The 144179-nt window shown below is 42.5% G+C and overlaps 6 protein-coding genes and 3 non-coding genes across 15 annotated transcripts in view; 8 read left to right on the top strand and 1 right to left on the bottom strand.

The window, feature by feature from the left end:
• LOC115134137 (cilia- and flagella-associated protein 44) overlaps window positions 1-6126 on the top strand; it is a 19240-nt gene extending 13114 nt beyond the window's left edge. Inside the window, exons 23-29 of the mRNA XM_065022142.1 lie at window positions 39-152; window positions 277-407; window positions 709-825; window positions 1112-1313; window positions 1463-1623; window positions 1713-1847; window positions 5678-6126. Coding sequence (XP_064878214.1) covers window positions 39-152; window positions 277-407; window positions 709-825; window positions 1112-1313; window positions 1463-1623; window positions 1713-1847; window positions 5678-5953 — 1136 coding nt within the window. The 3' untranslated portion in view covers window positions 5954-6126. The remainder of the gene's footprint in view (window positions 1-38; window positions 153-276; window positions 408-708; window positions 826-1111; window positions 1314-1462; window positions 1624-1712; window positions 1848-5677) is intronic.
• Window positions 6127-11688: 5562 nt separating this feature from the next.
• Window positions 11689-14123, top strand: LOC115134141 (PCNA-associated factor-like). The gene is made up of 5 exons (XM_029667821.2): window positions 11689-11860; window positions 12491-12574; window positions 12731-12905; window positions 13366-13449; window positions 13833-14123. Exons 1-4 carry the CDS (start codon window positions 11815-11817, stop codon window positions 13394-13396), a joined length of 336 nt encoding a protein of 111 aa, XP_029523681.1. The 5' UTR covers window positions 11689-11814; the 3' UTR covers window positions 13397-13449; window positions 13833-14123.
• Window positions 14124-34978: 20855 nt separating this feature from the next.
• On the top strand, window positions 34979-92401 carry LOC115134139 (casein kinase I-like). 4 transcript variants are annotated; one of them, XM_029667816.2, is made up of 14 exons: window positions 34979-35141; window positions 42298-42638; window positions 46979-47019; window positions 49079-49148; window positions 68365-68516; window positions 68646-68880; window positions 75116-75201; window positions 75526-75610; window positions 79382-79530; window positions 79823-79930; window positions 81947-82060; window positions 83925-84031; window positions 86555-86578; window positions 87185-92401. In XM_029667816.2, the coding sequence occupies exons 2-14, from the start codon at window positions 42461-42463 to the stop codon at window positions 87234-87236; spliced, it is 1401 nt and encodes a 466-aa protein (XP_029523676.1). In that variant the 5' UTR covers window positions 34979-35141; window positions 42298-42460; the 3' UTR covers window positions 87237-92401. The 4 variants fall into 4 exon arrangements, with proteins under 4 accessions (XP_029523676.1, XP_029523677.1, XP_029523678.1 ...); XM_029667817.2 differs by lacking the exon at window positions 86555-86578; XM_029667818.2 differs by lacking the exons at window positions 83925-84031; window positions 86555-86578.
• A 4895-nt stretch (window positions 92402-97296) lies between these two features.
• On the top strand, window positions 97297-106610 carry LOC115134140 (small ribosomal subunit protein eS17). Its single transcript, XM_029667819.2, has 5 exons — window positions 97297-97399; window positions 98272-98423; window positions 99928-100033; window positions 104323-104388; window positions 106484-106610. The coding sequence occupies exons 1-5, from the start codon at window positions 97397-97399 to the stop codon at window positions 106559-106561; spliced, it is 405 nt and encodes a 134-aa protein (XP_029523679.1). The 5' UTR covers window positions 97297-97396; the 3' UTR covers window positions 106562-106610.
• On the top strand, window positions 98075-98185 carry LOC115134890 (small nucleolar RNA SNORA71). The gene has a single exon (XR_003864397.1). It is a non-coding gene; the product is annotated as a small nucleolar RNA SNORA71 (small nucleolar RNA).
• On the top strand, window positions 99635-99759 carry LOC115134889 (small nucleolar RNA SNORA71). Its single transcript, XR_003864396.1, has one exon. It is a non-coding gene; the product is annotated as a small nucleolar RNA SNORA71 (small nucleolar RNA).
• Window positions 102880-103008, top strand: LOC115134888 (small nucleolar RNA SNORA71). Its single transcript, XR_003864395.1, has one exon. It is a non-coding gene; the product is annotated as a small nucleolar RNA SNORA71 (small nucleolar RNA).
• Window positions 106611-112076: 5466 nt separating the features above from the next.
• On the bottom strand, window positions 112077-113473 carry cart2 (cocaine- and amphetamine-regulated transcript 2). The gene is made up of 3 exons (XM_029668913.2): window positions 113075-113473; window positions 112713-112796; window positions 112077-112435 (listed from the first exon to the last, which is right to left on the bottom strand). Exons 1-3 carry the CDS (start codon window positions 113237-113239, stop codon window positions 112328-112330), a joined length of 357 nt encoding a protein of 118 aa, XP_029524773.2. The 5' UTR covers window positions 113240-113473; the 3' UTR covers window positions 112077-112327.
• A 17243-nt stretch (window positions 113474-130716) lies between these two features.
• Window positions 130717-133868, top strand: LOC115134721 (GRB2-associated and regulator of MAPK protein 2-like). 4 transcript variants are annotated; one of them, XM_029668912.1, is made up of 5 exons: window positions 130717-130943; window positions 131685-131814; window positions 131923-132096; window positions 132350-132520; window positions 133409-133868. In XM_029668912.1, the coding sequence occupies exons 1-5, from the start codon at window positions 130791-130793 to the stop codon at window positions 133654-133656; spliced, it is 876 nt and encodes a 291-aa protein (XP_029524772.1). In that variant the 5' UTR covers window positions 130717-130790; the 3' UTR covers window positions 133657-133868. The 4 variants fall into 4 exon arrangements, with proteins under 4 accessions (XP_029524772.1, XP_029524771.1, XP_029524769.1 ...); XM_029668911.1 differs by having other exon boundaries at window positions 133406-133868; XM_029668909.2 differs by having other exon boundaries at window positions 133106-133868.
• Window positions 133869-144179: the final 10311 nt, after the last annotated feature.

Genomic DNA, 144179 nt, shown 5'->3' with positions numbered 1-144179 from the left:
GGTTGATCAGCCCAGCTCATCCTGTTGTTTTCTACCAGAGGAGCAGGAGGACAGTGATGAAGATTCTGATGAAGAGTCTGACTGGGATGAGGATGAGGATGACAGTGGCTCAGAGAGCGGTGGTCCTCTGGATGACAGCGTCTGCCCCCCAAGTCAGTCGCTACCATTCACCTTACAGTATTCTCAGTTATACACCACATTGTACTCCATTATTTAGCCACAGATATGCACTCTGTCTTTGTCTACCTGTCTGTATGTCTTTGTGTGTTACCCCAGACTGTAACTCAGAGCTGTTTGAGAACACGGTGCAGCTCCGTGAGCGTCGTCTGGACCTCGAGGAGCTGCTGGTGGAGGAGAAGAAGACTGCAGACAACCTGAGGAAAGAGTGTGACTCCCTCGTCAAGAAGGTACACATTTTCTGACCCCTTTCCGATCTTCTACTTCCATTTCTTCTCTCTATTTCTCCTCTCTTTATCTCCATACATTCCGTTTCCCAGTTAACCACTCCATCTTGTCATTTTCCACTGTTCCCCCTTTGTCTACTTCACTCCTGTTTTTTCATCTCATCCTCCACTCCCAAAGCTTTTCTTGTTGACCACTAATCATGCTAGTTCTCAACACCACCTTAGTGTATTTCTGTCTTCTTTTCTGTCTTTCTTGACATTCATTTAATCTTCATCCAGTCTGTATTGTGATTGTGTGATGTAGGAAAAAGTGGTTCATGGCAGTCTGAAAGCAGCAGAGGGAGACCTGGAGCTGTTCAACAGAGAGAAACAACAGAAGCTCAATGAGCTGGATGTGGTGGTTCCCCTCAGACTGCACCAGGTGAGGAGAGAAGTCTCTCTCTCTTTCTGGGTCTCTCAATTGTCTTGCCTCAATTCCTGGCATCCTTTCCCCCTGTCCTTTCCTCGCCTCCTCAAAACGTCAAAGAGAAGGGAGGAGAGGATTTGAGGGAACACGTTTGTAAGAAACGTGACTGTCCTTGTTCACTCGTACATCATCACATGTCATCATGCCTTTAGTTATTAGTGGTCAATATAAGTAACAAAACTAAGTCAACAACCCATATTCAAAAAAACTAAAACAAATTATTTCTCCCTCTGTGTACCAGATAGAGTTTGTGAGCAATGGGGTGGTACCGTGCAGCCTGGCCCCAGCACTGGTGCTGAACACAGTGGCATTGGGAGGACTACAGGAGAGGATTAAAGAACTGCAGGTGGAGAAGAGTGAACAGAGGGACCTCTACAGACAGGCCAGGCAGCAGCACGTCCAGCTCATTCACGACCGCAAGGACATGGAGGCCAAGATACAGAGTAGGCTGAGGGGACTAGGGGCACAAAACCGTGGAGAAAATGTGAAAAACCGATCCTCCAGTTCAAAATAAGATACTGCAGATCACGATTGCTTCCAGTGCATCGTAGACATGCCCTGTTTACAGTAAACTCTGTGTGTGTGTGTGTAGGTCTGGAGGCGCGCTGTGAGCAGCTGATGCTGATGAAGTTTGGGAAGCTAGTGGACCTGGAAGCCTTACAGACTCTGTCTGGCAACAGAAACCTGGAGGAGATGAGACAGGATAGCAGAGTCCGAGAGGCCGCTTACACACAGGAGGTCAGACAGTGGGAGGTATGGCAGTGTGTATGTGTGAGTAAGGTGTTTGTTTATGATACACACACACAAAGGTGTTTTGTTTATGATACATGTGTGTGTGTCAGGTGAAAGTGACAGAGGCCCGTCATGCGGTGACAGAGGTGACAAGACATCACACAGAGCGTCTCCTCAGTATGAACAGCCTGCTGAGCCAGAAGAAAGAAATGGAGGACAAACTCAACACCAGGCAGAGCAGGATGGTACTGTGTGTTTCAAAGAGTGTGGTTTTTCATCATTTGTGAAAGTGCTTTTATGGCTCCCGAGTGGCGCAGTGGTCTAAGGCACTGCATCGCAGTTGCTAGCTGTGCCACTAGAGATCCTGGTTAGAGTCCAGGCTCTGTCGCAGCTGGCCGCGCCCGGGAGACCCATGGGGCGGCTCACAATTGGCCCAGCGTCGTCCGGGTTAGGGGAGGGTTTGGACGGTAGGGATTAGAGGTTGACCGATTATGATTTTTTTTTTTAAATAATGACAATTACAACAATACTGAATTAACACTTATTTTAACTTAATATAAAACATCAATAAAATCAATTTAGCCTCAAATAAATAATGAAACATGTTCAATTTGGTTTAAATCATGCAAAAACAAAGTGTTGGAGAAGAAAGTAATATGTGCCATGTAAAAAAGCTAACATTTTAAAGTTCCTTGCTCAGAACATGAGAACATATGAAAGTTGGTGGTTCCTTTTAACATGAGACTTCAATATTCCAAGGTAAGAGGTTTTAGGTTGTAGTTAATATAGTATTTATAGGACTATTTCTCTCTATACCATTTGTATTTCATATACCTTTGACTATTGGATGTTCTTATAGGCACTTTAGTATTGCCAGTGTAACAGTATAGCGTCCGTCCCCCTCCTCTCCTCGCCCCTACCTGGGCTCGAACCAGGAACACATTGACAACAGCCACACTCGAAGCATCGTTATCCATCGCTCCACAAAAGCCGCGGAATAACTACTCCAAGTCTCAGAGCGAGTGACGTTTGAAACAGTATTAGCGCACACCCAGCTAACTAGCTAGCCATTTCACATCGGTTACACCAGCCATTAGGCTGATAGGCTTGAAGTCATAAACAGCGCTGTGCTTTCGAAGAGCTGCTGGCAAAATGCACGAAAGTGCTGTTTGAATGAATGATTACGGGCCTGCTGCAGACTGCTCTATCAAATCAGACTTAATTATAACATAATAACACACAAAAATACGAGCCTTTGGTCATTAATATGATCGAATCTGGAAACTATCATTTCGAAAACAAAACGTTTATTATTTCAGTGAAATACGGAACCGTTCTGTATTTTATCTAACAGGTGGCATCCATAAGTCTAAATATTCTTGTTACATTGCACAACCTTCAATGTATGTCATAATTACGCAAAATTCTGGCAAATTAGTTCGCAATTAGCCAGGCAGCTCAAACTGTTGCATATACCCTGACTCTGCGTGCAATGAACGCAAGTGAAATGACAATTTCACCTGGTTAATATTGCCTGCTAAACTGGATTAGTAGTTATAACTAGTGATTATGATTGAGTGTTTTTTATAAGATAAGTTTAATGCTAGCTAGCAATTTACCTTGGCTTCTACTGCATTTTTGTAACAGGCAGGCTACTCGTGGAGTGCAATGGTTAGAGCGTTGGACTAGTTAACTGTGTGGTTGCAAGATTGGAACCCCTGAGCTAACAAGGTGAAAATCTGTCGTTCTGCCCCGGAACAAGGCAGTTAACCCACAGTTCCTAGGCAGTCATTGAACATAAGAATGTGTTCGTAACGGACTTGCCTAGTTAAATAAAAGGTATAAAAAAACTTTATAAAAAAAATAATAATAATTGGAAATCGGCCCCCAAAAATACCGATTTCCGATTGTTATGAAAATTTTAAATCGGCCCTAATTAATCGGCCATTCCGATTAATCGGCCGACCTCTAGTAGGGATGTCCTTGTCCCATCACGCACTAGCGACTCCTGTGGTGGTCCGGGCGCAGTGCATGCTGACACGGTCGCCAGGTGTTCCGTGTTTCCTCCGACATATTGGCGTGGCTGGCTTCCGGGTTAAGGGGGCATTGTGTCATGAAGCAGTGCGGCTTGGTTGGGTCGTGTTTTGGAGGACGCATGGCTCTCGACCTTCGCCTCTCCCGAGTCTGTACGGGAGTTGTAGCGATTGAGCAAGACTGTAACTACCACTTGGATACCATGAAATTGGAGAGAAAAAGGGGGTAAAAAAAAAGTGCTTACATGATAGTGTGTATGCATGATATGACATGTTTATGTGGAGTAAATAACAGCGTGTGTGTGTGTGTGTGTGACCTTCTGTGCATAGACGGCGCATATAGCTAAGATTCCCCTAAAGTAAATTGAATTAAATTGCCAAAATAAGCTCCTACACCAGAAAGCATGATTTGGACACAGTGTGTCCAAGCATTGTTTTAAATCGCATAGCCTACAGTCGGAAAAGACACAATACATTATTTGCTATTAATTTCTATTGGGCACAAAATAATCTGAAACACAACTAAAACATACAGCAAATGCATCCAACAAATGTATAGAGTCACATTGATGTAGTCATTGCATGCTATGAATAATGGTGACATTGTATTTGTCTACCCTTCTCATAGGCCTATTATATGGATCAGACAACGTCATTTTTATTGATCTGTTTGTTATTGTCAGCAGAGTAGGCTACCCTGTAATTTTTGGAGACATTCTGCTAATGTCTCCAGTTATAACACGTGTAGTAGTATTGCATGAAATGTGTTTATAAAAGGGCACATTTTTCCCCTTCAAAGAAAGAAGAAGAAACATATCTGATATAGCCTAGGCCTATACTCTACGCCAGGGTTCCCCAACTGGCGATTTTATTGTTGGACATAAAGGACTGTAAAAACAACAGCAAATCAGTCCAAGTGGTTTTCATTTTGGAAATCTGTTCCAAAGTATTCCCACGCATAATAGATAGATATACTGTATGTGATCATATACAGATCTAAGCAAGGTTTGAAATTATTATGTTTTAGTCAAATAGTATATCTATTTGGGCCTCTTGCGGGCAATTTGCAGTCGACAACTTATTTGTAATTATGTTCCGGCCCCCTGACCATCCGTCTGCTCAATCAATTGTTTTTTTAAATCGGCCTGCAGCGGAATTTAGTTGATGATCCCTGCTCTACGCCAGTACGCACTCAGCCATGCATTGAACTGTATTTTTTTTTAGAACAGTGATTGCATTACATTATTAGCCAAAATTATGACTATCCAATCTAGTCATCACATTCGGAATCGTGGGCTATATTACATAAATCTGCAAATGTCCTTCCTGTCTATCCTTCCTGTTTGGCCCTGTCCGGGGGTGTCCGCGGATGGGGCCACAGTGTCTCCTGACCCCTCCTGTCTCAGCCTCCAGTATTTATGCTGCAGTAGTTTGTGTCGGGGGGCTAGGGTCAGTTTGTTATATCTGGAGTACTTCTCCTGTCCTATTCGGTGTCCTGTGTGAATTTAAGTGTGCTCTCTCGAATTCTCTTTCTCTCTTTCTTTCTCTCTCTCGGAGGACCTGAGCCCTAGGACCATGCCTCAGGACTACCTGACATGATGACTCCTTGCTGTCCCCAGTCCACCTGGACCGTGCTGCTGCTCCAGTTTCAACTGTTCTGCCTTATTATTATTGGACCACGCTGAACATTTGAACATCTTGGCCATGTTCTGTTATAATCTCCACCCGGCACAGCCAGAAGAGAACTGGCCACCCCACATAGCCTGGTTCCTCTCTAGGTTTCTTCCTAGGTTTTGGCCTTTCTAGGGAGTTTTTCCTAGCCACCGTGCTTCTACACCTGCATTGCTTGCTGTTTGGGGTTTTAGGCTGGGTTTCTGTACAGCACTTTGAGATATCAGCTGATGTAGGAAGGGTGATATAAATACATTTGATTTGATTTGAAATGCAATGATACATGGAATGCTATATTATAAAAGGTGCATTTTGTATGGTAAAAATGTGCTTCCCAAACTTGAAAGTCACATGCCGTGTGTGTGTGTCAGGGTACCCAGTTCCAGGGCCGTCGGCATGCTGAGGAGGACGAGAGGCGGAGGCTGTACCAGCTGGTCCAGAGTCAAGCTCAGGAGGCAAACGCCCTCCGCCAGGAGATCAACATCCTGTCCAGAAAGGGGGGTCACATCCTGCCCCCCAGCCAGGCCCCATTGCCCCCCCTGCCCAAAGCTCCATCCCGCTCCACCCGTACCAACCCAGAGAGGCTCAACAGACCCTTCAAACTGGGAGGGGGGCATCCATCCACCAGCAGCCAGGGGGTGGAATAGATACCCACACATATTATACAAAGATAACACATTCATACATTAACATTAATACCTCTCATACTGTATTTTTGCTCACCTGTCCCACACTGCTCCCCCCTCTTCCTCACACACACGTACTTATACCTAGCTGTAAACAAGATCTTTCCGAGAATAAACTTGTTAGATTTGATTGACTTAATGGTCTTCTTTTGTGGTATATAGCTCCTTATGCCATTCTGCTCTGGGAGTGTTGGGAAGGGAAGAAGACACATTTCCGTTCCCACCAATGGACAAAAAATGATCTATTCTATTATGTTGAAGATTTCAACCAACTTGCACATAGAACTGAGGATTTGTCTCTACTCAGACCATGACAATTAGTTTTCCAATGCAATTTGAACCTTATCGAAGTACCGGTGTGGTGATACTGATGATTTTTCGCCACAGCAAGTTAGGATAACTAACATGGCAGGTTAGGAGAACTAAAGCAGCAGGTTATGTAAATTAACATAGCAGGTTAGGTGAATGAGGATAATGTTAGGAAACGGTTAGGCTTCGCTATAATGCTAGTTGTCAACGACTTGTCCCGACACAACCACTAAATGGAGCTGTAGGCCTACTTCATCTAGCCACAACAGTAGAAACTGTGGCAACAAATCATCAGTAACATAACACCAGTGGGCCATTCCTAACATGAGGTGCCTTTTCTGTCCCAAAGAAATAGCACTTCTTATTTAGTGTAGTGTGTGCATTCCAAAAGGCTTTAAATATAAGGTCAGGTGTCCATTACTTAAAAAATACAAACATTTTTTTATTTATTTATTTTATTTATTTCACCTTTATTTAACCAGGTAAGCAAGTTGAGAACAGGTTCTCATTTACAATTGCGACCTGGCCAAGATAAAGCAAAGCAGTTCGACACATACAACGACACAGAGTTACACATGGAGTAAAACAAACATACAGTCAATAATACAGTAAAAAAAAACAAGTCTATATACAATGTGAGCAAATTAGGTGAGAAGGGAGGTAAAGGCAAAAAAGGCCATGGTGGCAAAGTAAATACAATATAGCAAGTAAAACACTGGAATGGTAGTATTGCAATGGAAGAATGTGCAAAGTAGAAATAAAAATAATGGGGTGCAAAGGAGCAAAATAAATAAATAAATTAAATACAGTTAGGAAAGAGGTAGTTGTTTGGGCTAAATTATAGGTGGGCTATGTACAGGTGCAGTAATCTGTAAGATGCTCTGACAGTTGGTGTTTAAAGCTAGTGAGGGAGATAAGTGTTTCCAATTTAAGAGATTTTTGTAGTTCGTTCCAGTCATTGGCAGCAGAGAACTGGAAGGAGAGGCGGCCAAAGAAAGAATTGGTTTTGGGGGTGACTAGAGAGATATACCTGCTGGAAAGGTGGGAGATGCTATGGTGACCAGCGAGCTGAGATAAGGGGGACTTTACCTAGCAGGGTCTTGTAGATGACATGGAGCCAGTGGGTTTGGCGACAGTAACAGGGCCAGCCAAAGCGTACAGGTCGCAATGGTGGGTAGTATATGGGGCTTTGGTGACAAAACGGATAGCACTGTGATAGACTGCATCCAATTTGTTGAGTAGGGTATTGGAGGCTATTTTGTAAATGACATCGCCAAAGTCGAGGAAATGGTCAATTTTACAAGGGTATGTTTGGCAGCATGAGTGAAGGATGCTTTGTTGCGAAATAGGAAGCCAATTCTAGATTTAACTTTGGATTGGAGATGTTTGATATGGGTCTGGAAGGAGAGTTTACAGTCTAACCAGACACCTAAGTATTTGTAGTTGTCCACGTATTCTAAGTCAAGTAGTGATGTTGGACAGGCGGGTAGGTGCAGGTAGCGATCGGTTGAAGAGCATGCATTTCGTTTTACTTGTATTTAAGAGCAATTGGAGGCCACGGAAGGAGAGTTGTATGGCATTGAAGCTTGCCTGGAGGGTTGTTAACACAGTGTCCAAAGAAGGGCCGGAAGTATACAGAATGGTGTCGTCTGCGTAGAGGTGGATCAGAGACTCACCAGCAGCAAGAGCAACATCATTGATGTATACAGAGAAGAGAGTCGGTCCAAGAATTGAACCCTGTGGCACCCCCATAGAGACTGCCAGAGGTCCGGACAGCAGACCCTCCGATTTGACACACTGAACTCTATCAGAGAAGTAGTATGGATCTTGGAAGGGAATTCTATGCATTTTGAACACTTCAGTGGATTGCCATGTCGCCAGGTGTTATTCATCAACTTCCACGATAAAATATGAGCCATAAAATATTTCATTTTATAGTTCTAGTTAAATTCATCAAAAGTTTTTTTTCATGTTCATTGTATTTATTTCATTTAAGATTTTCTGTGTCCCTGAAATCACTTTCCTACCTGTTTGTTGTAATACTCCATTTAAGAAAACAACCTCTTCCTACAACGACACCACATTCAGGATGTCATTTCTTTTGTGCAAAGCTAAATAAATAAACACTCAGTTCTATCTATTTTTTGCATGTTGTTAGTCTGTATGTCCCACTCAAATGTCCACCCTGTTCTGCTAAATTCTAGAGAAAATGAACATTTCAAAATGTTAAAATATGTTTGAGAGAGAGAAGTTAAAATCCTGTTGAAGTGATCACCATCATGCTAGCTCAATCTTGCTTACTCACAGAGCTATGTCTAATTTAGGCTCCAAATGCCTACCGTGTTAGGTTTCACCTTTTTAGGATTACGCAACTAAGAGGTTGTAAAATGCACCTAAAACAAATTAAGTGCCTGGGCTAGACCAATATATTTTTCTGAAAGTCAAATATCCTCTTTCTGATTTAGAATACTAAAACAATTCAAAATATATACTTTTCCAAAAAATTGTTATGAAGTCCAAAAGCCACCACATTGTAGGAATGATCCAGGTGGTACATAACATGCATGTGCTTGCACGTCCAGTGGTTCTCAACCTTTTTCTGTTACTGTACCAGCAACAGAATGTTGCACTGCCTGTAGTACTCCTGAAGTACACCCTCGTGCTATGCTCTCATGAGTCTTCAAGTACCCCCGTGGCTAGGCCAAGTACCCCTAGGGATCCTTGTACCCCGGTCACTGGTTACCACTGCCAAAGGCATAAATCCTGCCTATTTTGACATTGCTTCTTAAAATCTGATTTTAATTCTAACCCTAACCACACTGCTAACCTTATGCCTAGCTTTAAATTATTGTAATTTTTTGTTTATACATTTTTACTTATATACCCATTTTGACTTTGTGGCTGTGGCAACCTATACTGAACAAAAATATAAGTGCAGCATGCAACAAATTCAAAGATTTTACTGAGTTACAGTTCATATAAAGAAAATCTGTCAATTGAAATAAATGCATTAGGCATTAAGCTATGGATTGCACATGACTGAGAATACAGATATGCATCTGCTACCTCACAGGTACCTTTAAAAAAAAAGTGGGGCGTGGATCAGAAAACTAGTCAGTATCTAGCATGACCACCATTTGCCTCATGCAGCACGACACACCTCCTTTATACAGAGTTGATCAGGCTGTTGATTGTGGCCTGTGGAATGTAGACCCATTGCTCTTCAATCGCTGTGTGCAAAGTTTCTGGATATTGGCAGGAACTGGAACACACTGTCGTACATGTCACATACACATGGTCTGAGGTTGTAGGCCGGTTGGACATACTGCCAAATTCTCTAAAATTATGTTGGAGGCGGTTTATGGTAAAGAAATAAACATTCAATTCTCTAGTGGACATTCCTGTAATCAGCATGCCAATTGCACACTCCCTCAAAACGTATGTTGTGTGTGACAAAATTGCACATTTTATTGTCCCCCTCACAAGGTGCACCTGTGTAATGATAATGCTGTTTAAATCAGCTTCTTGATAAGCCACACCTGTAAGGTGGATGGATTATCTTGGCAAAGAAGAAATGCTCACTAAATAATTTTGTGCACAACATTTGAGAGAAATAAGCTTTTTGCGTGTATGGGAAATTTTTGGGGATCTTTTATTTCAGCTGATGAAACATGGGATCAAAACTTTTCAAGTTATGTTTATATTTTTGTAAAGTGTAGTAGGGTGCTAGGGAGTAACTAGCCCCCCTAAGAACAATGTTTAATTGCTGACACAAAAAAGCAATGTTAGGGGGGAAACATGGTATGTGGATGAAGGTCATGCTGAGGCAAATAAACTATTAAGGGAAATAAATGGCTCCAGTTCACACTTTTGTTATGTCGTGAAATGTGGTTTTTAGAAAGGGGCATGTACCAGGGTAGCTCCCCCCCATGGGGTAACTGTTACCCTGGTAGAAAATTGGGGCATAGGGTTTTAAAAATCCATTTTTTTGTACGTTTTATTTAAATGATTTAGGAAGTAATACTTAAAAGCTAAGTCTAGTTGTCTTGTTTTAATTATTTAAATAAAATATGAGGGGGGGGAATGGTGTTGCACGTCACCATTAATATCCGCACTATGGGGAGATTTGATGTAAAGTCCCTCTTTTTAACACACCTCCATATTAATTTGTTCTTTCTTTGTTGTTCCTTTTCCATACAATCCATTATGTACAATTGCACTAAATATTATTTGTATAATGCAAGATTTTTAATCCCAGCAGTCTTTAAAATGATATTCAGGAGCAAAAGATTTACAATGCTTGTTTTGAATTAATAAAAAAATAAAAGAATTGGAATATAATATTGTAATGGAATATACCTAAAAACATTAAATACCATTGGAATATAATATTTAATAACAATAACTTAACTCAGTGTAACATTGGGGTGGCAACTCTCTTATGTTCTGCTATTGCACGATTCTAATTTGTACATTGGTCACAAATAAAGCTATCGCCAGTAAAATTGAAGCACAGGGGCTAGTTACCCCCTAGTAGAGGGGGCGAGTTGCTCCCAACACACTCATCCAACATATTATTACTTTACAAAGAAATGATCTACATTTTTCTCTCTAAACAAGTGGAGTATTTATATTAATGCTTTCCTACTTGTATATTTAAAAAACAATTATAGATCTAACTTAATTGGAATATATCTACAAAATGTATATTTTTTTAAATCAATTTACCACAAATAGTTTTGTTGAAATATCTCCAAAAGTTGTGATGACACAGAGGAAATGTTTTGTTGAGCAAGAGCAGTGGCAGCCAGGGAAAGTGTTAGGGAAATAATTGGTTGACATCTTGTGAATTACAGAGGGAGGGGGGTGCAGATAACCCCTAGTACTTTACCCCTGGTTGGGAACCACTGCATTAGTCAATTAGGCGAAGCCAAGGACAGCGCAGTAAGAAGATTCGCTAAAACTGCTTCTCCAATAGAAATCCCCGATCACACTTGAAGGCGATGTCATGGCGACGTTGGCAAACTAAACTCATGCGCAGAAATATGTCATCAGGTCTAAGCAACGATTTTTTAAAACTATCTGTGGTCTAAGGATCATCTCGCGCCAAACTGCGCATGTGCAGTCCGTCATATACGGCACAAATTAAAACTTGTTATTTTCACGAGGTTCAAGTAATAACATGTTCAACTAGTTAAGACATTGTCTTGAATCTAGGTTGTGCCTTTAGATTTCGAGAACATTAACAACTAGTAAGACATTTCTGCCTCTCATTGACGTCTGTTTCGCAAATGTTCCCATAAATCTTGCGCCTCTGGGTTTAGAAACTCTGTGGCAAGGCGTTGGTGAAGGGGAGGGAAATAGTAACCTAACCAATGACGTCAGAGGGGGCAAAACACACACACTCGTCATTTAAACCCAAGCGGGAAAGCAGAATGAACATTGGGCTTTCGTGAAATCTCCAGTGAAGGTCCACGTCCCGTTTGTATTTTATTGGTGAAAATTAGGACAACATGGTGAGGACGAAGGCAGACAGTGTCCCCGGAAGTTACAGAAAAGGTAATGTTCTGCAATCAAAGCCTGATGAATATGTCATTAACTTGCTGGTTGAGTGCGGAACTGGAATCGCTAACGTTTGCTACTTAATTACCGTAGCCAACTGTAGTTTTGCGAACATAATTGCCACTCCTACATTTTCTATTTTTTTATTAACTTGATCGATTTCATTGATTAGCTAACATTATTGACTGGGTTAGATGCCTGTCTCCCGCCATTTCAATAGAATCGTGAACACCGCTCACGCGTATGCCAACCCAGCCGGATGTTGCATTATCTAGTTAGCTATGTTCTCACATCTCAGCATTTTTGCAGGATTGGATTGTTACCCGAAACTTTACTTGCACCAATAAGTTACATTTTTGATCGTCACTGTACAACTAAAGATTTGATAAATAATTGGCACAACATGTCTTTTATTAGCGTCTTTGGTTAGCTAACGTTGGCAAACTTTTGTAATTCATTATCCTCAATCTGGCGGTAACTTCGCCGCCCAAATTAAGGAAGCCAGCCATGCATATATGGCGGTCTCGATTTCTTTGCCAGATCAGACTAAACTCTGCATTACAATATAGCTATTAATACTTTGCTTGTAAAAATGACTTGTTAGTTAACGTATTTATTCATTTTCAGCTGTGGCTGCATCTGCACCCAGGAAGTCATTGGGTGCCTCGAGTTCTGCTAATGCATTAAGCAGCTCTCAAGCAGGCACACTTGGTGAGTCATGATTTCATTCACCTTAAAAGTAAAATTGAAATATGTGGTTATTAGCTAGTCAATTTAATCTTAGTTATATGACAGACATTTTTGGTAGAAGACAAACAACTTGCCTCCAGATAAGTTTCTTGCAGATGTCTAAATGTTGTTTTGCAGCAAAGAGTAAATTTGCTGGTGGTAATCCTGTGTGTCCTCGGCCCACCCCAACTTGGCAGAAGGGAATTGGAGATTTCTTTGGTGGGCCCAGCACGAAGCCTGACAAAGAGAACCACCTCCCCCAGTCAGATGATGAAGAGGCCGGAGTCAGTGGAGTGTCCAAGTCATCCAGGACGTACGTTCATTCTATTTAAGCATCGTTTTAGGACTTGTCTAAAAGCGGCCCCAAAATGCCTACTGCTTTAGTGCTTGCAGAAGTTCCTCTTAAATCTGTTTAAAAAACATTGCCAATTTCAATGTTGCCAATACAAAGTATGCCTAATGATTGTTAAATGCAATGTTTCTTTTACACCTGTTCCTCTGAGGTATTTTGCCAAAGCCGAATCAATGGGTTACAAGTACAGTCCTGCTGTTTCTGGAAATATATTGAACCAAGTTTGAATGTACATCTAGCTGTTTGTATGCAAGTTATCCGGTGTTGAGCCAGGTTTCACATTTTCAGGATGCATCTGTATGATTTTCAGTGTGCTGCAAAGCCTAGTTTGCAGCACACTGAAGTTAATATTTAATTATAGGCGAAACCACATTGATTTCATATTTGCTGGCCTATCTAATGTCAATCACTTGCCTTTCAGTTCCAGACCACTGCCTGCTGAGGGTGAATGAGCTTAGACAATGGTGCCCCACTTGAAAAGCCATTGCCTCTAATACTTGAATGGGTTGAGTATCTCTTTGTATATAATTATTGATTGATTCATGTTTTTGTACAGATGTTTAATAAACTTTTATTAATCTTGATTCCATAATGTTGTCACAACCTGGATGATATTTGATAGCCAGCTCTTGTTTGAGGCCCACATCAAGTGTGACCTTTGTTTTAATATATAATTCTACTGAACATTGACAGGTTACAACCTATGCTATCACAACCTGCAGCTGAGTGACTTATCCACGCCTTTATCTCATCCTGTTTGGACTATTGTAACGCCCTGTTGGCGCATCTGCCAAAATCCCAGTTCACACTTACCAAGCTATCCACAACTCTGGACCCAAGTACCTGTCTTACCTTATCCTAACCCACACATGCCCTTTGCTCCTTCAGCTCCCTTCAACAGACTAAACTATGGGTGACACGGCTTTCAGTTGAATGGCTCCTCTGCTGTGGAGCGCACTTCCAGGCCTGCAGAGACTATGGCCTCGTAAGGCACAGCTACAGGCTGCTGTTCAGAAAAGTATAAGGATATGTTAATTCTGTTCTGTTCATTGGCTCTGACACCTGAATATAACCTTGATGTCTGCATACTATGTTCTGTGTTGGATTGTTTTAATTTTCTTTGGTGCCTTGGGTGAGAAAAGCACTTTATATTAAATTATTCTATTCCCGCTTCCAAAATCTAGTCTTCTATTGGGTCTCAAACAAAATTGCAGTTGTGATATTTTGTCAATCCAGGTTTCACTTATTAACTCAGTTATAGATTGGCGTGATGGTAAGTCTCAAACTCATCAGTGGATTCCCTGCATGCCCAGCAATTTATGAATTTAAAAATTAAATCTGGAGTGCGCTCGGCATTCGTAAATGCAGAGTGTTGCGCTCTCAGAGCATACACGACGCTGGCCGAGGAGTAGGGTTGACACGAGCGTTCTGACCCCAGAACGGCCGTCAAGCACCCAAGTTAACTTGCTAGCTACTTCCAGACACATGAAAACACCTCTGAACATTTTACTCGCAATAGCAGAGCTGGTTAGGCAGTTTTCGTGTTATCCAGAGCGTTGGTTACTGTATATGCAGCTGGTAATTTAATTGCGCTTTTTTTGGGGCTTAAATTTACAGACACCGGCCATATTCCACGTGTGTTGAGCGTATGTAAATTCATAATTTACTCTGCTTTGGCACACAGACGAGTGTTCTGAAATAGGAGTAGCTCGCCAGAGTGAATGTATGAACGCACCCAAAAGCAAGTTGGCCTGCTGTTACCATGACAGCTGACGTGTTGATCTTCCATGTGATAAATGGAGTCATCCATTCATTAATTGCCCAGTAAGCTTATAGAAATATCAGCAGAAAGTTTTGTTTCAACACCCGGAAGTGCATTTCTCCAAGGAGGTGTTGGACAAAGATCTCTCGAAAAGACAGTCAAGTGACTGCTCTAACAATGGAAATACATGTCATCGAAGCTGGAAGGAGGCGAGATCAAGTGGGACCATTTATGGACATCTTGAGGGCAGGTACGCATGTGAACAGGCCATAGTGTTACGTTCATAGTGTAACAAAACCAAACATTTTCACTCAAAGGGAAACTAACAAAAACCAAAACGAAACCGGTGGGGTTTGGATAGGGGCGTCTACTGAAAGTTGACTAGCAACAACTGGGACCTAAAATAACCACCATGAGTGCCCACTAAATTTGCCCAAGAGGCAAACAAAGTGGAGCAAAACAAGGGCAATCAGAGAAGGGATTGTTAGTCTAGAACTCAAATAAGGAGGCCAACAAAAGGTTAACCCTCTGTCTCTCAAGACAGCCTGTGGCATACTGCACGAGCATCGAATAGTCCCCGCAATATGCAACTTTTCAGGGAGGTCATGAACCAATATACACAGTCAGTTAAGAAAGCAAAGGCTAGCTTTTTCAAACAAATGTGCATCCTGCAGCACTAATTCCAAAAAGTTGGGACACTATGGATAACCTCCTCCCAGCTGCCCACTGCACTGAGGCTAGGAAAAACTGTCACCACCGATAAATCCACGATAATAGAGAATTTCAATAATCATTTCTCTACGGTTGGCCATGCTTTCCACCTGGCTACCCCAACCCCGGCAAACAGCTCTGCACCCCCACAGCAACTGGCCCAAGCCCTCCCTCCCCGCTTCTCCTTCACCCAAATCCAGAGAGCTGCAAAATCTGGATCCCTACAAATCAGCTGGGCTAGACAATCTGGATCCTCTCTCCCTAAAATGATCCTCCGCCATTGTTGCAACCCCTATTACTATTCTGTTCAACCTCTCTTTCGTATCGTCTGAGATTCCTAAAGATGGGAAAGCGGCCGCGGTCATCCCCCTCTTTAAAGGGGGAGACACTAGACCAAAACTGTTACAGACCTACAGTCGTGGCCAAAGGTTTTGAGAATGATACAAATATTAATTTCCACAAAGTTTGCTGCTTCAGTATCTTTAGATATTTTTAGATATTTTTGTCAGCTGTTACTATGGAATACTGAAGTATAATTTCAAGCATTTCATAAGTGTCAAAGGCTTTTATGGACAATTACAAGAAGTTGATGCAAAGAGTCAATATTTGCAGTGGTGATCCTTCTTTTTCAAGACCTCTGTAATCCGCCCTGGCATGCTGTCAATTAACTTCTGGGCCACATGGCAGCACATTCTTGCATAGTCAATGGTTGGAGTTTGTCAGAATTTGTGGGTTTTTGTTTGTCCACCCGTCTCTTGAGGATTGACCACATGTTCCCAATGGGATTAAGGTCTGGGGAGTTTCCTGGCCATGGACCCAAAATATCGATGTTTTGTTCCCCGAGCCACTTAGGTATCACTTTTGCCTTATGGCAAAGTGCTCCGTCATGCTGGAAAAGGCCTTGTTTGTCACCAAACTGTTCCTGGAGGGTTGAGAAAAGTTGCTTTCGGAGGATGTGTTGGTACCATTCTTTATTCATGGCTGTGTTCTTAGGCAAAATTGTGAGTGAGCCCACTCCCTTGGCTGAGAAGCAACCCCACACATGAATGGTCTCAGGATGCTTTATTGTTGGCATGACACAGGACTGGTGGTAGCGCTCACCTTGTCTTCTCCGTACAAGCTTTTTTCTGGATGCCCCAAACAATCAGAAAGGGGATTCATCAGAGAAAATGACTTTACCCCCGTCCTCAGCAGTCCAATCCCTGTACCTTTTGCAGAATATCAGTCTGTCCCTGATGTTTTTTCCTGGAGAGAAGTGGCTTCTTTGCTGCCCTTGACACCAGGCCATACTCCAAAGGTCTTCACCTCATTGTGCGTGCAGATGAACTCACACCTGCCTGCTGCCATTCCTGAGCAAGCTCTGTACTGGTGGTGCCCCGATCCTGCAGCTGAATCAACTTTAGGAGACGGTCCTGGCACTTGCTGGACTTTCTTGGGCGCCCTGAAGCCTTCTTCACAACAATTGAACCGCTCTCCTTGAAGTTCTTGATGATCCGATAAATGGTTGATTTAGGTGCAATCTTACTGGCAGCGATATCCAATGATTCCAAGCACCACCCTCCTTTTGAATCTTCCAGTCTGTTATTCGAACTCAATCAGCCTAACAGAGTGATCTCCAGGCTTGTCCTCGTCAACACTCACACCTGTGTTAACGAGAGAATCACTGACATGATGTCAGCTGATCCTTTTGTTGCAGGGCTGAAATGCAGTGGAAATGTTTTTATGCGATTCAGTTAATTTGCATGGCAAAGAGGAACTTTGCAATTAATTGCAATTCATCTGATCACTCTTCATAACATTCTGGAGTATATGCAAATTGCCATCATACAAACTGAGGCAGCAGACTTTGTGAAAATTAATATTTGACTCATTCTCAAAACTTTTGGTCACAACTGTATATTCTTCCTGCCCTGCCTTTCTAAAGTCTTCAAAGGCCAAGTGAACAAGCAGATCACCGACCATTTCAAATTCCACCGTACCTTCTCCGCTATGCAATCCGGTTACCAAGCTGGTCACGGGTGCACCTCAGCCACGCTCATGAACCTAAACGATATAACCGCCATCGATAAAAGACAGTACTGTGCAGCCATCTTCATCGACCTGGCCAAGGCTTTCGACTCTATCAATCACCGTATTCTTATCGGCAGACTCAACAGCCTTGGTTTCTTTAATGACTGCCTCGCCTGGTTCACCAACTACTTCTCAGATAGAGTTCAGTGTGTCAAATAGGAGGGCCTGTTGTCCGGACTTCTGGCAGTCTCTATGGGGCTGCCACAGGGTTCAATTCTCAGTCTGATTCTTTTCCCTGTATATATCAATGATGTCGCTCTTGCTGCAAGTGATTTTTTGATCCACCTCTATGCAGATGACACCATTCTGTATACATCTGGCCCTTCTTTGGACAGTGTGTTACAAACCTCCAAGTGAGCTTCAATGCCATACAACACTCCTTCCGTGGCCTCCAACTGCTCTTAAATGCAAGTAAAACAAAATGCATGCTCTTCAACCGATCGCTGCCCGACTAGCATCACTACTCTGGACGGTTCTGACTTAGAATATGTGGACAACTATAAATACCTCGGTTTCTGGCTAGACTAAACTCTCCCTCCAGACTCATTAAGCATCTCCAATCTAAAATGAAATCTAGAATCTGCTTCCTATTTTGCAACAAAGCCTCCTTCACTCATGCTGCCAAACATACCCTCGTAAAACTGACTAGCCTACCGATCCTTGACTTCGGCAATGTCATTTACAAAATAGCCTCCAACACTCTACTGAGCAGATTGGATGCAGTCTATCACAGTGCCATCCGTTTTGTTACCAAAGCCCCATATACTACCCACCTCTGCGACCTGTATGCTCTCGTTGGCTGGTCCTCGCTACATATTTGTCACAAAACCCACTGGCTCCAGGTCATCTTTATGTCTTTGCTAGGTAAAGCTCTGCCTTATCTCAGCTCACTGGTCACCATAGCAACACCCACCCGTAGCACGTGCTGCAGCAGGTAAATTTCACTGGTCATTCCAAAAGCCAACACCTCGTTTGGCCGCCTTTCCTTCCAGTTCTCTGCTGCCAATGACTGGAACGAATGACAAATTATTGAAGTTGGAGACTTATATCTCCCTCACTAACTATAAGCATCAGCTGTCAGAGCAGCTTACCGATAGCTGCAGCTGTACACAGCCCATCTGTAAATAGCCCATCTAACCAACTACCTACCTCATCCCATATTTGTTTTTCTGATCTTTTGCACACCAGTATTTCTACTTGCACATCCTCATCTGCACATCGATCACCCCGGTGTTAATTGCTAAATTGTAATTACTTCGCTACTATGGCCTATTTATTGCCTTACCTCCTTACTTAATTTGCACAGACTGAATACAGATTTTTCTATTGTGTTATTGACTGTACATTTGTTTATCCCATGTGTAACTCTGTGTTGTTCGTGTCGCACTGCTTTGCTTTATCTTGGCCAGGTTGCAGTTGTAAATGAGAACTTGTCCTTAACTGGCCTACCTGGTTGAATAAAGGTAAAACAACTGGAGCACTGGGCCATCCACTCTTAAATAACACCTGGGTCAGCACAGGTGGAAACAGGTGTAGTACAGGCTGACTAACGAGGTGACACGAATCGGTGCACCCCATGTGCTAATGTCCAACCTCAAAATATAAAATGAAAAAACCAAAGCCTGTAACACCTTCCCCCTTAAGATAACAAATATATCCTATATTTTTGTTGGACTAGTTTGCACACCACCAAACAGAAAACAACTTTCATTGCACAACATAATCAACATAAATGCATCACCTTCTCCAATGTAAACATGGTGTCTGCCTCCCAAGTGGCACGGTGGGCTAAGTCTCTGCAGCGCAGAGCTAACTCTGCCGCTAGAAATCCTGGTTCGAGTCCAGGCTCTGCCGTGACCTCTCTTCCTTCAGTGGTCCAACAAACTCGCTCACCAATGGGGTTTCCAAAGGAGAAGTCAACTGAGGAGGTTTAACGAAATCAGGATCAACCATAAACATCTCAGACAGATCAGATCCTCAACACCAGACTTGCTCCCAGCAACTTTCTTATACAGTTGAAGTCGGAAGATGAGATACACATTAGCCAAATACATTTAAACTCAGTTTTTCACAATTCCTGACATTTAATCCTACTAAAAATTCCCTGTCTTAGGTCAGTTAGGATCACCACTTTATTTTAAGGATGTGAAATGTCAGAATAATAGTAGAGAGAATGATTTATTTCAGCTTTTATTTCTTTCATCACATTCCCAGTGGGTCAGAAGTTTACATACACTCAATTAGTATTTGGTAGCATTGCATTTAAATTGTTTAACTTGGGTCGAACGTTTAGGGTAGCCTTCCACAAGCTTCCCACAATAAATTGGGTGAATTTTGGCCCATTCCTCCTGACAGAGCTAATGTAACTGAGTCTGGTTTGTAGGCCTCCTTGCTCGCACACGCTTTTTCAGTTCTGCCCACACATTTTCTATAGGATTGAGATCAGAGCTTTGTGATGGCCACTTCAATGTCTTGACTTTGTTGTCCTTAAGCCATTTTGCCACAACTTTGGAAGTATGGTTGAAGTCATTGTCCAGACCCATTTGCGACCAAGCTTTAACTTCCTGACTGATGTCTTGAGATGATGCTTCAATATATCCACATAATTTTCTTCCCTCATGATGCCATCTATTGTGAAGTGCACCAGTCCCTCCTGCAGCAAAGCACCCCCACAACATGATGCTGCCACCCCTGTGCTTCACGGTTGGGATGGTGTTCTTCGGCTTGCAAGCCTCCCCCTTTTTCCTCCAAACATAACGATGGTCATTATGGCCAAACAGTTCTATTTTTGTTTCATCAGACCAGAGGACAATTCTCCAAAAAGTATGATCTTTGTCCCCATGTGCAGTTGCAAACTGTAGTCTGGCTTTTATGGCGGTTTTGGAGCAGTGGCTTCTTCTGTCACGTTCTGACCTTAGTTCTTTTGTTATGTCTTTGTTTTATTATGGTCAGGGCGTGAGTTGGGTGGGTTGTCTATGTTCATTTTTCTATGATTTGGTATTTCTGTGTTTGGCCTGGTATGGTTCTCAATCAGAGGCAGCTGTCAATCGTTGTCCCTGATTGAGAACCATACTTAGGCAGCCTGTTTTCACCCTTGAGTTGTGGGTGATTGTTTTCTGTTGAGTGTTTGTATCTGCACCAGACAGAACTGTTTTGTTCGTTCGTTCGTTCGTTCGTTCACTTTGTTGTTTTTGTTCAGTGTTTATTTACTTTATTAAAAAGATGGACACTTACCACGCTGCGCATTGGTCCTCACCTTCTTCCACCACCAACGGCCAACATCTTCCTTGCTGAGCGGCATTTCAGGTTATGTCGATATAGGACTTGTTTTACAGTGGATATAGATACTTTTGTACCCGTTTCCTCCAGCCTCTTCACAAGGTCCTTTGCTGTTGTTCTGGGATTGACTGCACTTTTCACACCAAAGTACGTTCATCTCTAGGAGACAGAACACGTCTCTTTCCTGAGCGGTATGACGGCTGCGTGGTCCCATGGTGTATATATTTGCATACTATTGTTTGTACAGGTGAACGTGGTACCTTCAGGCATTTGGAAATTGCTCCCAAGGATGAACCAGACTTGTGGAGGTCTACAATCTGAGGTCTTGGCTGATTTCTTTTGATTTTCCCATGATGTCAAGCAAAGAGGCACTGAGTTTGAAGGTAGGCCTTGAAATACATCCACAGGTACACCTCCAATTGACTCAAATGATGTCAATTAGCCGATCAGAAGCTTCTAAAGCCATGACATTTTCTGGAATATTTCAGGCTGTTTAAAGGCACAGTCAACTTAGTGTATGTAAACTTCTGACCCACTGGAATTGTGATACGTTGAATTACAAGTTAAATATTCTTTCAGTAAACATTTGTTGGAAGAATTAGTTGTGTCATACACAAAGTAGATGTCCTAACCGACTTGCCAAAACTATAGTTTGTTAACAAGACATTTGTGGAATGGTTGAGAAACAAGTTTTAAATGACTCCAACCTAAGTGTATGTAAACTTCCGACTTCAAATGTATATAGCACATAACAGCACAACCTGGGAACACTCTAGGGTAATTTTCTGATAACCCATCAGGTTCCTCTACTCTGGGTTCCTTACAAATGACAAGGTTTGGCATGACCTTCCCTCCAGCCAAATTATTTACCAAAATGGAGACCTCGTTCAGAGGTAGGCTAGGCCTCATAACAACGGAAGCAGAAATAAGATCAGACTCGAGTTCCTCATTATACAAAGGAACTTCCATGCAACCAATCTCCACACCTTGTACAAACACTGTAACCAGTTGCTGATGTGACAAAGGCAAAACACCCTCCAAAATGAAGGACTGGGCTACCCCAGTGTCTCGCAGTATCTTCACTGGTGCTTAACAGCATTGCTACTCTGCAGAGACACAAACCCGTCTGAAACAAAGGGTTCATATATCTGATCCAAATCTTGTTTGCCCAACCAGAAACATAATGGGCTGTAGTACTCTCACTAGAAGTAACAGCTTTTCTTGCTCTCATTTTTCTGTTTCAAGTTAGGACACTGAGAGACAATGTGTCCTTTCTCACGGCAGTAATAGCAATACTTTCGGATACGAAAATAGTTTTCTGCCTATCTTTGGGCACTGTAGAAATGGACTGAAACCTTGCAGTAGGAGGAGCATTCTGGATTGCTTTTTGCATAGGGATAAGTACTGGGTGCTTTGAAGGTAGTTTTATGTGTCAACACAAACTCATCTGCAAGAACTGCAGCTTTCTCAAGAGTGAGACCCTTGTGCTCTTAAATGTATGTAGCAACCCTTTTGTTAAGGCAATTTTTGAACTGCTCGAGAAGTATGAATGTCTTTAAATCCTCAAGGTCTTTGACCTCTTGAGAACCACACCACTGAGCAAAAATACATGCTTGTTCCCTTGCAAACTCAACATGGCTTTGTGATTATGTCTTTTGTCATTTACGGAACTGTTTGTCTGTATGCCTCTGGGACCATCTCATAAGTCCGAAAGGATAGCAGCATTAATAGTGTCATAATTGTGGAAGGACCACCAGAGGGCAGGCTGGGCTCATGGATAGTAGCCCAACAAGGCATGGGAGACAAGGTAACCAGAGGCAATTAAGCACAGCTGACGGTACTAATGACATACTCTCCTTCTCCTATAAGAGAGAGAATGGAACCAGCAGAGAAGGGGGGAAAACTATCTCTGGAAGATGGCCACCGAGAGAGAGGAGCTATCCTGGAAGAACCACTAAGACGGTGACAAGCCCGTGACTGTTTGTTGTAGTTTAATGATAAGCCTATTGTGTTCCGGTTTCATCCGGAGAAGAAGATATATGTTTTTCCCTGGAAGATTTTCATTGATTATGTTGGACTGTTTGTGTTGACCAAATGCCCTCAATAGAGAACTGTGTTCAATCAAGAAAACCTATTCCTGACTCGTTTATTCCACCTTCCCGCTTTAGAGTGACGCCCAATTACTTGGTCCACTCACATTGGTGGAGGATGCAGGCATTAGGTGGACGAGTGACACAAGGATAAGTGAGTAAATCAAGATTCTTCCAGTAGACCCGGAGGAACCATTCAAGAACGATGGATAACGCCCTACTACAACAATTGATCACGGCACAGCAGACAACCATAGAACTCATGCAACAACAGCTGAGCCGTCGAGATGAACCTAGAGTTAAGCCAAGAGCGGCTGCTCACGCCATCTTACCTCGTCTCTCCAAGGAGGATGATATTGAGGCCTTCCTCATGACCTTCGAAAGGACGGCCACCTTGGAAGAGTGGCCGCCCACAGAATGGGCGAGCGCATTAGCCCCTCTTTTGACCGGGGTGGCTCAGGAAGCCTATTTTGACCTGGATTCCCGCGAAGCTGCGGACTATGGGCGACTAAAAACCGAGATCCTGTCCCGGTACCAGCTGACTGCCAGAGATAGGGCTGTAAAGTTCCATCAATGGACCTATACAGCTGATCAACCCGTCCGTGCCCAGATCTTCGCATTAATACGACTGACGAAACAGTGGCTAGAACCTGGAAAGGGAGTAGGACAGGTGATAGAGACTCTCGTAGTGGACAAGATATTGAGAGAATTACCCAGTGACTTAAAAAGGGTTGTGGGGCAAGCCAACCCGTTGTCAGCCGACGACATAGCCCAGGCGGTGGAAACATATCGGTCTTCAGGGGAGTTGTTAAAAAGTGACAAGGAGGAACGGAAGGAGTCTTCCAATCCCGTACCACGACTCACCCCGGCGCGCACGCCACCGAAACGTCCAAGCCCCCCCCCGGAGGTGGGAGAAGTCAGCCACCACACAGCAGGGTCGGTGTTATAAATGTCAGTCTCCCAACCATTATGCCCCACAATGTCCTAGCAAGGATGAGCCCATGGTCACGGAGTCATCACTGCCTACCCCCACACATCCCGTTTTGAGGGGGCAGGATCAACACTGTTGGTTAGCAGAGATAGCCCCAGCCTCAGAGATTCCGGTGCGAGTCGAAGGACAAGATGTGGTAGCTATTCTCGACTCGGGAAGTATGGTTACGTTAGTAGAGGAGCGGATGGTGACCTCCGCAACACTGCTACCAGACAAAGTAGCCGTATCCTGTATCCATGGAGACACCCACTATTACCCCACTGTGAATCTGCCTATTCTCACTCCAAAAGGAAGGTGTACAGTCAGGGCCGGGAAAGTGCCGCAGCTGAAGGTGCCATTATTGATCGGGAGAGACTGTCCCCTATATAAGGAGCTTCGGCAGATGACGTTATGCACGGGAAGAAGGGGGACAGGAAAGAATAGAAAATCCAAGCCCGAGGTAGTGGTCCTACAAGGTGACGTAGCCGCGTCCTCGTCCTCTGCAGCAGAGGAAGAAATAGCGACCCAACGTTTACGACAGATATTCCAGGAAACCACTGATGAAGACACATGTGAAGGGCTATACACGACGCAGGAAGGAAGGAGCAACCAGGCGCTAAGGGATATATTTGAAGCTCCATCCGAGGAGGGAACCTGGAAGGGATTCTCCTCTGTCACCCCTGATGGGGATGTGGAACAACCTCCACATCCCTCTACCGAGGTCGACCTGCCCCAGGAATTAAAGGGACAGTTCGGCACCTCGCAGCATAGAGACCCAGACCTAAGGGAGGCCATGAGGAAGGTGAAGGTGATCGACGGGAGGAACGTCAATGGATCAGGTGAGCCCACTCTTCCTTACTATGCAATCAGGCGGGGTCTCTTATACTGGGTCGTATGACGAAGGGGGGAAAACCAGGAATTACTAATGGTGCCTAGGCCATACAGGGATACAGTTCTACAGTTAGCCCATTCCCACGTCCTAGGAGGACACCTGGCACGAGACAAGACTATTGACAGAATCATGCAGAGATTCTATTGGCCCCGGGTCACCCGGGATGTGGCCAGGTATTGTAGGACGTGTGATCAATGTCAACGTACAGCCCCACGGCCACACCTACGTAACCCTTTGATTCCTCTCCCCATCATAGAGACTCCCTTTGAACGCATAGCTATGGACCTCGTAGGACCCCTCCCAAAATCGGCCAGAGGACACGAGTACATCCTAGTGGTTATAGATTACGCTACCAAGTTCCCGGAGGCCATACCCCTGCGTAACATGTCGTCAAAGGGAATTGCCAAGGAGTTATTCCTGATGTTCTCTCGTGTGGGCCTCCCCAAGACTATCTTAACTGATCAAGGAACCCCGTTCATGTCCCGGTTGATGAAGGACTTGTGTCGGTTATATCAGGTTCAACAGATACGTACAAGCATATTCCACCCTCAAACAGACGGGTTGTGTGAACGCTTGAACAAAACGATTAAAAGCATGTTGAGAAGAGTGGTGTCCCGAGACGGGAAAAACTGGGACATGCTTCTCCCACACTTAATGTTTGCCCTGCGAGAAGTACCCCAGGCATCCACTGGATTCTCTCCGTTTGAATTGCTCTATGGCAGACCCTGTCGAGGAATCCTCGACTTAGCCAAGGAGACCTGGGAGATCCAACCATGCCCCTTTCGATCCACAATAGAACACGTTACCCTGATTTACATTTACATTACATTTACATTTAAGTCATTTAGCAGACGCTCTTATCCAGAGCGACTTACAAATTGGTGCATTCACCTTATGACATCCAGTGGAGCAGCCACTTTACAATAGTGCATCTAAATCTTTTAAGGGGGGTGAGAAGGATTACTTTATCCTATCCTAGGTATTCCTTAAAGAGGTGGGGTTTCAGGTGTCTCCGGAAGGTGGTGATTGACTCCGCTGTCCTGGCGTCGTGAGGGAGTTTGTTCCACCATTGGGGGGCCAGAGCAGCGAACAGTTTTGACTGGGCTGAGCGGGAACTGTACTTCCTCAGTGGTAGGGAGGCGAGCAGGCCAGAGGTGGATGAACGCAGTGCCCTTGTTTGGGTGTAGGGCCTGATCAGAGCCTGGAGGTACTGAGGTGCCGTTCCCCTCACAGCTCCGTAGGCAAGCACCATGGTCTTGTAGCGGATGCGAGCTTCAACTGGAAGCCAGTGGAGAGAGCGGAGGAGCGGGGTGACGTGAGAGAACTTGGGAAGGTTGAACACCAGACGGGCTGCGGCGTTCTGGATGAGTTGTAGGGGTTTAATGGCACAGGCAGGGAGCCCAGCCAACAGCGAGTTGCAGTAATCCAGACGGGAGATGACAAGTGCCTGGATTAGGACCTGTGCCGCTTCCTGTGTGAGGCAGGGTCGTACTCTGCGGATGTTGTAGAGCATGAACCTACAGGAACGGGCCACCGCCTTGATGTTAGTTGAGAACGACAGGGTGTTGTCCAGGATCACGCCAAGGTTCTTAGCGCTCTGGGAGGAGGACACAGTGGAGTTGTCAACCGTGATGGCGAGATCATGGAACGGGCAGTCCTTCCCCGGGAGGAAGAGCAGCTCCGTCTTGCCGAGGTTCAGCTTGAGGTGGTGATCCGTCATCCACACTGATATGTCTGCCAGACATGCAGAGATGCGATTCGCCACCTGGTCATCAGAAGGGGGAAAGGAGAAGATTAATTGTGTGTCGTCTGCATAGCAATGATAGGAGAGACCATGTGAGGTTATGACAGAGCCAAGTGACTTGGTGTATAGCGAGAATAGGAGAGGGCCTAGAACAGAGCCCTGGGGACACCAGTGGTGAGAGCACGTGGTGAGGAGACGGATTCTCGCCACGCCACCTGGTAGGAGCGACCTGTCAGGTAGGACGCAATCCAAGCGTGGGCCGCGCCGGAGATGCCCAACTCGGAGAGGGTGGAGAGGAGGATCTGATGGTTCACAGTATCGAAGGCAGCCGATAGGTCTAGAAGGATGAGAGCAGAGGAGAGAGAGTTAGCTTTAGCAGTGCGGAGCGCCTCCGTGATACAGAGAAGAGCAGTCTCAGTTGAATGACTAGTCTTGAAACCTGACTGATTTGGATCAAGAAGGTCATTCTGAGAGAGATAGCGGGAGAGCTGGCCAAGGACGGCACGTTCAAGGGTTTTGGAGAGAAAAGAAAGAAGGGATACTGGTCTGTAGTTGTTGACATCGGAGGGATCGAGTGTAGGTTTTTTCAGAAGGGGTGCAACTCTCGCTCTCTTGAAGACGGAAGGGACGTAGCCAGCGGTCAGGGATGAGTTGATGAGCGAGGTGAGGTAAGGGAGAAGGTCTCCGGAAATGGTCTGGAGAAGAGAGGAGGGGATAGGGTCAAGCGGGCAGGTTGTTGGGCGGCCGGCCGTCACAAGACGCGAGATTTCATCTGGAGAGAGGGGAGAAAGAGTCAGAGCACAGGGTAGGGCAGTGTGAGCAGAACCAGCGGTGTCGTTTGACTTAGCAAACGAGGATCGGATGTCGTCGACCTTCTTTTCAAAATGGTTGACGAAGTCATCTGCAGAGAGGGAGGAGGGGGGAGGGGGATTCAGGAGGGAGGAGAAGGTGGCAAAGAGCTTCCTAGGGTTAGAGGCAGATGCTTGGAATTTAGAGTGGTAGAAAGTGGCTTTAGCAGCAGCGACAGAAGAGGAAAATGTAGAGAGGAGGGAGTGAAAGGATGCCAGGTCCGCAGGGAGGCGAGTTTTCCTCCATTTCCGCTCGGCTGCCCGGAGCCCTGTTCTGTGAGCTCGCAATGAGTCGTCGAGCCACGGAGCGGGAGGGAGGACCGAGCCGGCCTGGAGGATAGGGGACATAGAGAGTCAAAGGATGCAGAAAGGGAGGAGAGGAGGGTTGAGGAGGCAGAATCAGGAGATAGGTTGAGAAGGTTTGAGCAGAGGGAAGAGATGATAGGATGGAAGAGGAGAGAGTAGCGGGGGAGAGAGAGCGAAGGTTGGGACGGCGCGATACCATCCGAGTAGGGGCAGTGTGGGAAGTGTTGGATGAGAGCGAGAGGGAAAAGAATACAAGGTAGTGGTCGGAGACTTGGAGGGGAGTTGCAATGAGGTTAGTGGAAGAACAGCATCTAGTAAAGATGAGGTTGAGCGTATTGCCTGCCTTGTGAGTAGGGGGGGAAGGTGAGAGGGAGAGGTCAAAAGAGGAGAGGAGTGGAAAGAAGGAGGCAGAGAGGAATGAGTCAAAGGTAGACGTGGGGAGGTTAAAGTCGCCCAGAACTGTGAGAGGTGAGCCGTCCTCAGGAAAGGAGCTTATCAAGGCATCAAGCTCATTGATGAACTCTCTGAGGGAACCTGGAGGGCGATAAATGATAATGATGTTAAGCTTGAAAGGGCTGGTAACTGTGACAGCATGGAATTCAAAGGAGGCGATAGACAGATGGGTAAGGGAGAAAGAGAGAATGACCACTTGGGAGAGATGAGGATCCCGGTGCCACCACCCCGCTGACCAGAAGCTCTCAGGGTGTGCGAGAACACGTGGGCGGACGAAGAGAGAGCAGTAGGAGTAGCAGTGTTATCTGTGGTGATCCATGTTTCCGTCAGTGCCAAGAAGTCGAGGGACTGAGGGAGGCATAGGCTGAGATGAACTCTGCCTTGTTGGCCGCAGATCGGCAGTTTCAGAGGCTACCGGAGACCTGGAACTCCACGTGGGTCGTGCGCGCTGGGACCACCAGATTAGGTGGCCGCGGCCACGCGGTGTGGAGCGTTTGTATGGTCTGTGCAGAGAGGAGAGAACAGGGATAGACAGACACATAGTTGACAGGCTACAGAAGAGGCTACGCTAATGCAAAGGAGATTGAATGACAAGTGGACTACACGTCTCGAATGTTCAGAAAGTTGAGCTTACGTAGCAAGAATGTTATTGACTAAAATTATTAAAAATGATACAGTACTGCTGAAGTAGGCTAGCTGGCAGTGGCTGCGTTGTTGACTTTGTAGGCTAGCTGGCAGTGGCTGCGTTGTTGATTCGGGGGCTAGCTGGCTAGCTAGCAGTGTTGATTACGTTACGTTGCGTTAAAAGAACGACAATAGCTGGCTAGGTAACCTAGAAAATCGCTCTAGACTACACAATTATCTTTGATACAGAGACGGCTATGTAGCTAGCTATGTAGCTAGCTACGATCAAACAAATCAAACCGTTGTACTGTAATGAAATGAAATGAAAATGTGATACTACCTGTGGAGCGAGGCGGAATGCGACCGGGTTGTTGAGTTCTATTCGGTAGACGTTGGCTAGCTGTTGGCTAGCTAGCAGTGTCTCCTACGTTAAGGACGACAAATAGCTGGCTGCGTTGTTGATTCAGGGGCTAGCTGGCTAGCTAGCTAGCAGTGTTGATTACGTTACGTTGCGTTAAAAGAACGACAATAGCTGGCTAGGTAACCTAGAAAATCGCTCTAGACTACACAATTATCTACACAATTATCTTTGATACAGAGACGGCTATGTAGCTAGCTATGTAGACGGTGGGCGTTAGCTAGCTGGCTAACTGCTGGGCAGATACGTTAGGACGACGAAATACGATAATTACGCAATTATCTTTGATACAAAGACGGCTATGTAGCTAGCTAAGAAGAAATTGCTAAGATTAGACAAATCAAACCGTTGTACTATAATGAAATGTAATGAAATGTAATGAAAAGTTATACTACCTGCAGACCGAAGTGCAGACCGAAGTGCGGATGCGACTGCTCGCTCCAACCCGGATGAGAGACCGCCTGTCAGCAGTGTGGCCCATAGTCAAGGAGCATATGGAGAAGGCCCAAAGGACCCAAGGCCGGGCCTATGATAAGTCTGCGACCCCCCCCGTGAGTTCACCGTGGGAGAGAAAGTGATGGTACTTGTGCCCACGGCCGAACATCGCTTGCTGGCGCAGTGGAGGGGGCCCTACGAGGTAATGAAAAGGGTCTCACCGGTCAATTACCTCATCAAGCAACCTGACAGGAGGAAGAAGGTCCAACTCTATCACATAAACCTGCTGAAGACGTACCATGGACGAGAGGAGGAGGTGGCTTTGATGGCCCTGGAGGGCAAAGGAAAAGAGGAGGCTCTACCACAGGTGCGCCGTGGCCAAACTCTCCTACCGGAGCAGTCAAGACAGCTAGACAAGCTGATTATGAACTTTGGTCTAATATTCTCTCCATTCCCAGGACAAACAGATGTCCTGTTCCACCATATCCACACTGAACCCGGCAAGAAGGTGCATATCCACCCTTACAGGATTCCTGAGGCTCGCAGAGTCATCGCTAAGAAAGAGGTGAGGGAGATGTTGAGGATGGGCGTGATCGAGCCCTCGACAGGTGAGTGGTCCAGTCCCATAGTCCTGGTCCCCAAATCCGATGGTAGTATGAGACTCTGCAACGACTTTAGGGGCGTGAATGCCATCTCTACATTCGATGCGTATCCCATGCCCCGCGTGGATGAACTCTTGGAGCGCTTAGGAAAGGCCAAGTTCATCACTACCCTGGATTTGACGAAGGGATATTGGCAAGTGCCGGTGGCTCCGGAGGATCGCCCAAAGACTGCCTTCGCCACCCCAGAGGGGCTTTTCCAGTATGTGAGGATGCCCTTCGGACTGCACGGTGCTGCTGCAACCTTCCAACGCCTCATGGATGCCATTCTACGGCCCCATCAAGAGTATGCAGCGGCGTAAATAGACGATGTGGTCATCCACAGCGAGGACTGGGATAGTCACCTCCTGCGATTACGGGCGGTGCTCGTGAGTTTGGAAGCCACAGGGTTGACAGCCAATCCAAATAAATGCTGCCTGGGCTTGTCCGAAGCGGAATACCTGGGGTACACCGTGGGGAATGGGAAAATACGCCCACAGGCAGAGAAGACCAGGGCAATTTGTGACTGGCCTCGACCCCGGACCAAGCGAGACGTTCGGGCCTTCTTAGGGATAACAGGATATTATCGCCGTTTTATCCCGGGATATGCAACCCTTGCCAACCCCCTCACAAACCTCATCAGGAAAAACCTGCCAAACCAGGTAGAGTGGAAAGACGAGACGGAAGAGGCCTTTCAATTGCTAAAAGATGGCCTGTGTTCTGATCCCGTTCTACAGGCTCCGGACTTCTCACAAGAGTTCATTGTACAGGTCGACGCCTCGGATACAGGGCTCGGGGCCGTACTAGCTCAGGGTAAAGGTGAAGCAGAGAAGCCGATTCTCTTCATTAGTAGGAAGCTCAGCGATCGGGAACAGAGGTATGCGACCGTAGAGAAAGAGGCCTTAGCCATCAAGTGGGCCCTCGATTATCTCCGGTACTACCTACTGGGTCGGAGGTTTGCATTAGTTACTGACCATGCGCCCCTCACGTGGATGGCTGGTAAGAGAAACAAAAACAACAGAATAGCCAGATGGTTTTTGTCTTTACAACCGTTCTCTTTCCATGTCATCCACAGGGTCATCGAGGAACGGGAATGCAGACGCGCTGTCCCGACACGACCAAGACGGTGCGTCTGGCGCCCGACCCTCCGGTTCGGTCCTGGGGGGGGAAGGTATGTGGAAGGACCACCAGAGGGCAGGCTGGGCTCATGGATAGTAGCCCAACAAGGCATGGGAGACAAGGTAACCAGAGCCAATTAAGCACAGCTGACGGTACTAATGACATACTCTCCTTCCCCTATAAGAGAGAGAATGGAACCAGCAGAGAAGGGGGGAAAACTATCTCTGGAAGATGGCCACCGAGAGAGAGGAGCTATCCTGGAAGAACCACTAAGACGGTGACAAGCCCGTGACTGTTTGTTGTAGTTTAATGATAAGCCTATTGTGTTCCGGTTTCATCCGGAGAAGAAGATATATGTTTTTCCCTGGAAGATTTTCATTGATTATGTTGGACTGTTTGTGTTGACCAAATGCCCTCAATAGAGAACTGTGTTCAATCAAGAAAACCTATTCCTGACTCGTTTATTCCACCTTCCCGCTTTAGAGTGACTCCCAATTACTTGGTCCGCTCACATAATCTTAACTCTGATCAAGAGAAAGCGGCATACACTCTCTGAGCTTTTCCACCAAGAACACTTTGGAGGAGCAGTGACCAAATATCTTGTGGCATTTTAGGAATGTGGCAATCCGCTCAGAGTAAAATATACATCCACCTCCATTTGTTGAATGGAGGTACAAGCCGATTGTTCCGACCAAGATCAAACTTTGTTGAGGGTGCAGGATGGCCCGACTTGATTCGGAGTACTTCCAGATCTATCTCATATAATCGAATGGCATGCGCACATTCTTCTTGTTCTAGTCTGGCTAGTCTTGTTGTTTGGCTGCATGCTCATCTAGTCTTTCTCTGTGCTCCACCTAATTTCTGTTGTTCCAATCTCTCCTCACGTTCTTTCCTTTTCCTTGTGCTCGAGCTCTAATTTCTGTTAACATTTTCCACGTTTTCCACAAACGTTTCCAACTTAAATTCCATGGTTTTTATTTTATAAAGCTTTGTGTTTATGCAACTTTCAAAATGATTCCACCAATCTAGTCACTTTAAATAATGGCACTTTAATAATTTTTACATACCTTACATTACTCATCATATACTGTATTTTATACCATCTTTCGGGCCTTGCCTATGCCGCTCGGCCATCGCACATCCATATATTTATATGTACATATTATCATTCACCCCTTTAGAATTGTGTGTATTAGGTAGTTGTTGGGGAATTGTTAGATATTACTGCACTGTCGGAACTCGAAGCACAAGCATTTCGCTACACTTGCTTTAAATCAAATCAAATGTATTTATATAGCCCTTCGTACATCAGCTGATATCTCAAAGTGCTGTACAGAAACTCAGCCTAAAACCCCAAACAGCAAGCAATGCAGGTGTAGAAGCACGGTGGCTAGGAAAAACTCCCTAGAAAGGCCAAAACCTAGGAAGAAACCTAGAGAGGAACCAGGCTATGTGGGGTGGCCAGTCCTCTTCTGGCTGTGCCGGGTGGAGATTATAACAGAACATGGCCAAGATGTTCAAATGTTCATAAATGACCAGCATGGTCCAATAATAATAAGGCAGAACAGTTGAAACTGGAGCAGCAGCACGGCCAGGTGGACTGGGGACAGCAAGGAGTCATCATGTCAGGTAGTCCTAGGGCATGGTCCTAGGGCTCAGGTCCTCCGAGAGAGAGAAAGAAAGAGAGAAGGAGAGAATTAGGGAACGCACACTTAGATTCACACAGGACACCGAATAGGAAGGAGAAGTACTCCAGATATAACAAACTGACCCTAGCCCCCCGACACATAAACTACTGCAGCATAAATACTGGAGGCTGAGACAGGAGGGGTCAGGAGACACTGGGGGCGACAACCCAGTCATGTGAAATCCATAGATTAAGGCAATAATTAAGTTATTTCAATTCACTGATTTCCTTATATGAACTGTAACTCAGTAAAAGCTTGGAAATTGTTGGATGTTGTGTTTAGATTTTTTTTCAGTACAAAAAGGCAAGCGGGCAGACAATAGCTTTGGAGCGGCTGAGGCATAATTAAAGAGAGGTGGACAGCAAATGGTGCTGAATTTAATTGATTTAAACAGTTGTCTTCATTTTTATTTGACTTCACTCACAACAAGAGGGCTATATTGGAGCCTATTTCTTCCCATTAAAGAAAATAAAAGGTAAGCCTACCTATTTGACAGACCCAATTATGCTATCCATAGATTTGTCAGTATAACCAAATCGACCTAAACTGTCTTTATGCACTCCTTAAATAGCTCTATGCCTGGGAAGGGCTTGGTGTGTTTGGTTAAAACCAGAGCTCAAATTGAGTGAAGGTATGCCATACCTTTTGTTTTTAAAGAAAATGGCAAAAATGATACCTATTTTTAGCTTTATATTTTGAATTAAATAAAAAACTATCAAGATAAGCATTGTTATAACACTTAACTTCGTGATGCATTATTCTAGAAACCAGCTTTAAAATTCTCACAAAATATGTGACTCGTGCATATGGATATATTTTTCTCGCTATGACATTCTGAAGCTGAGCTGCAGCCTTTAATATTAGAGGAAAAATGTACTTTGCTATCCCTATTAATTGAGCTTTTTACTTTCTGAGAAGTGAAAATGTTTAATACCAGGCAGTTTATAGGGAAACACGTATGTTGTTAGGTTAAACAATGAACGAGTAGCCAGCAGTTGAAGCTTAAATTGTTCTGCCTCGTTGGAACCTCTGTCTGGGTGGAAAGGTAACTTTTGAAAGTGCCATGTTAAGATTGATAAGGATGTCTAATATTTAAATATTTGCAAACTGCAAACGTTTCGTTGCAAACAAGACACTGGTTTGACATTGGAGAAATATGGTAAATATGCATATTACTCCGTCAATTCTTGCCTGAAACTTCCATTTCCATTATCCACCTTTCTTTTGAGACCTTTTCATAGTATATTTTCTCTTGATTGCAAGCAATCAATGCACAAATAAATGAATAATAAATAAATGTTATCAGTTTAATCAGTTCGAAAATATTAGGATGTGTTATTGACATGATTATATAGCCTACTAACCAGATGTGTAAAAATGAAGTGTTTAATTTGCCAATGAATTGGGCCACTATTATATTCTGTTCTGTCGACTATTAGCTGACAATTTTTTTTTAATCCAAAGCCAAACCTATGACCGACTGCTGTTGTACACTAGCCTATTCTGGATATTATGGATAAGAGCAGGAATGTTTTGTATTTGTCAAGCATCGATCATCATGTCACCAGAATAAGACACTCGGCATTTATTGGAAAGGAGCATCAAGCTCAAATCGTGCATTTTCACCACCCTGCGAAGTTCTTCCAAATGTGCTTACTCTGGAGCCTAACAAACGGCATGGTATCCCTTGTCGTAGTGGGAGGACCACACAACATGTCATTGCGTGACTCCCAAATTGACTTCGATATGATTGTTATTATAGGCTATCAATAATTGCGCATAAAGGCGTTTCTACAGCCATTTCTCGCATAATTAATTTGACAACGCAAAAACATGTCGAAACCACAAATGATCTGTTAGCATTTATACAATTTTACCAAACCGTCATACAAAAATTCCTCACGTGGTTTTATTTTCGTAGACAGATTTTGGGCGGAGTAAAACCTCTCGCTTCGCCTCTTCCTTCCTTTCTAGTTTGGATCAACACTTCCGGAACACTTTCATATCAGTGGAGGCGAACTGAACAGGGTTCTGGGAGGCATAGCTTGACATAACCTTAGCCAAATTGACATCTCGACCTTGTTTCTGGCGTAATTGTTACTACACAAACGGAAAATAAATGACTAAATGCACCCAGGATCACATTGAAAGTAAGTTTATATTTCCACAAACCTCGCAAGATAACATTGACTAATAGCTAAAGCTAGTCCATTAACGTTTGCTAACCGCTGCATTTCTGAACGACGCCGGCTAGGCTAGGTTTAGCAGCTAGCTAGCTATCTAACAACTTAATGCCCTGAACTAAAGACCGTGTCTGGACAATTAGCTACCTTTAGCCAGCTAGATAACGAACTACCTAGACAACATTTTGACCACACAGGGAATGCATCTTGGTTTCACTGTTTTGTTTGTGTGGTGCCGACAGTGCATGGAATTGGGAGTGTTTGTTGCCAGTCAAGTGCGAGTTTCCGTCATTAGTTAATTAACTAGCTAGCTATATCGTTTATGGGCTAATAGCTAACATTAGTGATTCGTTTTGTTCTAATAAGTAAAACGGAGAGTCGCTAGTTAATAATAAGTAACGTTAGTTAATGTAAGATATCTACAGTAAGTTAGGTCCAGTATCTGTCCCGTTACTCAAAACCTTGTCAGAACCAAACTAGCCAGGTGTCTGAGTTGAGCATTTCAGCCAAACAATATTCGTCTTTCCAGCGAACTAATCCAACCCTTCCTGAAGTATTATGCAACCTACGTTAGCTAACTGGCTATGCTATCTAGATCATATTAACGTTATGGTCCTTGATTCTGTCCATAAGTTAAGGGTCCAAGTAGTTGAGGCTCGTCATAAAATGTACAATAACTTTTCAATGGCTTGTCCAGGTGGCCTAGCCACATCCTCCTTGAAGATGGGACGCTTATAATAGAGGCTATCTCGTGAAATAACTTTAAGTAAGAATTTGGTTTAAAAACATATTATACTTTAATATACTCTGCTGGTTCGTTGTTGTGTTGGTCCTGTTTGGGTTGGAATTTAAGACAGGAAAGTATCAGGCTATATATAACAAGTTTATGATCTATGGAACCCAGAACTCCTTGCCAAACAGTGGCTGAATTGTTACTGAGTGGGCTATCCTGGCTAAATAAATCAAATGACATGAGCTAAAGAAAAGGCAGTCCCATCTCCCTGCGGTGTGTTACAGGGACCACCTGCCAGCAGTCTTAACCAATTCAAGATGTAGAATCGTGGACCGCTGTCGTCAATGGTTTCACACCCTTCAGTGTGCCAATCCAAAAACTAAACTAAAGCTTGAGCAGTATGTTCCAATGAGTCTAAAATATGAAGACAATCTAGTCAGCCCTACCCGGTCAGATCAAACCTCCAGCAGCATAGTTAGCTAGCTTGCACTGGAGATTGATCCAATGGTCCATTCAAAGCATGGAACATTTATTTTTTAACAACCTTTACTTGCCGTTCTTGACTTGGAAGGCACAGGTGTGGATCAACATTTTTTTGCGGAATATTCTGTGTATCAGAGTTCCAACAACTGGAAACCAACATTTTCCAAGACACTACATCGAGAATGTAGAAAGTATCAGCAAGTAGGCTAAAGGTTGGTTGAAAATAAATGTACCATGCTTTGAATGTACCATCGGGTCTACCTTAAGTACATGGCACGCTAGTTAACTATGCTGCTGGAGGTTCAATTCTGATCGGCTAGTCAGAGACCATCGGTGGCAGTCCTGCATCTTTCTGTAGCTTTGAAGAGATGATTTGACATTGGCTGTTTTTTTCTATTAGTTTAGGCCTGTGTCCAGGTTGTTTTATCCAGACAAAATTACTCCTGCTTTATTTAAATTTACTCTTGGGGATTTCCCAACCTTTCTGCCTGTTTCCAGAGTGATAAACTTGGTGAGCAGGTGTTCATTTTTTTGTTTTTCTTCACTGCATGTTCTTGACTCCATGGTAACACAGGGCTGTCCATGTTACATCACTGTGTAGCAGGGGTTTATTATCATAGCTGAATTTCCTTTGAAACACTCTTTGTAAGCCATAATGCTCTTTAGGCCTAACCTATATTCCAGAGCCTACAGTAAGGTTTAAAATGACACCAAAACTTGCACTATACCATCAGATATTGTCTTAAAGGAGCCCTGTGAAGGCTCAAATTGAACAGGACATTTCCTTTTTTTTGGTAAGGTATGAACAACCTGTTTGTATTTCTGTTGTTAATTTGTCATAGTTTGAGCTGTCCATTGTGTAACATGTTTGGCAACATAAGAACTTCACTCCTTGACGGTGTGACATTGTTTCATTTGATTAAATGCTGCGAATGGAAAGAATACACAGGTCTCTATAAAAAATAAAGTTGTTAGCTATTCAGACAGAGTGAGAATGTATTTGAAACACACACATCAAACAACAACCAGTGTTATCAGCAGTGTATTGGCTACTGTCATTCCACACATTATAGTGTACGACATTATGATTCATAACACTCATAAAACCTAGTGGTCAAACATGGAAATGGTTCCAATCGTTTTTCCACCATTCAATCCCATAGGGGATTTTGGAAACACTTAAAATAAGGGCTGTGTTTTGTGTAGGCTTACCCTGGCATGATGTTTTGAGAACTGTAAATCTCTCTAGGACAAGGTGACTTCTATCAACATTTGCCTGTATTTTCCTGCAAAATATGAAATGCTAATGTGGCTATCGTAAAGAACTACAAATACCATGATCTAATGTTAGCTAAATGTAGTAATTAATAAATTGCCTAAGTCTCTTTAAATGGACAATACCTGTTTGCAAATGTGTCAGCTAGAGTTGACGTGCAGGGATTTGTCGTCTTGCATCATGTCTACATTAATGCTAATTATCATTTTCGAATCAGAATAAATCATTTGAAAATATTGATAAGTCACCATGTCCAATAGGGATCAACGTGGTTATCAAAATGTCACACCAGGGTAAGCCTACATGAAACACCTCCCTTTAAGTGTTTGTAAAATCCCATATGGGAAAAATAAATGTTGGTAAAATGACTGGAACCATTTCCATGTTTGACCTCTAGGTTTTATGCGTATTTTGACACCTACACTGTGGGGCTCTATAGTAGGCTTAGCCATGAAGTGGGCGAGGTGCACAGAGCTGGACTTCGCATAACAGGAGCTACGCAGAATCCCTTCAGGGAGGAGGGAACGTTCCACTAGTTCTGAAGTGGGAATATGTGAGGGTAGTGTGACTGAGTCACTGCAGGCGTGAGACACACACAAACATTCTCTATTGAAACACCAGCTTTTGTCACAATGACATGTAAAAGACCTGTACTTTTTTTTTATTTGTCCTGCTTTAAGAAAAAAAACAGCCTATTTTCATTGGGCAGTAACTGGATTGAAGTGTAAAAACCCCTCTAATCCACAGCCTTTTCACTCCATAGAACTAGTAAGGCATCAGTGAACCTGAAATTGCAATGAAATCCTAGAATGTCTTGAATTAGTGCACATGGAACATGACCACTCTGAAAACAATCCATAAATAAATAGGCCTGTCAAACATACCGTAGGTCTAAATTCATTATTTTCCCTGATAATTTCCTCCAGTATTGGACTGTGTTCATGGCACTGCCTTTTTGCTAAAGTTATCCTCTACATTGCTGGCATTTCTTGTAGTGTGAATGGTCTGAAGTGTAGTAAACTGGAAGGAGAGGAGATATAATAGTGTCTTGCTTTTTTCCCCTCTCTATCACTTCTCCTCTGCGAATAGAAACTCTTTGATCCAAGCGCAGGAAATCTCTCATAGGAAGCTGGCCTAATTTGTGAGATCCCATGTCACTCAGCTGAATAACAAACCATATTGTGGAGTACATTGACATATCCCTAGCACCAAGGCCCTCTCCTGCCATTGTCAGAGGGAGATGGAGCAGACAATTGTAGGAAATGAAGGGGGATCTGAAGACATTGCTTTTCTTCCATGACTTTCTATAATGAATTATTAACCAAATGCTTAATGTTTTCTGCAGGTTGGTGAGACCTGTCCTGCTATGTTTCATTTCGGTCTAGTAGTGGCAAATATATCATATACCATCATGATTACTGAGGCTAGGTCAATTCCCCAAAATGTGTGATGTAGTCTTAAATGTGTTAATGTATGGGAAATGATTGATTCACCTAGTATGTAGGCCTATCCACTATAATGGTTGTAGTTTAGTTAATAGCCTAAACTCTCACTGTGTAGGTAGTACAGTATATAGGTAGCCTACGTATGTCTATTAGTTACAACTATGGTATTTTTTTAAAAGGTCACATGTGAATCATGTTTGACTATATTCATGGCAGTAATATCCCTCACATTAGTGCCACGGTCCTATAAGTTTGCCTCAACAGACCAAAAATGCACAGGGTCTGTGTCACTTTGACAAGGTCACTAGTGCATATATTTAGAACACAGTTCCTGGTTTGTAGTTGTAGCTTGTTGTCAAGGTGCATGATCTGCAGTTGAATGCTAAGGCTAATGTTTACAGCATTAAAGAAATCCTATTCATTATGAGCCAAAGTGCAGTTTGAAACTGCACTTATCTCTGGAGAAACCAGTCTTACATGGAAAATTAATAGGAACAGGAAATACTAAAATGATTTGTAACAAATGTGAGATTTTCAGCTTAAACATTTTAAACTCTGCAAATCAAATTTTATTTGTCACATAAACATATTGAGCAGATGTTATTGCGGGTGTAGCGACATGCTTGTATTCCTAGCTCCAACAGTGCAGTAGTATCTAAAAACAATACACATGAATTAAGAAATATATGAATATTGGATTGAGTTAAGTGGTGGCATTGACTAAAGTACAGTAGAATAGAATACAGCATATACATATGAGATGAGTAAAGCAGTATGTAAACATTATTACAGTGACCAGTGATTCTAAGTTTGTAAATAGGGCAGCAGCCTCTAAGGTGCAGGGTTGCGTAACCGGGTGTAAGCCAGCTAGTGATGGGTATTTAAGTCTGATGTCCTTGAGATAGAAGCAGTTTTTCAGTCTCTCGTTCCCAGCTTTGATGCACCTGTACTGACCTCGCCTTCTGGATGATAGCGGGTTGAACCGGCTGTGGCTCTGGTGGTTGTGCTTGATGTTTTTTTGGCATTCCTGTGACATTGGGTGCTGTAGGTGTCCTGGAGGGCAGGTAGTTTCCCCCCGGTGATGTGTTGGGCAGACCGCACCACCCTCTGGAGAGCCCTGCGGTTGCGGGCCGTGCAGTTGTCGTACCAGGCAGTGATACAGCCTGTTAGGATGCTCTCAATTATGCTTCTGTAAAAGTTTTAGTGTTTTACTCCTTATTCACCACATTGTCTGTGTGGGTGAACTTTTTCAGATCGTCAGTGATGTGTACGCCTAGGAACTTGACGCTTTGTTGGCCCCTGTGTTGAGGATCAGTGAAGTGGAGGTGTTGTTTCCTACCTTCACCACTTGGGGAAGACTCATCAGGAAGTCCAGGACCCAGTTGCATACAGTGGGGTTCAGACCCAGGGCCTCAAGCTTAATGATGAGCTTGGAGGGTACTATGGTGTTGAATGCCAAGCTCTAGTCAACGAGCAGCATTCTTACATAGGTATTCCTCTTGTCCAGATGAGAGGGCAGTGTTATGGCTATTGCATCGTCTGTGGATCTATTGGGGTGGTAAGCAAATTGAAGTGGGTCTAGGGTGTAAGGTAGAGCTGATATGATCCTTGACTAGCCTCTCAAAGCACTTCATGATGACAGAAGTGAGTGTTATGGGGCAATAGTCATTAGGTTCAGTTACCTTATGTTCCTGTACCCAAGAAAGCAATGGTGGACATCTTGAAGCAAGTGGGGACAGCAGACTGGGATAGGGAGTGATTGAATATGTCCGTAAACTCTCCAGCCAGCTAGTCTGCACACGCTCTGAGGATGCAGCTAGGGATGCCGTCAGGGCCGGCAGCCTTGCGAGGGTTAACACGCTTAAATGTCTTATTCACGTCTTCCACGGAGAAGGAGAGCCCACAGCGGTGGCACTGTGTTATCCTCGATGCGTGCGAAATTGATGTTTAGCTTGTCCGGAAGCAAGACGGCGGTGTACGACGTGGCTGGTTTCCCCTTTGTAATCCGGGATTGTCTGTAGACCATGCCACATACGTCTCGTGGTTTAACAGTTGAATTGTGACTCCACTTAGTCTCTATACTGACATTTTGCCTGTGATTGCCTTACGGAGGGAATAACTACAATGTTTGTATTCGACCATATTCCCAGTCACCTTGCCATGGTTAAATGCGGTGGTTCGCGCTTCAGTTTTGTGCGAATGCTGCCATCTATCTGCTGTTTCTGGTTTGGTTTGAGTACACTTCCTGATGAACTCAGTCACCATATCCGTGTATTCGTCAATGTTATTCTGAGGCTACCCGGAACATTTCACAGTCCGCGTGATCAAAACAATCTTGACGCATGGATTCTGCTTGGTCAGACCAGTGTTGAATAAACCTTAGCACAGGTACTTCCTGTTTGAATTTCTGCCTATAGGAAGGGAGTAGCAAAATAGAATCGTGATCAGATTTGTAGAAGGGACTGCAGGGGAGGGCCTTGTAGGCATTTTGAAAAGTTGAGTAGCAGTGGTTCAATATTTAACCAGCGTGAGTACTACAGTCAATGTGTTGGTTCCCTGTGTTGCCATAAACCCAGGCCACAGCCCCTGCAGGCCACAGCAGGGGGGGCTGATAAAGTAACCCCTGCATGTATTCTGAGATTTATGAGACTGATTTTGAATTTGGTAATATTTGTCTTGTGAGTCATATCATTCGTATCGAGATGGCTGTCAAACATGTTGTGAAGACAATTGATACTGTGGGAGTCATGAAATATTTATGGAGCCACCTCTTGAAATTTGCTAAATTATTAAATGTATTACATTTTTGTGTGTGCAGAAAACATAATAATATTGCAAACATGTAGCCCTAGGATGGGGTTAAGTGTTAGGCCACTTTACATAGGCCTATGTGAAAAACTTGTGAATAGTGCAGGATGGCACATCTGAACTGTCCAGCAAGCTTGTCAAACTGGGGAATACCATGGTGCTCTGGGAAAAAGTATTCTGAAAGTATAAATTAAGGACTCTCCTGTAGATATACTGTGGTAAACAATATAGTTGAAGTGGTCAGAATGTTTTTTTTGTGGTTCTTTTATCCTGCTGTGGGGTTGTCATGGGTTGTCAATACCTAGTCACTGCATGGTTCATCTCAGCAGGAAAATTAAATTAGACTATTTCTGACATTTCCTTTCCCCTCGTTTCCAGGATACCTGTGAAAGCTCTTGCTTCCCACCCAAATGTCAAGGTCACAGTGACCGGGGCGGGTGGAGGCAGAGCCTGTTTCCCCGGCCCCTTTGCCCAGCTGCAGAGCAGCCCCTGTCAGGGAGCACATCCTCCCATTCCAGTCCTCTGGGTGGCACCTTGAGCCATGGAGCACTCACGGGAGAAAGAGAGTGAGAGACCTGCACGGAGCAACAAGGCAGGTCAGGGGCGCAGCGGGCACTCGCGCCCCTCGGGATCAGGCTCCTCCGGAGTGCTCATGGTGGGGCCCAACTTCCGTGTGGGCAAGAAGATCGGCTGTGGTAACTTTGGAGAGCTGAAGTTGGGTAAGAACAGCCTAACCCTTTAAATAATATATTTGGGGTGTTTGAAAACGACAATACAGTATATACTGGATGTGTGAACATTTGTTTAAAGCTGAAAATATTGGGCCTTGACTATGTTCTACTCCTCTTGGAAATGTGAAACCTTGTTCACTGATATTCCTAGTTCCCCCTCCACCCTCACTATCAAATTGTACATGGGGCGTAACTGTGTACACTGTTAATCTTATCATATCTCGACATGATGAATCAAATTGGATGCAATGACGGCATCATAATGAGTTCAGGCCCCAGCTAATCTGCCATGGCTGTAGACACCTGAATGGACACCCAGATTACATTGGCAGCAAATATGTATTTAATTTTCATTATGGATAATAACTTTGAGAGCTGAATGTCTATCCCCCTGCACCTCCATCTAAGATATCTGGGTTGTCTAATAACTATCTTCTCCAGGTAGGACAGTGAGGAGCATTAAGTCATATGAAATGACTGAGCTATAGCCAGAAAGCTCAGGCTTTACTGTTTGTACTGAAATGTCTCTGTCCTGAAACTGGTTGAGATACTAAGATTTGCCTTCCCTCTGCTCTGCTGCCACCCACATGGAAAATAGTCCGGGAGGGGGTGGGCGAGAGAATAGCTTTTCTCTGGTATCCTCCATGCATGCACTGCTGAAGTTCGGAGGCCTATTGTTTGCCTATGGCATTGTCACTCAGCATGAGTGTGGCTGGGTTCCATAGGCTCATCGACTCACTTTTGAGGGATTTAATAAAGGCCTTAACTCTCCTGACATTTAAAAATCCTACAGGTTGTAAGACATCTTAACATTTTATGTAAATACTTAATGACTTAGGAGGGAGTTGTTATTCAGTCCTGTGTTGTCTTTTGACGAGATTGAATCAAATTTTACTTTGTTATAGAAATGGGCCATATGGACAAAAATCCATATTGTGATGCATTTCCTTATGTTATAATGATAAATAGAATGTTAAGTTTCTAACATTAATGTGCACCAGTTTTTTTTTTAAAAATTGTATGATCCTTTAAACTACTACTAGTTGTAGTTGGTTGTAGCCATCAATTGTCCCATTAACAATCACCGATATTAGCGAACTAATTTCAAACTTTGCATTTCACTAGTGTAGGCCACTTATCATAATGAACAATATCAGCTCCTGCGATAAGTGATCGGTTTGGTCTGTGTCGATACATTTTTGGTTTATCGTCCTAATTCTACTTTGTTAATCAAGGGACCTCACAACAAATTGCTGGAATTTCAACATTGAACATTGAATTATCTCAATGTTCAAGCAGAGGATAGTGTTTGTTTTGAATAGAACATGTCACAAGGTGTCTTCATTGAGCCGGTGCTAACCATAAAATAAGCCTCCATGATGTGTACACTAAACCTTTGACCTTTTTAGTCAGGAATCTCAAAATATTAGTGTTCCATTTCAAAATGCAAAATTTCACTTTATGTAGTATTTTAAGTAAACTACTTGAATCCTACAATTATCAATGTTCTCCCACTATCCTATGTATTACCCCACACTTATACAAATATAATTTCACTGCTCTGCGCAGGATTATTGCATCCAAACACAAGCCTTGTTGTTCTCACTTTCCTACCTAGTGTCACACTGTTGGCGTCAGCACTTTCATTCTCAGCTTGCCCCGCAAACGTGCTGAGTTTCACATGCCTGCAAGGGGATTTATGCCGCACTTCTCTCAGATGACACCTTTTGTATTGCAATATCACTTACAGCAGGGGTCGGCAAAAGGCAGCCCAGGGAAAAAATTATGGGCCCCCAAAGTAAAATAGAGTTAAATTAATAGGAGGGATTTATTTTTTTTGGTCAAGTTCCTGGTGATTTGTCTTTTATCTAAAATGAGTTTCATTCAGGAAATCTGTTCACCAAGTATTCCCACGAATGAGACATACAATGCCTTAGTGTGCACCCCTTGACTTTTTAGTTGTTAGTCTGAATTTTAAAAGTATTCCATTTAGATGTTTTTTGTCACTGGCCTACACACAATACCCCATAATGTTAGTGGAATTGTTTTTATTATTAATTAACAAAGAAAAGCTGAAATGTCTTGTCAAGTATTCAACCTCTTTGTTATGGCAAGCCTAAATAAGTTCAAGATTAAACATTTGCATAACAATTCACTTAAATTGCATATAATCTGTATGCAATAATAGTGTACAATACAAGTAATACAATTTGTAATACAAGACCATGGTGCTTGCCTACGGAGCTGTGAGGGGAACGGCACCTCAGTACCTCCAGGCTCTGATCAGGCCCTACACCCAAACAAGGGCACTGCGTTCATCCACCTCTGGCCTGCTCGCCTCCCTACCACTGAGGAAGTACAGTTCCCGCGCAGCCCAGTCAAAACTGTTCGCTGCTCTGGCCCCCCAATGGTGGAACAAACTCCCTCACGACGCCAGGACAGCGGAGTCAATCACCACCTTCCGGAGACACCTGAAACCCCACCTCTTTCAGGAATACCTAGGATAGGATAAAGTAATCCTTCTCCCCCCCTTAAAAGATTTAGATGCACTATTGTAAAGTGGCTGTTCCACTGGATGTCTTAAGGTGAACGCACCAATTTGTAAGTCGCTCTGGATAAGAGCGTCTGCTAAATGACTTAAATGTAAATGTAGTGTTGAATGTGGCTTTTGAATGACATTGAATATCCCTTTGAGCATGGTGAAGTTATTAATTACACTTTGGATGGTGTGTCAATACACCCAGTCACTACAAAGATACAGGTGTCCTTCCCAGCTCAGTTGCAGGAGAGGAGGGAAACTGCTCGGGGATTTTCCCATGAGGCCAGTGGTAACTTTTAAACAGAGATTAATGGCTGTGATTGGAGAGCTGAGGATGGCTCAACATTGTAGTTACTCCACAATACTAACCTAATTGACAGATTTAAAAGGAAGCCTGTACAGAATAAAAAATATTCTAAAATATGCATCCTGTTTGCAGTAAGGTATTGAAGTAAAACTGCAAAAAATGTGGCAAAGAAATTAACTTTATGTTCTGAATGCAAAGTATTATGTTTGGGGCAAATCCAATACAACACATACCACACTCTATATTTTCAAGTATAGTGGTGGCTGCATCATGTTATGGTTATACTTGTGATCAATAAGGATGGGAGTTTTTCAGGATAAAAATAAATGGAATGGAGCTAAGCACAGGCAACATGCTTTGTCAGACACTGGGAGATGAATTCAACTTTCAGCAGGACAATAACCTAAAACACAAGGCCAAATCTACACTGAAGTTGCTTTCCAAGAAGATGGTGAAATGTTCCTGATTGACTGAGTTAGTTTTGACTTAAAGCTACTTGAAAATCTGTGGCAAGATCAGAAAATAGTTGTCTATGATCAACAACCAATTTGACAAAGCTTGAATAATTTAGAAAATGATAATCAGGAAATGTCTCACAGTCCAGGTGTCCAAGGCTCTGAGAGTAACCCAGAAATACCCACAGCTGTAATTGCTGCAAAAGGTGATTCTACAATTATTGACCGAGTGAACACTTATGTAAATTAGATTTCTGCATTTCAATATCAGTAAATGTGCAAACTTTTCTAAATACATGTTTTCACTTTCATTGTGATATTTAATCCATTTTGAATTCAGGCTGTAACACAACAATGTGAAATAAGTCAGGGGGGTGTGAGTACTTAAGGCACTGTATGTGATCGTGTCTCAATGTAATTAGGGTATACAATTACGATTTTGATATCTAAATCTATTTCTGGGCTTAGTTGTGGTCCAATTTACAGTGTGAAAATTGTTATTGTTTTCCTGCCCCCCGACCATCCTCTCCGCCAAAATTCGGCCCGCGGCTGAGTCTTGTCTTCCCCTGACTTAGGAGAGAATGTATGCCTCGCTCACTCTATTACCATCAGAGACGGATCATTAGAGGAAAAAATTACTTTGGCTTTGTTCATTCATTTGAAGTTGGTAGTTTTATGCAGGACATGCACCCAGTGATAGGCTACACGTGATGGGGTTCACAAACTGCAATACATGGCATTGCACAATAGGCATATGCAGATGCCTAATGGTGCATTAGTGGCCCCTGGTTATTTTCCTCATCTCAACTGTCCAATTCGAACGTTGTACGTCTCTGACTTTCCAGACGCTTTGTTCAGTCATCACTGTTATTTGTGAAGCATGTGTCTTCGAGACCTATGGGAGTTTAAATGGTTCCTTAAGACTCCTAAAATATTCCTTGGTGGCTGCACTGGATGTGCCATCTCGTCTGTTTGAAATAAGTTGTTTACCCAACCTTCTAATAACCCTTTTTTTTTTGTTATCCAGGTAAAAATCTCTACACCAATGAATATGTTGCAATAAAATTGGTAAGTATAGAGCCTTTATTAGGGTTGGGCGGTATTCTGATTTTAATATTGTCCTTCTCTCACCATGGGATTTAGTACACAAGGGGGCTCCAAAAACACAAAGCCTATTGGGCATCTCTTACCAGAATGCTAACAAAATAAGCACATGTAATAGCCCATTTCCACATAGGCTGCTAGCTAAATATGCTAAAGAGCGCAAACACAAATAAATGAATTGCAAAGACAGGCAATCCAGCTCATAAAGTTATAGATGTGTAGGTAATAGCTACCGAATGTCTTTTTTGTTGAATTTTGACATTTGCAAGGCGATTTCAACGAGAGACATTGTGCAAATGAACAAAGTTTCTATGCATGCTTGTCTGAAGGAAGAACAATACTGCCTCTGGAGCAGCATGTCTACATGCTGTGTCTGAAGTCGGCAGAGTAATGGGCCTGCCTCCCCTGCTCGGAGAAGAGGTGGAGGAGCAGACGGGCCAAGAACGGACTGGAGAAAAAAACACAAGGAAATCAAGATAACAGTGGCAGCTGTACAAATAACTTATCCGAAGGGCTTTGACTTTTCAAACATGGCAGAAAGCTAACACAATATGATGCCCCGTCACCTTATTAATAAAGTCACTTACTAAGATAACATGACCCCTGAGTTTAACTTGCTAACGCAGAGTTCTGTGTTTTTCATGCAGGAAAAATATATCAAATGCATAACAAATACCTTTCTGCATTTTGTAAGCATAGATCTAAAATACTACTTGTTGTAGTTTCTGCTCGGCATCCGACTAATTTTGTGTTTCAGTTGCGCTTCTACACTCTGAGAATTCACAAAATGGGCATTCTATTAGCAGACAGTGCTCTGACTGGTGGGTAGCTACTGTTTTCCAGTACTTTTCTCGTATTCTTCTTTGGTAAAATGCAAGATGAGCTGATTTTAAATAAACAAAACATTAGGAAATGTAGCTGGGTACATTCTTTCTATGATAGGCCTTAACATTAGAAATATGATGGCCATGCATCGTTTTTGCAAAAAATACCTTGCATTTTCTTTGTAATTACTTGTGGCTGCCATTTCAAATAGCGTTGCACTTCTGTAGTCATCTGATGAAAATAAAGCTGTTTTCTGCTGAATAAGTTGCACTAATGTATCTTCTGTGAAGGAAAACTAGTTGCATGATCCTGATCACTCTATTGAAGCAAAAAAAAACGGACTTTCAATAAAAAACACGACCCCTGTCAGTACACTGCTGGACCTGCTCCCGCGTTCTCCCATTGTGCTTTTGACAATCAAACGTGACTGGCTCAGCTGTTCTGGGGAGCTACTTAATTTATTTAATTTAACCGTTATTTAGCTAGGCAAGTCAGTTAAGAACAAATTCTTATTTTACAATTTTAAATTATTTAAAAAAACATTTATTTGCTTTATCTTGGTCAGGTCGCAGTTGTAAATGAGAACTTGTTCTCAACTGGGCCTACCTGGTGAAATAAAATTAATGTACATTTAAAAAAAATTTTTTTTTACGATGACGGCTTACCCCGGCCAAACCCTCCCCTAACCGGGACAACGCAGGGCCAATTTTGCGCCGCCCTATACTTAAGCTTCATAATGTAAAATAATGTGACTTGTGAAATGAAGAATGCAATCTGCTTCATCTCCTAATGCATTGCACAAGTTGACTGCAGGTATTTACTTAAAGAGATGTACTGGGGGAAAAAAAGAAGTTTAAACCGTATGGAAAAACCATCCCGTTGCTATTTTCAAATACCCCGGTATACCACCCAAGCCTTATTTCTGATTATTTCCCTCATGAGATTATCCTCTTTCTAAAGTGAATTGACCCAACGAGCAGCTATCAAAATCATGATATATTTTATTTAAAAAATATTTATTTGAATAGTCAATTACATGCTAATTAATGCATTTCTGAACCTTAATTTGAAAGTAGTTTGTTTGAATGATAATTCATTTAATTAATTTTCATATTTATTGTAGGTGTAATTCATATTGTGTAGTGAATGAAAAGCCCACCTTCAAATGAAGTGTTTCCTTTTTGTATTATTCTTCCAGGAACCAATCAAATCAAGGGCACCACAGCTGCATTTGGAGTACCGGTTTTACAAAACATTAGGCAGCACAGGTAAGACCTCCACTCTTCTATCCACCCTTCTATCTCCATCCTCTCTTCCTCTTTTCCGTCTCATTGATCACTCCTACTGACTTGAGGTCACCTCAGATTGGTTAGGTTCTGTATGAAGACTGCCCGTTCTTAAAGGGTAGGTAGCATAAACGTAACATATGGATTTGCATTAATATACTCATCAGAAGTCCCAATGCAAAGTTACACCTTCTATTTTTTTGAGTTATTACATGCAATCGATCAGAATGCCGAAGTCATGCCAGAAATTATATTTGCGAGCTGTGATGCAATTTGAGAGTACTGGTAAAGCCAGCCTATTCCCTAAATTGTAAACGCCAACAGAAATAACTTCAAATGTGTAACTTCAAATAAACAATAATTTGCAATCATGACTACTGGTTTCAATTTAATTTTCAGCCAACTTGCAAGCAAATACTTTACAAATATTGTTACAAATCAGCTTACCGTGTTGCTAGCCATCTATCCTGCTAACGTTAGCCCTAGCAGCCTTCTTGCGTTACATTGGCACTGCATGAGTCAGCCATTTGCTATCAACACCTAGCTTACAGCTACATTAAAGTAAGCCAACGCTTTGGAAATGCATAACGCCATCTAACCAGTTATCAAATAATGTTACAGGTATATGCAGTTATTTTGGCTAGCCAGCAAAATGTAATTATTTTAGCCTGCTATCCAGCATACCCAGCTAACTTGTCTAGCTAGCCAACCACCACAGTCGACATAGTTCAGTAATGAGCCAGAGAACAACACAAACTAGTCTAGCACAGACAGGAACCCACGGAACACAGCAAAAAAGTAAATTGAGGCAAGACTTGACAGTTGCATTAGCTACCAAAGAAAAGCCAAGGAAAGAGGCCCTACAGAGGGAGATGCCGTTTCACCGACCGAGGGAGAGACCGCTAATCCAATATAGTGAGGCAATAGTCCAAGAGACGGCAAAGGGGAAGAGTCAACAACGACAATTGAAGGAAGACTCCAGGCAGATGGTAATGATCACAACAGCACAGTCAGTCAGCTACTGTAGCACACTAGTACTAAGCCCAAGGTTGATAAACTCAGGTAGCCTACTTCACGGAGATCACGCGGCCCCCACATGTGGGGTATATGATTGCTTGTTTAGATCGCACCTCTTCGTGATTGGTGGATTGTAGCTCACCAATGCCAACACACACTGAATGGCTAGTGGCTAACGTTAACCAGCTCGAGCTAGCTAACGCAGAGTAGATTTTCCATATGACATTGAGAAATATTGCATTGTGGTTAGTTTAAATAAAATCAAATGCATTTGTATAGCCCTTCATACATCAGCTGATATCTCAAAGTGCTGTACAGAAACCCAGCCTAAAACCCCAAACGGCAAGCAATGCAGTTGTAGAAGCACGGTGGCTAGGAAAAACTCCCTAGAAAGGCCAAAACCTAGGAAGAAACCTAGCGAGGAACCAGGCTATTTTTTTTCACCTTTATTTAACCAGGTAGGCTAGTTGAGAACAAGTTCTCATTTGCAACTGCGACCTGGCCAAGATAAAGCATAGCAGTGTGAACAGACAACGCAGAGTTACACATGGAGTAAACAATTAACAAGTCAATAACACAGTAGAAAAAAAGTCTATATACATTGTGTGCAAAAGGCATGAGGAGGTAGGCGAATAATTACAATTTTGCAGATTAACACTGGAGTGATAAATGATCAGATGGTCATGTACAGGTAGAGATATTGGTGTGCAAAAGAGCAGAAAAGTAAATAAATAAAAACAGTATGGGAATGAGGTAGGTGAAAATGGGTGGGCTATTTACCAATAGACTATGTACAGCTGCAGCGATCGGTTAGCTGCTCAGATAGCTGATGTTTGAAGTTGGTGAGGGAGATAAGTCTCCAACTTCAGCGATTTTTGCAGTTCGTTCCAGTCACAGGCAGCAGAGTACTGGAACGAAAGGCGGCCAAATGAGGTGTTGGCTTTAGGGATGATCAGTGAGATACACCTGCTGGAGCGCGTGCTACGGATGGGTGTTGCCATCGTGACCAGTGAACTGAGATAAGGAGGAGCTTTACCTAGCATGGACTTGTAGATGACCTGGAGCCAGTGGGTCTGGCGACGAATATGTAGCGAGGGCCAGCCGACTAGAGCATACAAGTCGCAGTGGTGGGTGGTATAAGGTGCTTTAGTGACAAAACGGATGGCACTGTGATAGACTGCATCCAGTTTGCTGAGTAGAGCATTGGAAGCTATTTTGTAGATGACATCGCCGAAGTCGAGGATCGGTAGGATAGTCAGTTTTACTAGGGTAAGCTTGAAAGCGTGAGTGAAGGAGGCTTTGTTGCGGAATAGAAAGCCGACTCTTGATTCGATTTTCGATTGGAGATGTTTGATATGAGTCTGGAAGGAGAGTTTGCAGTCTAGCCAGACACCTATGTACTTATAGATGTCCACATATTCAAGGTCGGAACCATCCAGGGTGGTGATGCTAGGTCGGGCATGCGGGTGCAGGCAGCGATCGGTTGAAAATAATGCATTTGGTTTTACTAGCGTTTAAGAGCAGTTGGAGGCCACGGAAGGAGTGCTGTATGGCATTGAAGCTCGTTTGGAGGTTAGATAGCACAGTGTCCAATGACGGGCCGAACGTATATAGAATGGTGTCGTCTGCGTAGAGGTGGATCAGGGAATCGCCCGCAGCAAGAGCAACATCATTGATATATACAGAGAAAAGAGTCGGCCCGAGAATTGAACCCTGTGGCACCCCAATAGAGACTGCCAGAGGACCGGACAGCATGCCCTCCGATTTGACACACTGAACTCTGTCTGCAAAGTAATTGGTGAACCAGGCAAGGCAGTCATCTGAAAAACCGAGGCTACTGAGTCTGCCGATAAGAATATGGTGATTGACAGAGTCGAAAGCCTTGGCAAGGTCGATGAAGACGGCTGCACAGTACTGTCTTTTATCGATGGCGGTTATGATATCGTTTAGTACCTTGAGTGTGGCTGAGGTGCACCCGTGACCGGCTCGGAAACCAGATTGCACAGCGGAGAACGTACGGTGGGATTCGAGATGGTCAGTGACCTGTTTGTTGACTTGGCTTTCGAAGACCTTAGATAGGCAGGGCAGGATGGATTTAGGTCTATAACAGTTTGGGTCCAGGGTGTCTCCACCTTTGAAGAGGGGGATGACTGCGGCAGCTTTCCAATCCTTGGGGATCTCAGACGATATGAGAGGTTGAACAGGCTGGTAATAGGGGTTGCGACAATGGCGGCAGATAGTTTCAGAAATAGAGGGTCCAGGTTGTCAAGCCCAGCTGATTTGTACGGGTCCAGGTTTTGCAGCTCTTTCAGAACATCTGCTATCTGGATTTGGGTAAAGGAGAACCTGGAGAGGCTTGGGCGAGGAGCTGCGGGGGGGGTGGAGCTGTTGGCCGAGGTTGGAGTAGCCAGGCGGAAGGCATGGCCAGCCGTTGAGAAATGCTTATTGAAGTTTTCGATAATCATGGATTTATCAGTGGAGACCGTGTTACCTAGCCTCAGTGCAGTGGGCAGCTGGGAGGAGGTGCTCTTGTTCTCCATGGACTTCACAGTGTCCCAGAACTTTTTGGAGTTGGAGCTACAGGATGCAAACTTCTGCCTGAAGAAGCTGGCCTTAGCTTTCCTGACTGACTGCGTGTATTGGTTCCTGACTTCCCTGAACAGTTGCATATCACGGGGACTATTCGATGCTATTGCAGTCAGCCACAGGATGTTTTTGTGCTGGTCAAGGGCAGTCAGGTCTGGAGTGAACCAAGGGCTGTATCTGTTCTTGGTTCTGCATTTTTTGAACGGAGCATGCTTATCTAAAATGGCGAGGAAGTTACTTTTAAAGAATGACCAGGCATCCTCAACTGACGGGATGAGGTCAATGTCCTTCCAGGATACCCGGGCCAGGTCGATTAGAAAGGCCTGCTCACAGAAGTGTTTTAGGGAGCGTTTGACAGTGATGAGGGGTGGTCGTTTGACTGCGGCTCAGTGGCGGATACAGGCAATGAGGCAGTGATCGCTGAGATCCTGGTTGAAGACAGCGGAGGTGTATTTGGAGGGCCAGTTGGTCAGGATGACGTCTATGAGGGTGCCCTTGTTTACAGAGTTAGGGTTGTACCTGGTGGGTTCCTTGATGATTTGAGTGAGATTGAGGGCATCTAGCTTAGATTGCAGGACTGCCGGGGTGTTAAGCATATCCCAGTTTAGGTCACCTAACAGAACAAACTCTGAAGCTAGATGGGGGGCGATCAATTCACAAATGGTGTCCAGGGCACAGCTGGGAGCTGAGGGTGGTCGGTAGCAGGTGGCAACGGTGAGGGACTTATTTCTGGAGAGTAATTTTCAAAATTAGTAGTTCGAACTGTTTGGGTATGGACCTGGAAAGTATGACATTACTTTGCAGGCTATCTCTGCAGTAGACTGCAACTCCTCCCCCTTTGGCAGTTCTATCTTGACGGAAGATGTTATAGTTGGGTATGGAAATCTCTGAATTTTTGGTGGCCTTCCTGAGCCAGGATTCAGACACGGCAAGGACATCAGGGTTAGCAGAGTGTGCTAAAGCAGTGAGTAAAACAAACTTAGGGAGGAGGCTTCTGATGTTGACATGCATGAAACCAAGGCTTTTTCGATCACAGAAGTCAACAAATGAGGGTGCCTGGGGACATGCAGGGCCTGGGTTTACCTCCACATCACCCGCGGAACAGAGAAGGAGTAGTATGAGGGTGCGGCTAAGGGCTATCAAAACTGGTCGCCTAGAGCGTTGGGGACAGAGAATAAGAGGAGCAGGTTTCTGGGCATGGTAGAATATATTCAAGGCATAATGCGCAGACAGGGGTATGGTGGAGTGTGGGTACAGCGGAGGTAAGCCCAGGCACTGGGTGATGATGAGAGAGGTTGTATCTCTGGACGTGCTGGTTGTAATGGGTGAGGTCACCGCATGTGTGGGAGGTGGGACAAAGGAGGTAACAGGGGTATGAAGAGTGGAACTAGGGGCTCCATTGTGAACTAAAACAATGATAACTAACCTGAACAACCGTATACAAGGCATATTGACATTTGAGAGAGACATACAGTAATCACAGGTGTTTAATTGGGAAAGCTAGCTAAAACAGTAGGCGAGGCTAATCAGCTAGCACAACAAACAGCAGGTAAAATGGCGTTGACTAGGCAACGGGGCCGACAGATAAAACAAACAGAATGGAGTACCGTGATTAATGGACAGTCCAGCGTGCGTCAGCTAGACTGGCGAGTATTAGACTGGCGAGTATTATCCAGGTTAAAAAACTAACAATGACTAAATAGCTTGTAGCTAGTTAGCTGGTTAGCGTCTGGAGGTTCTTGAGTGTGTTCTAAAAAATAAAAAATAATAGCGATTCCGTATCACATTGGGTGAGGCAGGTTTCCGGAAGGTATAAACAAATTAAAAATCAAAAAGAGATAGAAAGTAAATATGGGTCCAGAGAGTGTTTGGGACGCGGTGATTCAGACGGTTAGCAGGCCTGTGCTAACAAGCTAACAGTTCGTAGGCCCGGGCTAGACAAGGTAGCAGTTAGCGGACCGGAGCTAGACAAGCTAGCAGTTAGCAGGCCGAATTAGCAAGCAGGGAGATAGCGAGGGCTAGAGAGTTAGCCTTTGGGGGACGTCGCGATGGGGTGAGTCTGTTTATTCCTCTTCATGTGGTGACATCGATAGACCGGTCGTGGGTCCGGGTATTGTAGCCCAGGAGTATGCTACAGGTGCTCTGGCTGGGCCAGCTTCAGGCTAAGTGGGTGGAAACGCTAGCCAGGGGTAATCATCCGGGGTTGCAGTTTAGCTAGATAGCTAGTTGTGAAGATCCAGCTGAAAAATGTTCCGTTTGCGGTGGGAATCCGGGGATGAAAAATAAATAGGTCCGTTGTGCTCTGGTTAGAGTCGCGTTGTTCGAACTGGCGAGAGCTTTCCGGGCTAAAGGTTAGCTGATGACCGGTTAGCTGAAGACCGCTAGCATAGCTGGTGGTTAGCTGGCTAGCTTCAGTTGAGGGGTTCCGGTTCCGAAGTAAATATAAATACTTTAGGAAAAATAGCTACATTGGGTGAGGCGGGTTGCAGGAGAGTATTTGGAAGCTTAGGTTTAGCAAAATGTTTTTAAAGAGGTATGCGAAGAAAAATATGTAAAAAAAACGAAAAAGAAGCGATATATACAGGGACAGGACGACTTACTGCTACGCCATACAGATAACACTGCCTCTACTTTCTTTACTCAATGGTAAAGGTTTTGCATGTGAGCCTGTGAGGGTATTGTGTCGCTGTAAAAGCTAGTCTGCAACCCATTCTGCCACACAATGTGATTTTTATTTTATTTTTTGCCACATACTCCATTGATTTCCCTGCCATATCCCACTGCATGTGAAGTGAAAGTTGCATAACATGTCACTTGTGACTCATCTCCCGGCTTTGATCAGTAGCTTCGCCCGAGAGATCCTCACAGCTCCAGTGGAAGTTTTCACGGCAGTGTTTTCCTCTCTGCTGTGCAGCATTATAAATCACAGATTTCCCCATCAAAGCCTAAATCACAGTAAAGCCTTTGCTTTTGAAAGTAATTTTGGAGTGAATAATACATGTTTGAGATATTGGTAGAAAGCTTGTGACCTAAAAGTCCCACGGAGTGTTTTATAGGGCTGTGACGATACCAGTATTGCAATGTCAACAAAACAAAGGAGATGATCGTGGACATCAGGAAACAGCAGGATAGGGAGCACCCCCCAATCCACATTGATGGGACAGTAGTGGAGAAGGTGGAAAGTTTTAAGTTCCTCTGCGTACACATCAAGGACAAACTGAAATGGTCCACCCACACAGACAGCGTCGTGAAGAAGGCGCAACAGCGCCTCTTCATTCTCAGGAGGCTGAAGAAATTTGGCTTGTCACCAAAATCACTCACAAACTTTTACAGATGCACAATCAAGAGCATCCTGTCGGGCTGTATCACCGCCTGGTATGGCAACTGCTCCGCCCACAACCGTAAGGCTCTCCAGAGGGTAATGAGGTCTGCACAACGCATCACCGGGGACAAACTACCTGCCATCCAGGACACCTACACCACCCGATGTCACAGGAAGGCCAAAAAGATCATCAAGGACAACAATCACCCGAGCCACTGCCTGTTCACCCCGCTATCATCCAGAAGGCGAGGTCAGTACAGGTGCATCAAAGAGAGTCTGAAAAACAGCTTCTCTCAAGTAGAGGTCGACCGATTATGATTTTAACGCCGATACCAATTACTGTAGTACCAAAAAAAGCTGATACCGATTTTTTTTTTTTTTTTTTTGTAATGACAATTACAACTACTGAATGAACACTAATTTTTTACTTAATATAAAACCTCAATAAAATCAATTTAGCCTCAAATAAATAATGAAACATGTTAATTTTGGTTTAAATAAGGCAAAAACAAAGTGTTGGAGAAGAAAGTAATATGTGCCATGTAAAAAAAGCTCATGTTTAAGTTCCTTGCTCAGAACATATGAAAGTTGATGGTTCCTTTTAACATGAGTCTTCAATATTCCCAGGTAATCAGTTGTAGGTAATGTAGTATTTATAGGACTCTTTCTCTCTATACCATTTGTATTTCATATACCTTTGACTATTGGATGTTCTTATAGGCACATTCGTATTGCCAGTGTAACTTCCGTCCCTCTCCTCGCCCCTATCTAGGCTCGAACCAGGAACACATCGACAACAGCCACCCTCGAAGCATCGTTATCCATCGCTCCACAAAAGCCGCGGCCCTTGGAGAGCAAGGGGAACACCTACTTCAAGGTCTCAGAGCAAGTGACGTCACCGATTGAAATGCTATTAGCGCGCACCCCGCTAGCTAGCTAGCCATTTCACATCGGTTACACCATCCTTATCTCGGGAGTTGATGGGCTTGAAGTCATAAACCCGCTCAATGCTTGAAGCACAGCGAAGAGCTGCTGGCAAACGCAGTGAAGTGCTGTTTGAATGAATGCTTATGAGCCTGCTGCTGCCGACCATCGCTCAGTCGGACTGCTCTATCAAATCATAGACTTAATCCGGAAACTATCATTTCGAAAACAAAACATTTGATTCTTTCAGTGAAATACGGAACGGTTCCATATTTTATAACGGGTGGCATCCCTAAGTCTAAATATTGCTGTTACATTGTACAACCTTCAATGTTCTGTCATAATAATGTACAATTCTGGCAAATTAATTACGGTCTTTGTTAGGAATAAATGGACTTCACACAGTTCGCAATGAGCCAGGTGGCCCAAACTGCTGCATATACCCTGACTGCTTGCACGGAACGCAAGAGAAGTGACACAATTTCCCTAGTTATAACAGATTAATGTTAGCAGGCAATTTTAACTAAATATGCACGTTTAAAAATATATACCTGTGTGTTGATTTTAAAGAAAGGCATTGATGTTTATGGTTAGGTACACATTAGTGCAACGACAGTGCTTTTTTTCACAAATGCGCTTGTTAAATCACCCGTTTGGCGAAGTAGGCTGTGATTCGATGAGAAATTAACAGGCACCACATCGATTATATGCAACGCAGGACACGCTAGATAAACTAGTAATATCATCATCCATGTGTAGTTAACTAGTGATTATGTTAAGATTGTTTTTTTTATATGATAAGTTTAATGCTTGCTAGTAACTTCCCTTGCCTTTTTGCTGCACTCGCGTAACAGGTAGTCAGCCTGCCACGCAGTCGCCTCGTGTAGTGCAATGTAAGGCAGGTGGTTAGTGCGTTGGACTAGTAAACGGAAGGTTGCAAAAACTAAAAATGTCATTCTGCCCCTGAACAAGGCAGTTAACCCACTGTTCCTAGGCTGTCATTGAACATAAGAATGTGTTCTTAACTGACTTGCCTAGTTAAATTTTAAAAAATCGGTGTCCAAAAATACAGATTGTTATGAACTTGAAATCGGCCCTAATTAATCGTCCATTCCGATTAATCGGTCGACCTCTAATCTCAAGGCCATCAGACTTAAACAGCCATCACTAACATTGAGTGGCTGCTGCCAACATACTGACTCAAATCTCTAGCCACTTTAATTAAAAAAATGGTTGTCACTAGTCACTTTAAACAATGCCACTTTATAAAATGTTTAGATATACTACATTACTCTTCTCATATGCATATACTGTACTCTATACCATCTACTGCATCATGCCAATGCCGGCCATCGCTCATCCATATATTTATATATTCATATATTCATTCATTCCTTTACACTTGTGTGTGTATAAGGTAGTTGTTGTGAAATTGTTAGATATTACCTCACGGTTGGAACTAGAAGCACAAGCATTTCGCTACACTCACATTAACATCTGCTAACCATGTATATGTGACCAATAAAATTTGATTTGATTTTTTTTATGGCAAAAGTAAAACACGAAGCAGACAACTCTTAGGTCTTTTAATCATATATATATTTATTATAATCATATATGTTTATTATAATATGTTTCATATATTCAACTTCTTAGAACCGGAGGCAACATCCTGGTGCTTTTTCACCCAGGAAAGGTAGAGGAGAAATTATAGAATCAAATGCTCACTGTGGTAAACAAACTTATGTCGCTGTAATGGAGGGGGTGGGGGATGGTTAGTTAAATATTGTGATTAGTGATGCACCGATATGACATTTTTGGCTGATACCGATATCCAATATTTTCCTTGCCCCCAAAAGTATTTAATTTTAGCGTTCTAGTACTGTTAAATCGTTAACACAAACATGGACGAAGCGGTCTAAGGCACTGCATCTCAGTGTTAGTGGAGTCACTACAATCCCTGGTTCAAGTCCAGGCTGTATCACTTCCGGCCGTGATTGGGAGTCCCATAGGGCGGCGTACAATTGGCCCAGCGTTGTCCAGGTATGGCCGGAGTAGGCCGTCTTTGTAAAAAAAAAAAGGTTGCTGGGGACGCCGATCCTTAAGATTAACTGACTTGCCTAGTTAAATGAAAGTTACACATACCACACTGACTAAAACGTTAAAACACGCTAAAACAGGGCCCAACCTGTTTTACTATGTGTCTCAGCTATAGTAGTGTAATGTCACCTACATAGGAATTAGCAGTAATGTAATGTCACCTACATAGGAATTAGCAGTCCTCTACAAGACCGTATTTATTTGATTAATGGTGGTCGGACCATCATATGTAAAGCTAGCCACAATAAGGATTAGCCACAATAGTGGACTTTGCTGTTAGACTTCAAAATAAAAGTTTGTTATAATTCTACTATTTGTATTCATTTGCATCACGTACTTTTATTTTTAAGGAAAACCGTAAATTCCACTATTGTGCCTAATCCGTATTATGGCTAGCTTCACAACACAACCTCACTAGCAAGATTAAGCAAGATGGCTGCTTATAACGTTAGTTTTGGGAAACAGGATTAAGTAGCTGGCTAGCTATTTATTAAAATGATCTGAATTTCAATTGGCGAACAACCATACTTACAAGGATTCCTAAATCATTGCTAAGAGTAATGAAAATGACTGCAGTTTCTAGTGGTTATTGTTTTCAGGCTGGTTGTATTGGTGCTAGTTAGGTACCAAGCTAAAGCTAACTACCCCAGAAGTTGCGGTCGAACAAGTGTTTACAATACCGCGTTGGTAATAAAGCATTGTTTGTGGCCGGTGTTTGCAGACTTTTGTTGTAAAGTTTTGACAGTCCTATCTTTTTTTCACACGCAAAGACCCAAACAGCGTTCCATAGTGTGAATGTCGTGAAGCTAATAGCAGTGACGCTATTACTGTGTAACTGGTAGAGCAACATCTAAAAAATAGTGCACTTGGTAGTGTGTACCTGTACTCGACCAGTCGGCAAAAGCCAACATCACCCACGACAGAGAACAGTTGGCAATGAATTCCATTATCTTGGCTATAAATGAACTTTGCCTTTGAGTTGTCTCGCTGAAATTCCTACTCTTTCAAATGACTGCTTGTCTTGTTGACGACTCGAGCCACATGGCAGACATTGTGAGTTTAGGAATGCTGTGTTGCACTTATAGCGCAACATTTTACGTGGCGTCATTACGTCATGTACCTACATTATATAGGTTTATTTGTCAGCTTTGACGTCGGTTTTGTACATCGGCATTAAACTAGACATCGGCCGGCCGATGTTGGCATTTTTAGCTAATATTGTGAGATTCTGTTATGTTCACTGCTATATCGTGCATCCCTACTTGGGTTATTATTTTTCACGATATATCAGATCTTTTAAAATTTTGCGTTATCGTTTTGCCTCTAGTTTGCTGTACCTTCACCAAAACGCCAGTATTTCACCTTCATAGCTTGTTCTCCATCTTTTTAAATGGTGCGCCAATTTGTTTTCAGCATTTTTCTTTTCATGACTCTTGTCCCTATGCAGCAGACATATGGTGAGCAATTGTTTACAACATCGAATCGCAATAAAATCAGTATCGAATCACAATGCATACAATATGTATTGCGATTTGACAATTCTGTATCGGCACCTAAGTATCGTGTTAATATTGTATTGGAAGGTCCCTGGCAATTCCCTGCCCTAGTGTTTAAAAAAATAAAAAAATTATAGGTACGGCATAGGATATAATGTAGAGCTGCACGATATGGGCAAAAAAAACGAATTCCAATTTCTTTACTGACTTGACTCGCAATATACACTGAACAAAAAATAAACACTATGTAAATTGTTGGTTTCATGAGCTGAAATAAAAGATCCTAGATATTTTATGCGTACATGAAGCATATTTTTACATCCCTGTTAGTGAGCATCTCCACATCCGGCTTCAGACAGCTGTTGAAACTGTCGGTTTGCACAACCAAAGAATTTCTGCACATGCTGTCAGAAACCGTCTCAGGGAAGCTCATCTGCGTGTTTGTCGTCCTCAACAGGGTCTTGACCTGATTGCAGTTCGATGTTGTAACCGACTTCAGTGGGTAAATGCTGACTTTCGACGGCCACTGGCACACTGGAGAAGTGGGCTCTGCTTGGATGAATCCCGTTTTCAATTGGTAGATGGCAGACAGCTTTTTATGAAGTTGCATGGGCAAGCGATTTGCTGATGTCAACGTTGTGAAGAGTGCCCCATGGTCGTGGTGGTGTTATAATATGGGCAGGCATAAACTACGGCCAAAGAACACAATTGCATTTTATCAGTTGCAATTTGAATGCACAGAGATAGTGACGAGATCCTGAGGCCCATTGTCATCCCATTCATCCGCCGCCATCACCTCATATTTCAGCATGATAATGCAAGGCCCCATGTCGCAAGGATCTTAACACAATTCCTGCTGAAAACGTCCCAGTTCTTCCATGGCCTACATACTCACTAGACATGTCACCCATTGAGCGTGTTTGGGATGCTCTGGATAGATGTGTACGACAGCGTGTTCCAGTTCCCATCAATATCCAGCAACTTCTCACAGCCATTGAAGAGGAGTGGGACAACATTCCACAGGCCACAATCAACTCCATGCGAAGGACTTGTCACGCTGCTTGTGGCAAATGGTGGTCACACCAGATATTGACTGTGACCAACAGATGCAGATCTGTTTTCTTAGATGTGAAATCCATAGATTAGTGCCTAATGAATTTTTCAATTGATTTCCTTTAAGGAAATCCAACAATTAAAGATTTTACATTAATGTTGCGGTTTATATTTTTGTTCACTGTAGATCAAAACGCTTGTGTGAATGAGAGAAGACTATCTCAGTCATTCCCAAGCAACAGTTTCCAACAAATACTTTACAACTGTAAAACATTACCATGTCATCACACACTCTGGCTACTAGATATTGACAAAAAATCGAACGCATAATTTTTTTAGGATCTGATTTTTTAAAAACTGGAAAGCTGCATTTTTCTTGTTTGGAACAGTCTCTTGACTGCATTTGACCTAACAGCAAGGAGGAGGAACTGTGCTACTTGATTGACGGGGGCCAGGCTTGGTGTGTGTGTGGGAAGCAGCTGCAAGAGGGGGAAAATGGAGGGATCTATAAAATGTATGTTATACATGGCTGAGTGACGTTTACAAAGAATTTATTGCGGGAAATATTCATAAATTGTGCAGCCCTAATCCACCTAATTTTCAAACACTTTTAAAACATGGAAACTATGGATACAACTTGCTCTGCGCACGTGTATTATTTTGTTTTGTTTGTAATTTTACCCACTATTTATAGAACTGTGGATGGGTATTCCAGCTTGACAATGACCCAAAACACACGGCCAAGGCAACGAAGGAGTGGCTCAAGAAGAAGCACATTAAGGTCCTGGAATGGCCTAACCAGTCTCCAGACCTTAATCCCATAGAAAATCTGTGGAGGGAGCTGAAGGTTCAAGTTGCCAAACGTCAGCCTTAACCTTAATGACTTGGAGAAGATCTGCAGAGAGGAGTGTGACAAAATCCCTCCTGAGATGTGTGCAAACCTGGTGGCCAACTACAAGAAACATCTGACCTCTGATTGCCAACAAGGGTTTTGCAGAGGGGTCAAATACTTATTTCCCTCATTAAGATGCAAATCAATTTATAACATTTTTGACATGTGGTTTCTGGATTTTTTTGTTATTTTGTCTCTCACTGTTCAAGTAAACCTACCATTAAAATTATAGGCTGATAATTTCTTTGTCAGTGGGCAAATGTACAAAATCAGCAGGGGATCAAATAATTTTTTCCCTCACTGTAGATACTTTTGTACCTGTTTCCTCCAGCATCTTCACAAGGTCCTTTGCTGCTGTTCTTGGATTGATTTGCACTTTTCGCAACAAAGTATGTTCATCTCTTGGAGACAGAACGCATCTCCTTCCTGAGCGGTATGACGGCTGCGTGGTCCCATGGTGTTTATACTTTCGTACTATTGTTTGTACAGATGAACGTGGTACCTTCAGGTGTTTGGAAATTGCTTCCAAGGATGAACTAGACTTGTGGAGGTTTACCATTTTTTTCTGAGGTCTTGACTGATTTCTTTGGATTTTCCCATGATGTCAAGCAAAGAGCCACTGAGTTTGAAGGTAGGCCTTGATATACATCCACAGGTACACCTCCAATTGACTCAAATGATGTCAATTAGCCTACCAGAAGCTTCTAAAGCCATGACACAATTTTCTGGATTTTTCTGTGCTGTTTGAAAGGCACAGTCAACTTAGTGTATGTAAACGTCTGACCCACTGGAATTGTGATACAGTGAATAATAAGTGAAATAGATGTACTAACCGACTTGCCAAAATTATAGTTTGTTAACAAGAAATTTGTGGAGTGGTTGAAAAATGAGTTTTAATGACTACATCTGAAGTGTATGTAAACTTCCGACTTCAACTGTACATGCTGTAGTTGTAAACGTCCACAAGCATACATGCATGCTTGCTTACTAACTGTCGACCGATTAATCGGAATGGCCGATTTAATTAGGGCCGATTTCAAGTTTTCATAACAATCGGAAATCGGTATTTTTGGGCGCCCATTTTGCCTATTTATTTAAAAAATATATAAAAAAATGTTTATACCTTTATTTAACTAGGCAGGTCAGTTAACACATTCTTATTTTCAATGATGGCCTAGGAACGGTGGGTTAACTGCCTTGTTCAGGGGCAGAACAACAGATTTTCACCTTGTCAGCTCGGGGGATCCAATCTTGCAACCTTCCAGTTAACTAGTCCAACGCTCTAACCACCTGCCTCTCATTGCACTCCACAAGGAGCCTGCCTGTTACGCAAATGCAGTAGAATCCAAGCTAAGTTGCTAGCTAGCATTAAACTTATAAAAAACAATCAATCATATTCACTAGTTATAACTACACATGGTTGATGATATTACTCATTTATCTAGCGTGTCCTGCGTTGCATATAATCGATGCAACGCTGGGGGATGATTTAACAAAAGCGCATTTGTGAAAAAAGCACAATCGTTGCATGTCTGTACCTAACCATAAACACCAATGCCTTTCTTAAAATCAATACACAGAAGTATATATTTTTAAACATGCATATTTAGCTAAACGAAATCCAGGTTAGCAGGCAATATTAACCAGGTGAATTTGTCACGTCTCTTGCATTCATTGCACGCAGAGTCAGTGTATATGCAACAGTTTGGGCAGCCTGGCTCATTGCGAACTAATTTGCCAGAATTTTACACAATTATGACATAACATTGAAGGTTGTGCATTGTAACAAGTAAATTTAGACTTAGGGATGCCACCCGTTAGATAAAATACCGAACGGTTCTGTATTTCACTGAAATAATAAACGTTTTGTTTTTGAAATGATAGTTTCCGGAGTCGACCATATTAATTACCAAAGGCTCGTATTTCTGTGTGTTATTATGTTATAATTAAGTGTGTTTTGCCAGCAGCTCTTCGCAAGCACAGCGCTGTTTATGACTTCAAGCCTATCAGCCTAATGACTGGTGTAACCGATGTGAAATGGCTAGCTAGTTAGCGGGGTGCACGCTAATACTGTTTCAAACGTCACTCGCTCTGAGACTTAGTTATTCCCCTTGCTCTGCAAGGGCCGTGGCTTTTGTGGAGCGATGGGTAACGCTGCTTCGAGTGTGGTTGTTGTCGATGTGTTCCTGGTTCGAGCCCAGGTAGGGGCGAGGAGAGGGACGGAAGCTATACTGTTACACTTGCAAAACTAAAGTGCCTATAAGAACAAAGTTATATGATATACAAATGGTTTAGAGAAATAGTCCTATAAATACTATATTAACTACAACCTAAAACCTCTTACCTTGGAATATTGAAGTCTCATGTTAAAAGGAACCACCAACTTTCTCATGTTCTGAGCAAGGAACTCAAACGTTAGCTTTTTTACATGGCACATATTGCACTTTTCCGTCTCCAACACTTTGTTTTTGCATTATTTAAACCAAATTGAACATGTTTAATTATTTATTTGAGGCTAAATAGATTTTTATTGATGTTTTATATTAAGTTAAAATAAGTGTTCATTCAGTATTGTTGTAATTCTCATTATTACAAATAAAGAATTAAAAATGGACCGATTTTATAATCGGTATCAGCTTTTTTTGGTCCTCCAATAATCGGTATCAAGGTTGAAAAATCATAATCGGTCAGCCTCTAATACATACAGTACCTGTCAAGTTTTGACACGCCTACTCATTCAACCATTTTTCTTTGTTTTTACTATTTTCTACATTGTAGACTAATAGTGCAGTCATCAAAACTCTGAAATAACACACATGGAATCATGTTGTAACCAATTAAGTGTTAAATAAATATTTTTCATATTCTTCAAAGTAGCCACCCTTGTCTTGACAGCTTTGTACACACTTGGCATTCTCTCAACCATCTTCACCTGGAATGCTTTTCCAACAGTCTTGAAGGAGTTCCCACATATGCTGAGCACTTGTTGGCTGCTTTTCCTTCACTCTGCGGTCCAAGTCATCCCAAACCATCTCAACCGGGTTGAGGTCGGGTGATTGTGGAGGCCAGGTCATCTGATGCAGCATTCCATCACTCTTTCTTGGTCAATTATCCCTTACACAGCCTGGAGGTGTGTTGGGTCATTGTCCTGTTGAAAAACAAATAGTCACGCTAAGCGCAAACCAGATGGGATGGCGTCTCGCTCCTGAATGCTGTGGTAGCCATGGTGGTTGTGTGCCTTGAATTCGAAATGAATCACTGACAGTGTCACCAGCAAAGCACCCTCACATCATCACACCACCTCCATTTCACGGTGGGAACCACACATGCAGAGATCTGTTCACCTACTCAACAGACCAAAGAGCCAGTTTCATCATAGCGCTTGATGGTTTTTGCGACTGTTCTTGGGATTTTCTGGATTGGCTGACCACGTCTTAAATTAATGATGGACTGTCGTTTCTCTTTGCTTATTTGAGCTGTTCTTGCCATAATATGGACTTGGCCCTATTTGGGTAAAGACCCTCTTCTGTGTGTTACTCCTTTGTCACAGCAACTGATTGTCTCAAGCGCATTAAGGACATCCCACGAATTAACAAGGAACACATGTTAATTGAAATGCATTCCAGGTGACTACCTCATGAAGCTGGTTGAGAGAATACCAAGAGTGTGCAAAGGGTGGCTACTTTTTGAAGAATCAAAAATATATTTTAATTTAACACTTTTTTTTTTGGTGCTATGTGATTCCATGTGTTATTTAATCGTTTTGATGTCTGCACTATTATTCTACAATGTATAACATAGTAAAAATAACCCTTGCGTGAGTGTCAACTTTTGACTGGTACTAATATATATTTTAAAAATTGTACACAACGTTTTTTTTCTTCACCCCAAACATTTTTGGGATTTCGTTTCTCAGGAGGCTATGGTATCTTTTTGGGGCGCTTATGCTATGTAGTTAGCTAGCATCTCTTGTCCCAAAAAACTTCCAATCTTTTTTGTGACCAGGATGCAAAATAGGTTAACAATGGCAGTCATTTAGTTTGCTGGATCAACCTAAGCCCAGTGTCAACAGAGCTGCCATGTTTTTTTCCAAATGGGTGACCTCACCTTGAAGTGTATCAGAATTCACAACCGCATGAGGAATCATTCATTTTCCTGGTGGTTGAAGCATTTGTGATGTCCTCCTGAAGCACTCTTAAGTAACATTTAAGTTTTCATAAGGAGCTTTTAGCTTAGACACCACAATTAGTGACTAAAATGTGCTAGGTCAAGGGGATATATCTGAAATCCACCCTCGCTCCTGTACTACTGATAAACGCACAAGCTCACCCACCGTACTCGTCTAGAGCCTTTTTTGAGAGGGCAAATCGCTCATTTTGTTGCTGGGCTCAGCTCGTTCAAGAAACCTCACACCAGTGATGTTGGTGTCATGTTGTAATCCCAACAGATTTATCCACTCTAGAATTCCCAAATTGTATCCCTCCACCACATGCATTTATCAGCTTGCTGCAAGCTTCTCTGTTCTTAATAGATTTTAGCAGAAATTCTCCTGTACTGTCGAATTGTTTTGCGCTACTGGCTATGGAAATTGGAGGTTCTAGCATCCCCCTCTGTTCCTCCTGAGATGGATACAGCAGATGGCCTCCAATGGCTGAAACATACAATTCAGTACAACACTCTGCGACATGACAAAGCCCAACCTAACAGCTTGGGCCTTCTTTAGTTGCCACCTGTGACGTGCTAAGACGAGCAGTAGTTATAATTTGCAGAAGTCCTGCATGTGACTAGGACAAACTACATTTAAAAAATATATAAATGCAACATGTAAAGTGTTGGTCCCATGTTTCATGAGCCAAAATAAAACATACCAAAGATTTTTCATACGCACAAAAAACGTTTTCCTCTCAAATGTTTTGTAGAAATTTGTTTACATCCCTAGTAGTGAGCATTTCTCCTTTGCCAAGACGTGTGGCATATCAAGAAGCTGATTAAACAGCATGATCATTACACAGGTGCACTTTGTGCTGGGGACAATAAAAGGCTACTCTAAAATGTGCAGTTTTGTCACACAACACAGTGCCACAGATGTCTCATTCTGAGGGAGTGTACAATTGGCATGCTGACTGCAGGAATGTCCACCAGAGCTGCTGCCAGAGAATGTAATGTTATATTCTCTACCATAACCCGTTAACAATGTTTTAGAGAATTTGGCAGTACATCTAACTGGCCTCACAACCGCAGACCATGTGTATGGCATCGTGTGGGCGAGTGGTTTGCTGATATCAACGTTGTAAACAGAGTGCCCCATGGTGGCAGTGGGGTTATGGTATGGGCAGGCATAAACTACCAGCAACGAACACAATAGCATTTTATCTATGCCAATTTAAATGTACAAAAATTCCATGATGAGATCCTGAGGTCTGTTGTGAGGACTTTTTTATTTATTTTATGTATTTAGTTATTTGACCAACAGATGCATATCTGTATTCCCAGTCATGTGAAATCCATTGATTAGGGCCTAATTAATTTATTTGACTGATTTCCTCATGAGCTGTTACTCAGTAAAATCTATGAAATTGTTTCATGTTGCGTATTATATTTTTGTTCACTATAATTACAGGTAGAGCATCAAATGGGCATGTGAAGTCTACTGCAACGCCCTCACGCATATACAAAAAATATATGGAACACCCTGCATAATCTGAACTCCAAATTATGCTTATCATATGATTATCAACTGATAAGTGGATTCAGTTTAAATGAACTTCTCTCTAAATCAAATTCCCTCTATCTATCTTTCTCTCTCAGCGGAGGGTCTTCCTCAGGTCTTCTACTTTGGGCCATGTGGGAAATACAATGCCATGGTTTTGGAGCTGCTGGGTCCCAGTCTAGAAGACCTCTTTGACCTCTGTGACAGGACCTTCTCTCTTAAGACCGTTTTGATGATGGCTATTCAGCTGGTAAGTTCAGTTAGCATCTAAATGACGAAGAATCTTATTTTCATTAATTATATGCGTGTTCTGATTGTATTTGCCAGTGTGTCCACTTGTGCATCTGTTTTGACTGTCACACACTTCTCCACTCCTCAGCTCTCCCGGATGGAGTACGTCCACTCCAAGAACCTCATCTACCGAGACGTGAAGCCAGAGAACTTCCTCATCGGGCGGCAGGGGCACAAGCAGGAGCACATCATCCACATAATCGACTTTGGCCTGGCCAAAGAGTACATCGACCCCGAGACCAAAAAACACATCCCCTACAGGGAACACAAGAGCCTCACAGGGACCGCCCGCTACATGTCTATTAACACCCACTTAGGAAAAGGTAAGGCTACAGTACTGCTCCACTCTACCACACAACTTAACTTGTCGCCTCAACTTCCCTGAGTGGTACTTACATGGATACAGTATAGGCTGCTCTCTAATATTTGATTGGTTGAACTCTACAATTTGAAGGGCATTGCCTTTGAGATTTTTGTAACCTGTGTACATACAGTGCATTCGGAAAGCAGTCAGACCCCTGGACATTTCTCACATTTTGTTTCATTACAGCCTTATTCTAAAATTGATTAAATCTTTTTTAAAAATCTCACCAATCTACACACAATACCCCATAATGATGAAGTAAAAACAGGTTTTTAGGAATGTGTACAAATTTATTACAAATAAGAAACTGATTATTTTTACACAAGTATTCAGACCCTTTGCTATGAGACTCGAAATCGAGCTCAGGTGCATCCTGATTCCATTGATCATCCTTGAGATGTTTCTACAACTTGATTGGTCCACCTGTGGTAAATTCAATTGATTGGTCATGATTTGGAAAGGCACACATTTGTCTATATAAGGTCCAACATTTGACAGTGCATGTCAGAGCAAAAACCAAGCCATGAGGTCGCTGGAATTGTCAGTAGTGCCGAGATGACAGGATTGTGTCGAGGCACAGATCTGGAGAAGGGTACCAAAACATTTCTGCAGCATTGAAGATCCCCAAGAACAAAGTGGCCTCCAGCATTCTTAAATGGGAGAAGTTTGGAACCACCAAGACTTCCTAGACCTGGCCAAACCTGAGAAATCGAGGGAGAAGGTCAGAGAGGTGACCAAGAACACAATGGTCACTCTGACAGAGCTACAGAGTTTCTCTGCGGAGATAGGGGAACCTTCCAGAAGGGCAACGATCTCTGCAGCACACCACCAATCAGGCCTTTTTGGTAGATCGGAAGCCACTCTTTAGTAAAAGGCACATGACAGCCCGCTTGGAGTTTGCCAAAAGGCACCTGAAGGACTCTCAGACCATGAGAAACAAGATTCTCTGGTCTGATGAAAGCAAGATTGATCTCTGGCCTGAATGCCAAGCGTCACGTCTGGAGGACACCTGGCACCATCCCTACGGTGGTGGTGGTGACAGCATCATGCTGTGGGGATGTGTTTCAGCGGCAGGGACTGGGAGGCTAGTCAGGATCGAGGGAAAGATGAACCAAGCAAAGTGCAGATATCCTTGATGAAAACCTGCTCCAGAGCGCTCTGGACTTCAGACTGGGGCGAAGGTTCACCTTCCAACAGGACAATGACCCTAAGCACACATCCGATACAACACAGGAGTGGCTTCCTGATCAAACATCTCTGGAGAGACCTGAAAATAGCTGTGCAGCAACGCTACACATCCAACCTGACAGAGCTTGAGAGGATCTGCAGAGAATGGGAGAAACTCCCCAAATACAGATTTGCCAAGCTAGTAGTGTCATACCTAGGGTGGCAATATTACATTGTTTTCCTGAAATCCTTGTTGGCTGTTCCCGGTATCAGGAAGAAGTGAGCAGGAAATCTGAAATCCTCCAACCAGGATTTTTGGAAAACACAGAATTTATTGAAAGTTCCTGGAATTTTGCAACCCTAGTCATACATACAGGGCGGCAGGGTAGCTTAGTGGTTAGTGTTGGACTAGTAACTGGAAGGTTGCAAGTTCAAACCCCGAGCTGACAAGGTACAAATCTGTCGTTCTGCCCCTGAACAGGCAGTTAACCCACTTTTCCTAGGCCGTCATTGAAAATAAGAATTTGTTCTTAGCTGACTTGCCTAGTTAAATAAAGGTAAAACAAAACAAAAATACTCAAGGCTGTAATCGCTGCCAAAGGTGCTTCAACAAAGTACTCAGTGAAGGGTATGAATATTTCAGTTTTTTATTTTTTATTTTATTTGCACACAAACTGTTTTTGCTTTGTCATAATGGGATGTTGTGTGTTGATTGATGCGGGATGAAAAATAATTAGCTTAATATTGAATACATCAACACTAAGAAATTACAGCTATGGAATCATGTAGTAACCAAAAAAGTGTTCAACAAATCAAAATATATTTTATTTGAGATTCTTTAAAGTAGCCACCCTTTGCCTTGATGACAGCTCTGAAATTTTGAAATGGCGTCCACTTCTAGGCCGAGTTGCTGTCATGTTAAATGTTCGCTATTTGTCAATTATTTGCCTCACAGTGGACTGATAGAGCTCAAACCTTTGAGATTACTTTATAGCCATCCCCAGACTGATGTGCTGTCACTATCCTCGTCCTGATGTCCTCTGAGATCTCCTTTCCTCTCGGGATGGTGTGCTTTGAATTCACCTGGATGGGTAACACCAAACTGACCAGGTTTCTTATCTCTATTTATCAGAGTCCCGCTCAAACTCTTTCCTAATGATCTCTCCTTTGATTGGTTCATTTGGTACCCAATTATTTACCCAACTTCTTCCGTTTAAGAATGATGCAGGCTACTGTGTTCTTGGATCTTCAATGCTGCAAACATTTTTTGGTAACCTTCCTCAGATCTATGCCTCGACACGAGCCTGTCTCGGAGATCTATGGGCAATTCTTTCGACCTCATGGCTTGGTTGTGGCTCTGACAAGCACTGTCAACTGTGGGACCTTATATAGAGCGAGTGACGTTTGAAACACTTTTAGTGCGCACCTTGCTCTGCAAGGGCCGCGTATTTTGTGGAGTGATGGGTAACGATGCTTCGAGGGTGGCTGTCGATGTGTTCCTGGTTCGAGCCCAGGTAGGGGCGAGGAGAGGACGGAAGCTATACTGTTACACTTGCAAAACTAAAGTGCCTATAAGAACAAAGTTATATGATATACAAATGGTTTAGAGAAATAGTCCTATAAATACTATATTAACTACAACCTAAAAACCTCTTACCTTGGAATATTGAAGTCTCATGTTAAAAGGAACTACCAGCTTTCATATGTTCTCATGTTCTGAGCAAGGAACTGAAACGTTAGCTTTTTTACATGGCACATATTGCACTTTTACTTCTCCAACACTTTGTTTTTGCATTATTTAAACCAAATTGAACATGTTTATTTATTTGAGGCTACATTTTTATTTATGTATTATATGAAGTTAAAATAAGTGTTCATTCAGTATTGCTGTAATTGTCATTATTACAAATCAACCCAAAAGAATCTTTGGATTAATCTGTATCGGCTTTTTTTGGTCCTCCCAAGTATCGGTATCTGCGTTGAAAAATCATAATCGGTCGACCTGTAGCACAAACCCACTGTTGCTGGACCAGATGGGACTGGCAAAAAGGGCTCTTCACTGACGAGTCGCGGTTTTGTCTCACCAGGGGTGATGGTGGGATTTGCGTTTGTCGTCGAGGGAATGAGCATTACACCGAGGCCTGTACTCTGGAACGGGATCGATTTGGAGATGGAGGGTCCGTCATGGTCTGGGGCGGTGTGTCACGGCATCATCGGACTGAGCTTGTTGTCATTGCAGGCAATCTCAGCGCCTGCAATGACAACATCCCCTTCCCTCATGTGGTACCCTTCCTGCAGGCTCATCCAGCATGACAATGCCACGAGCCATACTGCTCGTTCTGTGCGTGATTTCCTGCAAGACAGGAATGTCAGTGTTCTGCCATGGCCAGCGAAGAGCTCGGATTTCAATCCCTTTGAGCATGTCTGGGACCTGTTGGAACGGTGGGTGAGGGCTAGGGCCATCCCCCCCTCCCCCCAGATATGTCTGGGAACTTGCAGGTGCTTTGGTGGAAGAGTGGGGTAACATCTCGCAGCAAGAACTGGCAAATCTGGTGCAGTCTATGAGGAGTAAATGCACTGCAGTGCTTAATGCAGCCGGTGGCCACACCAGATAGTGACTTTTGATTTTTTTACCCCCCCCCTTTGTTCAGGAACACATTATTCCATTTCTGTTAGTCACATGTCTGTGGAACTTGTTCAGTGTGTCTCAGTTGTTGAATCTTGTTATGTTCATACAAATATTTACACATGTTAAGTTGGTTGAAAATAAACGCAGTTGACTGCGAGGACGTTTCTCTATTTGCTACGTTTAGATAGATATACAGTACCAGTCAAAATTTTGGGCACACCTACTCAGACATAGACACAAACTATGAAATAACACACATGGAACTCACAGAATAACCCAGCCATTTTTACAGCCAAAGAGAGGAGTCACAAAAAGCACAAATAGAGAGAAAATGAATCACAAAATTTGATCTTCATCAGATGACACTCCTAGGACTTCATGTTACACAATACATGTATGTTTTGTTCTGTAAAGTTCATATTTATATCCAGAAATCTTATTTTACATTGGCGTGTTATGTTCAGTAGTTCCAAAACATGCAGTGATATTGCAGAGAGCCACATGAATTCACAGAAATACTAATTATAAATGTTGATGAACATTCAAGTGTTTATGCATGGAACTTTAGATACACTTCTCCTTAATGCAACCGCTGTGTCAGATTTCTAAAAAACTTTACAGAAGAAGCATAATCTGAGAACGGCACTCCGAGCCCAAACCAGCCAGAGAAATATCCTCCATGTTGGGTAGTCAACATTAGTCATAAATAGCATTATGATCTTCCTCAGAATGCACTCCCAGGACTGAGAACGAGGCTGCTGGCAGACCCCTTAGTGAAACAGCTCCCACCCGGCTCCCCTTCACATGAGAAGCCTGAAACAACGTTCTAAAGACGGTTGACAACTAGTGGAAGCCTTAGGAAGTGCAACATAACCCATATCCCACTGTGAATTCGATAGGGGCTGAGTTCAAAAACTACAAACCTCAGATTTCCCACTTCCGGTTTGGATTTTTTTCAGGTTTCTGCCTGCCATATGATTTCTGTTATACTCAGACATCATTCAAACAGTTTTAGAAACTTCAGATTGTTTTGTATCCAATAATACTAATAATGTGCATATATTAGCATCTGGGACTGAGTAGGAGGCAGTTCACTCTGGGCACGCTATTTATTCATCCAAAAGTGAAAATGCTGCCCCCTATCCCAAAGAAGTTAATGCGTTTGAGCCACTTGTGCTGTGACAAGGTAGGGGTGGTATACAGAAGATAGCCCTATTAAGTAAAGTAAAAAGTCCATATTATGGCATGAACAGCTCAAATAAGCCAAGAATAACGACAGTCCTTTACTTTTAAGACCTGAAGGTCAGTCATTTGAAAGATTCTTCCTGCAGTTGCAAAAACCATCAAGCGCCATGATGAAACTGGCTCATGAGGACCGCCACAGGAAAGGAAGATGCAGCGTTACCTCTGTTGCAGAGGATAATTTCATTACAGTTACCAGCCTCAGAAATGGCAGCCCATATAAATGCTTCAGAGTTTAAGTAACCGACACATCTCAACATCAACTGTTCAGGGGGGACTACGGGAATCAGGCCTTCATGGTCGAATTGCTGCAAAGAAACCATTACTAAAGGACACCAAAAAGTAGAGACTTGCTTTGGTCAAGGAACACGATCAATGGACAGTAGCCTGGTGGAAATCTGTCATTTGGTCTAATGAGTCCAAATTTTAGATTTTTGGTTCCAACCGCTGTGTTTTTGTGAGACTCAGTGTAGGTGAACGGATTATCTCTGCATGTGTGGTTCCCACCGTGAAGCATGGAGGAGGAGGTGTCATGATGTGGGGATACTTTGCTGGTGACACTGTCAATGATTTATTTATAATTCAAGGCACACTTAACCACCATGGCTACCACAGCTTTCAGCAGCAATATGCCATCCCTTCTGGTTTGTGCTTAGTGGGACTATAATTTGTTTTTCAACAGGACAATGACCTATCACACCTCCAGGCTGTGGAAGGGCTATTTGACCAAGATGGAGTGCCGCATCAGATAACCTGGCCTCCACAATCACCCGACCTCAACCCAATTGAGATAGTTTGGGATGAGTTGGTCCGCAGAGTGAATGAAAAGCAGCCAACAAGTGCTCAGCATATGTGGGAAATCCTTCAAGACTGTTGGAAAATAATTCCAGGTGAAGATTATTGAGAGAATGCCAAGCGTGTGCAAAGCTGTCATCAAGGCAAAGAGTGGCTACTTTGAAGAATCTAAAATATGCTAAATGATTCCATGTTTTCTTTCGTAGTTTTGATGTCTTCACTATTATTCTTCAATGTAGAAAATGGTACAAATAAACTTGATGTGTGTGCGTGTGGAGCAAGACCTCCAACACAGGAGTATGGTAGATAGGCTATATATTGGTCACCGCTGAAAACGGACACCCCTCCCTTTTTGTTTCAGAGCAAAGTCGACGAGATGACCTGGAAGCCCTGGGCCACATGTTCATGTATTTCCTACGAGGGAGTCTGCCGTGGCAAGGACTCAAGGTAGGGGCGCTAGGCATGATGTCAGCTGGGTCATGTTCAGTAGGCACAAAATGGGGAGGTACTATCTGAGCTTGTCCAATAAGAAATGCTTGTTTTTGTTTTTTGTTGCGAAGCATTTTGCTATGATGTGTGATGCGCTACTAGTTGTGATTCAAGGAGGGAGAGAGAGAAGGAATGTTCACCTAAAGGAAGCACGGGAGCGATAAAGTGGGTGATTGAAAGACTGGCTAGGAGGAGGGAAAGCGAAATGTAACATTGGGTTGAAGGGAGGGAGAAAAGATGGCAAAAGTATGTTTGGACTCAATTTGTGCCTTCTACCTACAGGCTGACACCCTGAAAGAGCGATACCAGAAGATTGGCGACACCAAGCGCAACACTCCCATTGAGGTCCTCTGTGAAAGCTTTCCAGGTATTGTGCCAATCTTCCACCATGACACTAGTACATGCCTTTGAAATGGTTACATTTCCTAGAACACACACTTTGCACTGCATGTTATGACAGTTAATAATCACAATAGAATAATCAAGAGCGAGCTGGACTTGGACTGGGGTTCCGCTAACCCCGTTCTGCTAGCGGAACCCCTCGCCAACAGCCAGTGAAATTGCAGTGCGCCAAATACAAATCAACAGAAATCTCATAAATCAAATTTCTCAAACATACAAGTATTAGGTACCATTTTAAAGATACATTTCTCGCAAATCCAGCCAATGTCTGATTTCAAAAATGCTTTACAGCGAAAGCTCCACAAACGATTATGTTAGGTCACCACCAAGTCACAGAAACACTCAGCCATTTTTCCAGCCAAAGAGAGGAGTCACAAATAGAGATAAAATTAACCTTTGATCTTCATCAGATGACACTCATAGGACTTCATGTTACACAATACATGTATGTTTTGTTCGATAAAGTTCATCATTTATGTCCAAATAGCTTATTTTGTTAGGGCGTTTGGTAAACAAATCCAAACTCGTGTTCAGGTCCAGCCGAACGTCGGACGAAAAGTTAAAAAAGTTATATTACAGGTCGTAGAAACTTGTCAAACTAAGTATAGAATCAATCTTTAGGATGTTTTTATCATAAATGTTCAATGTTCCAACTGGAGAATTCCGTTGTCTGTAGAAAAGCAATGGAACGAGAGCTACCTCTCATGTGAATGCGCGTGACTGAGATCGAGGCTGCTGCCAGACCTCTGACTCAATCCCCTCTCATTCGCCCCCCCCCCCCCCCCCTTCACAGTAGAAGCCTGAAACAACGTTCTAAAGACGGTTGACATCTAGTGGAAGCCTTAGGAAGTGCAAAATGACCCATATCCCACTGTGTATTCGATAGGGGCTGAGTTCAAAAACTACAAACCTCAGATTTCCCACTTCCTGTTTGGATTTTTTCTCAGGTTTTTGCCTGCCATATGCGTTCTGTTATACTCAGACATCATTCAAACAGTTTTAGAAACTTCAGATTGTTTTCTATCCCAATACTAATAATATGCATATATTAGCATCTGGGACTGAGTAGGAGGCCGTTTACTCTGTGCACGCTTTTCATCCAAAAGTGAAAATGCTACCCCCTATCCCAAAGAAGTTAAGTTAGCAGAAGATGCTTCTTGAAGGACAGGCGCATAGGAGAGTGAATGATAGAGCATGTATTTGCAAGACACCATGTTTCCATCAACTTTTCATGCGGTTGAATTTAGCTGTTTCATGACAAAATTTACAACTGGGCTGATGGAAACAGGAACTGCCGGTTAAATTTTAGAAATGCCGACAATTTATTCGTTTGACATGGTGTCTTTTTGGGTCGTTAAAAATGAATTATACGAGAAATGTGCAAATATTGATATAACCATCATATTGAAGTAGTCACTCAATATTTTGTGTGGTCCTCCCACAACTTACGCGACTCGAAAGCATGCAGTTTATTAGGCAACAGATTAAATACGTTGTGAGAACTTCACAGGGTGTGAATGTGTAAGGTGATGAGCTAGGTGCTCATATTCCAATAAATAGCGAGGATCTTATTCTGGTGACATGATGATTGCTGCTTGGCTGCCCTTATCCATAATCGCTCTTATCCATAATAATCTCATAATGTAGGTAGCCTACCTGCACTGTATCTGCGAGCTATTGGCTGAAGAGCATGTGCCAAAATCTGTGGGCACATTTGCTATATAAATCAAATCAAATTTTTGTCACATGTGCCGAATACAACAGGTATTACACCTTACAGTGAAATGCTTACTTACAAGCCATTAACCAACAATGCAGTTTTAAGAAAATAACTTTAAAAAAAATAGTAATAGATAATAACAAATCATTCAAGAGCAGCAGTAAATAACAATAGCGGGCTATATACAGGGGGTAACGGTACAGAGTCAATGTGCGGGGGGCACCGGGGTCAAGGTAATATGTTCATGAAGGTAGAGTTATTAAAATGACTATGCATAGATAATAAACCGAGAGTAAAAGCAATGCAAATAGTCTGGGTAGCAATTTGTTTACTTGTTCAGCAGTCTTATGGCTTGGGGGTAGAAGCTGTTTAGAAGCTTCTGGGACCTAGACTTGGTGCTCTGGTACCGCTTGCCGTGCTGTAGCAGAGACAGCAATCTATGACTAGGTTGGCTGGTGTCTTGGACTAATTTTACGACTTGGTCCCGGTGATTTACTGGACCGTACGCACTACCCTCTGTAGTGCCTTGCGGTCAGATGCCGAGCAGTTGCCTTACCAGGTAGTGATGCACCCCATCGATTGGTGCAGCTGTAAAACCTTTTGAGGATCTGAGGACCCATGACAAATCTTTTCAGTCTCCTGAGGGGGAATAGGTTTTGTCATGCCCTCTTCACGGCGGTCTTGGTGTGCTTGGATCATGTTAGTTTGTTGGTGACATGGATGCCAAGGAACTTGAAGCTCTCAACCTGCTCCACTACAGCCCCACCGATGAGAATGGGGGTGTGCTCAGTCCTCCTTTTCCTGTAATCCACAATCATCTCCTTTGTCTTGGTCATGTTGAGGGAGAGGTTGTTGTCCTTGTACCACACGGTCAGGTTTCTGACCTCCCTATAGGGGGTCTCGTCGGTGATCAGGCCTACCATTGCTGTGTCATCGGCAAAGTAAACGCTGGTGTTGGAGTCGTCCCTGGCCGTGGAGTTATGCGTGAACAGGGAGTACAGGAGGGGACTGAGCATGCACCCCTGAGGGGTCCCCAATTTGAGGATCAGCGTGGCGGATGTGTTGTTACCTACCCATACCACCTGGGGGCAGCCCGTCGGGAAGTCCAGGATCCAGTTGCAGAGGGAGATGTTTAGTCCCAGGGTCCTTAGCTTAGTGATGAGCTATAAGGGCACTATGGTGTTGAACACTGAGCTGTAGTCAATGAATAGCATTCTCATATAGGTGTTCCTTTTGTCCAGGTGTGAAAGGGCAGTGTGGAGTGCAATAGAGCTTGCATCATCTGTGGATCTGTTGGTTAGAGTATGTACGTACAGTCACTGTGGGGACGACGTCATCGATGCACTTATTGATAAAGCCAGTGACTGATGTGTTCTACTCCTCAATGCCATTGGAAGAATCCCGGAACATATTCCAGTCTGTGCTTGAAAAACAGTCCTGTAGTTTAGCATCTGCTTCATCTGACCACTTTTTTTATATAGCTAGTCACTGGTGCTTCATGCTTTCATTTTTGCGTGTAAGCGCTTTGTATGCGTCTCTGTGTGTGGAGTAAGGTGGTCTAGGATTTTTTTCCCCCCTTTAGTTGCACATTTAATGTGCTGATATAAATGAGGTAAAACTGATTTACGTTTCCCTGAATTAAAGTCCCCGGCCACTAGGAGCGCCTCCTCTGGATGAGCATTTTCCTGTTTTCTCATTGATTGCGGTTTTAGTACCAGCATCGGTCTGTGGTGGTATGTAGACAGCTACGAAAAATACAGATGAAATCTCTAGGTAGATGGTGTGGTCTACAGTTTATCATGATATACTTTACCTCAGGCGAGCAAAACCTTGAGAGACTTCCTTAGATATAACATGCACAAGCTGTTTACAAATATTTACAAATAAAGCAGCAGTTTTTGTGTCAAACCATCAGTAGAGGGGAAAATATGGCCTTAGTGCACTCAATTGTCAGGTATGACTAGATGGGCCTCTTGTTTTGCCTGAACCATATTGACTGTGTTTCCCCATTTGTAGAAGAGATGGCCACCTACCTGCGCTACGTGCGGCGATTGGACTTCTTTGAGAAGCCCGACTACGAGTATTTGAGGACTCTGTTTACCGAGCTGCTTGAGCGTAAAGGATACACCTTTGACTACACCTACGACTGGGATGGCAGACCGATTGTGAGTAGCTAGCGTTCACGTGCTAAATACCATAAGTGTAGTCTCAACTACAATTGTCAAATAGCAGCTGTTGAAAGACTAGAGTAAATGTCCTCATTTGCAGCAGCTTGCTAACTGTTAATTCCTTTTTGTTTTTGTATAATAACTTTTTGTGTACCTTTCATAGCTGGAAAGTTGGAAAATAAAAAGTAGAGAATTTAAAACACGTGAAAAAATTAAAAATATATATATTTCCTTGAGCCTTTTTGTTTACCTGTCAGTCTCTTTCTCTCGCTTTCACTCTTTCTCTCAGCCTACTCCAGTGGGGGCCGTCAACGTGGACTCGGGTGCGTCTGCCATCACGAGAGAAAGCAACGCTAACAGAGACAGGCCCTCTCAGCAACAACCCCTACGGAACCAGGTAAACACAGTCTCACTTCAGCTCTGCCTGTTCATCTGAAAAAGCCAAGAAAATCTACTGGAATCAACAAATTCATGAATATACAAATCCTTGTGAAGAAAATGTGCATGGTTCTAGTCAATACTAATTCCTGTCAGTTGATTTGGACATGGAATTTCTCAATAGGAGAGCCAATTCCTAAATTAAAGGAGATTGAAATGGTGTTGGTCCTCACCTTACCAGCCACAAGGACAATGAATAAGTATTGCTTGCTTGAACACCTTATGTTTGTATAAGTGACCTACTGTAGAATTAGTTTCAATGCTACGGAGTTGTAAGACTTGTGATTATGGGTTTGGGATTGTCTAAATATATCACCTTAGCTTTCAACAAGCTTTACAGTTTACAGTAAATCCAACACCATTTAAATTCGTACAATTTTAAGGCAAAAGAGTAGTAGTCCATATAGTTTTTTTCCAACTGGGTGGCTTTGCTTATACTCCACACACTTCGAGCTTTCCTCTCAAGTCTTTTTTCGGTTGGTTTGGTGCTATATGGCTTGATTTTCTAACAGTTCTAGTAAAAAATAATATTTCTCAGCATCTCCGCTTTTGGAAAAGACAGACGCAAAAGGAGCTTTCAGGTCGAAATTAGAACCTAACATGTAGTCTCAGCTGATCTTTTAGATGAGTTGCTGTTGGCACCAAAATACCTCGTCCATCTCCGCCTCTGCCTGGCTGTGTTCAACCAGAAAGAGGCATGGAGAGACGCAAAAGGAATTTTACAGTTGGAAGTCCTCCAGCTATGGCTCCCAACAGGCAGTGAAGCTTGTCTCAAATTTGATTGGCTGCAGCTAGAGTAGTTCTACGTGAGTGTGTGTGGCGCTTCGCCCAGGAGTCCCAGACTTATCTCTAATCATTGCTTCAGCTCTGAACAACAACCCACCTGTGTCTCCATTGGTGCTCCAGTATGTGCCAAAAAGGGATTGTAAGAGCAAGCTGGAGAGACAGATGGAAGAGGAAGGGATTGAGATGGAGGGGGGATTTAGGTAGAGGGAGACAGAGGAAGGTGCATAAGGCAGAGTGGACTTGAAGAGAACTAGAGGTAGAAAAAAGGAGAGAAATGAGAGGGGGAGATAAAGGAAACATCCTTGGTTTTGAGTAGGTCGATGCATATCACCCCATCAGTCTCTCCAAGCACGAGTCGTTTTATTCAGCCAGGACTTCAGACCCGCAATACAGGACATGACAACCAGTCTGAAATGAATTCGCAGTAATTACCAGTTGAAAGCTCCCAGACTGCATAAGACCCCTGCCAAAGCCCCCTGCAACAACTTTATTAGTAGCTAATCCCTCAATGTCCTGTCACGTGCAACCTGTCCTGTCCAGGGGAACAGTGATGAACGAGATACATTGGGGGATAAAGCAGTGCTTGCTGGCCCAGACTACTCAATCAATGTAGCCAGGACAAAAACAATGCAAGTCTCTTAGGAAAGCCACCAGGGTTATAAAATATGGTAATACAGAAAAAGATGTCAAACATACATACAGGGTTTCTTATAACTGTCTAAAATGTTTTGCTTTAAAATCAGAAATCAAATTAAGGTAGACTCAGCCATATGAAGTAGATTAAGGGTCAATTTCCGCAACAACTTAGTGTTGAAACGTGAGGCTCTACTTATCCTCTGTTTTGGTCCCGTGGCTACCACACATCCACCACGTGACGCGAACCTTTGCACATGCGCAGATACTGTATGAGAGTGAAGTGTTGCATATCGCTCATCTCGATATCGGCGATGCTGCTTGTGGCAACGTCATTTTGCTGAGTCTACCTTTAAATTTCTAATTTTGCCATACTTTCTTTGTTTTGACCTGGTTGTTTTCAATTGCTTACACGTATTCCCAGCTTCGCCATGCGTCTCACCTCTGTTTTTCTTTGTTTTCCTGCGTTGCATGGCCTGTTGGCACCTACTGCTCTCACTCACTTGCACCGCCCACCCACATCTTGCTCTGCCCATCCGCCTCCCCAACCAACCAGACGGCAGCATCAGACCGCAGAGGGGCATGGGATGCACAGCCCCACCGGCAGACAAACTCCTCCTACCTGAGCAGCTCCCACCTGGCCGCAGACAGGCATGGAGGCTCTGTGCAGGTATACACCAACCACTGAGATACCGACTACTACTTAGTGGCTGGCTTCCAAACCAAAAAACCTGCTTCGTTGCCTATGTCTTTGATAGCCCTCTAGCCCACAGATACGAAGGGACATAAAAGATGAAAGCAATATGGCAGAAACTCTTCATAGGTGGGGCCCTCGCCACATTGCTTTCACCCGCTCTTTGCTCTTAAGATAGATGTTGTACTGTGTATGCGAAGGTATTATGTTATGTTGATCAACAGCAATGATGTTTAACATGTTGTGTTCAGGAGCAAGACAGGGAGGGACCAGCTTTTTCATAGCAGCATGCAGACATTTAGTCTGAGGTGGCAGACAGGGAGAGACCGGTTCACAAGGCCCACAAGACACATGTTCACTCACACTCAAGCAAGATCCTTTCCCATTAAGGGAGACCGGGAGTAGAGTAAAGGCTAATGAGCCACATAAATGACACCACACATGGATGTCTGGAAGTGTCTAAGCTGTATGGAGGGAAATCAGTAACTTGACTTTAGTTTATATTTCTGTCATGAGGGCCTACGTATTACTGTAATGTCTGTGACCGAACGGGCAAGATGCCGTAAGCAGTCATTACAGAGCTGATGTCATAACAGCTTATGACAACTGGCATTACGCTTTCTTGAAACTATTAGTTGTAGTTAAGATGGTTGGCTAGCATAGCTTTTCAGAATTCACAGATAAATTGGTCCACATGGATAAACTAAAGGCATAGAAACTGTAAATGACTTGGTAACAGGAAATACATTCATTTCCATGACAGAATTAAAAAGTCATTTTGAACTGACCAATTTGAAATACATTCAACTTAAGTTACATATCACACAATATTTTGAACATCAGAGCAACCTTGAGGGAATCTTATTTGGGTCAGAAAATGATGTCCATATGATAGGTTAGATATATACCAAACCTTGCAGAGAGCATATCCAACTGACAATCTCTTAGAAGAAAAAAACCCTAACTATTTTAACCAAGACTTAAAATAACTGATATTGGCACAAGATGGGGGAAAAGTTGGCGCATAACTAATGAAATTGCAGTTAATGAAAATGTATGTCAATGCAGTATAAACTAATGTATAGAATTTATCATAAGTGAAAAAATTCCCATTCTACAGCACAACGGCAGAGTCATGTCTGAAGTGTAAAACTAACAATGATTCAATAATCCATGTTTTCTGGGAATGCTATAAAATCCTAAATGTATGGGTGGAGCTAGAAAGTTGGCTGTCAGAAGTATTACAATGTAAACTTAATTTTAATCAGTCTATGCATATTTAAAGACATGGCATATGAGGGTATAGTGATACCCAATGGACCGGACGATTCTCATCACTCATCTGGAAAAAACGTATGACAACGTGGAAATCAATTAACACAATGGAAAAATCGAATGATCGATTATTGAAATGGCATCTGCGACCAAGGAAAAACAAATTGGTACAATATAAGGCCATGTGACAAACAATGCAGGCACTAAGGATGGAGGTGTGAGCGTACGGGTCTGGGCAGAGGATGTAGTTTATTTAGTTGTTGTTTGCATATGTATGTTTGTATTTGGAGTGGGGGAAAGACACATTTTTAAATAAACTAATTCAAAACTGAGTTAGCTAGCAGTAGACCTAGCCAACATGCATACATGAGTAACAGTTTTATGTGACTCGTGACAGAGTTAAGTTGTTTGTCACAAGATGTTATCATGACACTTTGGGCTATAGTATGATCATGACAGTGTTTTGGTAATCTTACGACGCAATGTCAATGTTGGCATTTAGTCATCTAGTAGAATTATCTTTATTTTTGCATGGCTGATATGACTTTTTTCCCACGTGCCTCAGGTGGTCAGCTCCACCAATGGGGAACTGAATGCCGATGACCCAATGACGGCCCACTCCAACGCACCTATCGCAGCGCAGGCCGACGTGGAGGTGGTGGATGAGGCCAAGTACGTTTCTGCCGCTTTTTCTTCCGTCATAGCTAGCTCGCTCTCTCCCCATTTTTGCTTGGTCATCTGTCCCTTTCGAAAGCACTTCGTTTTTTAGTTGTAATCAAATCAAATTTTATTTGTCACATTCTTCGTAAACAAGTGCGGACTAACAGTGAAATGCTTACTTTCGGGCAGTTCCCAACAATGCAGAGAGAAAGAAAAGAGAAATAATAGAAAAGTAAAACACTGAATAATATGCTAAACGAAAATATAAACATGCAACAATTTCTATGATTTTACTGCGACACAATTCATATAAGGAAAACAGTAAATGGAAATAAATGTATTTGGCCCTGACCTATGGATTTCACATGAATGGGAATACAGAACTTTTTTTTAAATTAAAAAATGAAAGTAGGTGCGTGGATCAGGAAGGTAGTCACTATCTGGTATGACCACCATTTGCAGCACGACATATCTCTTTCGCATAGAGTTGATCAGGCTGTTGATTGTGGCCTGTGGAATGTTGTCTTACTCCTCTTCAATGACTGTGTGAAGTTGCTGGATATTGAGAGGAAACATATTGTCAGAAACATGCTCAATGGGTGACATGTCTGGTGAGTATGCAAGCCATGTAAGAACAGGGACATTTTCAGCTTCCAGTAATTGTGTACAGATCCTTGCGACATGGGGCCGTGCGTTATCATGCTGAAACATGAGGCGATAGAGGTGGATGAATGGGATGACAACGAGCCTCAGGATCTCATCACGGTTTCTCTGTGCATTCAAATTGCCATCGCTAAAATGCTAATTTGTTTGTTGTCCATAGCTTATGCCTGCCCGTACCATAACCCCACTGCCACCATGGGTCCCTCTGTTCACAACGTTGACATCAGTTAACTTCTCACACACACGACACCGTACACGTGGTCTGCACTTGAGGCCGTTTGGATGTAGCAGTAGCATATGTGATGAGTAAAATAAAGTTAGTGCAATGCTGATAGTCCAGTTAGCTATTTAACTAACTATTTAGCTGTCTTATGGCTTGGGGATATGGCTTGGGGATAAAAGCTATTCAGGGTCCTGTTGGTTCCAGACTTCGTGCATCGTTACCGCTTACCGTGCGGTAGCAGAGAGAACAGTCTATTGCGGGTGGCTGAAGTCTTCAACAATTCTTAGGGCCTTCCTCTGTCACCGCCTGTTGTAGAGGTCCTGGATAGCAGGGAGCTCTGCCCCAGTGATGTACTGGGCCGTATGCACTACCCTCTGCGCAGCGCCTTGCTGTCAGATGCCAAGTAGTTGACATACCAAGTGGGGATGCAGCCAGTCAAGATGCTCTCAGTGGTGATGCTGTAGGCATTGTTGAGGATCGGAGGGCCCAAGCCAAATCTGTTCAGCCTCCTGCGGGGGAAGAGGCGTTATTGTGCACTCCTCATGACTGCGTTTGTGTGTTTGGACCATAATAGATCCTTAGTGATGTGGAAACTGAGGAACTTGAAGCTCTCGACTCTCGTCACGTCAGCCCTGTCAACGTGAATGGGGGCATGCTCGACCTTCTATTTCCTGTAATCCATGATCAGCTCCTTTGTCTTGCTGATGTTGAGGAAGAGGTTGTCCTGGTGGTTGTAGGTGATCAGGCCTACCACCTTCTGCAAACTTAATGATGGTAATGGAGTCATGCGTGGCCATGCATTCGTGGGTGAACAGGGAGTACAGGAGGGAACTAAGCACACAACCCTGAGGGGCCCTGTGTTGAGGGTCAATGTGTTGTTGTCTACCATCACCACCTAGGTGCGTCCCGTCAGGCAGTCCAGGATCCAGTTGCAGATGAAGGCCATGTCCAGGCTTTCAAAGCTACAGATGAGTGCTACGGGTCAATAGTCATTTAGACAGGTTACCTTGACGTTCTTGGGCACAGGGACTATAGTGGTCTGCTTGAAACATGTAGGTATTACAGACTGGGTCAGGGAGAGGTTAAAAATGTCAGTGAAGACGTTGAAGAAATGTATCGGAAGACGATTTATGACAGTGGTATTTTGGATAATTTCTTTACTATAACTCTTGCTCAGTCCATGAGACTGACTAACTGTCCAATTCCAACCAGTTTGAAGTACCGTGAAAGCGTATTAGATACAAGAAATCAAACTGCCTGAGCTGGGATAAAATCATGTCCAAACAAGTTGTCTCTTGTGGCAGGAACCTGTCAGGACCGGGTGGTGAACTGATAATCTGCAAAAAAAAACATATTTTGGTTCAGTTTCAATTATGATATGGGGCAAAATTCTTACAATTTCTGATTATCTGAATTATTTGAATCTAAAAATATACTTTCTAGCTAAAATAACAAAATTCCCCTCATACTTTCACCTTTCGGTCTTTGTTTTAGTTTCTCTTGCATGAACTGCGATGATTGTCCTTAGCCACACTCTTTGTGTGTGTGTGCATGCATGTGGTTCTACCTTGCACAAGGACTATCTTACATCGTTGTCTCGATCTCTGTACAGTATTAATCTGTCTTTTCTCCTCACACTCTCTCTGTAGCTGCGTGAAAATGCTCAACCTGTGGTGAGTCCCACTCCCATACACATCAGCCATTCAAAGGGAGTGGACCAGACTAGCACTAAACAAATACCACCAGACAACATATCCAGCACTGTGTTGGTTTATTGGCTTCACCCTTGACATTCCATTAAACAAATAACAATGTTGCTTTCATATTGGATTTGAGGCTTCTCACATGAAGTGACTAATATCCTTTTCACACTACAAAGAAGAGCTGAAGTATGATTATGTAGCTCAAGTGGAAAGACTTAAGGCCATAGCCGCTTGTCTCCGTCAAGAACGGATTTGTGATGGCATTCGTATGGGGTTCACAAAGAACTGCAACGTTGGTTATACAGTTACATGCCTGCAACCTTGTTCGATCTAATTGTAGAACATTACGGAAACGTTTTGTGCCAGCTGGGTAGCATACAGTCTGGGTTTATTCCCTCCCCATCACATGCTTGCTCTCTTCTCACGTCACACTCTCGCACTCCATTTTTATAACTGTTAAATGTTCACATTAATTACATATTTGAAGTTGAGTAAGTTTGGAGTGATTTCAGCATATTGAAAGATATAGATTGTCAAGTAACTTTCCTCTTCTGTCTCTTAATCCTTTCTCTTCAGGTGTTGTTGCTTCTTCAAGCGAAAACGGAAGAACACTCCACGGCAGAAATAATCTCCTGCTACCCTGTCCGGTGTCGCTGAGCGAGTTTAGTTTTAAGGAAACTAACGAAGGGACATTTCTGGGAGGGAGTTGGGAGAGAGACTTGTTATTACAAGAGAAATGGGATTCTTACTGACCTGGACCTACTGAATGGAACTACTATACACATGAAGACCTTGGCCACAAAGTCCTTTCTTTTCTTTCCTTCTCGGTGGATGAATGACTAAATTTGACTTTTGACCTTTCCTCTGAATACTGGAGGATGCCTGAGGACATCTCTTCATCTGCCCCAGTTTGTTTTTTGTTTTTTTCAAGTGGAGATCAAAAGTCAAGTCTTCCCCTCTCCATCTCTCTTTTCGGGCGTGAGGAGACCAGTCTAGCAGTCTATAGACCTCTACCGCCTTTTGTGTGTCTCTCTCCTCTTTCTCTCTCTCCAAACCCACTCACCTCCACAGTAAAAGCCGTTCTTAAGCTGTCCCATTTGCTTTTTGTTCATACAAAGTTATGTCTACATGCGTAGGTGTGGATGTTTGTTTGAATGTGTGAATGTGCCCTAATTGCTAATTGGTTCATATGCCACGAAGCTCCTCCCACTAAGCCCTGTTTGACTGTCTTTTGAAGAAGGCATTATAGATGATGCTTCCTAGTCCTGAAGTAACCTTGCTTCAACCCTAGACACCTCCATGGTCCCTTGTAGATCTGCAAAGATGCCACAGGTTATTTCAAATCTATCAAGAATGGTCTGCAGGTTGACTTGGGATTGGCATAAGTAGTCAAAGCAGAAAGAAATGGTAGAAAAGGAGGGAACACCAAAATAATCACTTTTCTAACGCATCCTTGCCAGAAAAAAACCTGAGGAGTACCAATTCACCTCTCAACAATCACTAAATTTGCCTTCTGCCTCCATATTTGTGTTAAAAACAATTGTGCTAATTTCAATGATATGCAAGGAAAATTTTAGAACGCAGCGAGTGACCAAAGGGATGTGTGTGGACAGAGGACCTATTATGTTACCAGATTTAGATTTAACTGAAAATGATTTGTATTCCAGATCCATGTTTGATGCACTGGTCATTATTACCCACTCCTTTTCAGCTTTTCAATTTCAGGCCCCCCCCCCCCCCAAATTTTTTTTTGGGGGGGGGGGGATCACCAATAGATCTGTTATGAGTTGCATTTCACATTGCTTTTGCTAACATTGCCAGTACCTGTAAACTGGTCCCTGTTATCCACAAACACCTAACTTTGTGTCTGTGCGGATTTAGGAAAAGTTGCTTCCAACTGCTGATCTATAGTCAGTTGTAGATTTTTTTTTTTTTTTTACCTCCCAATGTTTAAAGCTAGGATTGGGCTATCATGAACTGACACCAGGTGTACACTTTAGGGTGGCTTCTACCTCCAGTCTGTCTGTCTGTGTACTGAATCTGGGACAAGGAGAACAGACTTGGCTCTCCTATTGATTTAGATGCTACTGCTCCTCCTGCTGGCCTTACCATGTAATGCCTTAATCAAACCACCTCTCTTCAGAGCCTATCAGGATAGGCATCTGTTCACTGCAACAACACACCAGCCAATAAGAAGACATGTTGACAAGTCTGGTTCCTATAGAGCAGTGTTGCTCAATTGGATTCCTGGGGTACCTTATGGTGTTGCATATTTTTGTTCTAGCCCAGCCGGAACACCTGAATCAACTAATTACAGGTTTAATGATTAGTTGAGTATTATTTTTGAATCAGGTGTGTTTGCTGGGATAGAACAAAAAAATGGAGCTGTGCTGTGGTGTCGACGCTCAAGACCTGGACTTAAGAAATGGAAGCTGTAGAGCGGGAGACTAAACAGCTGCCTCAATGCCCCTTAGAGGTGAAAATTATTTAGCCTGTGGAAATGGTTGCGTTTTAGGAGATGACACTGGTCTCTCACTTTAAATAAATTTTAGTGCAGACAAGGTTGAGAAAGCAGAATTTGAAGATTTCAAATACAGGAACAGTTTTATGTGACTCGTGACAAATCATCTAAGGTCATCAGAGTAAAAGGAAGTGAAGGACCTTTTTTTTTTTTTTTCTTCAGATATGCTTATTTGTGTTCCTCTGCAGTCAAAACATTTGAGGTTGTGAAATGCTACATTTTACAATAATATTCTACCCTTTTGGTAAACCTCAGTGTTTACTCCGGAGTGGTTATCTTGTCTGTTTTCAATTTATTTTGTTTTGTGTTGTCAATGTGAACTGAAAATGTATGATGTCCTGTAATTTGTATTTTTTTAATCATTATAAATTATCTTGCTTTTTCATGGGGGGGGGGTATTTAAACAGCGATTGAGTGCACTACTTATTTTGTACCTACTGTTGACTGCAGTTAGAATGCCAGCCTCGCTCTCTACCATCTAGATACTATCCACTGTTTCACTTGTGTATTATGGAAATGGTGGAAAGAATTCTGTGGCTTTGAGTCGAGGCTGGAGGAATTGTCATTTTCCTTATGCTTCTTTGAATAACTCCCTTGTACACAGACACACAGGCTTGTGTGATACTGTATGATACGTTTTTATCTTTGGAGTCAGTTCCCTAGCTGTCTTTTATAGGGATAGACAAACAGAAGCTATGTATATTTTTGAGTAACAAAAGTTTTTTTTAATTTTTTTTTTACTGTGTGCAAATGTCGTATTCTTCCTTGAAAGTGTATGTCTTGAGTAAGTATCTCAGCAGTTTAAATTATTTGAAATGTACTTGAATTGAAAGATGTGGGACGAGTCTTAGTCAAGTAGTGGAATGTCAGGATTTACTCAAATGCCATTGTCTGACTAAATGATGTGCTTGTGAGTGATCTTAATTCATGGATTGGTCAGTTGATTCACCCACCTATCATTCAGACTTTTAGACATCGCTGCTGACCACACCAGGATAATTGTGAAGTGGGTAAAAGGCTTAGGCTGTTGTCATGTGGTGTCGCTCTCCTTCTCTTGCTCTCTCCTTTCCTCTCTCCTTCACCTTGTTCTTTTTGTTGGCTTGCTCCCTTCCTTGAAGTACTTAGTGATATAACGTGACAGTTGATAGAAATGGCTTTTCTAGTCATGTCCAATCAGTGATTACTTTAAGGAAGAGAGAAAGGACTGTATTTATCCCAGCCCTTTAAACTTTCTATGACACTGGTGCAGCATGGAGGTGCTGACCCCAGGGTTTCTTGAGAGGACAGAGGATGTATTTTCCGCTAGTTACCACAGCCATATTGTCAAAATTGGCTATATCGTAAAAATGCATGACACTTTTTGGTCTTAATTTAAGATTAGTGTTAGGCATAATATTATCATTGTGGTTAGAGGTAGGTTTAAAATTAATTTTTTAAGAACATAAATTGTAGAAGTCGGTGTTGATGAGTTCGTGGCTAGGGTAACTAGTGAAGACCAGAGGACTTTTACTGGCTTATTCACCGGAGTCCCACACGCTCCCTGATGGCAGTATATATTTGCCCATGCAGCCTTCTGATCCCACTGGGGGTAATTTTGACGCTGCACCTTCCTTTTCCTCCATGACATGTTAACACAACCTCCTCCGATGGTAGGGTTTGTTTGAGATGTCACTCACTGTATCAGGATGCGCTGACTATGAATATGTATACCTCAGAGAAAAGCCATTACTGTCTCTAGTTCGCACACATACTTTTTGTTCTCTCATCTGTCTTTGCCCCCCAGTGCCAGCTTCATGACCTCTAACCTTCCTCTGGTGCCAAGGGTGCTGAAAAGTTAACATGTTGTAGACCTGAGCCCTATTCTCTGCTCTTAAGATGGTGCCATTTTAGACACTGGCATTTGGTGGGTTAGCTGTATCATTGCAAGTGCTTTTGCAGAAACCATTCAGAAATATTGTTTTTTTTGCCATGTTATTGCTTACCTGCTGTCTTCCCAGGCCGTGCTTGTGTAACAACCATACCATCTCAGAATTGGTATGGTTGCGTATTTCTGACATTACATAAAAGGTCTTATTTTGCTTTAGATCATTTACGTGACTAAGAATTCATGAGGCTTCTACTATTGTAATATTGCTTATGATTACAGATTATAATTTCTTTCATTAAGTATTCTTGACCTTTTCTTGCTTGATCCCAACAACCAAAGTTATTGTTTTGGCATCCTTGTTTTCTTGTCATTGTACTTCCTTTTTATTATTGGAACCACTTACTTTAATACATACTTGAAATGTTTTGCCACAGTTTGTGCAACATGTACATATGTACAGTCACCTCTAAATTAACTAGATGCTACGGGGGGGGGCATGACTTTGTACCCTCACCATCCGGAACTAGAAGACGACACTGAGTCAGATGGCTTTGACCAGTTGTATCCTCGTCATGCCTTCTGCATCTAGGGGTAGATTAATTCAACCGGAGGTTTTCTCATTGGCTTTAAGCACAATTATTATTGTACTGGTATGCTTTGTGTATTTAAAGAATATCTTGCTTGAATGAAACGGGTCCATCGGGGCCTTAACGACCATTTTCATCGTTGCTGGTTCCTTTTTCATTCTCACTGTCGTTCCAGACAATCTCTCCACTTCCTCAGTGTTGGAGAGACCATTTATCGACGGTTGCTTGCATTTGTCCACAGAAATGTGTAGGGCACGAGCTGCAAAGACTGCTCAAATGAGGTAGACTTTTTCCGACATTACGTTCAGAGTTGCTTAAACTGTAGACCTCCAGTGGTTAGAGACAAGACTGCAATATTGTACTGATTTATTTTCAATTGTAAATTATGTAAAGTTGATTATGTTCAAATGGGAGTCTATTTTCTTGATCCGTTTTTCTTTTCTCCCTCTTCAACGCTGTCTCCTGTTCTGGTAATAGTTTCAAAGCTATGAATATGAGTCAAGTATTACAATTGTATTATGAATATTACTGTGTTGAAACATGAATGTTACTTCAAAATGTATTTGAATGCTTTAACCTGGTTAAGGGCTCCAATTGTGAAAACCCCCTTTTTTTTTCTTTTCTTTTTTTTTTACCCAGAAAGAAACGGCGTCTCGACTCTTTCTGTCTTAATGCCTACCCCCCCTCGCCCCCAGAAACCTCAAGTGAAATGTGTCTTGGGACCTTTCCAAAATCATACTTTTTATTCCCTCCTAACTTAAAGGGAAAATCAAGTTTGCACCCTTTTTTATGTAAAAATAAATCTCTCTTAACCTTTACTCTTGGCCCAGTGGTTCCTTCAAAGTTTGAGGTTTATTCAAATTTAAATAAACTTTTGTAGTTTCATTTGATGAAGACACAATGTGTTATGAAATGTTATATTTAATTGTGTGTATATAGCTGCCTTCATGTTGCTGGACCCCAGGAAGAGTGCTAATTGGGATTCTAAATAAATCCACATTTCCTGACGGGCCGCCCCCAGTTGGTGAGGTTAGGCAATAATGCTTTTGCCACACTGATTCTCCACACGGGTGCCCCCCAGGGGTGTGTGCTCAGCCCCCTTCTTATACTCCCTGTTCACCCAGGACTAACTCAATCATAAAGTTGGCTGACAACATGACTGTGGTAGACCTGATTACAAACAATGACGAGATGGCCTACAGGGAGGAGGTTAAAGCCCTTGCGAAGTGGTGCCAGGAAAATAACCTATCCCTCAACAAAACAATGGAGCTGATCATGGACAACAGGGAGCACCATCCTCATCAACAGAGCAGCAGTAGATAGGGTCAAAAGCTTCAACTTCCTTGGCCTGTATGTCACTAAAAACCTGAAATGGTCTCACCACACTGACAGTTTTGCATGTTATTTTGGAATTAATGGGTCACGTATAAGTTTGCAAACAAAGTAAAGGCAAATGTAGTGAGTGAATAAAGTTGCATACAAACATGGTCTCTTGCTTTCTAAAGGCAGGTGTTTCAGCCGAGCTCAGTGCTTTCTGTGGGGGAGGGACAGCCAGTGGAAAAAAAAAGAGCGTAGGCATTGGTATCTAGTTGTGCCGTGATTGGCTCAGTGTTCTATCACTCATGGGGACACTAGGTCATTGCAGGGAGAGCTTGAAAATTCAAGCACCTTGGGTGCTGCCATAGATTTACATTAGAAGTGCCTGTCCAAGAAGGGTCAATGCCATTGGTACACAGATAAAATCACGTTATAGCTACCATAGGCAGACGAGCAGTCATGAATCACGTCGACAATCTACTGGCAAAGCAATCACTATTTTGCTTCCCCTGCCTGCTATTTGGTGGAGAGGATTTGTGGTCTGAAAGGGTCTCTTAAATTTAAGAATTTAAAACATCTGTCTGAAAGGGTCTCTTTTCCAAGCTTAAAATAATAAACATTCACACGCAACACCATGGGACAGAAAAGGTTGAATACATTGGCCATGCTGTCAAGACAGCTTGGAACTCTGGGGGGGGGGGGGGGGGGGGTGTTTTGAACTGTCATTCAACTCGGAATACAAGTCGGGAACTCTGGCCTTTTTCTAGAGCTGACCTGAAGATCACTGACTTCATGATTTGACCTGGTTTGTCTTGAAAGCACCATAAATTCAGAGAGTGACAGACCGATGACAAAGTTTGATGACAGTGTTTGCCCACGAAAGGACCGCCACACCACCTTCCTGTTCAAGTGAGCATAGCACAACAACGCTGAGTCCAAAAATGTATTGCATGCTGCTGCATAAATTATGTAATATGCCAGGGAGATATGTATACTGTAGCTAAGAAAGTAATACTAAGTGTATGTTGTGACGTAAGATGTTAGTAGCCCATGTGCCCCACCCTAATAATTTGGTCTATTTACCCCTCTTAATTTTGCCTACTGTTCTAACTTGGTGGTGCACATGTGGTCTATTACCCGTTTTAGAGAAATGTAATCATCAAATATTGTAAGAGCTTTCATTGTCTGCTTATATGCCCCCTTTATTTATCCTACGGTTCTGACTTGGTCTACAGGGAGAACACTGTAAGAACGGCCCATGTTCTGAATTCTGTTGCTGTACATTTCATTAGAGCTAAACAAATAGTTATATTGACTAACGTTACATCCATCCTAGCTCGCTTAATGTCTTAATCGAAATTACGGATTGCCTCTTATCCGCTTGTCGTCTCCTTACGCCATAGTTTGTACATCACAATTGTCATTAGAATCCACATTTGTTCAAGCAAGTCAGCCATATCGGCTGTTTTTTTTAAAGGCAGTAAATGAGAATGAATTAACTGTTTCGCTGCCAGACAAGGCTCCGCTGATAGCCAGTTGTAGCAGTGGTCAGATGTTAGGACAGCTTTATGAAGGCCCTAACAGTTTGTGGGCACCGTTTGTCACTGTTATAGTGCAATTAATGCATTGTTTAGTGTTGTTACATGCTAAAATGGCCACTGAATACTTCATTTTATTTACAGTTTATACACCCCACATTTATTTATATACTAAATTCTTGGCATAGCTCACTAATATATCTACTGCTGTACATAACATTGTTAGTATATCTTGTGTACATTTATCTGGTGTACATTGGGCTCCCGAGTGCCTCAGAGGCCTAAGTCACTGCATCTCAGTGCTAGAGGTGTAACTACAGACCCCGTGAGGAGCTAATAACAACCATTTCGCTGCACCGGCTATAGAGTACCATAGTATGAGTCATAATACCCATAAAACCTAGCAGTCAAATAGGGAACTGCTTCCAAGTGTTTTTCCACCATTCATTTTTTAGAAACACTTAAAATAAGGGCTGTTTTTGGCGTAGGCTTACACTGGCGTGACGTTTGTGTTAAGGGATTTTTTTAATCAATAATGACTAATTATGTATACATTCAATCAGGACTGACTAATCATAATACTATTATGTTACTGTATAGATGTATGATGAATTTTCTTTTAATCCTAGTACTGAATATAATGTGTGTAATTATAATCAATTAGTAGAACAATGACTGTCTGTTCCTTGGCATTTTCAGTTTATAACCTGTGGTAAACTGTATCATGTTCAGTACTCTCGAGAATAAACGCTGCTGATTGATTTTGAGACTGGTCTCTGTCCATTTTATGCAAATAAGAGATTTTGACATTTTACATTTACGTAAGTATACATACCCTTTACTCAGTACTTTGTTGAAGCACCTTTGGTAGCAATCACAGCATTGTGTCTTCTTGGGTATGACGCTACAAGCTTGGCACGCCTGTATTTGGGGAGTTTCTCCCATTCTTCTCTGCAAATACTCTCAAGCTCTGTCAGATTGGACATGTAGGTAGAGTTATTGAAGTGACTATGCTTGGCCCCTGTGATGCACTGGGCCATACGCACTACCCTTTAGTGCCTTGCAGTCGGAGGCCGAGCAGTTGCCATACCAGGCAGTGATGCAACCCGTCAGGATGCTCTCGATGGTGCAGCTGTAAACGTTTTGAGGATCTGAGGACCATTGCCAAATCTTTTCAGTCTCCTGAGGGGGAATAGGTTTTGTCGTGCCCTCTTCACGACTGTCTTGGTGAAGAGGGCAATGTTAGTTTGTTGGTGATGTAGACACCAAGCTCTCAACCTGCTCCACTACAGCCCCGTCGATGAGAATGGGGGCGTGCCACAACTCTGGTTAGTCTCCCAGTCCCTGCTGCTGAAAAATATCCCCACAGCATGATGCTGCCACCGCCATGCTTCACCGTAGGGATGGTGCCATGTTTCCCAGGCGCTGGTTTTTGCTCAGACATGCACTGTTAACTGTGTGACCTTATATAGACAGGTTTGTGCCTTTGCAAATCAATTGAATTTACCACAGGTGGACTCCAATCAAGTTGAAGAAACATTTCAAGGATGACCAATGGAAACAGGATGCACCAGAGCTCAATTTCGAGTCTCATAGTGTAACAGTATAACTTTAGTCCGTCCCCTCGCCCAAACCCGGGCTCGAACCAGGGACCCTCTGCACACATCAACAACAGTCACCCACGAAGCATCGTTACCCATCGCTCCACAAAAGTAGAGGGGAACCACTACTTCAAGGTCTCAGAGCAAGTGACGTCACCGATTGAAACGCTATTTAGCGTGCACCACCGCTAACTAGCTCGCTGTTTCACATCCATTACAATAGCAAAGTGTCGGAATAGTTATGTAAATAAGATATGTTTTTTATTTGTAATACATTTGCACAAATTTCTAAAATCCTGTTTTTGCTTTGCTTGTTGTAACGTAACATAAAAATACTTTCCGAAGGCACAGTAAGTATACTGAAGAAGAATATAAACGCAACATGCAACAATTTAAACGATTTTACTGAGTTACAGTTCATAGAAGGGAATCAATCAATTATTGATTCTTTAGGTCCTAATCTATAGATTTCACATAACTGGACAGGGGCCGGGAGAGCATAGGCCCACCCACTTGGGAACCAGGTCCACCCACTGGAGAGCCAGGCCCAGCCAATCAGAATGTGTTTTTCCCCACAAAAGGGCTTAATTCCAGACAGAAATGGCCTGGGATAAGCCATGATTGACAGCGACCCAGGAGCAATTAGGGTTAAGTGGGCTCCGGAGTGGCGCAACGGTCTAAGGCACTGCATCTTACATGCTGACCAGACCGAAGACGTCGCGTGCATCGCAAATTAAATTGAGAAATTCATGTTATTCAATTATTGCACCAAGGGCTAAAATAGAACTCATTCCTATTTCTGATAAATAAATGTATGCAAGATAGCGCACGATGGCGCACGCGCGCAGCCGGTTTGGGTTCCGTGTTAGTGCTAGAGGCGTCACCAGAGACCCTGGTTTGATTTCAGACTGCATCACAGCCTCTCGTGATTGGGAGTCCCATAGGGCGGCGCACAATTGTCCCAGCGTTGGTTAGGGTGTCTTTGTAAATAAGAATGTGTTCTTAACTGACTTGCCTAGTTAAATAAAATACAAATAAAAACGTGAAGAGCACATCGATACTTTTCCCCCCTAGTCAGCTCGGGGATAGAACCAGTGGCTTTTCGGTTACTTGGCCAACGCTCTTAACCGCTAGACTTAACTGCCGCACTTACGCGCAATAATTTCACTCAACTGGGGAAACCACATGTACAGTAATATAGCTGTAATCAACTGCATGTCTGGTTGTATATTTTTGCGAATTCTTCTACCACTAGGCGGTGACACCCTTTTCCCTTTGGTTTCCCACATCCGCGTGCCCTCTTATTATACTTCCGCTGAAGCGCTTGTATAGCCCTCTTCTACCAGCCCGATTCAACATGGTGGGTACTTCAACATTTACAACCCCTCTAAATCTATCGTAATCCTCAGTTTTTTAGTATCCAAAATGGTATTTATCTCTAGAATAGTGAAATGTTGTATATATTACGCAATCGCAGTGACATATTGCGTTAGGATGCCCTTCCTGGCAGATTTTTTGAACAATATGACGAGGGTTCTCCGAGATGTTAACGGAAGAAGCATTATGCTAGCATTTGGCTGCACATGAACAACCACGTTTTCCATGTCTTGATTTGATTACAATCAGTAGAGAACTGGTCATGACTTTAATATTGTACACATTTTCCGCTATGTGGTTAGTGGTTTTGCACGTTGGTTTCAACTGTTTGTAAGAAATACATTTTGTTCCGTGGTACTGATTAGCGTAGCTAACTAGCTGATTGCGGAATCATCCTACTAGCTAATTAACCATAGGTGGTCTGTTTTCCCAATGTAGGGTAGCCATTGTTTCTGACTTACTCACCTGTGTAGTAGATCCATTTACTAGCAAGTAGGTAGTTGGCTAGGTAGCCAGTCTGCGCAAAGTTGCTAGCTCGTTAGTATTAGGTACAACCTTGTATGTTAGATCCAAATGTAGCTTGCCTGGTCATGCCAGCCGTTGGCGTCCTTATACCTCCTAAAATGTCAACCGCTTTTGAAATGTAATTTACGTTGAACCCTGTATCGAAAGTGGCCATGTCATTGATAGTACAGGAAACGTGAATTGAGGGTCTTCCCCGTGTTCGATGGGTCCTAAAGTCCCTACCGAACCCTGGTTCTCTCAGATATGGTAAATTAATTAAATGTCAGCCCATTCTGAACGTTCAGGAGATCAGGATAAACTTGTCATTTGCACAACTCCTTTGTTCCACAGGGACGAGTCAGGACCAAGACGGTGAAAAAAGCCGCCCGGGTCATCATTGAGAAGTACTACACCCGGCTGGGAAATGACTTCCACACCAACAAGAGGGTGTGCGAAGAGATCGCTATCATCCCCAGCAAGAAGCTCCGCAACAAGATCGCTGGGTGTGTCTGGTTTCTTCAGCTTTGTCTCTAATAGCCAAGCTGACTCGAACCTCCGCAACATATATAAAGCTTGTCTGAGGTCAAGCAGCAGATGTTGCGTAGACAACGCTGTACAGCAATGTTCAACCAACCGTGGTGATATTTTCTTCGTTCTCAATTTGGAAGTCACCCGTGTCTTAACTCCTGGGTCTAGTTTTGGGTGTAGCCAGCAGATCCGACACCTTACACTTGCTCACAGCTGCACTACAGGGTCGGACAGGCAATATTCTTAAATGAAGTCACCACGGAGCCAGCACGAGATATGGCTCGGAAAACGTACCGCCATCATGGATGAGAAATGCGTTGTACTCTGAATTGTCCCGTTATTCCAACTGTTATACGGAGTAGATGAAATGGCTGCTCGTTTTTCTGGAAACTGCCCTTTTCATCCTCGTGGTAGTAGCAGAAACCACAGCAGCCATTTTGGGATGTCGGTGTCAGCTAATTGGCTCCTTTGCTTTTTTTTTCCAATGCTGAAGTATTTTATTAATTTCATGAATCAAATTTATTTATAAAGCCTTACATCAGCTGGTGTCACAAAATGCTGTACAGAAACTCAGCCTAAACCCCCAAACAGCAAGCAATACAGGTGTAGAAGCACGGTGGCTAGTAAAAACTCAGATCCCAGATCCTAGACGGACCAGGCCTCTCCTGGCTGTGACGGGTGTATATTATAACAAAACATGGCCAAGATGTTCAAATGTTCGTAGATGACCAGCAGGGTCAAATAATAATAATCACAGTGGTTGTAGAGGGTGCAACAGGTCAGCACCTCAGGAGTAAATGTCAGTTGGCTTTTCATAGCCGATCATTCCGAGTATCTTTACCGCTCCTGCTGTCTCTAGAGAGTTGAAAACAGCAGGTCTGGGACAGGTAGCACGTCCGGTGAACAGGTTAGGGTTCCATAGCCGCAGGCAGAACAGTTGAAACTGGAGCAGCAGCACGGCCAGGTGGGCTGGGGCCAGCAAGGAGTCATCAGGCCAGGTAGTCCTGAGGCATGGTCCTAGGGCTCAGGTCCTCCTTAGAGAAATATGTTTCATATGACATGTACTATGCTGCACTTCAATCAGGTTGGATTTCAAAACACTACTTCTAATAGCATGGCTTGGAGGGAGTTATTGATTATATCATATCCCTGACCTAGCTGATTATTGCTAGTTTGCCACATAAAACCCTGTATCGAAAGTGACTATGGCGCAACTGTTGCCATAGTCATTGATGTTACGGGAATTGTGACAGAAATATTTTACCGTGTTTGTTGGAATACCTTTTCCTGTCAAACCCTGTCTTTCAAACATCTTTCTCGTCCGCAACATCCTGAACTTGAGTGAAACCTAATTCTCATGTTAGACTAGTTTTCAGTGATCTAGCATAAATATTTTTGTTTGAACCCATGGTCTGATCTAATGCTGTTACAATTGTGATGTTGTACATGAATTAATTGAATTCTGGTTTGTGCTCTTAGGTATGTGACCCATCTGATGAAGCGCATCCAGAGGGGTCCTGTCAGAGGCATCTCCATCAAGCTGCAGGAGGAGGAGAGGGAGAGGAGGGACAACTACGTCCCAGAGGTAAGTGTCACCACTCACACTTTTGAGCATCGGAGCACGGTGCATCTATACTTGCTGGCACCGATACCGATTAATTGGCAGATTTTTATTTTATTTGTTCATTTGTAATCATGACAATTACAACAATACTGAATGAACACTTATTTTAACTTAATATAATACATAAATAAAATCAATTTAGCCTCAAATAAATAATGAAACATGTTCAATTTGGTTTAAATAATGCAAAAACTGTTGGAAGTAAAAGTGCAATATGTGCCATGTAAAAATTTTTAAAAAAGCTGAAGTTTGAGTTCCTTGCTCAGAACATATGAAAGTTGGTGGTTCCTTTTAACATGAGACTTCAATGTTCCAAGGTAAGCGGTTTTAGGTTGTGATACCTTTGACTATTGGATGTTCTTATAGGCACTTTAGTATTGCCCGTGTAACAGTATGGCTTCCGTCCCTCTCCTCGCCCCTACCTGGGCTCGAACCAGGAACACATCAACAACAGCCACACTCAAAGCAGCGTTACCCATCGCTCCACAAAAGCCGCGGCCTTTGCAGAGCAAGGGGAACACCTAGGTCTCAGAGCGAGTGACGTTTGAAACGCTATTAGCGCACACCCAGCTAACTAGCTAGCCATTTCACATCGGTTACACCAGCCATTAGGCTGATAGGCTTGAAGTCATGAACAGCGCTGTGCTTGCAAAGAGCTGCTGGCAAAACGCACGAAAGTGCTGTTTGAATTAATGCTTACAAGCCTGCTGCTGCCTATTGCTCAGTCAGACTGCTCTATCAGATCATAGACTTAATTATAACATAATAACACACAAAAATACGAGCCTTTGGTCATTAATATGGTTGAATCCGGCGACTATCATTTCGAAAACAAAGCGTTTATTTCAGTGAAATACTGAACCGTTCGGTATTTTATCTAACGGGTGGCATCCCTAAGTCTAAATATTCTTGTTACAATGCACAACCTTCAATGTTATGTCATAATTGTGTAAAATTCTGGCAATGAGCTAGGCAGCCCAAACTGTTGCATATACCCTGACTTTGCGTGCAATGAACGCAAGAGAAATGACACAATTTCACCTGGTTAACCTCTTGCTTCTACTCGGGACGCTTGCGTCCCAACTAGAGCTCTGGAAATGCAAATGCGCTACGCTAAATGCTAATAGTATTAGTTAAAACTCAAACGTTCATTAAAATACACATGCAGGGTATCGAATTAAAGCTACACTCGTTGTGAATCCAGGCAACAAGTCAGATTTTTAAAATGCTTTTCGGCGAAAGCATGAGAAGCTATTATCTGATAGCATGTAACACCCCAAAAGACCCGCAGGGGACGTAAACAAAATAATTAGCATTTTGGCGTTACACAAACCGCACAATAAAATAGAAAACATTCATTACCTTTCACCATCTTCTTTGTTGGCACTCCTAGATGTCCCATAAACACTATTGGGTCTTTATTTCGATTAAATCGGTCCATATAAAGCCTAGATATCGTTATATGTAGACTGTGTGATAAACGAAAAAAAACATTGTTTCAAAACGTAACGTCATTTTTTAAAATTCAAAAAGTCGACGATAAACTTTCACAAAACACTTCGAAATACGTTTGTAATGCAACTTTAGGTATTAGTAAACGTTAATAAGCGATAAAATTCATCAGGAGGCGATGTAAAGATCATTAGCTGTCCGTCTGGAAAAATGTCCGGCTAGAAACTCAACGAAAATATCCGGTCCTAAACCTGAGGAAATACGGTGCCCTGCATGTGTTTGACCAAGAAAAAACTCGAAGGGAAATGACAAGCCTCTAGACACCGTGTGGAAGCTGTAGGTACTGCAACCTCAGTCAATTAATTGTGGTTCACCTTTATCAATGGGTTCAAGTAGCGCATGGATATATTTTCCCATTTTCAGTGATCAGTTTTTCCTGTGCTTTTCGATGTAAATGCCGTTCTGGTAAAGCCACAACAGTGATTTAACCAGTTTTATAAACGTCTGAGTGTTTTCTATCCACACAGACTAAGCAAATGCATATACTATATTCCTGGCATGAGTAGCAGGGCGCTGAAATGTTGCGCGATTTTTAACAGAATGTTCAAAAAAGTAGAGGGTAGAAGCAACAGGTTAATATTGCCTGCTAACCTGGAGTTCTTTTAGCTAAATATGCAGGTTTAGAAATACACACTTCTGTGTAATGATTTTAAGAAAGTCATTGGTGTTTATGGTTAGGTACACATTGGAGCAACGATACGCACCGCATCGATTATATGCAACGCAGGACACGCTAGATAAACGAGTATCATCAACCATGTGTAGTTATAACTAGTGATTATGATTGATTTTTTTATGAGAAGTTTAATGCTAGCTAGCAACTTACCTTTGCTTCTACTGCATTCGCGTAACATGCAGGCTCCTCGTGGAGGGCGATGAGAGGGCAGGTGGTTAGAGCGTTGGACTAGTTAACTGTAAGGTTGCAAGGTTGGATCCCCCGAGTTGACAAGGTGAAAATCTGTCGTTCTGCCCCTGAACAAGGCAGTTAACCCACCGTTCCTAGGCCATCATTGAAATTAAGAATGTGTTCTTAACTGACTTGCCTAGGGGGAAAAAGATTCTGCAAAATCGGCGCCCAAAAATACAGATTTCTGATTGGGAAAACTTGAAATCGGCCATTCCGATTTAATCGGTCGACCTCTACTATGCATGTTTCTACTTTGCCTAGGCATGGAAAGATGCATCTATAAACTGCTTTGGGTCATCATTTATCTCCTTTATTTGCTGCCATTGGTTATCTTTAGTGTATAGTTGGGATAACTTTTGAGTCAGTCAAATTCTCATTCTTTGATTTGCCCTGTATCGAAAGTGACTATGGCATGACTGTTGCCATAGTCATTGATAGTACAGGAATAGTGATCTTGAAAGCTTTTCCCGTGTTTGTTGGAATACTGGTTCCTGTCAAACCCTGTATCTTTCAAACAATGTTGTAACATCGTAAACCCAGACCTGCCAACATGCACGCATTTTGCGTTCCAACTTTGCAATTCTCTGTCCAGGTACGAGATCAGAGTTAAAATTACGCAGAAATGAATAGGGCCTGATTTTATTTTATATTTAATAAAATATTTACTCAGTGGATTTAACATCCCGATTCTCGAGCTGCAACACACACGTACGGAGTTGGCAACAGACATGGAGATTAATACATCATTATTCAACATCACTACCCCGTGTCTGCCCCTCCTGTATGTTGTGATGCTGAGTTTGCCAACTGTCAGCTGTACGTAAAAGCATGGATAAATCCCTTTCACTATGTGTGTTGTGGAAAGGTAAACTATTGTTTCAAGCTAACGTTAGCGATGGGAAGATGGAGATTCATTGGGCTCTAAAGTGTTCACTCGCATTTCTAGTGAACGAAATTAAATGCAAATACGAAAAATAACTGGTCGCATTTGTGCGAGTGTGATATACATTTAATTCTGCGTCCCATTAGTTGTGTTTACGACGGATCACGCAACCTGAATGATTGTAACTGTAATTAGGAGCCACATCACAAAGCATTACAGAAGTATAATTTTAAAAAATCAATATAAACATCTTGGCATTAAATGGAGCCTGAGTGTAGTCTGCGAACGAATATTCCGTCTTGTTTCCAAGAACAAAACCCAGTACGGGAGCCTCCCTCAGCTACCAGGCAAATGTGCAGAGGAAATAATTTCTTGAACATTTGAAGGTCTCCCGAAGATTTGTTCTCACCCACTGTTTCCTATCATAGCTTTTTTGTTTTTTATGAATAACATGTTTATTTGATACTCATGCTCTGCTTCAAACATTTGTCATATCAGAGTAAAACATTTTTTTATTGTGGGTAAGATATTTGTACATGTTTTAATACATTTGTGCATTTTTAATTAATAAAAAAAACTCACCAGGAATAAAAGCCCTTGGTGTGTTGTTTCTAATTAGAACTTGTTCGTGACTTTTACAAATGTGTGAATGGAATGCGGTCAAGAAAGTATTCCAACCTTATATAGACTTGATTTGGTACAATTTTATAGTTTCAATCAGACTCATAAACAGCGCGCACGAGCGTGCAGGCTGAAAGAAAACCCCAAATTTCCACTCGCGTCTGGTACTCTAAAAAGGCCTGTAAACATTGCCCCAGGCAGCCAGTAACTGCTGTGCGCTCTGTTGAATTGATGTATTTAACTGTTGCCAGTTTACTATGCACACTATTACTAATGTGTTTGGACAGTGTTGACATGATGCATTACCACTAACTTTTCTGTTTCCAGGTTTCTGCTCTTGACCAGGAGATCATAGAGGTGGACCCTGACACCAAGGAGATGCTCAAACTACTGGTAAGTCCCTCGCAGGCAGTTACGTTTGGTGTCTTCATGATGAATCAACCCTAACTGAACCAAAGTATGTGGACACCTGCTTGTGTATGGAACTCGCTTTGTGCACAGTGGCATTGTCATGCTGAAACAGAAAAGGGCCTTTACCAAACGGTTGCCACAAAGTTCGAAGCACAGGATCGTCTAGGATGTCTTTGTTTGCTGTAGCGTTAAGATTTCCCTTCAGTGGAATTAAGGGGCCTAGCCCGAACCATGAAAAACAGCCCATTATTCCTCCTCCACTAAACTTTACAGTTGGCTCAATGCATTCGGACAGTTAGCCTTCTCCTGGCATCCGCCAAACACAGATTCGTCCGTCGGGCTGCCAGATGGTGAAGCATGATTCATCACTCCAGAGTATGCTTTTCCACTGCCCCAGAGTCAAATTGGCGGCGAGCTTTACTCCACTCAAGCCGATGCTTGGGATTGTGCATGGTGATTTTAGGCTTGTGTGTGGCTGCTCGGCCATGGAAACTCATTTCATGAACCTCCCGACGAACAGTTCTTGTGCTGATGTTCCTTCGAGGCAGTTTGGAACTCTGTAGTGAGTGTTGCAACCGAGGACAGGAGATTGATTTTTGTATATATATATATATATATATTTTAATAAGCTTCAGCACTCGGCAGCCCTGTTCTGTGAGCTTGTGTGGCCTACCACTTCGCAACTGAGCCGTTGTCGCTCTTAGACGTTTCCACTACACAAAAACAGCACTTAGTTTACAGGGGCAGCTCTAGTAGGGCAGAAATTTGACAAACTGACTTGTTGGAAAGTTGGCATCCAATGATGGTGCCACGTTGAAAGTCACTGAGCTCGGTTCAGTAAGGCCATTCTACTGCTAATGTTTGTCTATGGCGATTTCATGGCGGTGTACTCAATTTTATATACCAGTCAGCAAAGGTTGTGGCTGAAATGGCCAAATCAACTAATTTGAAGGGGTGTCCACACACACAAAATAATGATTAGCCTTAAGATAACACCATGGCTTAAACCCTGTATCGAAGGTGACTATGGCATGACTTGCCATAGTCATTGATAGTACAGGAACAAATCCAATTTTATTTGTCACATACACATGGTTAGCAGATGTTAATGCGAGTGTAGCAAAATGCTTGTGCTTCTAGTTCCGACTATGCGGTAATAACCAACAAGTAATCTAACAATTCCAAAACTACTGTCTTATACACAGTGTAAGGGGATAAAGAATATGTACATAAGAATATATGAATGAGTGATGGTACAGGGCAGCATAGGCAAGATACAGTAGATGGTATCGAGTACAGTATATACATATGAGATGAGTATGTAAACAAAGTGGCATAGTTAAAGTGGCTAGTGATACATGTATTACGTAAGAATGCAGTAGATTATTATAGAGTACAGTATATACGTATGCATATGAGATGAATAATGTAGGGTATGTAACATTATATTAGGTAGCATTGTTTAAAGTGGCTAGTGATATATTTTACATCATTTCCCATCCATTCCCATTATTAAAGTGGCTGGAGTTGAGTCAGTGTGTTGGCAGCAGCCACTCAATGTTAGTGGTGGCTGTTTAGCAGTCTGATGTCCTTGAGATAGCTGTTTTTCAGTCTCTCGGTCCCAGCTTTGATGCACCTGTACTGACCTCGCCTTCTGGATGATAGCGGGGTGAACAGGAAGTGGCTCGGGTGGTTGATGTCCTTGATGATCTTTATGGCCTTCCTGTAACATCGGGTGGTGTAGGTGTCCTGGAGGGCAGGTAGTTTGCCCCCGGTGATGCGTTGTGCAGACCTCACTACCCTCTGGAGAGCCTTACGGTTGTGGGCGGAGCAGTTGCCGTACCCGGCGGTGATACAGCCCGCCAGGATGCTCTCGATTGTGCAGTGACTTTGAAAAATGTTCCTGTGTTTTGTTGGCATACCGGTTCCTGTCACACCCTGTATTCAACATCCTCCACAATCTTAACTTCAGGGTGAAACTACTCACGGGGTATGAGACAAGGCTCTGTGGTTTACATCGTTAGCATGAACTTGTGGTGTATTCTGAAATTGAATTTAATCCTTCTCTTTCCTCCAGGACTTCGGCAGTCTGTCCAACCTGCAGGTCACCCAGCCAACTGTCGGAATGAACTTCAAGACACCCAGAGGAGTCTAGGCATTTGTAATATATCTCTTAATAAATACAAAATGTACAAAAAAAGCAATGAGTCTCCGAGTGGTCTTGCTGTTTAGAACAAGTAGATCCGTATGCGTGATTCTTAATTGTGTATGCTAGGTTGATGGAAATTTGAATTGGATAAGCACTTGGTCCTCATGTCCTTGACTCAATTGAACTGTAATTTAAGGCTTTGTGCAATAAAGTTTAGTTCCTATACTATAGAGCATTCGGAAAGTATTCAGACCCCACATCTTTTCCCACATTTTTGTTACATTACAGCCTTATTCTAAAGTGGATTCAATTGTCCCCCCCCCCCCCTCTTCATTCTACACGCAATAACCCCATAATGACAAAGCAAAAACAGGTTTTTAAGTGTTTGGAAATGTATTAAAATATCACATTTACACAAGTTTTAAGACCCTTTACTCAGTACTTTGTTGAAGTGCCTTTGGCAGTGATTACAGCCTCAAGCCTTTGGTATGAAGCTACAAGCTTGGCACACCTGTATTGGGAGTTTCTCCCATACATACCTCTGCAGATTCTAGCAAGCTCTGTCAGGTTGGATGGGGAGCTTCGCTGCAGAGCTATTTGCAGATCTTGAGAGTTGTTTGATCAGGTAAAGTTCGGGCTCTGGCTGGGCCACGCAAGGACATTGACACTTGTCTAGGGTTCCCACGGGTCCTTGGAAGTTTGTGAATTTGAGAGAAAATCAAGGCTTTAAGTTTTTGAAAATAGACATGGGACATTGAAAGTGCTTGAATTTATACATCTTGTGCAAGAATAGAAATAGCAGTTTAACATTTTTTTTACGTCAGTAATAGGCTACGTTCCGCTGTATGTTTGCCTTTTGTGTGTCCTTGTTTCACGGGCCACCTGCGCTGAGAAAGTGCGACGGTCACGTGCATGCGTGATTTGAAGTTGAATGACGCAGGTTAAACAGCGGCAAGTGAGAAATCTAACGTGAAGCGAACCTTAAGCTATGCCTGGAAAATGTCTTCCTGGACTCGTGGCCCTCCCAAAGACATTTACAAAGACTGTCTTGTTAAAGATCCGCGGGACATCCATATGTTCCGATGCAGAGCCTGCAGCAAATCAAAAGTTAACGCTACCCCTGGTAACATGTAGAAAGGAATACAACAACCATGCTTAGTTACTAACGTTAATTAGTTAGCTAGATTATTCTGTCTCTTCGTGGTTGGGTAAATTAACTTTTAACGTTATATAATTTTTCGGTCAAATTAACGTTTGCTATGTTTTTAGCAAACGTTATCTAAGAAGTCTAAATTCTCCCAAAATCACACCTATCGTGCTAGCTAGCTAATGTTAGCTAAGTTAACGTTACGTTAGCCAACTTGCGGCAAGCAGAGCTGGACAGTGAGCATTTGAAATAAATGACAGTTTTCTAATGTTAGCTGAAAGTTTAACTTAACGTAAAGGACGTTCACTAGAGTTGTTGGTGACAACGTTTAATGACTAATGTTAACGTTCGCCAGCTAGCTAGTCATTCATCAGACTTTGAGACTTATTTTCTTACAGCTCCCAATCAATTGAACTATGTGGAAAAGTCATCATCTACATCACCACCTAGATAATCTTCTACAACTACTACCACATTCACCACCACCTCAAGACGGACGTCTTAACTGGCCTTCCCAAAGAGAACACATTGTGGTGTCTGAATATGATCGAGTGTCTACTCTTTCCACTCTATGTGAACGCACGGGTAAGTGGCATGGTTTATAAACTGTTACCTGTAACATTACATTATTTTTAGGAACATGTTTGTTTTCATATTTCATATTCTCCCTGTAACACACATTCACACACAGGCTGGAAACAAATAAGTGTGATAAAAAATATTTTACTCCTTAGGTGTGCTGTTCTCAGAGATGTTCCCAGACAGTGCAATAGCCAAGACCTCAACGCGTGCGGCAACAAAGTCCAGCTATTTGTGCACACATGGCTTGGCTCCTCATTTCAAGCACTTGTCTAAAAAACTCTGCTGGGGAGGAGAACTATGTACTTCTCTTTGATGAGAGCCTTAACAGAAAAACACAGTCAAAACAGTGTGACTTTCATGTCCGTTTATGGGATGAGGACAAAGTTGTGATGAGATTTTATGATTCTAAATTTGTGGGACATGTGATAGCGTTGGACCTTAAAACTGTCTATGAGAAGAACACCGAAGATATACCAAAGAAAAACATGGTTCAGATATCCATGGATGGACCAAATGTAAATTGGTCATTTTACTCAAAGGTTGAGAAGTCCCTCCTAGATTTTGATGTACACCTTACAGACATTGGCAGTTGTGGTCTCCATATTGTACATGGAGCATTTCAGAAAGGAGTGGAAAGTCGACAGTGCACTGCATGCTATGTACTGCATGCTATATACCAACTTCTGAAGGATACTCCAGCCCGCAGGGAGGACTGCTTTAACATCATTGGTTCATCAGATCCCCCAATGCCACTTACGTTTTGCAAGACACGGTGGGTTGAAAATGCGTCCTTGCTTGAAAGAGCTTTAGAGTTTTTACCCCATATGGCAACATATGTGAAGGCTGTAGAGAAGAGCGGTCCAAATGCAGGCACAAAGTCCTTTGAGGTGATTCAGGAGGCCGTTAAGGAACCTCTCATGACAGCAAAACTGAATTTCATCTTGTCAGTGAGCAAAGAAGTGACACCATTCCTCACACGCTACCAGACCGATAAGCCCATGGTGCCATTTCTCTCTGCAGACTTGTTCAATGTGCTTAAGAGCTTGATGAGCAGATGAATTAAGCCAGACATGAAAGAAGCGAAGACCCCTCAAAAACGTATTGATGTCGAGGTGAGACAGTCATACAATCACATCGACTCCTCACATGTCGACTTGGGCTTTGTTACTGAAAGAATTGTGAGAGACTTGTCCGCAGGGAAATGGCAGGCACAAATGGAAAGATGCTGTGTACAGCGAAATTGAAGAAGGCCCTGACCTACCTTGTAAATAGTTATCGGGTGAAGGAAGAAGATTGTGATGACATCATTCGACAATACTCACATTTTATTGATGACGTTGTCCAGGCCCATCACTCAGAATTTGTAAACTTTGATCCTGTCCAAGACAGCTTGGACACATTTTTACATGAGTTTGTCATAGGACAAAGAGCTCAAATTTATGGAGACTTTGCCGCCAACTCCTCTTACTGTCACACAGGCAAGCCTCAGTAGAGTGCGGATTCTCCATCAATCGGCAGATTGAAGTGGAGAACTTGAAAGAAGATTAATATGTAGCACAGAGATGTTTAGTTGACCACATAAGAGCTGTGGGTGGCATACATAATGTGTGCATTGACAGACCGCCGCTTATGTCAGTGGCATCTGCAAGGCAGAGTATGTGACACATCAAGAAGAACAGAGACAGAAGAATGGATGAGCAAAAAAACAGAAAGAGAAAAGACCTTATAGATTAACTTAAAGGGAAGAAAAGAAGACTGACAGATGACATAAATGCTCTCGAGACCTCAGCAGACAAATTTGCACTCAAAAGAGGAGAGCACAGGCAACCTCACTCTTATTGCCAAGTCCAATAGCCTGAGAAAGGGTGGTAAAAGATAAAAGAGCACAAGCAGCTGAAATAGAAACACTACTCAATGAAACATTTAATGACCTGAAAAGCAAATGAAGGGGCATAGCAGCAAAAAGCAAGGGTTGGGCACTGTTTTAACAGTTTGGGAAAGGGCAAAACACTACTCAATGAGTAAGCGATAAAATAAAGAAAAGCAAATTAACCAAAAAGGCCAACAACCCCAGAACACAATGGTTGGGGAAATGTTTTATTTATTTAGATTTTCGTCTAATCTTTTGTTGCAAAACTATTTATGGCCATGTGTTTTTTATTTGCCTATTTATTTGGTCATGTTCATGGTAAAACAAGGTCATATTTTTGCTCTGCGACATGTTTTGTGTTAAGCTGGTGCTAATGAAATAAACGAGGAGTTACTTAGCTCTTCAACTTCAACTTGAAAAGTCCTTGAATTTGATGGTTAAGACGGTGTGGGAACCCTGGACTTGTCCCAAAGTCACTGCTGTGTTGTCTTGGCTGTGGGCTTAGGGTCATTGTCCTGTTGGAAGGTGAACCTTCGCCCCAATCAGGTCGTGAGCGCTCTGGAACAGTTTTTCATCAAGGATCTCTGTACTGTCCTCTGTACCTCGATCCTGACTAGTCTTCCAGTCCACAGGAACTCTGGAGCTCTGTAAATGACTATCGGGTTCTTGTTCACCTCCCTGACCAAAGCCTTTCTCCCCTGATTGCTCAGTTTGGCCAGGTGGTCAGCTCTTGGAAGGGTTGGTTATTCCAAACTTATTCCATTTAAGAACGATTGAGGCCACTGTGTTCTTGGACCTTCAATGCTGCAGAAATGTTTTGGTACACTTCACTGTGCCTTGACACAATCCTGTCTCGGAGCTCTACGGACAATTCCTTCGACCCCATGGCTTGGTTTTTGCTCTGACATGCACTGTCAACTGTGGGACCTTATATAGACATGTGTGTGCCTTTCCAAATCACTTCCAATCAATTGAATTTACCACAGTTGGACTCCAAGTTGTAGAAATATCAAGGACAATCAATGAAAACAGGATGCACCTGAGCTCAATTTTAAGTCTCATAGCAAAGGGTCTGAATACTTATGTAAATAAGGTATTTCTGTTTTTTATTTCTTATAAATTTGCCAATTTCTAAAAACCTGTTTTTGGTATTATGGGGTAGATGGATGAAACAAATTCAATATTTAATCAATTTTAGAATAAGGCTATAACGTGATGAAATGTGGAAAACAAAGGTTTTTGAAAACTTTCTGAATGCACTATACTTCTAGTATCACACACTCACGACTACAGCACCATTGTGAGTCCGGTGTGCGATTTACATGACTTAACATTTTATAGATCTTGAGTGTTGATTGAGTCTATTAGAACGAACATTCCCTTTTCAAATTTGACCAATTCAGTCAAATTTGAAACTGTCAGTTCCCTCTATCAAATGGCATCTTTATATTTTGTTTTCCTACTTATGTGAAGATGGAATGACATAAATGTTTGGAGCAAGTTACATTTGTAATATAGCTTATGGAAAAACATGACTATAATTAAAGTATGTAATTGAAGTACAGTTTTAGATCCAACCAAGTTTGTGATCCTGACAAATTTTCACTAAATTAGTTCTCCAGCTTGCACCCAGGCTGAAGACTGCTTTATTACGCCTTAATTTCCCAAATTCATCACCTCTAACATGTACGTTTTTATTATTACTGTGAATGGAAACGTGTCATGAAATTGAAGTTCGTGTGGTTTTGAGGTACAGTTGTTGAAATTCTCAATAGGATCTTTGTATCATGAGAACAGCATATTAACACATTTACTAATCCTAACTAACCTTTTAATAAGAGGCTTCATGATGCATTTATTAATACATTCTATTGCACAAATATTTAACTAGAAAAAGTGAATTCCGAGACCAAAAATAATGATTACGAAAGAAGTTGTGACACTTTATTGCACAATATAGAGAGCTCAGTAACACTTAGGTGACACAAATGTTTAATCTAACTCCAGGAAACGATAGGATGTACCATTATCTAATTGGTGGTCCCACCATAACATTGACAATTATAGTCCGCCTGTATTTGAAAAATATTCATAAAAATAATGACATATGTTACATTATTATCCCTCTTTTAAATAACACAATGATAGGGGATTGAATCAAATAAACCTCCATTCACAAGCACTTCAACAGAAAGAAGTTGCAGAAAGCTCCCCGTGGACAGTCGCACATTTTGCCGATTCGAGCACCTTTCCTCACTGCGCAATGCTCCCCCACGTCGCACTGAAAAATATTAATGTCAAATTGTTAAATGAAAACAATGAGGATACTGTAGGTTACAATATCATCCTGTAAATCGTTTCGAAACACCACGCATTTATTAAATAATCCGATTACATGTTTGAAGAACTTCCAATAGCCTAGTTAAGACAACTTACATTAAGAACACTGGACCATAATAAAATAAACTATCTTGTCATTCTGCATTTGGTAATTATTCGTCATTTAAAAATAATAAAGTAATACCTTCTCTGAACAGAGAAAGAGTGTAAAATCTTACAGTGGGAACTTGTCCAAATTTCTTTTCCCATGGATTAATTCTTTTGGTCTGCAGTTTTTTTAGAACTTCGTGTAGAGCTCCAAGCTATGGAAACAGTAGGAAATACACAATTAAAATACATAACTGTCAGAGCTTGAAGTGCTGTCTTGTCATTGTGCAGCATTACTACAATTCCTTGAGTCAATATTCACATTTTGAACAACAAACCTAAAACACCATTCACGTTCTCAAGAACAATGTGATTTTTTATTTTGTATATAGCATAATTTAGCCTACTCTATATTTTTCGAGTTAGTCGAATGTAAATTCCAAAAGCTACCCGCGGACATAAGCATTCATACATACAATATAGCTAGACTTACAAGACGTTTTTCGTTCGTTAGATTCGGATTTTGTGGATAGAAGTCGTGAATGTTTCTCGTTTCCAAATCCACTTCAATTTCTGAGTCGTTCGTTTCAGCACCACATAGGATGGACAGCAGCGCTGTACAAACTACCGCTCTCGTCCACAGTTTAGAGCTCTCCATGGTCCTGATCTGGAGAAGTGCTTTACGAGCGCGCGAAGTTGTTTCCTATTTCAACTCAATTGACCAATCCCTGCCGTTTTGCCTCCTTTTGTTTGCTCTTCAGTGTTTGTATTCCCATTGATATTGAATTGCTCCGCCTTGAGCATTGATCTCCTTATCTACGTAAGAGAATTAATAACCTACGTAAGATGCCCATTACGCTGTCCAAACTGTCTCAGCAAATGCCCTTCAGAATTATTTTTGCTCTTGTGGTCTTTGCTAGTGCACTGAGTACAGCCATGGGCAGATTCATATTTTATTATATTATCTGATTGCTAATTTTTATTAAAATTAACAAAACGTAATCTGATGGTCTAGAAAGTTAGTTATATTTTCAGAGGTTCTTCAGTAAATAGCCCACCATGGACAGTAAGTTGTGCTACATTTTGTACAGAATTTGGAATTTCAGAATTTAGGGCTGGTTTGCCGGACACAGATTAAGCCTAGTCCTAGACTATAATGCTTGTTCAATGGATAATCGCCATTAAAAGTGCTTCTTAGTCCATTACTAGGCTTAATATGTGTGTGGAGACTGCCCCTTTGAGTTTAAAACATGTTCTCACTGGCTTATTTTTGAATTAATCTCTTTGAGGCGATGGGTTCTGAATGATAAAAGGAGGATCATCCAATGATGATCCCTGAAGCTCTGAGATTAGCTTGATTGTGGATATTTGTTTGTGACGCACTTCTATACCCAGGGGAACAGTGCGCAGATAAAGTGTCACGTTTTCAGCTTAAATGAACCATATGCCAATTTCTACTAGTATAGCCTATATACAGCTATACGTTAAAGTTTCTTTAGTTTGTGACATAACTAATGTGAATAATATTTCTGACAAACACTTGCAAAAGGCATAATATATAATACACCACAGGTTAAAAAAGTCACTGCCATGTATCAAGAAATCTGAAGTTACCAAGGCCTTGTAAACAAACAGTGTTGTTTGTGTGCATCAGACGCAGCAGGCACATAATAGGAGCAAACTCCTGTTGCTATGTTAATTGTGCAGTGACACCTCTTTTGCCAAAGCCCCCAATCAATACTCTCCTTTGCATGAGCTTTTCTTCTTCTAATGTTATGTTGAACATATTATGTTGAGAAGTGAATTAGGTTTGCAACATAATGTTATTATTATGTTGTGAAATAAATTGTGCGTTGAACTTCTAAAAGTAGGACTGGATTATCATCTCATGACTTTACCATATTGAGGTCAACAGTATGTACCCTCTGGACATTTTTCAGACCCTATATGGTATCTACACTGAGTCTAATATTGAGTGGCACCCCCTATTGCCCTCAGAACAGCCTCAATTCATTGGGGCATGGACTCTACAAGGTGTCAAAAGTGTTCCACAGGGATGCTGGCCCATGTTCACTCCAATGCTTCCCACAGTTGTGTAAAGTTGACTGGATGTCCTTCGGTGGTGGACCATTCTTGATACACACGGGAAACTGTTGAGCGTGGAAAAACCCAGCAGCGTTGCAGTTCTTGAAACACACAAACCGGTGTGCCTTGCACCTACTACCTTACCCTGTTCAAAGGCACTTAAATCTTTTGTCTTGTCCATTTACGTTCTGAATGGCACATATACAATCCATGTCTCAAGGTTTAAAAATCCTTTATCCTGTCTCCTTCCATTCATGTACACTGACTGGATTTAACAAGTGACATCAATAAGGGATCATCGTTTCCACTGGATTCACCTGGTCAGTCTGTCATGGAAATAGCAGGTGTTCCTACTGTTTTGTACACTCAGTGTATGTCTTGATAAGCGAACACGCCCCCCCCCCCCAAACACACACAATATAAATATTGAAATTGCCATCACATGTCGCAAATACAGATACACTAAAGTGCAAACACCTTCTTTATGCTGATGACTCAGCCTTACTGGTATCAGGGAAGGATATGGCTTACATAGAAGAGACCCTGGGTAAGAAATTGCATTCTGTTAGAGATTGGTTGACTGACAACAAATTGTCGCTACATTTGGGGGAAACAGAATCAATTTAGTTTGGAACAAAACTTAGTTTGCTTGGGGCTGACAAGATAAAGGTAAACTGTGCAGGCAAAGAGATTGAATCAAAGACAAGTGTAACTTATCTTGGTGTATCCCTAGATCAATCCCTTTCTGGTGACCTGATTGCTGCTAAAATATTTGTGAGATTTTGAACAAATGTTTATATAAACTGCTTGTCTCAACCTTGATTCAGTGTAATTTTTATTATGCCTGCTCTGCTTGGTATATTGGGCTATCAAAACAGCTGAAAAAGATAATGCAGGTCAATAATGTTATCAGGTATATGCTGAATTTCCCCCTATGTCCCACATACAGTTGGAAGTCTGAAGTTTACATACACCTTAGCCAAATACATTTCAACTTAGTTTTTCACAATTCCTGACATTTAATCCTAGTAAAAATGCCCTGTCTTAGGTCAGTTAAGATCACTACTTTATTTTAAAGAATGTGACATTTCAGAATAATAGTAGAGAGAATTATTTATTTAAACTTTTCTTTCTTTCATCACGTTCCCAGTGGGTCAGAAGTTTACATACACTCAATTAGTATTTGGTAGCATTGCCTTTAAATTGTTTAACTTGGGTCAAACGTTTAGGGTAGCCTTCCACAAGATTCCCACAATAAGTTGGGTGAATTTTGGCCCATTCCTCCTGACAGCTGGTGTAACTGAGTCAGGTTTGTAGGCCTCCTTGCTCGTACATGCTTTTTCAGTTCTGCCCACAAATTTTCTATAGGGTTGAGGTCAGGGCTTTGTGATGGCCACTCCAATACCTTGACTTTGTTGTCCTTAAGTCATTTTGCCCCAACTTTGGAAGTATGCTTTGGGTCATTGTCCATTTGGAAGACCCATTTGCGACCAAGCTTTAACTTCCTGACTGATGTCTTGAGATGTTGCTTCAATATATCCACATAACTTGCACCAGTCCCTCGTGCAGCAAAGCACCCCCACAACATGATGCTGCCACCCCTGTGATTCACGGTTGGGATGGTGTTTCTTCGGCCTGCAAGCCTCCCCCATTTTCCTCCAAACATAACAATGGTCATTATGGCCAAACAGTTCTATTTTTGTTTCCTCAGACCAGAGGACATTTCTCCAAAAAGTTGGATCTTTGTCCCTATGTGCAGTTGCAAACCGTAGTCTGGCTTTGTTATGGCGGTTTTGGAGCAGTGGCTTCTTCCTTGCTGAGTGGCCTTTCAGGTTATGTCGATATAGGACTCGTTTTACTGTGGATATAGATACATTGTACCTATTTCCTCCATCATCTTCACAAGGTCCTTCGCTGTTGTTCTGGGATTGATTTGCACTTTTCGCATCAAGGTACGTTCATCTCTAGGAGACCAAACACGTCTCCTTCCTGAGCAGTATGACGGCTGTATGGTCCCATGGTGTTTATACTTGCATACTATTGTTTGTTCAGATGAACGTGGTGCCTTCAGGCGTTTGGAAATTGCTCCCAAGGATGAACCAGACTTGTGGAGGTCTCCAAAAATGTGTTGAAGTCTTGTCTGATTTCATTTGATTTTCTCATGATGTCAAGCAAAGAGGCACTGAGTTTGAAGGTAGGCCTTGAAATACATCCACAGGTACACCTCCAATTGAAAATAAATTAGCCTATCAGAAGCTTCTAAAGCCATGACATAATTTTCTGGAATTTTCCAAGCTGTTTAAAGGCACAGTCAACTTAGTGTATGTAAACTTCTGATCCACTGGAATTATGATACAGTGAATTATAAGTGAAATAATCTGTAAACAATTGTTGGAAAATTACTTGTGTCATGCACAATGTAGATGTCCTAACCGACTTGCGAAAACTATAGTTTGTTAGACATTTGTGGAGTGGTTGAAAAACTAGTTTTAATGACTCCAACCTATGTGTATATAAACTTTTGACTGCAACTGCAAGTTCCGGGAGGTGAGCTTGTTGCCTTTAGAGTCCAGTGGACCAACTTAAACTTAATCATATGTTCGACATCTTAAATGATTGTGCCCCAAGTTATATGAAAAACCACATTGATATGGTCTATTACCATCCCAGTTACAATACCAGAGGTAGTGTTATGTCTTGTAAAATCCCAAGGATAAACAGTACCGTGAGGAGCATGTTTTTTTATACAGGTATTTGTCTATGGAATAGTCTCCCCTTGGAAAATTTTGAAATCGCTTTAAAAAGCAGGCAAACGTTTTCTTTTCGACAAGGTTGTCTAAGTAAGAGACACCTCTCCAGTGTCGCTTGTGCCTCCTAGTGCTGGTCAGGTGTATTTATTTGAGTGATTGATGTAATGTGCAATCCTTAGATGATTTTTTAAGGTCGAAATGTGAAATTAATATGGTCGATTATTAAGGTTAGGGAAAAGTGCCGTGAATAATGACACTTCCTAGGATGTCAATGAAAATTAATGTGTTTATGGTTGTTGTGTAATTTTGACTTGCCTTTTAATCATTATATGTGTTATTGATTTTTACCATTGAGGACCACTTTGGAAACAACCGTTTTAATTCATATCCTTTTAAGTTATGTCCTCGTGGTTCACATTGTACATTTTGTTGTATATGGCTGTTACCCAAATAAATTGAATTCAATAAAGTGACAACTGTGCATCTATATTTGGAGGATAACATTTTGGTTTGGTTAATATGTCATAGCTCCTGCCTGGGCCAATCAACATTTAATTTTATGTTCAGAATCATTGTTTGGCAGCGTGCTAGACAAATCACAAAATATCCACACAAATACACATCAGCCTGGGTTAGTTTGGTTTTCAATTTACAATCTGGAAAAATCTATTAAACTGAGCCAAATGGGAAGCGCACTTCAAGCGGCACCCAAGGAGTTCATTCATATCCACTTGGCGGGAGCATATGCCACACAGACAGAGAGGTATAATTGTTCCAGGCTCTTACGCAAGCAGAGGCAAGTCAGCTCTCCACATGAGTTCCAGCCAGCTCACTTTCATTTACTTTAAAATGCTCAGATTGATTCAGCCTTTATGCTATCAACATTCAATATGTGGCACGGATTCGTGGCATTTGCAATAAAAATAGATCTTCCATGAAGACATGGTAGGTCATGACTTGTGGCATCTGTCAGGCCACAAAATTATTCAGGCCCTTTGCATTTTATTCACCGTGCTTCTACACCTGCATTGCTTGCTGTTTGGGGTTTTAGGCTGGGTTTCTGTACAGCACTTTGAGATATCAGCTGATGTACGAAGGGCTATATAAATTGATTTGATTTGATTTGATACCACAGAGGCCAGAGGAAACTGATTCAGTCAAAACCATTACTCTTAACCTAATTATTAAGACGACCTATTGTAAAACCACTCCATAATTCAATGACCCCTGAAGATATGGCTAGGTAAACATACTGCACTCAGCAAACAGCATAATGGGACATTAGGGTGACATCTGCACACTTCAATCAACAATCGGGAGAAAATCTAACAGAAAAACATGTAAATTAATACTTAATACACAACAACAAACTAGCAGCCATACCACCTTGCATCCCACTGCTGTTGGGATGAGTTAGATTTGGTCAGTCCTTGGATGAGAGATCAGATTCTGGATGTGGTTTTAGAGGGCCAGTAGAGGGTGACCATTTCCTCTGGTGTCTTATTGTGGGGTTTATTTTTCCAGACACTTCTATATGACAGTCTTTAAGTTCACAAAAACAAGGCACCATTTCATGCTACATTATTTGTTTTATGGGCTGTGGCTGTGATGAATAGCATATACTGGTGTCCAGTGACAGGTTATGGGTCTGGTTAAGTGAAAGGATGGCCCCAGGCCAATCAGTAGAGATTGAGATGGGGGGCTGGGGGGGTTACTGTGATATTAAGCAGTTTCTACTTACCCAGAGTCAGCAGAACTTGTGGATACCGTTTTTATGGCTCTGAGTGCAGTATAAAGGAAGTTAGAGGTAGTTTGGCAAGCCAATGCTAGCAAGCGTTACCCAAGACTAGCTGGTCCTGTAGACTTCCAGGCATTGGCTAGCAAAACTACCTCTAACTTCCTTCATACTGCATGACTTAAAACCTGAAATATTTACGTAAGTATTCAGAACCTTTACTCAGTACTTTGTTAAAGCATGTTTGTCAGAGATTACAGCCTCAAGTTTTCTTGGGTATGACGCTACAAGCTTGGCACACCTGTATTTGGAGAGTTTCTCCCATTCTTTGTAGAAGCATCACTGCACAGCTATTTTCAGGTCTCTCCAGAGATGTTAGATCGGGTTCATGTCTGGGCTCTGGCTGGGCCACTCAAGGACATTCAGAGACTTGTCCCTTAGCCACTCCTGTCTTGTCTTGGCTGTAATGCTTAGGGTTGTTGTCCTGTTGGAAAGGGAACCTTGGCCCCAGTCTGAGGTCCTGAGTGATCTGGAGCAGGTTTTCATCAAGGATCTCTCTGTACTTTTCTTCGTTCATCTTTCCCTCAATTCTGACTAGTCTCCCAGTCCCTGTCGCTGAAAAACATCCATATGCTTCACCATAGGGATGGTGCCAGGTTTCCTCCAGATGTGACGCTTGGCATTCAGGCCAAAGAGTTCAATCATGGTTTCATCAGACCAGAGAACTTGTTTCTCGTGGCCTGTGAGTTCTTTAGGTGCCTTGTGGCAAACTCCAAGCGGGCTGTCATGTGCCTTTTACTGAGGAGTGGCTTCCGTCTGGCCACTCTATCATAACGGCCTGATTGTTGGGGTGCTGCAGAGATTGTTGCCCTTCTGGAAGGTTCTCCCATCTCCACAGAGGAACTCTGGAGCTCTGTCAGAGTGACCCTCGGGTTTTTGGTCACCTCCCTGATCAAGGCTCTTCTACCCCGTTTGCTCAGTGTGGCTGGGCGGCCACCTCTAGGAAGAAGCTTGTTGGTTCCTAACTTCTTCATTTAAGAATGATGGAGGCCACTTCAATGCCGCAGATATTTTTTGCTACCCTTCCCCAGATCTGTGCCTCGACACAATCCTGTCTCGGAGCTCTACTGGACAATTAATTTCGACCCCATGGCTTGGTTTTGCTCTGACATGCACTGTCAACCGTTGGACCTTATATAGACAGGTGTGTGCCTTTCCAAATCATGTCCAATCAATTTAATTTACCACAGGTGTACTCCAATCAAGTTGTAGAAACATCTCAAGGTTGATCAATGGAAACAGGAGCTCAACTTCGAGTCTAATAGCAAAGGGTCTGAATAAATAAGGTATTTCTGTTTTGTATTTTTAATACATTTGCAAACATGTCTAAAAACCTGTTTTTGCTTTGTCATTATGGAGTATTGTGTGTAGATTGATGAGGATTTTATTTTATTTAATCAATTTTAGAATAAGTCTGTAGCGAAACAAAATCTGGAAAAAGTCAACGGGTCTAAGTACTTTCCGATTGCACTGTATGTGTTTGTAGTCTATTTTCCATCATTAGATAGGGTAGATTACCAACTTGAATCACAAGTATATCACTCAAACCTTCGGTGAAATCTTGCATTGATATTCACATTTTTTACCCAAAAAGTTTATTTAAATCAGGGTTCGGCATCATGTACTCTCGTCTTAAGCAAAAGCATCAGGGATGAAAGCCAAATCTTATTTGCCAGTTCCATGTGCCAGGGGCACAGTAAAAATGGCTTTTGAACTATTCAGTGCTGTAAAACCTGCTATAAATAACCATCCAGAGAGGGGTGAGTAAAGGGGTTTAAAATCCTCCCCTTGTTCCTCTGCCACTTTCCGCCTGGCTATGAGGCACGATTTGATTCCCCACGATCGGCTTAGCTCTGCCCTCATAGCCCGTCTTCAAAACTCACTGAGCTCACATCGCATCACAGCATCCATCCCTCCACCCCTTTCTCCAACAAACCCACAACCCTCAGACAGCTTCCCTCTTCAATCCCTTATGTGAAGAAAACACTATTTAAAATGAACAAGACTACCAGGGAAATCTCATAGAGATTAGTTTACCTATTCAGAATTAGTCATGTATTCCTAGTAGTGATAGAGGAACCTACGTCACTACCAGATGAGAGGACTGAAAAAACACACACTGATGCAATCATCTCAATTCACCCACAGAGACAAAAATAGCAATTCACCTCCGTAACAACAAAATCAATCACATTGACTTCCTCCATTGATCAAAGGGAAAGTTCACAAACCAACCTGCTTCATGAACAAGACATGGTCTCTTATCAGTTAACACACTCATTCAGTGTTTCACTCCTAATTGCTTTTTGGTATTGCTTTAATTTAGCATTTAGTTTGCTACAGAGTTTTCTACAAAGTTGACCTCACCCATTCTAATAAAATGATTGACGTGTCTCAAGAACACTTGTCTGTTCCACTGCATGTTGAACATCATTCTTTGGCCGTTTGAAAATAGCAGCGTCATTTGATGTTCTAGGCCCAGAGGAGGCTCTCTGACAGGATCTGTCACTGTAATTGAGAGGTTTGTGAAATTGTGCCAGATGAAAACTCACTAACAAGAAAAACACACAATTAAACATGTTATAATTGTCAGTGGAACTTGTAAACTGTCAGGTCACATCAATGTTCATCTAAACTTACTCTGTTAAATTGAGATGAGTGAGATGATGACTCAGGTCAAAGGCCACACAGTCCTCAGAAGGCCCAGGGGGACATTTTGTTTTGTCTTTCTTCCCCAGACAGGCCTGTCTACATGGCTGAAACTGTCACGTCTCTTTATCCACTTGTCCAGATTGGCTGTTTATTATACACAAGAGGTGCTTTTTATGTCTAAAATATTTCCCCAGACACCACAGAGAAGACGCCAGGCACAGAACAGGCTCCTGGTGTTCCCACGGCCTGAAATTTAAAGTCCATGTCACTTGCAGCTCTTCACGGTGTCTGCACTATCCCTCATCCTGACAAGCAGCTCAAGGCCAAAGGCAGGGGCCACCAAAGAAACAGTTAACACAGCCACCCGAGGGAGAGACCAGTTATTTTATGTGTCATTCATTGCAGTTTTAGTGGAACATTATGTGGAAAGTACACTGAACAAAAACATAAACACAACATGCAACAATCTCAAAGATTTTACTGAGTTACAGTTCATATAAGGATATCAGTCCTTGAAATTTAAATTAATTGAAATAAATTCATTATGCCCTAATCTATCAATTTCACAGGACTAGGAAAACAGATATGCATCTGTTGGTCACAGATACCTTAAAAAAAAGGTAGGGGCGTGGATCAGAAAACCAGTCAGTATCTGGTGTGACCACCATTTGCCTCATGCAGCGCAACACATCTCCTTTGCATAGAGTTGATCAGGTTGTTTATTGTGGCTTGTGGAATGTTGTCCCACTCCTCTTCAATGGCTGCTGGATATTGGCGGGAACTGGAACACGCTGTCGATCACATCATCAATCCAGAGCATCCCAAAAATGCTCAATGGGTGATGTGTCTGGTGAGTATGCAGGCCATAGAAGAACTGGGACATTTTCAGCTTCCAGGAATTGTGTAAAGATCCTTGCGACATGGGGCCGTGCATTATCATGCTTGTTACGCACGCCTCTATGAAGAGGGAACGCAACACCCTGCTACAACTAAACTCTCCGTAAAGCGAAAAAGGTATGGACTGTAGGTGCGAGTAAGAATGACAACAGGCAGAATGTGGTACCGTTTGCAAGGACTTTATTCCTTTACACGGTAATATGGGGAAAAGGGGCTGGACGGAACCAAAGCAAAGAAAGTAAATCTCAAAGCCCCCTCTCCTATCTTACCTGCCTACCCACTACTTACCTAATTTAGCACCACCTGGTGCCCTAACCAAAATACAGGGGGTGGTCCGCCCAGGTCTTACCTAGTGTGCCTAGACAGTGAATATACTACGGGTATATATATGCCCACGGGCCTCTTGCCTAAGCACTCCCAAGGTGCCTTCCCCTTCCCCCCTGGGAACAAATGAAACAGAATATTAAACAATTTCACAAACAAACTAAGAAACAAAGGACATCAAATAAGCTCTATCTGAGCAACAAACTCACAAAACATACCAACTCCCAGAAAAATCTCTCTCTCCTGAACAGAACACTGGCTTTTATATAGCTTCAGATTGAATGGGTAATTGGAGACAGCTGAGTCTTGACGAGGGGGCAGGGTCAGCTCTCCAATTAGCCATGGAGTCGACCAATCAGCTGCTTGAGGGATTTCAGGAAGCCATTTCCTGAAATAAACACATGCAAATATACAAACTACAATACATAAACTGGGGAACGTAACAATGTTGAAACATGAGGTGATGGCGGCGGATGAATGGCACGACAATGGGCCTCAGGATCTCGTCACGGTATCTCTGTGCATTCAAATTGCTATCGATAAAATGCAATCGTGTTTGTTGTCTGTAGCTTATGCCTGCCTATACCATAACCCCATAACCATGGGGCACTCTGCAACATTGACATCAGCAAACTGCTCGCCCACACGATGCCATACACGCTGTCTGCCATCTGCGCGGTACAGTTGAAACCGGGATTCATTCATGAAGAGCACACTTCTCCAGCGTGGCAGTGGCCAGCGTGCCAGTGGCCACCGAAGGTGAGCATTTGCCCACTGAGGTCAGTTACAACGCCGAACTGCAGTCAGGTCAAGTCCCTGGTGAGGATGACAAGCTTCCCTGAGACGGTTTCTGACCGTTTGTACAGAAATTCTTCAGTTGTGCAAACCCACAATTTCATCAGCTGTCCAGGTGTATTGAATGTACATTCAATTCTATGGCAACAACTCTGGTGGACATTCTTGCAGTCAGCATGCCAATTGCACGTCCCCTCAAAACTTGAGACGTCTGTGGTATTGTGTGACAAACTGAATATTTTAGAGTGGCCTTTTATTGTCCCCAGCACAACATGCACCTGTGTAATGATCATGCTGTTACATCAGCTTCTTGATATGTCACACCTGTCAGGTGGATGGATTATCTTGGCAAATGAGAAATGCTCACTAACATGGATGTAAACTAATTTGTGCACAAACTCTGGGAGAAATAAGCTTTTTATGCGTATGGAACCATCCATGATATCACAATTATAGTTTTAGGCTCTACAGTGTTTGTTTACATTTACTTTGTTTACAAACATTAAAACAAGGTTATATTTTTGGTTCTGATGGGGACCGACAGTTGAACTAAGCTCATGAGGTATTTATACGTTTTATTCTTCAAGAATCAATATGTACATTTAAAGTCTAAAAAAAGATATTGAAAAAATTGATACTGTTGATTGCCCCTTAATAGATGAACCACCTTGTTGAGAATTCTCCTTCTCTCCAAAGTTGTCAAAGTTTTATCTGATCTCCCAGTTCCTTCTAAGTTGAGGGTCAGGCCAGCAGTTTGATGTTCCTTCCGGTCATGCAGAACTGTAAAGTAGTCTGAATGGAGACCAAATAAAATCTCTCTCTGCTGTGCTTTCATCAAATCGTTGGTCTTCTTTCCACCAGTATGTGTGCATAGCCCTTTGAAGCTGATTCCCAGTTGCAACCACTTTCTCTGAGTGGGAGACTTGCCTCATTATTTCCTCACTGATTCATTAGCTTCTGCTTGATCTTACAGATATTTTTTTAATCTTTGACTTTCTGAGTCCCCTTTCGTTATGCAGAACCCTCACTCCACGCCCTCTACACCCACACGCTTACTCTCATATCCTGCACGTGTAGCCCCATGGGAAGTTTTGTTTCACGTGCTGAGCTGCCTTTAATGCCACTATTGATTTTGCAAGGGCTTGAGATTTAAACCATGATGTCCCGTTTGATATTTACATATAAATATATATATTTACATATAATCCTCCAAGTGGGTGAAAATATCATACAACAGTACACAAAGACAGAGTTTGTCTTTGCATTATGTGTTTGCAATGGTTATTAGGAAAAAGGAATGGGGCATTTGAACAAACATTAAATTACCTAGTAGTATATTTCAATCTATGAGTTGCAGTAGATCTCAAGCATGGTTACTCATCATGTGAGGCTAACTCGTTGCATGATGTGACATATCTCTCACACATGAAGAACTTTTTAAAGATCCAGCACATGATTTTAGGACTAAAATATATACATCTCACCTAGCTCTCCTCTCTCCAGTCATGCATTAGTCACGTTAGTCAAATTTGCATTCTGTCTCATGCAGAGCCGGTCCTGGCTGTTCTGCGCCCTAGGCAAGACAAAAAAAAGTCACTGTTTTTTTTTACCTTTATTTAACTAGGCAAGTCAGTTAAGAACTAATTCTTAATTCGCAATTTAGGTTAGGTAATTTGACCGGAGAAACGAGCATGATGTAGAAAGTTTCCGTCTCATTAAATTGTCATACATTTGATCTCCTGCCTGTAGGCTACAGAAAATACCACATACTCTTTCAACCATATGCTATATCTGCTACATGATTTATGTTAGATACAAATTTTTACGGAATGTTGGTGGCATGCTGCGGTGATGCATCTCTCCAACAGCACACTGGAGAGGCGCCCTGGGAATGGACAAGATAAATAATGGAACATTTGACTAAGTGGGCACTGCTTATTACAGGGCAGCATCAGCGCACACATAAAAAGCCCATATGCCACTGGTTGAGGGAAAATGTCATTATTTTGGGGCAAAATTATGTCATATTTTATGTGTTGTTGGAGGTGCATCTTGGTCAGTTTAGATCAGAAAAGACAGCCTGTGTCAATATATGTCGCCATAGGCGGCCCCTTAATCCTGTCTAATGAGCGGGCTGACCATGGGCTTAATGCTGAAGCACATCTCCCCCTTCAGATGCAGCATTACTTTCCAGATTACATAGTCCTGACAGCACCAGCAATGAAAAGTCTTTCATCACGTTTCACAGTCAGAGGTCTTGGTATCAGGTATTAACATAGCACTCTGCATTGGTTGAATTCATCCTGCTAAGTAGCGGTGTAGGTCATTAAGGTCAAATAGTAAAGTTTGGGACCATTTGCCAGGTTTTTAGCTACTTACATGGGATGGCTCACTGATAGTATGACAGGGCGAGTTCTGGAGACGAGGGAATATTTAAATTATTTATTTGCCTGGTGCTTCAAAACAGTGCATTCGGAAAGTATTCAGATCCATAGACTTTTTCCAGATTTCGTCACGCTACAGCCTTATTCTAAAATGTATTAAATAAAAACTCATCAATCTACACACAATACCACATAATGACAAAGCAAAAATAGGTTTTTAGAAATGTTTGTATTAAAAATTAAAAATAACTGAAATACCTTGTTTACATAAGTATTCAGACCCTTTGCTTATGAGACTCGAAATTGAGCAAAGGTGCATCCTGTTTCCATTGATCATCCTTGAGAGGTTTCTACAACTTGATTTACTACACCTGTAGTAAATTCAATAGATTGGACATGATTTGGAACGGCACACACCTGTGGGACCATATAAGGTCCCACAGTTGACAATGCATGTCAGAGCAAAAACAAAGCCATAAGGTCGAAGGAATTGTTCATAGTGCTTTGAGACAGGATTGTGTCGAGGCACAGATCTGGGGAAGGGTAGAAAATAATGTCTGCGGCATTGAAGGTACCCAAGAACACAGTGGCCTCCATTATTCTTAGTAAATGGAAGAAGTTTGGAACCACCAAGACTCTTCGTAGAACTGGCCGCACGGACAAATTGAGCAATCAGGGGAGAAGGGCTTTGGTCAGGGAGGTGACCAAGAACCTGAGGGCCACTCTGACAGAGCTCCAGAGTTCCTCTGTGGAGATCGGAGAACCTTCCAGAAGGGCAACAATCTCTGCAGTACTCCAATAATCAGGCCGTTATGATAGAGTGGCCAGATGGAAGCCACTTCTCAGTAAAAGGCTCATGACAGCCTGCTTGGAGTTTGTCAAAAGGTACCTAAAGAACTCACAGGCCATGAGAAACAAGTTTCTCTGGTCTGATGAAACTGAGATTGAACTCTTTGGCCTGAATGCCAAGCGTCACGTCTGGAGGAAACCTGGCACAATCCCTACAGTGAAGCATGGGGTTGTTTTTCAGCAGTAAGGACTGGGAGACTAGTCAGGATCAAGGGAAAGATGAATGGAGCAAAGTACATACAGATCCTTGATGAAAAACTGCTCCAGAGTGTTCAGGACCTCAGACTAGGGCAAAGGTCAGAGACCTGGGCGTGTGGTGCCAGGATAACAACCTCTCCCTCAACATGATCAAGACAAAGGAGATGATTGTGGACTACAGAAAAAGGAGGGCAGAGGTCGCCCCCATTCTCATCGACGGGGCTGTAGTGGAACAGGTTGAGAGCTTCAAGTTCCTTGGTGTCCACATCACCAACAAACTATCATGGTCCAAACACACCAAGACAGTCGTGAAGAGGGTACGACAAAGCCGATTCCCCCTCAGGAGACTGAAAAGATTTGTCATGGGTCCTCAGACCCTCAAAAAGTTCTACAGCTGCACCATCGAGAGCATGCCTGGTAAGGCAACTGCTCGGCCTCAACCGCAAGGCACTACACAGGGTAGTGCGTACGGCCCAGTACATGGCCAAGCTTCCTGCCATCCAGGACCTCTATACCAGGCAGTGTCAGAGGAAGGCCCTGAAAATTGTCAAAGACTCCAGCCACCCTAGCCATAGACTGTTCTCTCAGCTACCGCATGGCAAGTGGTACCAGAGTGCCCAGTCTAGGTCCAAAAGGCTTCTTAACAGCTTCTACCCCCAAGCCATAAGACTCCTGAACAGCTAATCAAATGGCTACCCAGTCTATTTACAGTGAATTTCAAAGACAGATTCAACTTCAAAGACCAGAGAGGTTGTACAATGCCTAGCAAAGAATGGCACCTATTGTTAGATGGGCAAAAACAAAAAAGCAGACATTGAATATCCCTTTGAGTATGGGGAAGTTATGAATTACACTTTGGATGGTGTATCAATACACCCAGCCACTACAAATATACAGGCGTTGGAGAGGAAGGAAACCGCTCAGGGATTTCACCATTAGGTCAATGGTGACTTTAAAACAGTGAACAGAGTTTAATGGCTGTGATATGACAACTGAAGATGGCTCAACAACATTGTAGTTACTCCACAATACTAACCTAATTGACAGAGTGGAAAGAAGGAAGCCTGTACAGACTAAAAGTATTCCAAAACATGCATCTTGTTTGCAACAAGGCACTTAAGTAATAAAATCAAATCAAATCAAATTTTATTTGTCACATACACATGGTTAGCAGATGTTAATGCGAGTGTAGTGAAATGCTTGTGCTTCTAGTTCCGACAATGCAGTGATAACCAACAAGTAATCTAACTAACAATTCCAAAACTACTGTCTTATACACAGTGTAAGGGGGATAAAGAATATGTACATAAGGATATATGAATGAGTGATGGTACAGAGCAGCATACAGTAGATGGTATCGAGTACAGTATATACATATGAGATGAGTATGTAGACAAAGTAAACAAAGTGGCATAGTTAAAGTGGCTAGTGATACATGTATTACATAAGGATGCAGTCGATGATGTAGAGTACAGTATATATGTATGCATATGAGATTAATAATGTAGGGTAAGTAACATTATATAAGGTAGCATTGTTTAAAGTGGCTAGTGATATATTTACATCATTTCCCATCAATTCCCATTATTAAAGTGGCTGGAGTTGGGTCAGTGTCAATGACAGTGTGTTGGCAGCAGCCACTCAATGTTAGTGGTGGCTATTTAACAGTCTGATGGCCTTGAGATAGAAGCTGTTTTTCAGTCTCTCGGTCCCAGCTTTGATGCACCTGTACTGACCTCGCCTTCTGGATGATAGCGGGGTGAACAGGCAGTGGTTCGGGTGGTTGATGTCCTTGATGATCTTTATGGCCTTCCTGTAACATCGGGTGGTGTAGGTGTCCTGGAGGGCAGGTAGTTTGCCCCCGGTGATGCGTTGTGCAGACCTCACTACCCTCTGGAGAGCCTTACGGTTGAGGGCGGAGCAGTTGCCGTACCAGGCGGTGATACAGCCCGCCAGGATGCTCTCGATTGTGCATCTGTAGAAGTTTGTGAGTGCTTTTGGTGACAAGCCGAATTTCTTCAGCCTCCTGAGGTTGAAGAGGCGCTGCTGCGCCTTCTTCACGACGCTGTCAGTGTGAGTGGACCAATTCAGTTTGTCTGTGATGTGTATGCCGAGGAACTTAAAACTTGCTACCCTCTCCACTACTGTTCCATCGATGTGGATGTGTTGGGGTGTTCCCTCTGCTGTTTCCTGAAGTCCACAATCATCTCCTTAGTTTTGTTGACGTTGAGTGTGAGGTTATTTTCCTGACACCACACTCCGAGGGCCCTCACCTCCTCCCTGTAGGCCGTCTCGTCGTTGTTGGTAATCAAGCCTACCACTGTTGTGTCGTCCGCAAACTTGATGATTGAGTTGGAGGCGTGCGTGGCCACGCAGTCGTGGGTGAACAGGGAGTACAGGAGAGGGCTCAGAACGCACCCTTGTGGGGCCCCCGTGTTGAGGATCAGCGGGGAGGAGATGTTGTTGCCTACCCTCACCACCTGGGGGCGGCCCGTCAGGAAGTCCAGTACCCAGTTGCACAGGGCGGGGTCGAGACCCAGGGTCTCGAGCTTGATGACGAGCTTGGAGGGTACTATGGTGTTGATATAACATATTATTGAATACCACTCTCCATATGTTCAAGCATAGGGGTGGCTGCATCATGTTATGGATATGCTTGTAATCGTGAAGGACTGGGGAGTGAATAACTTAAAAAAGGAATTGAAAAACTTAAAAGGTTAAAAAAGAAACGGAATGTAGCTAAGCACAGGCAAAAACCCGATAGGAAACCTTGGTTCAGTCTGCTTTCCACCAGACACTGGGAAATTAATTCACCTTTCAGCAGTGCAACAAAACAGAAGGCCAAATTTACACTGGAGTTGCTTACCAAGAAGTGAATGTTCCTGAGTGGCCGAGTTTTGACTTAAATCTACAGGAAAATCTATGGCAAGACCTGAAAATGGTTGTCTAGCAATGATCAATAACCAATTTGAGAGCTTGAATCATTTTGAAAAGAATAATAGGCAAATGTTCCACAATCCAGGTGTGGAAAGCTCTTTGAGACTTACTCAGAAAGACAGCTATAATCAACGGAAAAGTTGCTTCAAAGTAGGGTGTGAATACTTATGTAAATTATATATATATGGTATATATATAATTTTTTTAAATGTTTCAAAAAGAAAAATCTTCCCTTTTTCATTATGAGATATTGTGTGTAGATGGGTGAGAAAATAAATATATTTAATCAATTTTGAATTCAGGCTGAAACACAACAAAATGGGGAATAAGTCAAGGGGAATTAATACTTTCTGATGGCACTCTGTGCGTTGTAGATACCGTTACAGATTGACAAAGCATTGCTGAGTGTGTTGTTTATCTACAGGGCAGGGCTACACAGGTATTTACAGTTTCAAAGGTTACAAGGAAATGGGACTGGGAAAGCTGTTGTTGCTTAATCATTTGTTAAACTTCCTGAACATTCCACTTCCTCCAGTTGCAAAAATGGACATGGACACTAGCAAACTACACTGGGGACATCAAGAATACAATCTTGGAGAGTTTGCTGAAAAATTCAAGGACTCCTTTCCTAAGATCATCAATGTGACGGTGGGCTTTCTTGGACAACAGGAACTGGACAGTATCAGCTCAAGCACAGTGAGTGTGATTTCTTTCCTTTGATACCTAGTGATATTATCAACTGCCTGAAGCTATTTTAGCACAGTGGTTTGGGGGTCAAATAATGTCTCTTAATACTCAATCTTTCTAAAAATGGACTGTATTGTAGTACTGCACTGTAGGTTTGTAAAATTTGAAAAGAAGCCTGTCCTTTATCGACCGAATCAGTATTTTTCAATTGTTCTGATTTGCAAAGCCTTTTGTTAAGAGAGTATATGAAAGAATCTCCTCACTCACTCAGTCATGTATTTTGTAATTGTATTTGTATTTATTATGGTTCCTCATTAGCTGCTGTCTTGGCAGCAGCTACTGTTCCTGGGGTCCATGAAAATGTAGGCAGTTTATGCATGTGTCTGTGCCTATTATTGTGTTGCTTCACGGCCCCCGCTGTTCAATGTGTATATTTATCTTTTTTCTTTTAAATGTATCTGATTCTATTTCTTGCATCAGTTACCCTATGTGGAATAGAGTTCCATGCAGACACGGCTCTATGTAGTACTGTGCGCCTCCCATAGTCTGTTTTGGACTTGGGGACTGTGAGGAGACCTCTGGTGGCATGTCTTGTGGGGTATGCATGGGTGTCTGAGCTGTGTGCTAGTCGTTTAAACAGACCGCTTGGTGCTTTCAACATGTCACATATTATTATCGCTTAAAATGAAGTGCAGCTCTCATGTAGTTCATGTTTATGTTTTTATCACCTCCCACCCCAACTTTCCAAAGCACATCATGGTCCACTCCCTGCTCTGCCAGCAGAGAGCAGTGTTTGAGAGCAAACATGGGAAAGTCCTGTCCCTACCTGTCACCATCTCTACTGTAGGCTTCTACATAATCAGAAATGATAGACGAGAAGGTGAGTCGCACAGTTAAGAGAGGTGAATCTACAACCTCTTATCAACCACTCTGAGGATGATAGCTTAGTTACCGTTGCAAACGGGGTCTTTTTGGCAATCACTCATAGGACCACCAATCAGTCTTCAGGCTATTTTGGAGTCCAACCCACTGCCAGTGATCATCCAACCAATAACGCCACTCGTCCTGCCGTGGCTGTCAGGGGGTCATAGGCTGGACACACTGACAATCACACGCACCTATGAGGAGCAGCTCTTAATTGGGTTTCCTTTCAGCAGCAAAGGTATTCATCGATTGCATTATTTTAAAATACATCTGATTTATCATTCATTGAAACCTGCTCTGAATGTTACAGTAGGTCATTTGTATGGTGACCTCAAATATGTATGTTTGTCATATAGCCTTTTACAACAAATAGTGAGAACTTTGCATTTGAAAATATGTAACCTATACATCTATTCAGTTTAGCATGGAGACCAAGAGAAGGACAGATTTAGTCTCCAATAACTTATTCATTATGTGTTGTTGTTATGCAGGAATCCTCTCCAGACACACTCCTCTGGTGCTGCCCATGTATATGAAGGAGGTGCGTATTGCACTGGCAGAGGGGTTGGAGGGACTCGATCAGGGCCAGTTCGAGGACGCCTGTGCAACATTGGGGGGGCAGATCGATGAACTGGGCCTCAGGAACCTTTTCATCTTTCAAGGTAAACCGCAGCACTCTGCATGAAAAAAGTATTGTTACATTACACCTCCCTTTGGTGAATGACCACATACTTCACCTTAGAACGTGATGGTGGGTGACAATTAAGTGTGGATCAGTAATAGCATCAGTACACCACACTACAGCAGACCCAGAGGAGTCACACAGGAATTTGTACTCAGTCCTCTTTAATTTTGTTCTGATTTTCAGTATAATGTACAAGGAGACTTCTATGCCTGTTTGGTGTGAGCGTGGCACAGTTGAAGAGGCAGGGACTAAACTGGTTTTCTCAGTTTTAGAGAAATTGAGTTTGCCATATAGTCAACATGCACTATCAATGAAGCAAGAATTGATGCAGGATGCTGCATGTCTCCTTGCATTTGAGAAATCAGAAATGTAAAATGGAGGGGACCAAGTACAAATCCCTGTGGGACTCCTGTAATTGTGCTATCAGATGTATTGTGCTATCAGAACATACATTTTTGTGACCTCACTATTCTTTTTAGTGATGTTATGGCACATAAATATCCTAATTGGCATTGACAGATGTAAATGTTCAAAATAACTCAAACCTAGTCTGCCTCTTCAGATATCACCATTTTGAATAAGCAAGAGTTGATTGAAAAGGGTCACGAATACATGGATGTGAAGCCAATCTACATGTGCCTGAAGAGCCAGGGTGATGAAATCAACCTCTACCAGCACCTTGACTTTGAGACAACCGAGCCTCCTACTTTACAGAGAAAAGCAGCAAGACCCCCACCTCTACCCCCTAAACCACAATATTTACAAATAGCTAGACACAAACTTCCACCCCTTTCTCCATCATTGGAGAACAATTCCCAGTTCTACTCTGGCGGCTCATGGCACCCACTCTTCTGCTCCTTAGCAGAGGTGCCCTCTAATCTACGGGACCTGAGTGTGGCACAGGTGTGCTCCTGCCTACGACTGCTCAACTTGGACCAGTACTGCCAGGCCTTCGAGAGGGAGCAGATTGACGGGGATCTGTTGTACACAGTTGAGCCCAGCATGATGAGGGAGACCCTGGGTATGGAGAGCCTGCACGTGAGCAAGCTTCTCCGCTTCCGAGAGGGCTGGAGGCCCTTACTTGGGTCTTCTGGAGCTGAGCAGGTTGGGTAGGAATGGATTATCTGTAATGGGGATTATAATCAGATTATAAACATTTCATTGGCAATCTGGGATCCAAACAACACTAAAGCGATCATAGAAGTGACATTTTGTACTCTTGTGCTGGATGGTAAATTATTTACATATTTTATGTTAGGCTAAGTACCATTTACATTAGTAATGGCTAAAGTGTCATTCAGAATAAAGGCTACTTTTTGGAGTAATTCCTGCTGGGAAGCAAACATTCATCCACACAGCATGATAAAAAGCACAGGTTTCAGGCCAATAGCCTTGTCCCGCTGTCACACCACAGGGCCGGTGGAGTCACAGACGTCATTGACATTTTCATTTCCATTGACAAAATGTAATTGACTTTCAGTCATTTCATTTACCACAACTACAGCAATAAGATACATAAATAAATACCTACATGAGGTCCAAGAAAATAAACATAACATACATTTTATGGCCAACAAAAAGCATGCAAAACAAAAGATGGCACAAGGTTCTAAGCTGCACTACATGACCAAAAGTATGTGGATACCCCTTCAAATTAGTGGACTTGGCTATTTATCCACACCCATTGCTGACAGGTGTATCAAATTTGAACACACAGCCAAGCAATCTCCATAGACAAACCTTAGCAGTAGAATGGCCCATACTGAAGAGCTCAGTGACATTCAACATGGCCCCATTATAGGATGCCACCTTTCCAACAAGTCAGTTCATCACATTTCTGCCCTACTAGAGCTGCCCAAGTCAACTGTAAGTGCTGTTATTGTAATGTGGAAAAGTCTAGGATCAACAACAACTCAGCCACGAAGTGGTAGGCCACACAAGCTCACAGAATGGGACCGCTGAGTGCTGAAGAGCGTACAAATTGTCTGTCCTGGGTTGCAACACTTACTACTTAGTTCCAAACTGCCTCTGGAAGCAACATTAGCACAATAACTGTTTGTCGGGAGCTTCGTGAAAAGAGTTTCCATGGTCAAGCAGCCGCACACAAGCCTAAAATCAGCTTGCACAATGCCAAGCATTGGCTGGAGGGGTGTAAACCTCACCGCCATTGAACGCTGGAACAGTGGAAATACGTTCTCTGGAGTGATGAATCACGCTTCACCATCTGTCAGTCTGACGGACGAATCTGGGTTTGGCGGATGCCAGGAACACGCTACCTGCCCAAATGCATAGTGCCAACTGTAAAGTTTGTTGGAGGAGGAATAATGGTCTGGGGCTGTTTTTCATGGTTTGGGCTTGGCCCCTTAATTCCAGCAAAGGGAAATCTTAACGCTACAGCATAGAATAACATTCTAGATGATTCTAGTCACCTTGACAATCTTCTCTCAGGATCAGGAGCCTTGCAGAGAGACATATGGCCATGATGCAGCATTTTATTTAAAATCCCTGAAACTGTTCTGTAATGGACAACACAGTATGTATAAATACTGTATGAATCATGAAACTTCCAGAGATGTCCATACACAGCTCTCAGACCTTCTCCAAAATGACTTTGCTTCTTTTCAACTCCAGCACCTTAGAGCTATACCGTACAAGCTCCACCTCCTCATCCATTGACGGTGTGGTAATAGCGACACCGCTTCCCATTAATTTTCAATGGAGGGAAAGCAGTGAGAAGCGTTGTGGGCGGGGGACCGTTCGGCGGCTCGAACGTGGTGTGGGAGGCTGTGAAAAAGTTCAGCATTTCCCAGCTTCATGCAAATCACCAGCAGCGACCCCTGTGCAATGACCAATTATTTTGAGTGGTTCCCATGACGAATTTGATGCTACGCAACCCAACGCTGGAGACTTTCTTCAGCAAAGATGGCTGACAAAAATACTAGGATGGAAGCAAATGTAAGTCATTATTTATGTGATAATGCCAGAGAAGCCCGTGTTTGGAGAAAGATTTGGCATGGAACGAGACGAAGTCGAGTGCCGGCAAACCGTGCCATTATTTCCTCCAAACACCGGCTTCGAGAGCATTATCACTTTTATACAAGGGGTTACCAACATATTTAAAAATGATTGAAATGTGAGATAATGTCTAAACTTTATTTTGATGAATTTATTCATACTATTTCATCCTTCCACAAGATATAGTCCCGACACAAATCTAGGGTTGCTACCCAAGCCGGCTCCACGTTCATTCTATTGGTTTGGTTGCCTAGTTAAAGAAAGGTTAAACAAATTTTTTTAACAAAATAAAAATAGTGCATTGCGTAGTCAGATGGAACAGAGTAAATAGGCATTTTAACATCATAGATTTAGCCGGTGGTAATTTGTGGAATAGACACGGGCTGGAATGCGCTTTTAACCAATCAGCATTCAGGATTAGACCCACCGGTTGTATAAAACGTCATTACAAATCATTAAAATAATGCAAAATATGTACAGTATATGTATATGTTAGTTAATGTAAAGACCAGTGGCGACTGGTCATTCAGGGCAGGTGGGGCAGAGCTACATTTTTTGCAATTTTTTAAATAAAACTTTTGAGGGGATTGCCTGTTTTGCATGTTATTTTGGCATTAATACGTGTCACATATCAGTTTGAAAACAATGTAAATAAAATAATAATCATTGACTTAATAAAGCTGCATACAAACATGGTCTCTTTTTTGCTATCTTGAGTAAGGTAGGTCCAAAAGGCAAGTGTTTCAGTCTAAATCAGTGGTGGTGGTGAGGCAGCCAGCGGAAATATGGATCGTAGAGGTTGGTAATGTTCTCTAGATGCGCCGTGATTGGCTCAGTGTTCTGTCACTCATGGGGACACTATGTCACTGCCAAATCTAAGGGTAGAGCTCGAAAATTCACAATCTTGGGTGCTACCATAAAGTTACATTAGAAGTGCCCATCCAAGAGGGCTCAAGGTCATTGGCCACAGATAAAATTATGTTAAATCACGCTATATATCTACAGTAGCTTTGATTGGACTGAGCATGTCAACATCATACTTTCTAAATCTTAGCAAGCAGTCATCATCAATCATTTTTAATCCTTGTCATACGAACAGAATTAATGAAAATAAATTATAGATAAAACATGTCGTGGTCATCGGCCATTGGACATAAATATTACACAACAAGTTGGAAATCGCAAATTCAACAATGAGTGGTTTAGAAGGAATCCGTGGCTAACTGCAAGCATTGCAAAGCAATCACTAGCCTGCTATTCAGTGGAGCGGCTGTGTGGTCCCAATTCTGGATTTAAGGGTCTATTTTCCAAGCTTAAAATGATAAACATTCAACATTGGCCATGCTGTCAATCCAGCATAAATTCTGCTGTCCTCAAAACAAGTGTTAACTCGGAACTGGGAAATCTGACTTCAGAGAGTTCAAGACAACTGGGAACTTGTGAAAACTAGCTCTAACTGGGAAAATACATTTTGAACGGTCATCCAACTCGGAATTGTAATTCGGGAACTAGGGCCTCTTTCTAGAGCTATGACCTGAAGATCACTGAACGTCATCATGATTCAACAGTTATCTTGAAAGTACCATAAATCCAGAGGATGCCAGACTTTGATGACAAAGTTCGATGACAAACTTTTCCCACAAAGGACTGCCACGTCACCTTCCTGTTCAAGTGAGCACAACAAGGTGAGCCCAAAAATGTATTGTACGCTGCTGCATAAATGATGCAATATGCCAGGGAGATATGTATACTGTAGCTAAGAAAGTAATGGTATGTTGTGTAGTAAGCTGTTAGTAGCCCTTGTGCTTCACCCTAATAATTTGGTATATTTTCCCTTCTTAATTTAGCCTACTGTTTTGACTTGGTGGTGCACATGTAGCCTATAGCCTTTTTTAGAGAAATGTTATTGTAAGAGCTTTCATTGTCTGCTTATATGCACCCTTTATTTATCCTACGGTACTGACTTGGTGTACAGGGAGAACACTGTAAGAACGGCCCATGTTCTGAATTCTGTCACTGTACATTTCAAAAGTGCTGAACAAATAGTTATTTTGACTAGTCAGTCCTAGCTTGCTCATTTATTTCTTAATCGAAATGATTGCCTCTTATGCGCTTGTCATCCCCTTATGCCATAGTTTGTACATCTCAATTGTCAGTAGAAACCACATTTGTTTAAGCAAGTCAGTCATATCAGCTATGTTTTAAAAAGGCAGTAAATGAGGCTGAATGAACTGTTTCGCTACCAGACAAGGCTCTGCTGAAAGCCAGGTGTAGCAGTGGTAAGGTGCTGGGACTGTTGTTGAGACTCTGCTGTTGGGGCAGCTTTACGTAGGACAGTTTGTCACCGTTATAGTGCAATTAATGTGTTGTTTAGTGTTGTGTTGTGTAGTGGCTTTACTGGCATGCATCCCTAACGTTTTTTTAGTTGTTTTCCCTACCAAGATTTACATGCTAAAATCTGCAAGTTGCATATACGTGTGGTTATTACCAAGCATGAGACCCCCAGATTGTAGTATATACATTGAATATATTCGCTGATCATGTACTCTACCTTGGCAAATAAAGCTGCGGTTCAGGAATGAATGTCTGTGAGACATTATTTTTCAGTCATATCCAATACCAGGAGTATCAAACTCTAGTCTTTGAATGATGCTGTGTCTGCATGTATGTACTGTATTACAATTATACACTTCAACAGTGTTTACCGATCCTGGTCCTGGGACATCAATGGTTACACATTGTAACTATGCAGTAGACTGGAAAACATGATTTAATTAGTTAAAGGCTGATTTGCAATTCATATATACAGAAACAGAATAACAAAAAATAGTACACTACACTTCCTATGCATCATGTAAATACTCTAAAACCAGTTCATCTCAATATCTAATTTCCCTTATCTGTACTGATCTGAGGACACAGGATAGGTGTAGTATTTAATCAAATGAGAGACTTAATTTCAACCAGTAGAGAATATGAAATGCTTTATTGAAAAAAGTTCATTATCCAAGTGTTATCAATACATGCATTATAAATATTATAATTATAATATTATATTATAAATACAACTTCAATCTGTACTTCTATGCACATCTGGTGTGCATTATAAAAACAGAGGAAGAAAGAGGAGGTGGCGAGAGGTGTGTGAGAGTGTAAAAGACAGAAAGGGAAAGAGGTAAGAACAGAAAAGCAGGGAAGACAGCATATGATTAACGAATTACAGTGCTGCCCTAATATTCTTTCAGTTCATCACAATTACATAATTGAGTCTCTAGCGATGTTTCTTAACCAGTCTTGGGCCCTCAGTTGGCCCGAAGGTTATCTTCGAGCAGGTGAGGTGGCGATGACGGGACTATGGGTTGGCATCCTCTCATATCAAAACATACCTGCAAATGAGAGACAGATGGATAGAGAGATTAATTGATAGATAGATGCATGTGCACACACATGTGAATGTGTAGCATGTGACAATAGCAGGATCATATCAAGGATAGTATCACAAATGAATACATAAATACCACTTGAAGCTTGATAATGGGTTGATCATTTGAACCAGCTGTGCAGTGCTGAGGCAAAACAAAAATGTGCACCTCTTTGAGTCCCCAGGACCAGGACTGAGAACCAGTGCTCTTCATTGTGACCTCTTCATCTGTAGACAGGCTTTCACAGCTCTCTGTATCTGAGGACAGAAAACATCACAAGAAACAGACTTCATTATACTCAAAATAGACATCACTGAATATTATGTTACTATTAAGCAGCCACAGCTTAGGTATTTGACATAGAGTTGAAGTCAGAAGTTTACATACACCTTAGCCAAATACATTTAAACTCAGTTTTTCACAATTCCTGACATTTAATCCTAGTAAAAATGCCCTGTCTTAGGTCAGTTAGGATCATCACTTTATTTTAGGAATGTGAAATGTCAGAATAATAGTTGAGAGAATGACTTATTTCCGCTTTTCTTTCTTTCATCACATTCCCAGTGGGTCAGAAGTTTACATACATTCAATTAGTATTTGGTAGCATTGCCTTTAAATTGTTTAACTTGGGTCAAACATTTCAGGTTGCCTTCCACAAGCTTCCCACAATAAGTTGGGTGGAGTTTGGCCCATTCCTCCTGACAGAGCTGGTGTAACTGGCCCTCCTTGCTCGCACACGCTTTTTCAGTTCTGCCCACACATTTTCTATAGGATTGAGGTCAGGGCTTTGTGATGGCCACTCCAATACCTTGACTTTGTTGTCCTTAAGCCATTTTGCCCCAACTTGGGAAGTATGCTTGGGGTCATTGTCCATTTGGAAGACCCATTTGCGACCAAGCTTTAACTTCCTGACTGATGTCTTGAGATGTTGCTTCAATATATCCACATAACTTTCCTCCCTCATGATGTCATCTATTTTGTGAAGTGCACCAGTCCCTCCTGCAGCAATGCACCCCCACAACATGATGCTGTCACCCCCGTGCTTCACGGTTGGGATGTGTGTTCTTCAGTTTGCAAGCCTCCCCCTTTTTCCTCCAAACATAATGGCCAAACAGTTCTATTTTTGTTTCATCAGACCAGAGGACATTTCTCCAAAAAGTATGATCTTTGTCCCCCATGTGCAGTTGCAAACCGTAGTCTGGCTTTTTTTATGGCAGTTTTGGAGCAGTGTCTTCTTCCTTGCTAAGCAGCCTTTCAGGTTATTTCGATATAGGACATGTTTTACTGTGGATACAGATACTTTTGTACCTGTTTCCTCAAGCATCTCCACAAGGTCCTTTGCTGTTGTTCTGGGATTGATTTGCACTTTTCGCACCAAAGTACGTTCATCTCTGAGAGACAGAACGCGTCTCCTTCCTGACGGCTGTGTGGTCCCATGGTGTTTATACTTGCATACTATTGTTTGTACAGATGAACGTGGTACCTTCAGGCATTTGGAAATTGTTCCCAAGGATGAACCAGACTTGTGGAGGTCTACAATTTTTTTTTTGGGGGGGGGGGTCTTGGCTGATTTCTTTTGATTTTCCCATGATGTCAAGCAAAGAGGCACTGAGTTTGAAGGTAGCCCTTGAAATACATCCACAGGTACACCTCCAATTGACTCAAATGATGTCAATTAGCCTATCAGAAGCTTCTAAAGACATTACATAATTTTCTTGAATTTTCCAAGCTGTTTAAAGGCTCAGTCAACTTAGTGTATGTAAACTTCTGACACACTGGAATTGTGATAGACTGAATTATAAGTTAAATAATCTGTCTGTAAACAATTGTTGGAAAATGACTTGTGTCATGCACAAAGTAGATGTCCTAACCGACTTGCCAAAACTATAGTTTGTTAACAAGAAATGTGTGGAGTGGTTGAAAAACAAGTTTTAATGACTCCAACCTAAGTGTATGTAAACTTCCGACTTCAACTCTACTTCTTCTTATTGGTGGGGCTAGCAGCAGCCCCAGTTTAGATATTAAACATACTTCTTATAATTATTATTCCGCCACCTACTCCTCCTACGCCGTTCCAACTTCAGAACTAACATCTGCTAACCATGTGTATGTGACAAATACAATTTGATTTGATTTGATTTAGAACGTGCGGAATGGTCTGGATTGATTTGCATGTATACAACTTTTTGATATCTGCTATACTTTTTATGTTATACATTTGTTGTCTTTTTTGTCCCCCCATCCGCTAACATGGGATTTCTCAATGTTTTTAACCCTCTCCATTGTAACATCATCACTTCCAATTGTCATTTTCTCATGAAACTTTTGACGCAAATCAGATAACATAACCAAACCTCTCTGGCTAGCAAAGCTATAGACAACACGGTGCTTGTTTTATCACAGCCCTACATATTTGTACTTTTTGGGCATTTTATGCTTTCCAGAGTAATTTCTTCTCGCTGCATAATGTCCCTCAAACTCATGTGATGATGGAATGTGATGATGGAACCTGAAATAATGGTGTCCAGGTTAAACAATGAGGATGGATTTGAGTGAACATCAAGGAATCTCAGTCTATTCAAAATTATTTGATTCATCTCAGTAACTTCAAAGCACAGTCGGTCAAAAAAGTTAAATAAAGCTAACTGTGCTGCGCATGTCAACACTTGTGTAAGGGTGTGTGCTGGTGGCAGGGAAGTCAGGCGCAGGAGATCGAACTTGGTATAAATGGAGCAGTTAAATAAGTGCTCAAAAACTCCAAAAACCAAAATATACAAAATAAAACAAGTGGGAACAAAACCCGTCGCACACCAGACATATATTGCACAATGCTTACAAACAAACAATCACTGACAAGGACAATGAGGGGGAACAGAGTGTCAAATACACAACATGTAATGAATGGGATTGGAACCAGATGTGATACAAGACAAGACAAAACCAAAGGAAAATGAAAAGAGGATCAGCGATGGCTAGAAGGTCGGCGACTTCGAACACCGCCCGAACAAGGAGAGGGACCAACTTCGACGGAAATCGTGACAGCTTGTCTCCATTGTGTGTTAACTCTGCGCCTTATCTGTGCATGTTTTCAAATCATGAACTGCATCAGTTTGCATTCAAATTGCTCTTAATTATTTTTGATTGAGTTGAGTAGTTCATTTTTTGTAATTGCAAGTGAAAACAATTTTTTTTAAATTGTTTTTTGTAAAAACATTCAGGAAATGAATTACACAATAATTATCCCACATAACATCTGCTCACTTGTTATGTCTAGTATACTTCAACATGTTCTGTATCGCTTTAGTTGAAGAGCAGCTACATACAAACTTAATTCATAATCCACATAACATTCATGAGCAGGACACAACACAAGCATTTATGAAATAGGCTACCTATAAACATCACACACTACCTATAAACAGCACACACTCACACACAGAGCTTAGAGCTGGAGCAGGGAGACTCAAATGTGTTTTATCCCCACAAGGCCTACCCTGTTGCATTCGTCTCAGAAGTTGACAAAATACATTGACAAAATAATTGTGGACCAAGTATCCAGTGAAAGTCTCATTCCTCAATGGAAAAACCTCCAAGCCAAGACACAGAGGATAATCCTTATCTATGGTAAGAATAATTAATATTTCACCACTTCGGGATTCTATATACGTAGTCAGATATTAGGAAAAGCAATAGGGACGTTCCAACCAATTCAGTGCAGTTTGAGAAGTGTAAGTAGGTCCCAAAAAACTGTTTGATTTCACCTAAATGTATCTTTCTCTCATAAAGAGCACATGTTCACAAAACACTTGTTTAAAGATCTCAAGATTATTTAAAAAAGAATACCATAGTAAGTGCCTACCCACTGGGCACACACTGGTTGAATAAACGTTGTTTCCACGTCATTTGAATGAAATGATGTTGAACCAACGTGGAAAAGAAGTTGAATTGATGTCTGTGCCCATTGGGTATTAAGTGTCAAATAAATTAACATGGTTGACCTTAACAGGGTTGACGATTTCATTTTATCAGCCCTAAATCCCCTTCACCAAAAAATGTAATTGTTAAAACAATTCTAGCCTGTCTATCTATGGGTAACAGGGTTGATGTGTTATGCTCAACCCATTCCGTTCTCCACCACGAAACACCACTGCTTTTAGACTATGATTTGACTATTAGATGTTCAATTTTCTGGAGAAAAAAAATAAAAATTGAAATAAGTAGTTTCACCATATTAAAATGAGAATTCAGTTCACTTAACAGGGTTGATCTTAAAATTATGGACAGACGTAAATTAACCACTAATCACATGAAATAAACAATAATCTTCAGAAATGACTTTGTCAAGCAACCAAATAACTAGGACATTTACATTTACATTTAAGTCATTTAGCAGACGCTCTTATCCAGAGCGACTTACAAATTGGTGCATTCACCTTATGACATCCAGTGGAACAGCCACTTTACAATAGTGCATCTAAATCTTTTAAGGGGGGTGAGAAGGATTACTTTATCCTATCCTAGGTATTCCTTAAAGAGGTGGGGTTTCAGGTGTCTCCGGAAGGTGGTGATTGACTCCGCTGTCCTGGCGTCGTGAGGGAGTTTGTTCCACCATTGGGGGGCCAGAGCAGCGAACAGTTTTGACTGGGCTGAGCGGGAACTGTACTTCCTCAGTGGTAGGGAGGCGAGCAGGCCAGAGGTGGATGAACGCAGTGCCCTTGTTTGGGTGTAGGGCCTGATCAGAGCCTGGAGGTACTGAGGTGCCGTTCCCCTCACAGCTCCGTAGGCAAGCACCATGGTCTTGTAGCGGATGCGAGCTTCAACTGGAAGCCAGTGGAGAGAGCGGAGGAGCGGGGTGACGTGAGAGAACTTGGGAAGGTTGAACACCAGACGGGCTGCGGCGTTCTGGATGAGTTGTAGGGGTTTAATGGCACAGGCAGGGAGCCCAGCCAACAGCGAGTTGCAGTAATCCAGACGGGAGATGACAAGTGCCTGGATTAGGACCTGTGCCGCTTCCTGTGTGAGGCAGGGTCGTACTCTGCGGATGTTGTAGAGCATGAACCTACAGGAACGGGCCACCGCCTTGATGTTAGTTGAGAACGACAGGGTGTTGTCCAGGATCACGCCAAGGTTCTTAGCGCTCTGGGAGGAGGACACAATGGAGTTGTCAACCGTGATGGCGAGATCATGGAACGGGCAGTC

The sequence above is a fragment of the Oncorhynchus nerka genome, linkage group LG9a (assembly GCF_034236695.1).
Source record: "Oncorhynchus nerka isolate Pitt River linkage group LG9a, Oner_Uvic_2.0, whole genome shotgun sequence".
In the NCBI taxonomy this organism is placed as follows: Eukaryota; Metazoa; Chordata; class Actinopteri; order Salmoniformes; family Salmonidae; genus Oncorhynchus; species Oncorhynchus nerka.
The sequence above is the reverse complement of the archived record's forward strand: the minus strand, read 5'-3'. Positions and strand labels throughout refer to the sequence as shown.

Excerpts from the sequence above, each read along its gene's own strand:
- LOC115134141 (XM_029667821.2), top strand. The coding sequence starts at position 11,815 with ATGGTGAGGACGAAGGCAGACAGTGTCCCCGGAAGTTACAGAAAAG. Across the intron at positions 12,575-12,730 it reads CTCTCAAGCAGGCACACTTG|CAAAGAGTAAATTTGCTGGT; the intron begins GTGAGTCATGAT and ends GTTGTTTTGCAG. Across the intron at positions 12,906-13,365 it reads GTGTCCAAGTCATCCAGGAC|TTCCAGACCACTGCCTGCTG; the intron begins GTACGTTCATTC and ends CTTGCCTTTCAG.
- LOC115134139 (XM_029667814.2), top strand. The coding sequence starts at position 42,461 with ATGGAGCACTCACGGGAGAAAGAGAGTGAGAGACCTGCACGGAGCAAC. Across the intron at positions 68,517-68,645 it reads TGATGATGGCTATTCAGCTG|CTCTCCCGGATGGAGTACGT; the intron begins GTAAGTTCAGTT and ends TCCACTCCTCAG. Across the intron at positions 79,931-81,946 it reads AACAACCCCTACGGAACCAG|ACGGCAGCATCAGACCGCAG; the intron begins GTAAACACAGTC and ends CCAACCAACCAG.
- LOC115134140 (XM_029667819.2), top strand. Across the intron at positions 98,424-99,927 it reads CTCCGCAACAAGATCGCTGG|GTATGTGACCCATCTGATGA; the intron begins GTGTGTCTGGTT and ends TTGTGCTCTTAG. Across the intron at positions 104,389-106,483 it reads AGGAGATGCTCAAACTACTG|GACTTCGGCAGTCTGTCCAA; the intron begins GTAAGTCCCTCG and ends TCTTTCCTCCAG.
- cart2 (XM_029668913.2), bottom strand. The coding sequence starts at position 113,239 with ATGGAGAGCTCTAAACTGTGGACGAGAGCGGTAGTTTGTACAGCGCTG. Across the intron at positions 112,797-113,074 it reads TAACGAACGAAAAACGTCTT|CTTGGAGCTCTACACGAAGT; the intron begins GTAAGTCTAGCT and ends CTGTTTCCATAG. Across the intron at positions 112,436-112,712 it reads AATTTGGACAAGTTCCCACT|TGCGACGTGGGGGAGCATTG; the intron begins GTAAGATTTTAC and ends AATATTTTTCAG.
- LOC115134721 (XM_029668909.2), top strand. The coding sequence starts at position 130,791 with ATGGACATGGACACTAGCAAACTACACTGGGGACATCAAGAATACAAT. Across the intron at positions 132,097-132,349 it reads GTTTCCTTTCAGCAGCAAAG|GAATCCTCTCCAGACACACT; the intron begins GTATTCATCGAT and ends GTTGTTATGCAG. Across the intron at positions 132,521-133,105 it reads GAACCTTTTCATCTTTCAAG|ATATCACCATTTTGAATAAG; the intron begins GTAAACCGCAGC and ends CTGCCTCTTCAG.